We start from the raw sequence: 107614 nt of genomic DNA on the forward strand, positions 1-107614 counted from the left end.
ATGTTCAGGTCTATTCTTTATTCCAGTGTTTCCCAACCTTGGCAACTTGAAGATATTTGGACTTCAACTCCCAGAATTCCCCAGCCAGCTGGCTGGGGAATTCTGGGAGTTGAAGTCCAAATATCTTCAAGTTGCCAAGGTTGGGAAACACTGCTCTATTCAACTGGCAAAAAGGAAAGAAAACATGAAGGTTTTTTTCCCCCTTTCTGTTTTTGTGACTTAGTTTGTGTCTGCACAGGAGGTGGACAGAACAGCCATGACTGTCTCATATACCTTGAAAGTGGCCAATGCTCGCTTTGGGGGCTTCTCTAAGCTTCTCTTCCGCTGGAAAGGAAGCATCTACAAGCTGCTGTACAAGGAGTTTCTGGGCTTCGTTTTCCTTTATTCGGGACTGAGTCTCATTTACCGGTAGGTTGACAATTATAATGATTTCGTCAAGTATTAAAACTTAAGAGGTTTGCAACACAGATTATTGCATCTCTGCAAGCATCCTTCTGCAAATGAATCCCATCCTAAGCAGAAGTCTGTGTGAATTATAATTCCCCTTTACCTCGTGAGAAATGCAGAATATATTTATTTATTTTATTTATTATTTATTTATTTATCAGATTTCTATGTCGCCCTTCTCGAGATGACTCGGGGCGGCGTACAACATTAAATATAACAATATATAAGTAATCTAAATAACTATAAAATTATGAAAATTTACTTAAACCCACATTTTAAAAGATCCCATATACACTCACACATATTCATCCAGTCCAATCCAATCATATCTAATAATGGCTGGCAGAGGTAGGTTTTTTAAAGCTTTATGAAAAACCAGGAGGGAAGGGACAGTACATATCTCCGGAGGGAGTTTGTTCCAGAGGGCCGGGGCCACCACAGAGAAGGCTCTTCCCCTAGGCCCCGCCAGTTGACATTATCTGGCTGACGGGACCTGGAGAAGGCTGACTCTGTGAGACCTAACTGGCTGGTGGGATACATGAGGCAGAAGACGGACCCTGAAGATAATCTGGTCCTAAGCCTTGTACGGCTTTATAGGTCATAACCAGCACTTTGAATTGGGCCCGGAGACCAATTGGCAACCAGTGCAGTGATGTTGAAATGTGGGCAGATCTTGGCTGCATTTTGCACAATTTGTCTTCACAGTCTTCACAGGCAGCCCCATGTCGAGAGCATGTAGTATAGAGAGCATATAATGTCTTCCCACAGGTTTTGTGAAAGAACTTTCTGAAAGCTATGAAGCACAGTTTGAAAACAGGTGAACAACGTTCAGGAGAAGTGAAAATACAATGGGGAACTCAGCATAAAATTTCCAGTAGCCTGAGAATAATTTTGCGATAGGATCTTCAAACACAGAACTATAACTCCACTTTTCCTCCAATCCTTTCATATACCCATAAAATTGATTTGTTTGTTTAGAGCAGCGTTTCTCAATCTCAATAAATTTGAGATAGCTGGACTTCGCCTCCCAGAATGAAAACCACATGCTCAAAAAGATAACGTAAGATCAGTATGAAGTTATACCATAATAACAATCCAGTTTCCTATTCATCATTTCATTCCAATAAATGGCAAAACTCCAGTTTTGTTCTGTTTCTTCACACAGCCATTCAAAGGCTGATGGCTCATGAAAACAAGGGAAAGAGAATTCATTTTCCATTCCTTTTGGGAAACCTCACTTTATAAGACTTATCCCTAAAATCTCTACATCAGGCGGTTTGTCCCATTGGCAGAGTTACAGTACATGTTCCCATGATTGGTGATGAATGGGAGCTTTTTCAGGAAGGCAAAAATTGCACCCATCTTGTGATCACTTTATAGAATCAAGGCGTAGCATCTGTCTAGAACAATGTTTCCCAAACTTTTGACATATGTGTACCCCTTCTATAATTTTTGTAACACTTAGTACCCCTTATTTTTAAAAATGGGTGTATTTTAATAACAATCAATCAATAATAATAATAAATGGAAAATAAAATTATTCATAATAGAATATAAATAAAAATTATATTATAAATAACATTTGTTTGGATCAATGAGAAGGATGAAACTGTTTGTGCTGAGATGACAAATCGTCATAATTTGGTTCCCTGGTTGTTAATTTTAATCTGAGATGCTGTTCCACGTCCAATAGTCTGTTCCTTTTTTTTGACTTAATATCTACAAATGCTGAAAAACTTCATAAATACGAAGTTGGAAAAGGCAAGATGTATTTCAGAACTTTTTCTGAACTCATACCCCCACCAAACTCTTCCTGTACTCCCGGGGTTATGTGTACCATACTTTGGGAAACACTGGTCTAGAAAGTATATTTTAAAGGGCAAAATGAAGCATCTAAAACAGCTAAGCATTCAGTGGAGGAAATATTTTTTCACCTCTGTCTTGCCTTAATGCACTACTTCTCAAATAGTGGGGCACCCCACCCTGGGGGGGGTGCAGAGCAATGGTGGGGCGGGCATGTGTGATCCTGGGGAACATGCGTGGTCCATCTTGATCAATTCCCTGGACGGGGAGTGTTTTCTCAGTTGTACATTGCTCTGAGCCTGGAAGAGAAGGTGGCCTGGCAGGGCGGGGCGGCTGCGTGAGTTCTTGTTCTTGACAGTAGTTATGAACGGCTGGCGAACTTGCTGCTAGACAAGGAAGAGCATCCTGTGCAGGTGGGCAAAAGCTTTGAAGGGCACCTTAAAGCCTCCTTCCACACCATTCGCTGTGAGTACCGGCAGAGGCGGGGCTTATGGGCTAGGCTGCCTGTTGTATCCTGAAATGGCTACCTTGTAACGCTGTAAATAGTTTGTTCCTCTTTCCAGCGCTGTCTGAGCCCAAGCAGGAAGTCGCTCCTGATTGGCTCAGACGCGGCCGGCTCTCGCTTTGGCGGGAACCGCAAAAGTATAAAAGAAGCGGTTTCTCCCTGCAGAGCCAGTCGGTACTCGCTGAACTGTCACTTTACTTGCTGAAGCGGTCACTTGTTCTCTGAGCTGAATAAAAGTACCGATTGCTCAAAACCCTGTCTCTGGGTCTACTTCACTGGCGACGAACGAACGGAAGAACTTCGCGTGCAACATGGACAAAATCCAGATCGGCCAGGCTCCAGAACTCTTCGATGCCGAGAAAATGACATGGGACGAGTACATGGCCACCTTCGAGATATTCCTCGAGGCGGCGGGAATGCAGGACGCCGGAGCCGATCGCAGACGGGCTATTTTTCTCAACTACTGCGGCGCAGAGATCCGTAGACTTGCCCAAACTCTCACCGAGCCAGAACAAGCAAGAGCCACAGCGTGGGACGTCCTCCAACAGAAACTAGCGAGCCATTTTAAACCAACCAGACCAGCCATGGTTTACCGGCATCAATTTCACATGATGGCTCAAAGAGAAACCGAGTCAATCAGCCAATTCACAACGCGGCTTCGAACGGTACTTGCTCAATGCAAGTTTCAAGACCCGGAAGCTCGCCTTACCGACGCCTTGGTTTTCGGCATGAAGAACAACTCGGTGAGAAACAAACTCCTCACCGAAGAAGAGCCGACGCTACAAACCGTAATTAAATTAGCACAGACCGCGGAAGCAGCCGACGCAGCGGCAAGAGAATTAAAGGAGCACGGAAGGCGAGAAACCATTGCCAAAATCAACGCCGAGTCTCCCAGCGCCGAGGGAACAGACGACCTCAGCCAGCCGACTAGAAACGGGGACAACTGCCTCCTCCTGCAAGACCAGCCGAGACATCCTAGAGCTACTCACCCAGCCCCCTGCGCGGGCTGCCGGGGAAATCACCAGCGCCATCGATGCCCCTTCCGAGACGCTACTTGCCACCGTTGCAACCGGAGAGGCCACATCGCCATCGCATGCAGAGCAACGGCACCAGAAGAATCGTTTGCCACACAACAATACCAGCGACCTCAAAACCAACCCCCCCAATCGCGAGAAAGGAGACCGTTCCGCAGCTCGGGTCAAAGGAACTACTCAAGCGCTAACCGCGACTACAATAGAGGTAACTCTAAATTTTCCGTGAATAACACGGCAACCAAAAAGGGGGCTAAAATTGTTATCTCATTGTTACTAAATAACCAGCCTTGCTCAATGGAGCTGGATACGGGCTCGAGATATACCATCATGCCCTGGGAAAAATTTAAACTATACATGCCTAATGTGTCTAAGGCTGACTTAACTCAAACCTCATTGGTGATCAGAGACTTCCAAGGGGGGGTAATCTCGGTCCTGGGAACAGCAAATGTACCTATTGCCTTTAAGAATGTGAAATGTACCCTTCCCATGCTTATTGTGACGGGGGCCAAACACTCCCTGCTGGGTCTAGCGTGGATGGAACCGTTGGGGATCGAAATTTCGGGTGTGTGTAATGTAAACTGTGATAATATGCCTAACTTTGTGAAAGAGTTCCCTGAAGTGTTCAGCCCCACCTTGGGATTGTATAAGGGACCCCCTATATCTTTCTCTATCGACCCAAAGGTCCCACCGGTCAGACTGAAACCTCGCAGGGTTCCCCTTCCACTTCTCCCCAAGCTGGACATGCAGCTAGACAAACTCATTAGTCAAGGTATTTTGGTCCCTGTGGAACAGGGGCCATGGGAAACTCCCATAGTGACACCATTGAAGCCAGATGGCTCTTTAAGAGTTTGCGCTGATTACAAATCAACCTTGAATAAGGCACTCCAACACCACCCCTACCCCATTCCGGTCGTGCAACAACTCTTACACTCCCTGGGGGAGGGGAAAAGGTTCGCAAAGATCGACCTGGCCCAGGCTTACCAGCAGCTTCCGGTCGATGAACAAACAGCAAACGCCCAAACGATTGTAACACACAGGGGGGCCTTCAAATGCACGAGGTTACAGTTTGGGGTAAGCATAGCCCCAGGAATATTCCAGAGCATCATGGAACGTCTATTGTCAGGGGTAAATGGGGCAATTCCATATTTTGATGACATCTTAATTGCAGGGGAAAACCAGGGGCAAGTGAACAAAAGAATAAGGGAAGTACTTAAGAGGCTTCAGGACAAAGGGTTACGAATCAAGCCCGATAAATGTGTCTGGGGAACTGACAGTGTTGAATTCCTTGGGTATAAAATAGATAAGGAAGGTATCCACCCCACAACAGAGAAGCTGAGAGCAATTAGAGAAGCCCCAGAGCCACAAGATAGGAATGAGTTACAGGCATTTTTGGGCCTCCTTAATTTTTATTCCGTTTTCTTAAAGCAGAAGGCAACAGTAGCAGAGCCTCTCCATCGTTTACTCCAGAAGGAAGCCCGCTGGACATGGGGGAAAACTGAACGTGAAGCTTTTTCTCAAATAAAAAATTTAATAACTTCTAAAAGTGTAGTAGTCCAATATAGTGCTTCACTACCCATTAGGCTCACGTGCGACGCTTCGCCGTACGGCATAGGAGGAGTCTTAGCTCACGTTCTACCGAATAAGACAGAGGCCCCAATAGCATTCTTTTCAAGAACCATGACCAGCACAGAGAGGAATTATAGCCAGTTAGACAAGGAGGCTCTAGCGTTAGTGGCAGGGGTAAAGAAGTTTCACAATTACATTTTTGGGAGAAGCTTTGAGCTAGTCACTGACCACAAACCCCTACTAGGCCTGCTAGCCCCCAACAAGCCCACTCCACCTTTTATGTCTCCAAGACTAATCAGATGGGCCCTTTTCCTCTCAGGGTATCAGTATGAGCTCACCCACAAGGGGGGGAAGGAAATCAATCATGCAGACGGCCTCAGCAGATGCCCCATAGCAGACTTGGTAGAAGACCCTGTTCCTGCCACAGATGTGCTAATGATAGAACTCGAGGAAAACCCACTAACCACAGCTAAAGAGGTAGCTGCACACACGCAGCAAGACCAAATCCTTAAACAAGTGGTGAACTGTGTTCTAAAAGGATGGCAAAATAATATTGTTAAACTGGAGGATGGTCGGTTGTGGAAACGACACATAGACCACATTCGGAAACGAACTGAAAACCAATTACAACAACCCGCTGACTCGGACTCTCCCCCTTCAACAGACTTTTGTACATTGCCCGAACTAAGAAACACGCAAAGAGACTTATCGGGCCAGGGGGAACCCTCCAGCGACGCCGAGCCATCCTCGTCCTCCGAGGCCTTCGTTGGGCCCGCCAGGCCTAGTCCGCCGCACCGGGAAAGCAGCGGCGAGCCATCCTCCACAGTCAGTGGCGAAGGAGAAAATGGACTGCGCAGGTCAGCGCGAGAGCCTCGAAGGCCTCACCGATTGGACGACTTCGTCACGTGGCTTTCTTGATGGATGAGTCCAACTATGAGGGGAGGGGTGTTGTATCCTGAAATGGCTACCTTGTAACGCTGTAAATAGTTTGTTCCTCTTTTCCAGCGCTGTCTGAGCCCAAGCAGGAAGTCGCTCCTGATTGGCTCAGACGCGGCCGGCTCTCGCTTTGGCGGGAACCGCAAAAGTATAAAAGAAGCGGTTTCTCCCTGCAGAGCCAGTCGGTACTCGCTGAACTGTCACTTTACTTGCTGAAGCGGTCACTTGTTCTCTGAGCTGAATAAAAGTACCGATTGCTCAAAACCCTGTCTCTGGGTCTACTTCACTGCCGACCCCAAAACATCGGCTTGATTAAGCTGGCCAAGTAGACTAAGAGAGAACGTGCTTTGGCAGGGCTTGGTAAAAGAATCTCAACTCTTGTTAGTCTAAAGAAGAATATTGACTATGATACAATCCCAGCTTGGTACCCTTTTATCTTTTCTTCTCTCTCCCGCCAGATTCCTTCTGGATGAAAATCAGAAACGTATCTTCGAAAAGGTGTCTACATATTGCAATGACTCCACTGAACTCATCCCTCTGCCTTTTGTCCTGGGTAGGATTTATTTACATATTCGTGGCCTACATCTTACTGCGGTTTTTGTTTATCTTCTTTTCTTGGTCAGCTGAAATGGCAGAGATGTGATGGAAAGTAACTGGGCAATTTAGAACCCTGTACTCCCTCCTCTAGCTCAGAGTGCACGCTTCGCTTTTAAAAGAAGCCACAGCCAATTCTGTCTCCTTTAGTAGGCCCAGTACAGTGCTCAAATCCAATTTTTTAAATTATCGGTTCTGTGAGTATAGCTTGGTGGGTGTGGCAGTGGGAAGTATACTGCAAAATCCCCATTCCCCCCCCCCACTCCCGGGAGAAGGATATTACAAAATCTCTATTCCCAACCCATTCTGGGGCCAACCAGAGGTGGCATTTGCTGGTTCTCCAAACTACTCAAAATTTCCACTACCTGTTAGAACCTGCTGGGATTTCACCCCTGCTCCAGTAACAAGACAGACATAGAACTCCTGGGGCCAGATCTAAGAGATAGCTCTGAACTGGGCAGACAAATAGTCCAATGTCCTGTAAGCTACTACAGTGGTACCTCTACTTAAGAACGCCTCTACTTAAGAACTTTTCTAGGTAAGAACCGGGTGCTCAAGATTTTTTTGCCTCTACTTAAGAACAATTTTCTGCTTAAGAACCCGAGCTCAGAAAAATTTCCCAGGAAATTTGAGAGCGGAACGACGGCCCGGCCAGTTTCCTGGCATTCCCCCTTTAATCCCGGCCATCTCAGGCTTTTCTGGGCTGCCAGAGGAGCCTTTTGGTGGCGCTTAAGGAGGCTTTGGCAGCCCAGAGTGAACGGAGTGTTTTTCTTTCTCTGGGCGCTTGGAGAGGGAATAAACCACTTCGCTGTGGTGACCCTCTCATGCTGCCTTCCATACACCCTGTGCAAGATTGCCTCCCAGAGCGACTGGGCACGGAAAGGCAAAAGGGGATGCTCACCTCACCTTTTTCCTTCAGCAACAACTGTCCCCTCTTCTTCCTCCTCCTCCCACCCAAATTCCGAGCTTTATTTCTTTCCTAATGGGTTTGCATTCATTATTTGCTTTATTTGCCATTGATTCCTATGGGAAAAATTGCTTCTACTTAAGAACATTTCTATTTAAGAACCTGGTCACAGAACGAATTAAGTTCTTAAGTAGAGGTACCACTGTATATACTTTCCTACCTACATACTGTACGTTCCTATGTGAAAATGTGGGCTTAAAAGTCTGTTAATTTTGGTAATAATAATAATTTGTTGAATTTATATGACTCTGGGCAGTTTATTGATCTTAGGTATGATTATTAACCTGAAATTTATTCCGAATTTAATCTACCGGTAAATTAATTTAGAATTTAATCATCATAAGAGAGCCAATTTAGTGTAATGGTTAAGGCATCGAGCTAGAAACTGTGAAAGCATCATCTTAGTTCCACAGCCATTCCTCCCCATCTCTCCCCTCCCAGGCTGTGATTACAAAATCCAAAATTCCTTTGCAATCTGCAAATCACTAGCTTAGAGAAATTTGGATTAGAGTACTAGAGCTTTGAAATTGCCCCATATACCATTTACTCAGCCTGTTTTTTTCATAATCAGGAAAATGCGCAGGATCCCTTGTTTAATTTTCATGCTGTCCTTCAAGAGCTAAATGCAAAATGTTGGACCCCTTGCTTCCCAACTGTTTCTTTTTGGCCGTCTAAGTGACATTCCTCTTCCATAGATGGGAAGAAATTCTGCAGTTCTGGAAAATTGCCTACTTTCTGCTGTAACTCACAAGCATTTTCTTTCCTCTGAACATAGGAAGGAATACTTCCAGGACAATAATCCCTTTCATTTATGGTGCTTTGTCCTCCCCTCCCCTCATTTATTTATTTTGTATTTATTTGTTTTGTCAAGTACATAATGTAGGGATGTAGAGAAATAATCATATTAATATACATGTATAAAAGATTAGAAGAACATTAGGAATCGTAGTACAGTGGTACCTCTACTTAAGAACACCTCTACTTAAGAACTTTTCTAGATAAGAACTGGTGTTCAAGATTTTTTTGCCTCTTCTCTTCTTAAGAACCATTTTCTACTTGAGAACCCGAGCAGGGAAAAATTTCCCAGGAAATTTGAGAGCAGCACAAAGGCCCGGCCAGTTTCCTGCCAATTCCCCCTTTAATCCCGGCCATCTCGGGCTTTTCTGGGCTGCCAGACAAGCCTTTCGGTGGCACTTAAGGAGGCTTTGGCAGTCCAGAGCGAACAAAGCATTTTCCTTTCTCTGGGCACTTGGAGAGGGAATAAACCTCTGCCAGCGCCCAGAGAAAAGAAACACTCCCTTCGCTCTGGACAGCGACTGTCCTCCTCCTCTTCTTCCTCCTCCTCCTCCTCCCACCCAAATTCTAAGATTTTAATTTTTTGCACGCATTATTTGCTTTTGCACTGATTCCTGTGGGAAAAATTGCTTCTACTTACAAACTTTTGTACTTAAGAACCTGGTCACGGAATGAATTAAGTTCTTAAGTACAGGTACTACTGTATACATGGTAATAGTAAGATATAAAGAGACATTGTCTTTCGTAAATTACTTAAGACCCACCTATATCGCCAGGCATGGGGGAATGGAGACATCACCCCCAGGCTTACAGAGTTTTATATATGGTATGCTTGTGTTGTATGTTTTTTTAAATGATGGGTTTTTAGATGTTTTCTTTTATTAGATTTGTTACGCTGTATATTGTTTTTGTCATTGTTGTGAGCCGCCCCGAGTCTACGGAGAGGGGCGGCATACAAATCTAATAAATTATTATTATTATTATTATTATTATTATTATTATTAGGATGGGGGATGGGAGGCACGTTTGTGCACTTATATACGCCTCTTACTGATCTCTTAGGAATCTGGAGAGGTCAACAGTGGACAGTCTCATGGTAAAGTTTTGGGGGTCTCCTTCTACCCCCAAGGCAGGGGTTAGCAACCCATGGCTCTGGAGCTGCATGTGACTCTTTCATTCCTCTGCAGCGGCTCTATCACCAGTTGGCTCCAAAATTGATAAGAGCTTTCGGTTAAGACAAATAGAGGAAAAAGGACACTGCACTAGGAGACTCCTATGGGGAGGGGGGTTGGACTTCCGGTCAGCTCCAAAATTGAATGGGGGAGGCTTCCAGCTACATCTTTGTGGCTCTTTGAGTGTTTAAGGTTGCCGACCCTTGCCCCAAGGAAACATTTACTTTATAAATTCTGGAGTCATGATCCACTGATGTGTGTCCTTTGTAAACTCCAGGGTTGGGATAAGGGCTGATTAAAAAGAAGGAGATGGGGAAGTAGGACATAGCCACAACGTAAATGTCAAGGCCTGGGTGTGGAAAAAGGGAAGTGAAGGAGAAGAAATAAAATAACTAAAACGAAAAGGGAAGTGACAGTCTGGTGTAAGAGAATTAATGCTCACATTATGCAGAATGAACATACAGTCCCCAATGTTTGAGGGCAAACTGACAGTATGATGGATCTAGTTTTCCTTAAATAAAGAACATTCCTTTGCACGTTTTGCTCTAAAAAGGACACAAAAGCTAACTTTTCAGAAATTAGTTGGTATGAATAGAATAGAATTCTTTATTGGCCAAGTGTCATTGGACACACAAGGAATTTGTCTTTGATGCATATGCTTTCAGTGTACATAAAAGAAAAGATATATTTCTCAAGAATCATGAGGTACAACACTTAATGATTGTCATGGGGTCAAATAAGCAATGAGGAAACAATCAATATTAATAAAAATCTTAAGAATACAAGCAACAATTTACTGTCATACATTCATAAGTGGGAGGAAATGGGTGATAGGAATGATGAGAAAAAACTAGTCAAAATAGTAGTGCAGACTTAGTAAATAGTTTGACAGTGTTGAAGGAATTATTTGTTTAGCAGAGTGACGGTGTTCAGGAAAAAAACTGTCCTTGTGTCTAGTTGTCTTGATGTGCAGTGCTCTGTAGTGTCATTTTGAAGGTAAGAGTTGAAACAGTTTATGTCCCTGATGTGAGTGGTCAGTAAATATTTTCACCGCCCTCTTTTTGATTTGTGCAGTATACAGGTCCACAGTCTGGAGTTCAGTCATGACAGGCTCAAGGTTGACTCAGCCTTCCATCCTTCTGAGATCGGTAAAATGAGGACCCAGATTGTTAGGGCAATATGCTGACATTGTAAACCACCCAGAGAGTGCTGTAAAGCACTTCGGAATGGTATAGAAGTCTAAGTGCTATTGCTAGTGTTATTGCTGTATTTAAACTGGAAAACGAAATAATTCTTTAAGTACAGAACTCTGAAAACCTTTGGTGATTGGTGATCTGGTGATTGGTCTCTTACCTTACAACGCTAGAGAACACTGCACACTAGAATAACTAGACACAGATACAATTTTTCCCCAAACACCCATCACTCTGCTAAACAAATAATTCCCTAAACACGGTCAAACTTTTTACTAAGTCTGCACTACTATTAATCTTCTTATTGTTTCCATCACCCATCTCCTTCCAGTAATGACTGTATGACTGTAACTTCGTTGCTGGTATCCCTGTGATTTATATTGACTAGTTCTTAATATGATTTGATTGTTCATTTGTACCTGGACTATCATTAAGTGTTGTACCTTATGATTCTTGATGAATGTATCTTTTCTTTTATGTACACTGAGGGCATATACAGTGTTCCCTTGATTTTCGCGGGGGATGCGTTCCGAGAACGCCCGCAAAAGTCGAATTTCCGTGAAGTAGAAATGCAGAAGTAAATACACCATTTTTGGCTATGGACAGTATCACAAGCCATCCCTTAACACTTTAAACCCCTAAATTACCATTTCCCATTCCCTTAACAACAATTTCCTCACCATTATTATTGGTACTCACCATTGAATAAGACACTTAGTGATCCTGATATTTATAAACATAGTTATTTATTAACAAGAATTTTTTTTTGTTATTTATTTGCAAAAATTATTAGTTTGGCAATGATGTATGACATCAGCGGGCAGGAAAAACCGTGGTATAGAAATAAAAAGCAAAGTATTTTTTAATTAATATTTTTTTGAAAAACCGTGGTATAGGCTATTCGCAAAGTTTGAACCCGCGAAAATCGAGGGAACGCTGTACACCAAGACAAATTCCTTGTGTGTTCAATCACACTTGGGCAATAAGAATTCCATTCAATTCTATTCAATTGTATTCTATTTAAAACCACAAGGACAAGATATTTCTAAAAAACTAGGTTATCACAACTGAGATATGAAGCATTGGCTTAAAACTACAGTGATTTAAATAGCCTTTGGGTTTGAAATATGTGAAACTCCAACAACAGCCACTCACTAAAATTGATTGCTGTCCCTCATCTTTGTAAAAGGAACAGGCCCTAGTCTTTATTCTTTTAGGACAATCAAATTTCTCTTTTGGCAGGTTTTTACGTCTCACTGATTGTGAACCGTTGGTGGGCCCAGTACACCAGCATTCCCCTGCCAGATCAGCTGATGTGCGTGATTTCCAGCAATGTTCATGGGAAAGATGACAAGGGTCGGATTTTGCGGCGCACGCTCATTCGTTACGCCAACCTGTCTTCTGTCCTGATCCTGCGTTCAGTCAGCACCAGAGTGCTTAAGAGATTCCCCACTATGGACCACATCGTAGAAGCTGGTGAGTCTAACTGGGAAGGAAAGATGTAAGGCCAAGGGAGTGAACGTGGATGTAGAGAGAAAGACTGGAAATCACAGGGAAAACCAGTATTGATTATCTTTGCAAGGTTCTCAGCTCTTGCGTTGGCTCATCTACTCAATAGCAGTCGTCGTCCCTATGGTACCCTCAAGAACATTAGGACTATAACTGGCATTTCGAAGATTAAGGACGCCTTTTTTTAATGCTTAATCTGTTGTTGTTTTTTACTGCATCTGGTCACAATTCAAAGTGTTGGTTATGACCTAAAAAGCCCTTCATGGCATCGGACCAGAATATCTCCGGGACCACCTTCTGTCGCACGAATCCCAGCGACCAGTTAGGTCCCACAGAGTTGGCCTTCTCCGGGTCCCCCCGTCGACTGAACAATGTCGTTTGGCGGGACCCAGGGGAAGAGCCTTCTCTGTGGCGGCCCCGACCCTATGCAACCAACTCCCCCCCAGATATCAGAGTTGCCCCCACCCGCCTGGCCTTTCGTAAGCTCTTAAAAACCCACCTCTGTCGTCAGGCTTGGGGGAAATGATATATTCCCTTCCCCTAGGCTTATAAAATTTATGTATGGTATGACAGTATGTATGACTGATCTCTTAAATTGGGGTTTTTAGATTTTTTAATATTAGATTTGTTTACATTGTCTTTTTACTGTTGTTAGCCGCCCCAAGTCTGCGGAGAGGGGCGGCATACAAATCAAATAAATAAATGAATGAATGAATGAAACTATCTGGATCAGTGATGGGCTCCTACAGGTATGGTCAGGTATGCAGAACCGGGAGAAAAATTTTGGTCAGGTACACAGAACCGGTGGAAACATTTTGAATTTTTTTCTTTTTTTCCCTTCTGGGCTCTGGGTATGTTTTTCCTATCGCAGTAAATTAGGTTGAATGTGTATAATTTTAGAAGAACTGTGCATGTGTATGTGTACATACTTTATAAAGTAGATAATGTATATTTTATGTGCCTGTGTATGTACACATACGGCATATATACAGAGAATTAAATAGTATATTTTGGATGTTCAGTAATAGTAAATAGATAGGGAAATCATATCTCTTTAAAGAGTGGAGAGGCCAGGCACCCTAACCCTAACCCAAATCCTTGATGTGAGTGACATAAAGTTGGCCACCTTTAAACAAGTCACATGACCTTTAAGCCACCGCCAATCACATGATCATCAAGCCACTCCCACCTGGTCACAGGGCTGGCAAGCCACACCCAAAAAATAAGCCATGCCCAAAGTGTGGTAGTAAAATTTTTGCAGTTCTTCACTGATCTGGATGCAAAGTTTTCTTCAGGGACATCATTAAAACTGCTTTTGCTAATAGCTAATACAGGAATCCAAATAATCCCTGCATAGGCTGCCTATAATGCATCATGTTCTAAGCCAATTTGTTGGCCTACAGTTTTGATGGACTTTTTGATTTATCAGAATCCCCCAGGCAGGTTGGGAAAGGACACTGTACTTTAAATTTTTCAAGCAATTATTATTATTGTTATTGTTATTATTGTTGTTGTTGTTCATTATTATTTATTAGACTTGTATGCTGCCTGATCTGTCTGGGTCCCCCCAGACGCCAACACCAACCAAAAAGAGTATCTAGACACACTGGTAAAACGCAAAGGCAGTTTATATACTGGAAAGCAAACACAGGTAACAAAAACTGTTCTTACAGACAGGAACACGATGAAGCTTCACAGAGGTTTCACGAAGGCCAGGCAATAAAACAGAATTCTTGCTGGCAAAAACAACACTGGAGATAATAAAACCCACGCCTCCCCCAAATCTTTCAGCCTTCTAGGCCACAAGCCAAGATCAGAGACGCCAAGAATCGAAGCAAGGTCACAGGACTCCTAATTGATAACTCTCCACAAGACTGTAAGGGCAGGCCTGCCTTTTCAACCCTGCTGAGGAGAACCACACCCAAACCCAGCTGTTGCCAATTCAGGGATGGAAATACCTTTCTAATTGGCCCCTTCTTTGAGCTGCACGTCTCTGCCTCATGTCTATTATAGCCTGTGCGTCTTCATCCAATGAATCCAGGCTACTAGCTGGGGAGAGCCACCCCCCAGGGGTCTCAGGCTGCTCTCCCTCCTCCTCTTCCTGACGTTCCTCTCCCCCGTCTGCCTGGTCCTCCCCCTCCTGGTCACTGTCCTCCTCCTCTGGGCATGGATCCGGCAGAGCTCCAGCCGGTCCCTGAGGAGCCTCAGGCTGAATCACAACAGCTGCCCCTCTCTGAAGACCCGGGGCAGCTCAAAGAATATAATACAAAAACAATATGTGTACAAATCTAATAATTAAAAACTATAAGCTAAAATCCCATTACATTAAAAAGCAGTCAATAACTCAATCACATCCACACATAACATTTAATGGTCAGAAAAGGGGGCAATTTTTAGAAATTGGAGTGACAAAGCAAAGAACTGAGAAAGGGCCTTACATTTTTTTAGTCTAAATTTCCTCAGTCTGTATTATTATTATTATTATTATTATTATTATTATTATTAATTAGATTTGTATGCCGCCCCTTTCCGAGGACTCAGTGAAGGATCTGTTCTACTTTTTTTTCAGATTTTTATAATCCCACCTTCTTTGTTTATAAATTGAGGGCAGTGAGCATACCCAATATTCCTTTGTCCTCCTGATACAGTACACAGTATTACTGTAGAAACGTGACTGAGTCCGTAGTTTGCACTTGATTCCCAGCCAATTTCTCCAACTCTCCTGTACTCCACCCCCCACTTACAGGTTTTATGACACAGGATGAACGTAAGAAATATGAGAGTCTCCATTCAGACTTCAACAAGTATTGGATCCCTTGTGTGTGGTTCACCAATCTAGCTGCTCAGGCACGACGAGAAGGGAGGATCCGCGATGATGTGGCCCTCAGATTGCTGATGGATGTAAGTTCAAGGAACAATGGAGGAGGTTAGAAGTATCCAAGTTTAAACTATTCCTATTCTTCTTTTGCATCATTTGCCAGGACTATTCTTGGCATTCTTGGGATATTGTTGCCTGTTCTGGAAAAACACCTCCCCCCTGTTAATCCACCATATTTTTGGAGTATAAGACGCCCCGTTTCCTCTCTAAAAGAGGCTGATAATTTGGATGTGTCTTATACTCTGAATGTAGCTTTTTCCCCCAGCCCTCACTAGCTGCTAACGGTCTTCCCAGCTCTTACCTTGAAGGCTCTTTCATTGTTTTCCAACCCCTAAGAATGTTTTCCAACCCCTTTGCAGGATTTTTTTCCACTGCTCTAACTCGCTCCAAATAAGTTTATTTCCAGCCCTAACCAGGTGCTAACAATGTTCCCAGCTTTTACCAACTTACAAGCTCTTTCATTGTTACTCTCTGCAAATAATGTTTTCCAAGCTCTAAGTCTTTGCAGGGTTTTTTTCCATTGCTCTACTTGCTCCAAATGTTTCTTTCCAGGTGCTAACGATGTTCCCAGCTCTTACCTGCTTGCAAGCTCTTTCATTGTTACTCTCTCTGAATAAAGTTTTTTTTAAAGCCCAAACCAGGGGATAAAATAATGTGCTGGCTAAGGATGCTAGCCAGATGAATACCTGGTAAGAAGATTCTTTTCCCTATTTTCCTCCCCCAAAACTAAGGTGCATCTTATACTCCGGTGAGTCTTATACTCTGAAAAATACGGTACATAAATCTAAAAAAACTATAATTCATAAAAGTAACTTCAGTTTGTTCCCTTTTACATTATGATTTTAACTTCACACATCCCATCTATGCTGCAAAATAACCCCAATTCCATGAACTGGTTGAACACACTTATCCATCTTCTTATCTACCTATAAGCCTGTTGTGGTTAGCTCTGGCCCAGCTCCTGCCCCAAGGAATGTGGAGGTGGATGTGGGGGAGACATCTACATGCCGCAGGCCTGTTTTGCTCCCAGTAGAATCTATCAACGAAGCCTCCTCTGACCAAGGAAGCGTGAGTGACAGGGAAGAGGGGAGCTTGGCAGACAGCCCAGGAAGAGATCAATCATCTGTATCATCCCTGGATTCTGAACAAGAATTAATGACACATCCACACATGCGTAGAGTGATGCATAGGAGACAACAACTGAAGGATTATTACAAGAGAAAATGAGGCCACCTGTGGTTGGGTGGGGCTGGTGTAATTAGTGCTACAGATAAAAGTGCAGCCTGGTGTTTTAGCCTCATGGCAGTTTATCTGATTCATTGTTTCGTCAAGATCGTGGTTTTTGCGGTTCAGGATTGTGTGTGTGGACTCTCTGGACTTTAGAATTGGACTCAATTTCCCAGTTATTGGGTGAGCAATTGGACTGCATTTAACCTGTGCCTTGTGTGTACTAGAAAATTCCTTTGACATTTAAAAAGGGAGCTGTTTCTGTTTTTCTGTTTATAAAAACTTTTGGGTTTTCCTTTTATCCTGTGGTGTGTGTCTTCCTGGACTAATTACCCTGTAATTACGGGCGGTTGAGACACGCCGGCAGAACAAAGCCTAACAGAAAGATACACCTCAATTTAAAGTAAGCTTCAAACTGCACTTAGCTAAAAGCTGAATATTGCAATACAAAGCAAACTTGTTTAACAAAGCTGCAAATTCTGAAGTTTCTGGGTTTGTTTTTTTTCCCCATGCAGGAGCTGAACCTCTACCGTGCCAAATGCAGTATGCTTTTTCACTTTGACTGGATCAGCATCCCTCTAGTGTACACACAGGTCAGTGCAAAAGAAAACACACAACATAGCTTGTGTCTCCTTACTAAAGCGATTTATTTATTTATTGGACTTTTATTCCGCCCCTCTCCGAGGCCTCAGGGCGGCTTACAACATGTAATAAAACAATACATAACATCTTAAATCCAATTAATTAACTTTAAAATCTAAAAAACCCCAAAACCCATAAAAAACTGTCATTCTCATTCAATCAACTTTCTCTCAACATATTCATCGGCCAGGGGACAAAAGTCTAGCGGTCCCAAGCCTGGCAGCATAAATGAGTCTTAAGACTCTCGCGGAAGGCGAGGAGGGTGGGGGCAGTACAAATTTCTGGGGGGAGCTGATTCCAGAAGGCCGGGGCCCCCACAGAGAAGGCTCCTCACAGAGAATTAAAATTAAAAAAAAAAAAAAAATCAAGAGCCACCATGAAATATTTGAAATTTTCACTGTTGTATAAGCAGGCGGGGAATGTGTATGAAATAAAGGTTTCAAGAAATTTGTTTAAATGAGAAAATGGATTGCTTAAAAAAAAACAATTGCCAAGCCCAGTGAGTCTAATACCCGACATGACTGCCGTCTTCTCCACAGGTAGTCACTATAGCGGTCTATTCTTTCTTTGCCTTTTGTGTGGTTGGTCGCCAGTTCCTGGAGCCATCTCGCAGTAAAAAACCAGACATCTATGTTCCCTTGCCCACCCTCCTGCAGTTCTTCTTTTTCGCTGGATGGCTGAAGGTGAGGATGTTGGCTTCTAGCAAATAGCTTGACTTTTTTTTTTCCTTACAGTAATAATAAAAATAATAGCGCTCCTGCCATGCGACCTGTCCGACAGTCAATCTAATACAGTACAGTTCTTAAATAGATTGCACAAGCTTTCACTTTTGAGCTTTGGGTTGGTTTCGTGCCAGCTTGTTCTGCAACGTAAAATATAGTGACACCCTTTGTGGAATAAACTTGTATGAAACAAACCAGAAGCTCAAAACACTGTGCCTTCCCCCAGTGAAAGTTTGTTGACTCAACAAGATGTAGCTGATGAAGCTCACCTTTTTAATGTTTTAAAGTTAGAAACATAGAAACATAGAAGACTGACGGCAGAAAAAGACCTCATGGTCCATCTAGTCTGCCCTTATACTATTTCCTGTATTTTATCTTACAATAGATATGTTTATCCCAGGCATGTTTAAATTCGGTTACTGTGGATTTACCAACCACGTCTGCTGGAAGTTTGTTCCAAGGATCTACTACTCTTTAGTAAAATAATATTTTCTCATGTTGCCTTTGATCTTTCCCCCAACTAACTTCGGATTGTGTCCCCTTGTTCTTGTGTTCACTTTCCTATTAAAAACACTTCCCTCCTGAACCCTATTTAACCCTTTAACATATTTAAATGTTTCGATCATGTTGCATCATCTATACCAGTGATGGCAAACCTGTGGCAGGGGTGCCACAGGTGGCACGTGGAGCCATTGCCCTAGCTCAGCTCCAATGTGCATGTGTATGCCGGCCAGCTGATTTTGGGCTAACAGATACTCTGGGAGGGCGTTTTTGGCTTCCAGAGAGCCTCCGGAGGGATTGGGGGGGGCATTTTTACCCTCCCCCAGCTCCAGGGAAGCCTTTGGAGCCTGGGGAGGGCAAAACTCGAGCCTACTGGACCCACCAAAAGATGGGAAACAGGCCATTTCTGGTCTTCAGAGGCTTCTGGGGAGCGGGGGGAAGCTTTTTTCGTCCTCACCAGGCATTGAATTATGAGTGTGGGCACTTGCACATGTGTGATGGCACCCACCCACACTCTTTCGGCACCTAAGGAAAAAAAGGTTCGCTATCACTGATCTATACTAATGATGGCGAACCTTTTTTGGTTCGTGTACCAAAACGGGGGTAGTGAGGGTGTGCTAGCAAGGTGCACATGCCCACAAACCTTCCCTCCCCCCACGCACACACACACAAAAAACAGCACAATGGGCAAACTGGAAGTTTGGAAAAACACACTTCTGGTTTGCCCATTGTGCTGTTTTCTGCATTCCTGGGCTTCAGGAAGCCCAGGAACGGAGGACGAAATGGCCTTTCCCAAGGCTGAAAATCTACTGGTCAGCGCGCTACATGGCAATGTCTCGTGTTCCTTCCGATATGGCTCTGCGTGCCACCTGTGGCACACATGCCATAGGTCACCATCATGGATCTATACATTCATTTATTTCTGTTTAACAGAATGGCTTTGGACTGTTAAGGAACAGTAATGTCCTTGCTACATAGCCAGCCTTTATATCCAGCTAGAGCAGTGTTTCCCAACCTTGGCATCTTGAAGATATCTGGACTTCAACTCCCAGAATTCCCCAGCCAGCTAATGCTGGCTGGGGAATTCTGGGAGTTGAAGTCCAGATATCTTCAAGTTGCCAAGGTTGGGAAACAGTGAGCTAGAGTAAGATTTACAAACATGTTATTCGTTTTAAGCAGATTCACAGCTATCTTTAAAATGTTGAATAAGTGTTCCTTCCTATGTAGGTGGCTGAACAAATCATTAATCCCTTTGGAGAGGATGATGATGATTTTGAAACTAATAAATTGATAGACAGAAACTTTCAGGTAAGTCTGACATAAATGCTTAAAATAGGAAATATGGTACTTAGACACACAAATTATACCTGGTCTAACAACTAATGCACCAAGATGTTAATTATTGCTAGTGATTTAATATATCCTTATGGGAGCTTCAACAGCATGAAATCTGGGTAATCCCAGCCTTTCTCCACTTGATGCTATCAGGCACATTTAATTTCGGACCATATGGTAAAATGGCACTGAAAGCCTATCATAAGAATAATTTCCAATAGTCCCAACACCTGTTTTTCATTTTTTCCTAACTCTACGAAAGCAGACATTAAAAGGGACAATTATGCAAATGAAAGATATGAATCTAACATTAAAGCACTGTAATCAATACATATGTAATTTCCCCAGCTACTCTTCAAAAAACAAAAAGAACATTTTTTTGTCTTGGCTAGGTATCGTTGCTTTCAGTGGATGACATGTACCAGAACTTGCCTCCAACTGTGAAGGACAAATATTGGAATGAATCTACAGCTCAACCACCCTACACAACAGCCACAATGGCAGAGACCTTAAAACCTTCTTTCATGGGCTCCACCTTTGATATGCGGTAAGTTTAACTGCAAAATGCATTCATCCTTAGACAACTTCCTACTGAAGCCAGCAAATATGACAACAGCCTGGTAGAGTCATAGCTCTGGTTTCGTGAACTTCCTTGCCCAAACCAATAAGAGATATATAATCTATCATGTAACCTATAACATAAAAAGTTTGGAGCATGTCTTTATGCAAGGTAATTTATTCTTTCCCATTCCTATCCTGGAAAATTTCTAATTTTCTGAAGAAAAATTGCATATTGGAAGTTCCTGGTCAATCAAGTTTCTGCTTGAAATAAATTTTAAGGAAATTGAAGAGGAATAAATAGCATGATTGAGCTTGCTAATATACAAAGTGTGCTCTTAGTGCCCTAGTAAATGTAGTGTGTGTGTGTGTGTTTGTGTATGTGTGTATATCTGTAACTCTATATGTCACTATCTCTGCAACTGCTCAGTTGAATGGAATCATGAATTATCCCAATTTTTCATTTCACTCAGCTGTGCCTGTATTGAATTTGTCTTTCCTTTTATGTAGGATGAGTGATGACCCAGAGCAGAACCAGCAGGTCGATGCATCACCCAGCATGAGCCGCATACAGACACCTTTGCTCAACCGCTTTTATGCTGCTGCCGCCTCTCCAGCAATCAGCCTCAAAAATTTTGGGAAGGGCAACCGGATTTCCCACCCTCAGTTACTGCGCTTGAGATCTGAGGGCATCTTTCCGTCTGCCAGTCCCAACTTCAATCGCAGAGAAGATCCAGAGGCAGTTGGCCGTATTGACGAGGAAGAGACAGAGGACGAGGAAACCGGAATTAGTGAAACTCCTCCCAGTGCAGAAATAGAGAGAAAAGATATACCCATTATTACTGTGGTAGGATCCCTAGATGACAGCATTGGCAGTGCTGACCAGACATCTAGCTAAGATCAATAGATAATCCAAGATTTCTGGCTGCTATCATTTGATCAACTACAGCAGGGGTGTCTGTAGCACCTATCAAACTCAAGGCTCGCGGGATGCTTAGATCTGGTAAGGGGGGGCTGCCCTGGGAACCTATTGGCCCGCGATGCCTCTGCCAGCAAAGGAATTCAGGAGAGACGCAGATGGCCCTCCCAAGCTTCGTTTTCACTGGCAGAGGATTGCAGGACACTGTCACAGCGGAAAATGGAGCTTGTGTCCCTGACACAAGTGACATTGAACTGGCCACACCTACCCCAGCCCCCCCCCAAATGTCAAACACAACCCTGAAATTGAGTTTGACACCTCTGAACTGTGAAGGTATTTTCAAGTTATATTTTTATAAACCAGAGAACCTGACCATTTTCATCAGCACACAAAAAAGCAAGTATGGTTGCTTTGAGATAAATTTCTGAACTCCTAGAAGTTTTTTTAAAAAAAATATGTAAAAATTACTGGTACATAAAACTAGGCTCATATATTCTCCTTCCAATCATCTCCAGCAGAGCACAATCCACAAGTCACCTCCTTTGTGGTAAACACACTGCCATTTATTTGGTCATAGACCCTTTCCCACTCAAAATTAACCTAACAAAATTAACATGTTGTTCTTCAGTTCTTTTTGCCTTCTGTACTTAGCTGTCCGGGTTCTTTAAGTCAGATATATTTACAGAGATATGTATTTTCTTTAATAATCTAACCACATTTTGTTTAGCTTATTAATAAATAATCTTTTAAAAATGTGTGTTCTGCAACTTTTTATTTTATAATTATTTGAATAGTAAAATCCAAATGAGCCAAATATTCAACTAGAAAGATTCTTTGTTAGTAATTCTTATTTAATTGGAATCCACGCAATTTCAAAATTCAACAGCATAACCTTGTTTATTCAGATGCAAATCACATTCTCAAGTGAAACTGACTCCTCAATCACATTTTTAAGATTTTGACTTAAGGAGAAAAATATGGGCTCTGAAAAAAATTCATCTACACGTTAAATATAAAAACTCTCTCAATGAAGGAGAAAGGTTTAGATTTGCTTAATATTATATTTCCATTGTTCAATTTAGGTTATGCATTTGTCCAGCTTTCCACCAACATATACTTCAGCAATTGCATAGTTCTATAATTTCACATAAGGTGAAATAATTTCTGAAATTCACCGTGCCTCCATTTTCAACTGGGGAATGGCAGCAACAGGTCTAAAAATGCAACAATTTTAGAAAACTAAATAGCTTTTGAAAAGATAAGTGAGAGAAATCTCAATCATATTGCTTTTCTTGGGGCTGCAGTTAAGTCATAGCTTGGCCTGCAAGGAAAGACATTTGGCGCCAGACTGAAGCAAGCTGAGGCTTTCTTCCAATCTACAGCCCACAATATTAGTATAAATTCCACTCCAGTACTGACCAATGATATACAGTGATCCCCCGTTTATTGCGCCCCCGACCATTGCGAACAGGGTACTTCGCGATTTTTCAACCCGGAAGTCAAAATACCATCTACGCATGCGTGCCCGTTTTTTCTATGGGCACGTATGCGTAGATGGCAACCGGGAGATCAGCTGCTGGGCGGCTTCCCTGGGTCTTCCCCGTCTTGCTGGCGTCAGCGAGGAGTTTCCCCACCGCCCACGCAAACTCCTTGCTGCCGCTCGCCCGCCCTTCGCCTGCCCTCGCCGTTCGCTCCCCCTCTTGCTGGCGGGAGGGCGAGAAGCCCTCCCCAGCACCCGCTCGCCCGCCCTTCGCCCTGGCCGCTTCTTCCCAGCGGAGAAATTCCAGCCCCCACCTGGTCCCGCCCGATCCTCCTCCCTGAGGCAGCTCGCCCTCCCATGGCCGCTTCCTCCACCCTCCATTGCAAGCCCTCGCCACCGCAGCCAACGCGCGCTGCGATCTTCAAGCCCGGCTCCTTTCGGCCCAGCATCCCGGGCCAAGCAGCTGCCTTCCGTCACTGAGCCTGGCTGGCCCGGAAGATCGTAGCGCGCGTTGGCTGCAGCGGCGAGCGAAGCCAAGCAGGCGCGCCGTTTTCCGCTGACTCCTAAAGCGGGGAAGTTCGCCCGGAGTCAGCGGAGAACGGCGCAACTGTTTTAAAATGATCGGAGCTTTCCAATGAGTCCCGAAGACAAACGGCAAAAACTTCTGCGTTTGTCTTCGGGACTCATTGGAAAGCCGCGCGGGTGTTTTAAAACATCCCTGCCGACATGGGGGGCTTGCTAGCACCCCCCCAAACCCGGGTTGGGGGTTCGGGGGGGTGCTAGCGAGCCCCCCATGTCGGCGGCGACGTTTTAAAACAGCCGCCCCGCCCCCCCAATCTTCGGCTCCTCGCTAGCGCTGCGGAAGTTAAAAACACCATCTGCACATGCGCAGATGGTGTTTTTACTTCCGCAGCGCTACTTCGCGAAAACCCGCTCGTTGCGGGGGGTCCTGGAACGGAACCCTCGCAACGAGCGGGGGATCACTGTACTACTTTGTCCCAATGCCCATAAATAACCACATTAATCATTTGTAACAAGACTGAGATATTTATTAAATTCTGTGGCATACAATAAATGTATTCATTTGCCTTTTCTGGCCTTGATCTTCCTCAGATAGAATTCTAGCTCCTTCCCTTCCAGAAGGTAGCCGTCTGCTCGGCCACACTGTCCAGGTCTGGAGGCAATGCAAGCTGAAAGAGGAAAGGACAAAATTAAAGTTAAATGTGTCAAGATGAGTGAACACACTTCTTTAAATGCAAAATCTTTCTTGCTGTAACTCCATACACAAACATGCTCATCTTTTTCACCATGTAGAGCTTTAAAAATTGAGTGGCCTTCCTACAATATGAAGTTACCTTCAGAACTTGAAATGTCACCACTCGCATTCAGTAGCAGAACTGGACAAGGTTTTCATCACAAGGTCAACTTCAAATGTATTTATTTATTTATTTATTTAATTTTATTATATTTCTATGCTGCCCAACTCCTTAGGGACTCAGAGTGGCTCACAACAAAAACGAACACCAATCAGTATAAACACATTTCAATTTAAAATAATTGCAGCCATCCATACATTCATAGGCTGACCTCGCTAGTAATCCCCCCGAGGTCAATGGCCCCAGGCCTCTCGGAAAACCCACGACTTTATGACTTTCCGGAAGGCCAATAAGGTGGGGGCAGTCCGGATCTCAGGAGGTAGCCGATTCCAGACAGTTGGGGCAACCAGAGAAGGCTCTCCCCACAACAGCTCATGCAGCTGCATTCTGGACCAACGGTAGTCTCCGAACACTCTTCAGGGGTAGCCCCATCCAGAGCGCATTGCAATAATCCAGCCGTGAGTGTGAGAAGAGCCTCTTGATCCAAACAGGGTTGCAATTGGTGCTCTAGTCGAACCTGTGCAAAGATCCCTCTGGCTATAGTGTCAGGTGTTGATCTAATCTTAGCTGTGAGTCTAGGAGGACACCCCAATTGCAAACCCATCCTGAGGGGGTTAATTTCAAGGTCAGTTGATAGTTGGAAGCGGTATCCATAGCCACTCGGTCTTGTCAGGGTTAAGTTTGAGCCTGCTGATTCCCATCCAGACCCTCACCTCGTCCGGGCCCCAGCACCCTCCCATCAACACCGACTGTGATCGATCAGACAGCTGGGAAGAGAACCATCGTAATATACGGTGCCTCCCCATCCAAGCTCCCTTTGTTGGTGGAGAATGATACTATGGTCAATGGTATCGAAAGTAGGTCCATCCGAATCTGAGCCACTTATCCGACAGAAACTGTACAAATTCCCCAGCTCTGCCCTGCAGAGGAAGGAACGAATCACCCTAAAAAGGGCAGATGGGCGGATACAATAAGTGCAGAACAATGTGAACATTTTGCCACCCGTATTGCCACAAAATAAGATCTAATAAAGGCTCTTAGTAGTGTTCGGTCAGATTCTGAATTACTGGACCTCCAGCATCGCTCTAGACGTCACTTTTGGCGTTTCATCTCCCAGAGCTCCTTGGTAAACCAGGGAGCTTTCCTGGATCCACTGCCATGGAGAAGGCGCAAAGGCCCAATCCGATCCAGTGCCTTAGATACCGCCCTATTCCAGGCAATTACTAGGGTCTCAGATGGATAGTGGACAAGGGATTTGGGTAACTCCCCAAGCTACTTTTGGAATCCTTCAGGGTCCATTAAGCGTGGGATGGAGCTATTTAATTGGTTCTGCTTCCTTGCGGTGGAGTGGTGCCTTAAAAGTCTAACCTCAGCAGAAAATGATCCAACCACAACAAGGGAGAAACAACTATGCCCCTTAATCTCAGGTCATCTCTCCACTGCCCTGAGAAACACTAGGTCAAGCGTGTGACACACACACACACCGCCCGTTATGAGTTGGACCCTCAACTACTTGGGTCAGGTAAATGGTTGTCATGGAACTCCTGAGCTGCATCAAAGGATTTGCAGAGCGATGGCAAATTAAAGTCCCCCAGCACCATGAGCCTGGGGAACTCAGCCAGACTGGCTACCACCTCTAATAGCACAGGCAGGGCCATTTTAATGCAGCTGGAGGCAGGTACGTAAGCAATAGACCCAACTGAACCAAAGTCCAACTTCAGGAGGAGACACTCATACCCAACAATCTCCAAGGCAGGGATTCTGCAAGGAAGACTCTTACATGCTATAATTGCCACTCCTCCACCCTTTCCCTGGGGTCGCGGCTGATGCCATACTTGAATCACATCTGGGCACATCTCTGAGGGGGACACCCCACTCCTGACCCAAGCCATGTCTCAGTTATATATGCCAGGTTGGCTCCCTCCTCCGTGATTAAATCACAAACAAGGGAAGCTTTGTTGACAATAGATGTCAATAGACAACTGATGTGGCATTAAACAGCAGCAGTTTGAGCTCAGGGTCCTGACATCCCAAATCACTTGAGCTAGAGAGACTGGAACACGTAATTGCTTTAAAACAGCGAGTCCTAGTTCCCCATGAGCGGCCCACCCTCGGCTCCCCGTATCTACCCCACCCAGTTATGACCGTAATTCCCCCACCCCATCAGCCCTCTTCTTCTCCACCAGGCCACATCTCACTCATACCAAGCATATATCCCACTCATACCAATCCCTGATCAATTTTGCAGGATAACATAACAATCACTTGAATTTCTGGTTCTAAGATAGCAAGAACTAGGCAAGTGCTCTAACAATTGTCAAGCTAAATATTATATTAAGAGTTGAAACAAGTAAATCCTGTCCTAGAATAAAGCTGTCAACTCCTGAGTATAGACTGCCACCATCACACAATTTATCAAAATAGCACATCTGTTTAAGTCTTCTGCTGTGTTTAGCAAACTGTTTTCTGTCTTTTACACCTTACCAAGTAGCTTTCCTTGTTGGAACTGCTCCTCCAGGAGGCTACTGATCTTGGCATTCTTTTTCCGCTCGTCATATTTCTTTTGAATTTTCTTTGAACGTTTTTTGTTTAAAATTTCTTCCTCTTCAGGGGTCTGGAACAAAAGCAAAAGTGTAAGTAGGTGTTATTTCCTATAATTGCACCAACAGCTGAAACGTTCAGCACATTTTGGGTTTGCAAAATTAAAAGCTAGCATTGTGTGAAATGGTGTAAACTATTTTGCATATAAAAACAAGTGGTCTATGCCTGGACCCATGATGGTGAGCCTATGGCACATGTGGCGCAAATAGCACACGGAGCTATATAGGGCAGGTATACAAGGTCAGGTGTGGCGCACACATTTTGGGGGCTTCTGGGCCCACTGGGAGTTGGAAAACAGGCTGTTTTCAGCCTCGTGAGGGGGTGGGGAAGGTCTGTTTTTTGCTCTCAAACTCTAGAGCTGTGTTTCCCAACCTTGGCCACTTGAAGATATCTGGACTTCAACTCCCAGAATTCCCCAAATGCTGGCTGGGGAATTCTGGGAGTTGAAGTCCAGATATCTTCAAGTGGCCAAGGTTGGGAAACACTGCTCTAGAGGACAAAAACAGCCCCTGCTGGAGGCCAGAAAGGGCCTCCTTCACTGTTATGTGCGTATATAGAAGAAACATAGAAGACTGACGGCAGAAAAAGACCTCATGGTCCATCTAGTCTGCCCTTATGGAAGGGAAAAGAAACCTCTGGGAAGACTAAGGTGGGAGAGGCCATCTTATCTGGTTGGACATACTGCAAAGTCAGATTAGTTTTGTGTCACTGCCAATTTCCACAGCTTGAACAGCAATTTATTCAACCAGCCTATTCCCCCCCATTTTCCAAGCATCATTTCCCACCACCCCCTTCTACTTCCCTATAACCACCAATGCCCAGATCCTTGTAGTCAGAAAAGAACTGGAAATACAAGAGTGCCAATTAGATGTGCAGTGTTTAAATCCAGAGATAGTGGCAGTCAAGGGAAGGCACTAGGAATTTAAAAATAAATGTACATACATAGGGCAACTTAGAGAAAGAGCTATAGATGCGATGTGCACAGGCTTTATCCTACAGATCCTGTCAAACATTTTCAGATTTTATTTCAGCCAATACCCAGGGCAATCAAAACACTTTAGGCATTGTGCATTCTCCTATTACAATCTTACACAGCATGACCGGTGTACTGCACTCTTTACTACTTTAACATAATTACCAAATAAATGAATATCTGAGCACTGATGGGATAACAGACTATAATCATTTTCCAACTTGGAATCCACAAATGGTAATTTTTAGAATCCCTTTTATTTCAAAACATTTGCCTCCACAATTCAGCACAAAGATGCTCTATATTGGAAAAGGGGCCCTACACAGCTTGGTCTCATGTCTCCTTCAGATCTGTAGATATCCATCATTGTTTTTCAGCAGCAGAACTGGTTAATGGTATCATCATCAGAAGACAATTTTTTTTAAAAAACCTCTGAGTAGCATAACGTGGCACCTACCAGCTTGGCACCCTTTTTGCGCCCAAGGGGCAAGGCGTAGTGGGCTTCATACCAGTGTCGGTATGGTGTGCTGTCAATGAGGACGATGCAGTTTTTGACCAGGGTCTTGGTGCGCACCAACTCATTATTGGATGCATTGTAGACTACATCAATTATTCTGGTTTTGCGGGTACAGCCTGTAAGAAAAGAGATTTATTCTTTAAAGAGTAAAACAAAAACAGAATGCTATAAGAATCTTGTCAGTACATAAAAACAGGCCTTCACCCACTGTGCAGGATCTGTATAAATTCTATTTTATCAATGTAGCAGCATATTTTGACTGCTTCCATTTCCAGAATCACCCCATTTAAAAGAATAAAGAACAAAATTTAAATAAGAGAATTTGCAAACTATGAAATATGCGACCCCACAAACTAGAATGAGGGGAAAATATGAATGTATTTGCAAAGAGAATTATGACCCTGTAACATAAGCCTGCGTGTAACATCACCAATGATGCAAAAAAGACAGAGCTTGTGTCACAACAACAATCCCCCTGTGAATATTTCTGCAAAATATCATAATCAGCCCTCTAATTCCTCATTACCAAGCTGAATAACAAATATGAAACCAAGTAAGTACAGAATCTGCAGTGGAGTATTAACCTCACCAAACAACCAAATATACCATCAGGATTATGAATTGACCGTTGGGCACACCTGAATAGGAACAAAGCTACGCTTTTAAGCAAACGTGCAACCGCTCCCTCCCCGAAATACTAGTGGAGGTAGCAAACTAAACATGCAAAGATTCAAATTTATTGCATGGCTGTTTTTTATACTTGTGGCAACTATGACATCCTTGTCAACAACAGCCTTTAAATCAGTGATGGGTTCTAAATCCCATTGCTACTGGTTCTGCACATGTGTAGAAGTGTGTGGGGCAGGAGGGTGGAGCTCCCGCCGCTGCTACCGGTTCATAGAACTGTACTGTACTGGTAGCAAACCACAACTGCTTTAAATCCATGTTGACCACTTGTTTAAAGTCAGCTAATATTTTTCATTATTTCTATCTCAACTCCTCAGTTTTTAACAGACTTGAAAAATATCTTTCAAGCTTATATAAACAATTTGTCTCCTCTTAACATCTCGATAGCAACATTGCATACATACTCAGGGTAACTATGACACTCTTATCACTGAGAGATAGGAATTCACCAAAGCTCTCTTAAGGTCAAAGTTATCATCACAGTTTTCTTATTTGTGCTTCTACAGTGGGTCACTAAACCTGCCCCCCCCCCCAACTTGGCAACTTTAAGACTTGTGGATGTCAACTTCCAGAGTTTTTCAGCCAGGTTCAACACCCAGAGCTCCTGGCTGAGGAACACTGGGAGTTGAAGTCCACAAGTCTTGAAGATGGCGAAGTTGGAGACCCCTGCTCCACAGAACATCTAAGATACACTTACATTCAGATCCCCAAGAGAAGTTTCCAACATCCAAACGCAGAGCACGGTATTTTTTATTGCCGCCACGAACTCTTACTGTGTGAATTCTTCTGGGGCCAATCTGCAACAAAGTACCAGTTTTGTTCAAACATATCAATTCCTGAACTAAAATCTTGCCTCAAATGTCCATACTACATGGCAACATGGTCAGTGTAACTATGACAACCCCTAGCATTGGTGATTGTGCTGAAGACCAGAACAGTCTACACACTCACCTAAGGTGTACTTCTCATCACTCCAGTTGCCTCCACATCAGAGGAACAGTATCTCCAAACTAAGTGCAATTATCTCAACAGGACTAAAGTTAATTCTGGATTTAACTTTATTTCTAATCTTTTTACAATAATTTCAAATTAATTAGGACCCCGATTAAGCATTCCACCACGCATTTGCAACACCAAGTATAGCTAAAGTAGCTTATATCTGTTTCACACATCAAGAAACATGAATCATTGCTAACTTTATCTAAAAATAGTATTGCAATTAAATTCAGGGGCGCACTAATAGCAATTCTTAAAAACACGTGTGGTATTGTTATATGAGAAAGTTTTGTTACAGACATCAAATAAAACCTCATTTATCCATTACCTGGACCCTTTGGAATTAACAAATTTGTCATTATTTATTCGATTTTTATGCCACCCCTCTCCTTAGACTCAAGGCGGCTTACAACATGTTAGCAATAGCACTTTTTATCTGCTTATTAATACAGTATTCTGGATTAGTCCAGAATGACGCACACTTGAAGTTGCCATGTGTTCTTTATGTCTGGAAAGAGGGTTTCCCAGTTGGCCTATAAGCAATCCACATTATTTTGAATACCTAAAATACCTTATTCCTACAGACAACCCTATGAACTGGCTTCCTATCAGTTTCCAGTCACAATTCAAGGTGTTGGTTATTACCTTTAAAGCCCTACATGGCTCAGGGCCAGAATATCTTTGAGACCACCTTCTACATACTTTCCACATACCCCCCAGTGACCAGTTAGATCCCACAGGGCCCGTCTTCTTTGGTCCCATCGGCTAAACAGTGTCAGCTGGTGGGTCCGCGGGGGACAGCCTTCTCTGTGGTTTCCACGACTCTATGAAACCAGCTACCTCCTGAGATCCACACTACCCCCACCTTATTGCCCTTCTGGAAAGCTGGAAAGACCTGACTTTCCCAACAGACCTGGAGCCATTGACAGGGATGTGGGTGTGTTACCAGTGAATGCGTGGATGGTTGCAATTATTTTACATTGAAACGTTTTTATGTTGACCCATGTTTATTTTTGCTCTGAGTTGCCCTTAGGGCAGGGGTAGGCAAAGCTGGCTCTTCTATGACATGTGGACTTCAACTCCCAGAATTCCTGAGCTAGCAAGATTGGCTCAGGAATTATGGGAGTTGAAGTCCCCAAGTCATAGAAGAGCCAAGTTTGCCTATCCCTGCTTTAGGGAATACAAATCCAATTAAATCTAAAAGAATACAAATCCAATTAAATCTAAACTTACTTATTTATTATTTGGATTTATATGCCCCCTCTCTGCAAGGACTCAGAATTGGGTGGCATAGAAATGAAAGATAATATATACAATAAATACAAACTCTTCCCAAATCTCCCCTCCCCTTAAATAATTCAGGGCACATACTTTGGTATTGGCAGGAGGTCGCCCCAACTCATACTTTCTCTTCTTGTGGTAGGGCTTCCTCTTTCCCCCGGTCTTGCGGCGTTTGTGCCAATTATCCCTGGAGATTCCTGCGGAAAAGAGGAAAAAGTAAAGGAAATCGAAGGCATTAAGAGATGGTCATTCAAAGCTGTCCCTCCTCCACGGATCCTTTATTTCTGCCCAGCGTTACTCAGTTCTCCAAGGTAAAAGTCTCCGCATGGCACACTCGGCCTTAATGCAGCAGTGGAAGAAGTTTCATCATTGCAACGGGTCGGGCAAAGGGACAAAAAAAGGCGGGGGGGTCTTAAAGCGAGAAAACACTTTCGCTCTATGGAGGTCCTTCTCTCTTTAAGAGGCGGCTTATACTTGCGGCAAAGGCCGAAGACGCATCCGGGACCAAAGCGAGGCCGAATGGCAACGGCGACACGAAACTAACCGGAATAATATCACGCGCCTTTAACGGGCTGAACATCCTTCTCCCCGTTACCCGACCGGGAGCTTCGCGGGGAGGCCTAGTGGGGCGGATGGCGGCGGATGAAACCGCGACGTCCCTCTCCCTCGAGTCACTCACCCATCCTGCTCCGAGGCGCCGATTGCAAAAAAGAAAGACGCAAAGCATTTCGGGAAAGTTTGTCCCCACCGGGAAATCTCGCGGCGAATGGACTCTCGTCTCAGCCGAAACGCGTCGTCGCGTCATCAAAGTGGGACGTTAGAACAGGGCGGAAGGAGGTGGCTGGTTGTTAAGCGTGACCTGGCTGGTTTGTGGTTTGTGTGAAAAGAAGCTGGTGTGTTGTATTCGAAGCTTGTTTGTCAGGGAATTGCTCAACACGGGGACGGAGGCTGCGAATTCTTTATGATTGTTAAGGTTGTTGCTTGGCAGGGATTGTTTTTGAGAGCAACCTTGGCCGCCTTAAGACTTATGGACTTCAATTGCCAGAATTCTTCAGCCAGCTTTGCTGGCTGAAGAATTCTGGGAATTGAAGTCCACAAGTCTTAAAGCGACCAAGGTTGAAGACCTCTGTTCTACACGGGGTCAAAGTATCGTGCAAAAGAGACATCAAACAGTTAAAAACAGGGACGGCAACGAAGCATATAGATATTGTAAAGGTAAACTAACAACGAGTGCAATTTATTGTGTGAGAGCTACTACACCTGGCCTAAGTCAAGTCTTTGGCCGATCACCGAGCCCGGTAAACTAACTCAACTCTGCTATCAAATACAGTATAGGGTAGCCCACAGGATTTTTGCCTCTGAGGTCTGATTAATTCGAAACACTAAACTAGAAAAAGGGTGTCCAACCTTGGTAATTTTAAGACTTGTGGACTGAGGACTCCCAGAGTTCCTCAGCCAGCAAAGTTGAAATCCACAAGTCTATCTTCCTTCCTTCCTTCCTTCCCTCCCTCCCTCCCACATTATTATTATTATTATTATTATTATTATTATTATTATTATTATTATTATTATTATTTGCGGCAAAGGCCGAAGACGCGTCCGGGTCCAAAGCAAGGCCGAATGGCAACGGCGACACAAAAATAACCAGAATAATATCACGCGCCTTTAACTGGCTGAACATCCTTCTCCCCATTAACCGACCGGTAATGGCAGCTCACAATATAACAAATGCAATAGTACATTAAAACAACATATAAAGTCCATAACATTAAAAACATACAGCTCAGTCATACCATACACAAAACTATAATAGCCTAGGGGTACCTCAGTTACCCCATGCCTGGCTACAAAAGTGGATTTTGAGTAACTTACGAAAGGTGAGGAGGGTGGGGGTGATACTGATCTCCGGGGGGAGTTGATTCCAGAGGGCCCAGGCTGCCACAGAGAAGGCTCTTCCCCTGGGGCCCGCCAGATGAGATTGTTTAGTCGACGGGACCCGGAGAAGGCCAACTCTATGGGACCTTATCGGCTGTAACTTGTTGCTTGTATCCTTTTTTATTAATATTGATTGTTTCTTCGTTGCATTATTATTATTATAATCATCATCATTAGTTATTAGATTTGTATGCCGTCCCTCTCCGAAGACTCGGGGCAGCTCACAGAGTAGATACACAAATAAATGTGTAGCACAAATATAATTTAAAAAAAAACTAAAAACCCTAATGTAGTACACAATCATACAGTCCAATCACATCATGACAATCATTAAGTGTTGAACCTCATGATTCTTGACAAATGTATCTTTTCTTTTATGCACACTGAAAGCATATGCAACAAAGACAAATTCCCTGTGTGTCCAATCACACTTGGCTAATAAAGAATTCTAATTCCATTAAAGTTGCCAAGGTTGGAGACCCCTGGACTAGAAAATGTCTTGGGAGAGAAATATATCTTCTTCTGCCATTTCACAATCAATCAAGATCTATCTTGCCTCTCAAAATAGCCGCTTAATCTAAAATGGCCATTTATAGATACTGTATTATTAAAGAAGCCATGCCTAGGGCATAAGTCATAGCGAGTGCAAATGGTTGGTTACCTTTATTCAATAGCAAAAAAGCTTAGGACTAGACCTGTGTAGAATTTTAAGGAGGAGATACCAGCTTATTGTGAAACTGGGTCATTTTTGCTGCAGAATAGCCATTGGACAGCCATTCTTTAGAACCAGTTCATCATGTGCTATAATTAAATCCATGGAAATTTATCTTAGATCTCATGACTGGGGCCTATCATATTGTTGTGTTACAGAAATGCATTTTGTTCTAATTGAGCTGTTAAATTTATGGTATCATGCATGCTTTGTCTGGTCTGAAATGCCAATATTCCTCTGAAGTGTATAATTTTTTTTACTAGTTTTCAACCATTTACTTAACTAGGAACATAATTCAGTTTATACCTACACACTGCACAATTTTTCACATGCTGAACCAATCATAAGCTTTGCTTTTTTACCATGTCGGGGATACAAAGAGAGGATCTTACTAATTACAACCCCTGGTAATTTTCATCTCGGTATTTCAAAATGAAGAGCCAGTTAATAGACAGTGTCTTCATCCATATCTGAGAGAGTCTTTTGAAAAAGGAAGCAGTTGTGTTATTGTTTCAGATCATTTTTGTTTAGTTGCTATATTAAAGCTTTTAGAATGTTTCTGGTCATTTAAAATATTTCTAGACATGGATACTTTTTCTCTCATATTGACATGTACTTTCAAATATTCAAACATAATTATTTTCCACTTCAATATATTTTGTTGTTTGGTGCTGTTCTCGATTCAAATACTGCAATTAAAGTCATCCATAGACAAAGGCATTTTGATATTCTGCTGAAATAAATTCTTCAGAAAGATTTTAAAATTATATTCTACATGTTTCATGTCACCAAAGTAATTTATGCATTCCACTTGTTAAACTTTCAAGTACAGGAATGTTTGGAGGGATAGGACTAATTACTTTAGGAGCTTTATGTGTAGTACTTACTATACAATCCTTGTGACATAGTCAGTGGACTATGAAAGACTACATTAATACAAATGCTTTTATTATTTTAGGATACAGAATTATTTACTAATGCAGCACTGTCAACATTAAAAAACTACTCCAAAGACAATTGCAGAAGAATGTATTCTTTCCAAACCCCGTATCTCACTATAATTTTAACATGCAATTTGAAATACTTGCATCACACAAATGTTTTTTGCCTAGCTGGCAAGGAGTGCTGTATGAAGTTGATTGGTTTTTATTATGTAGTCAGACTGCATTTACAAATTAAATACTTTGAAGGTTGTTTGTCTTCCTTTAATCCTAATGAGTGCTAGTTTGGCAGATTATTATTTTTTTAGCAAAAACTCCTTTGGTGTCCTAAAACAATTAGTGAGCTCTGGTAAGTGTCTTATTCCCTGGCCATTAGGAATGTAGCGCTTTGGATGCCAGCCATTTTATAATGTTATGCTGCATTTTATGGATATGTCAGTACAGACTGAGAATTTTGGCAGACTCAAATATGGATCTGCTCATAAAGATCTATGGGAATTTAATTATAGTCAACCTTTGAATGATCTTCAAAGTTAAGATTTGCACTTGGGTAGTATTTGGGTAGAAAATTAGCAGGAAATTCCAGGATTTACAGCCTAGATTAAAAAGTTGAAAAAGAAAACATCCTAGAAGAAGGCAAAATCAATAGATTCTATATTATTCCGAAAGAATTATACAAATTTTCCCTGGATGTCATAGAAACCAAACGTGATGGAAAACCAGTTTTTGAAATGCTCAAATGCTAAAACTTAAAATATGAAAAATTAACAAAACTTTCTAAAGCAATATATGCACTATGCCTCCATGCACCTTGTGTACTGTATGAGAAATTAGACATTAAATGTATACAAAGATAACCACTGTTAAATACTTAAATGTGAATATTTTAATTACCAATGGCAAATCCATATTGTTTTACAGATATCCTTTTTTGATATAAAGTTACCCGACTTATAGGACTGCAGTGATTCACTTATTCATCAAGAAACAAGCAAATTGGACCTCTGCTTTTGAAAGATCTCTGCTATCTTAAGACTGAAATTCCAGAAAGTTTTACATTGGTCAACATAAAAAAAATCATCAGCAAAGATAATATGTCTGTTTTATGGATGTGCTAATTCCAAAAAATATGCTTAGGTTCTTTCTTTAAAGCTTGATATAGAAGCATTTTGTTATTTCTACATTTTCAATGTATGTGGTTTTTTTATGTTATTCCCATTTCTTTGCTTGTCATACTTAATTGTGAATTTTCTTACAGGGACAACATCAGTAATGTTTTTGTGAGTTTTATGGGAAGGAGTATCCCTTGCTGTGTATGGCAGCAAGGACTGGTATGTGAGACTGTGACATGAGACAGGCCTCTCCAGGTGCTTTACACAGGTGTAACTGAGTGAAGGTCTCCACAGAAAGAGAACATGAAAGCAGCCAATATCACATTGAGAAACTGCCTGTCTGTAAGTGTTCATCTATAAGGAATAGGCTGACCCTTTACCTCGCACTTGTATATACCTATCTACCAGATTATCTCTAGTAAAATCAGTTCTAAATACAAGCTGCCTCTGTTATCTCTGGGGAAATACTATATCTACATACCGGCTCATTCCATGATTTTTTTTTGAGTTTGTCACCACCATTGAACTGAACATACTCTACTGTTTGATCTGATTTAAAGGAGAAAAATGCCCCAACAGTGTCTCAATCATCTGGACAGATTCTGCTATGTGTGTGGTTCTTTTACACCAAAAGGCCAAGTACATTCAATCACTCATATTAAAATGATGTATGAGATGTACTTTAACTGTCCACTCGGTGATCAAGACAAAAGCTGGGCCCCTCTTATGATATGCTCAAGTTGTTCAAATGGTCTTCGTGACTGGTTGAATATGAGGAAAGTAGCTATGTCATTTGCTGTTCTCATAAAAGAACCTAAAATCACAGTAATGACTGCTACTTTTGTTTTGTCAAACTGAAGGGCTTTTCTACAAAGAACAAACGTATGATTAATTACCCTAAACTTTAAATCTGTGATTAGGCCAGTTCCACATACCTTGCCAGTTCCTGTACCACCATTGTCTGGATTGGATGAAATTGAAGTAGAAGAACCGTTGCACTTACCTGAACGGTCTTCTCGCTGCACTGCGAGGAGAGTCCAACATGGGTTAATCTTCAGCCAAGCTGGAAGGGACTGAGTTAAAAATTAGCATAATTTACTGGTCCAACCCCCATGCTGCCCTTCCCGGGTCAGTCTTATAATAAAACGAAGTCATAGTGATAGTAAACCAAAGAACTTTATTAATCAACTTAACTTGAAAAAACTCAAACTATGACAACCCTGAGACCCTGGGCCCAAACAGCCGGGTGGGTTTGGACTCTCCTCGCAGTGCAGCGAGAAGACCGTTCAGGTAAGTGCAACGGTTCTTCTCCACTTGCACTGCTTCGGAGAGTCCAACATGGGATATACCCAAGCTCAACATATTAGGGGGGGAAAGGCTGGACCAGGGGCGCAGTATCGGTGCAAACTCTCTGCAGTACTCTGCGTCCAAAGGCTGCTTCAGCAGAAGCGAAAGTGTCCAATCTGTAATGTTTAATGAATGTATTAGGCGTGGCCCACGTTGCCGCACGGCAAATATCGTCAATCGGGGCCTGCGTCGTCCATGCCGCTGAGGTGGCTGCGCTCCTTGTTGAGTGTGCCGTGATGCCTCTTGGTATTGGTGCAGATCGTGACTTGTATGCCGTGATAATGCAGGAACGAATCCAGCAACTAATTGTCTTGGGCGAGACCTTACTCCCCATAGATGCTGGAAAGTAGGAGACAAATAGGGCCTCCGTTTTCCTAAAGGTATTAGTCCGTCTAATATAAAGTTTGATGGCTCGTCGAACATCCAACTTGTGCCATCTTAGTTCCAGTGGGTGAGACCCTTGGGCACAAAAGTCTGGTAGCACAATGTCCTGAGATCTGTGAAAAACCGTGTTCACCTTAGGTAGGAAAGCAGGGTCTGGTCGGAGGACCACTCTGTTGGTGTGGAAGATGCATAAGTCCGATCGTACTGATAATGCTGAGAGCTCGGAGACCCTCCTTGCCGATGTGATTGCAGTGAGAAAGGCCGTCTTTAGTGATAACAGACGCAGCGGTATCTCCCTCAAGGGTTCAAAGGGAGGCTCCGTGAGGGCCTGTAACACCAGTGGCAAGTCCCATGTGGGAAAACGGTGTATAGTAGGAGGTCTGATGTTCGCTGCTCCCCTAATGAAATCCCGGATCCATGGGTGCTGGGAGATTGGAGTAGCAAAGTCCATCTTGAGTATTGTGGCAATAGCTGCCGTTTGTCTGCGAAGTGTATTCGGAGCCAATCCTTTATCTAGACCCGCTTGTAAAAACTCCAGAATCTGAATCACTGATGGTGACTGAGGGTCTTGATCCCGAGCCCTGCAGAAGGAGCAGTAAGCCTTCCAGGTAGCTTGGTAAATCCGTGTTGTGGAAGGACGGCGTGCTGCCTGTATGGTGGATATCACCTTGTCTGGGATCCGTTCCTTCCTTAACCTCTCCCCCTCAAGTGCCACACGGCAAGACTCCACCACTGGGGGTCTGGGTGGCAAATTGACCCCTGCATCAGGACCACCTTGTGATGTGGAATGCGCCAAGGGGGAGAAGTTGAAAGGTCCACGAGGTCCGCAAACCAAGGACGTCTGGGCCAGTGAGGAGCCACCAGGAGAATTTCTGCTTGCTCTTGTAATAGTTTGTGTATTACCCTCGGTATTAAGCAGATGGGGGGGAATGCATACAGCAGACCCCTTGGCCACGGGCAGGTTAGAGCATTGATCTGTTCCGCTCCTGGTGATGGGAACCTTGAGAAGAACCTTGGTAAGTGAGTGTTGTGGCAGGTGGCGAATAGGTCCACCTCCGGAGTCCCAAATCTGCGCACAATGTCCCGAAAGAGGTCTGAGCTCAGGCTCCACTCTGTCGGGTCGATAGTGGTCCGACTGAGCCAATCCGCCTGTATGTTGGAGGTGCCGGATATGTGCTCTGCTCGTAGAGATGCGAGATGTTGCTCTGCCCACCTGAACAGGGATTGAGATTCTCTCATCAGGCGGCCTGATTTCGTGCCGCCCTGATGGTTGATGTGTGCCCTGGTCGCCACATTGTCTGTAAGGATCAGTACATTTTGGCCCCTCACCAGATCTGTAAAGTGTCTTAGGGCCAGGTGGACCGCTCTGAGTTCCAAGTAATTGATGTTGGGGCATGTGAGGTCCTCTGGACTCCATAATCCTTGGGCCATTCCCACCTCGGAATGAGCTCCCCATCCTGAGAGACTCGCGTCCGTAGTTATCGTCACCTCCTGTTGTAGTAGGAACGGTGACCCCTGATGTAACGCTGACGACCTCCACCATGGGAGCGATCGGCGTACCTCTGGAGGAATTGACACCAATCTGGAAGAGTGGCTGGTCCGGTTCTGTTGAAACGGAATGAGGAACCACTGCAGTGGTCTGGCATGTAGCCTGGCCCAGGGAACAATGTCTATGCAGGATATGAGAACTCCCAACAGTTGGGACAGAAAAGCCAGTGTTACTGTACGGCTGCGCTGTAATTCTGTGATCAGCGCCCTGACCTTGACCTGGCGGTCTGACGATAGGAAGACCTTGCCCTCCATGGTGTCTATGTTGGTACCTAGGTGCGGTAGAAACCTGGTTGGTGTGAGATGACTCTTCTGGTAATTGATAGAGAACCCCGCCTCCGCCAAGGTCGCTATAGTCTCTGATAGGTCGCGTTGAGCCCGACTGCGGCTGCTGGACAGAATGATGATATCGTCCAGATACGCCATCAGTCGTAGAGGACGTGTCCTTAGCTCTGCGGTGAGAATGTCCAATAACTTTGTAAAAGTCCTGGGAGCTGATGATAGGCCAAAGGGCATGGCCTTGTACTGAAAATGGTGGTTTTCGAAACAAAACCGGAGGTATTTCCTGGAATCTGGATGCACTGGGACATGGAGGTATGCCTCTTTGAGGTCTATTGACGTCAGCCAGTCCCGTTGACGTATAGCAGCTAGTATAGTCCTTAGAGAGTGCATCTTGAACCTGCGGTATTTTATATACAGGTTCAACTGCTTCAGGTTGAGGATGAGGCGGCAACCCCCTGAAGCCTTGGGTACTATAAACACTATGGAATAGTACCCCTGCTTCTCCTGGTGTGGTGGAACCTTCTCGATGGCCTTGATTTGAAAGAGATGATGAATTTCTTGGTAGAGGAGGTTGCGCTTGTGATTGTTGGAAAGTACCGGACACTCCAGAAATCTGTTTGGAGGGTTCAGGGCAAACTCCAGGGTGAGTCCCTGAGTTATAGTGTTTATGGCCCAAGTGTCGGTGGACATAGATGCCCAGGAGGCGGTGAAGTGCTGCAGCCGCCCCCCTATGGGAACTATGGTGGCAAAGTCATTTGTTCCTTCTAAAGCCTCCTCTGTTGGAACCACGATAGGACCTCCTTGATTGCTGGAACTGCCTGTTCCGATCTCCAAAGTTACCCCTGTCCCCTCTGTAGGACAGTTGGGAGTAAGACCCCTGTGAATATGATCTTCCAGCCTGGGGTGCAGTGGAGGAAGATTCAGCTCGAAAGGGCTGGCGCCTAAAATACGGTGCAGTGCGCCTTTCCTGCCTTCTGTAAGATCTAGGCATGACTTTCTTCTTGTCCTTGTCCTCCACCAGGACCTTGTCAAGAGATTCTCCAAATAACTTTGACCCATCAAATGGGGCTGAGGCTAAACGACCTTTGGATTTGGCGTCAGCTTGCCAAGTCCGGAGCCAGAGTAGTCGTCGGGATGATTGGTTTGCTGCTAGAGCTCGTGAGGAGAAACGAGATGCGGACAGAGTGGCATCCGCTGAAAATTCCGCAGCAGCCAGCAACTTATTAAGGTCCTGTCTTAATCGACCCTCTTCAGGTCCCAGCTTCGAAAGCATTTCCTGGAGCCAAAGGACCGAAGCTCTGTTAAAAAATGAGGCTGCCGAAGCTGCCTTGAGGGCCCATGCCGACATTTGGTGAGCTTTTTTATTTATTCCCTCAGCCCTCCGGTCTTCCGGTTTTAGGCCGTCTGCCACATCGGAAGGGACTAATGCATTAGATACTAGTGCTGCAATTGGAGCATCAACTGATGGAAATTCAAGTAACTTTTCCAATTCCGGCTCAAATGCGTAAAACTTACGCTCAGAAGCTGTTGGACCCAGAGCAGCTGCTGGGTATTGCCAAGGCCTCTGCACGTTGTCCAGAAAAATTTTAGGGGCTGGTATCAGGTCAGCATCCCTTTGGATCTCCGTGAGTACTCTCGAGGCCGGAGGAGGGGCTGAGGCTGGATCTGTGGACTTCTCAGGGGTGCCCAAAGCCACAGTCAACTTTGCCTTATTGAGCAGTACACGAAAGATAGCGGGTCTAAAAAGGCCTGTATACACTGGTGGTTCTGGAGGTGCCCCTTCATCCTCAGACAGGCCATCATCTGGCTCTGATCCCTGTCCTCTGAACGCAGGGTCTTCAAGAAATGAATCATGCGCAGGTGACGGGGGGGCTGGTGCTGCCCAAATATTCCTCTGCAGAGAAGGAGGAGGAGGTTGCGGAGAGGGAGGTGGTGCACTTGTGTATTGTTGCACCCCAGCTGCTATGCCATGTGAATATGCTGAAGCGATCATATCCTGCAAGGCTGGTGGTAGGCGTTGCCAGGTATCTGGGGATGATCTGAGCCCCGCAGCTGTTGGGGTGAATGTGGCAGTAGGCAATGGTTGAGGTGCCATGTGCCATGCAGGAGAAACAGAGGGTGGCCTGGCAACTTCAGGCCTTATGGGTTCAGCCACCTGGGATGGGCCCCCGAACCTATCTGGAGACCAGTCCCTGTCTGTAGCCAAGCCACTTCCCTCTGGGAGCCTTGGGGGGGTCCCGGTTATTATGCCCCCGCTCTGACCTGGCACTGAAGAGACTGCTGTATTGCATTGCTTCTGAGCCTCAAGTTGCTCCTCCAATGCCTTAATTCGACGCTCGGCCTCTCTTAGTCCTGATGCTGATTGAGAGGTTTTTGACTTTGCCTTTGAGGAGTGAGTCTTCTCCTTGGCTTTTGCTGTTGAGGGCTCTGTTGTCCCCTGCTGTGGAAGATCAGCCATTGGGGAATTATTCGAAGCCTCCGCAACGCAAGGGTAAAGCAAAGAACTTTTTCTGTTGTTACACAAGTATTACCGAGCAAAAAATGGCCACCGCTGTTCATTTCCTGTATAAACAGGAAATCCGGTCTCTTTCCTGCCTCTCTAGGCCTCAAGCCGGAAACCGGCTGTTCCAAAATGGCGGCCCCCTGTGTGCCGCGCCATCTTCTAATGGCCGTTTCGTCCCGTAGCCGTCTCAGGCGGCAAAAGGGAATCCTCGGATTCATTCCGATCTCGGGCGGCGTTTTTGGGCGGGAATTTCAAATTCCTGCTCGCCCTGGCCCAACGTGATATAAAAACGCCTTGCCCTGAGGTATGGCCACGCAGGCCGGGGACCTCTACTGATGGCGGTTTTCGGCGGGAGATTCGAATCTCCATTTGCTGAGTCCAAGGAAACCGCTCCAAGGATGGTATGGCCGCGCAGGCCAGGGACCTCCATCTCCGGTAACACCAGTTTTGGGAGCTGTACCCACGCAGGGAAGAGGCTCCGACCTGGGGAAGACAATCTAGGGCAATGCTCCACAGAGCAGGGGCCCCATCACCTCAAGGTGAGCTGCTCCATGATTCTGAAAAGGAAACAGAAAGGAGAAAAATACATTAAGCACATTGCATAATTAAAACAGATAAGTACACAATTAAAGTCACTTAAATCAATTAAAACCAAATAAAGTAAAAACCAAGTAAAACTACCCCTAGACTCTTAAGAGTCCTAGGAGAGAAAACTCATGTGTCCCTACACTATGACTGAGTTTTTTAGACTGACCCGGGAAGGGCAGCATGGGGGTTGGACCAGTAAATTATGCTAATTTTTAACTCAGTCCCTTCCAGCTTGGCTGAAGATTAACCCATGTTGGACTCTCCGAAGCAGTGCAAGTGGAGAATATGGAGATGAAGCTATTAGTGAAGGCATGGAGACCTCAAATCAGGATGAGTATGTACCTGTTGGAGCAGCTGAGCAGCCAGAACGCTTTACTCAACATGAATTAAATGATCTTATCAGAGAGCTGTCATTATCAAAAGATAACACCGAACTTCTTGCATCTAGATTGGAACAGAAGAATCTTCTTCATGAAGATGTCAAAGTGGATCTGTGAAAACTTCTTAGGAAAAGATAAATCTCCAGAAGATGTTGAAGGTGCTGAGGAACTGCTAAACGCATATTAGTGTCTTCTTGGAGATCGCATGTCTCTAAAAATGCACTTTTTGCATTCACACTTAGATGTCTTCCCTCCAAATATTGGGGATGTAAGCGATGAACAAGGTGAGCAGTTTCACCAGGACATTGAAGTAATGGAACACTGCTATCAGGATTTTTGGAATGAATTGATGGCAGATAACTGTTGGATGTTATACAGGGACAACCCTGAAAAATGTCAAGCACTTTTAATTTTTGCTCATATTTTGGTTTCTATTTTGCATGTGAAATTATTTTGGTTCAATAAAAATTGTTTTGTAAGGTCAAGCACTTTTTTCTGATATGTAGATTGCCGTTTTCTTAATGTCACCAGTAGATTTCTTATACCTTATAATAATGATGCTGCTCCATGGAAACTATACCTGCTACAGAAAAACTATAACTATTTTTGAAATCAAACAAAAAAAATTATTGAGAAAAGTACAAGGTCAACTGCAATGATTACAAAAAGTATTTTTTGTAGACCTGTGCTAAGAAATCTAAACTAGTAACTTGAAAAATGACAGACTCAGAATTGGCAAACTGATGCAAAATATTTATTCCAAGTTAGTTATCTTTTGATGCAGTAGTTTTCCCCCTCATACAGACTCATTGTGATAGTCACTTTTTAAAATCTGTAAATAATGTTATCAAAATAATCTTAATCTTTGAAATCCCACAAAAAATTTATATTTTAACAATCCACCCTGAATATCAAGGTTGCAAGAACACAAACAATTCCTATATCCAAATATTTTACAGCTGTACCCCCCCCCCAAAAAAGAAAAAAAACCCAAACACGCCTGGTTAAGTGATGAAGCTCCCCGAGCCGCCAAAAAATAAAAAAGTTCCATGTTATTAGCATTAATTTAACACAATTAGAACTTCCGTAGCCATTTTGTCATTGACAATGATTGTTTTAGCACATTATTGCCGCACAACATTTTGCAATGTGGACGGCAGTATGAGAAGCTTGTGGTTGCCCAACTTAAAAGTCTTTTGCATCCTGCTCCTGATGAGACTGAACCCATGCCTTGCTCCAGAAGGCGGAATGGATTGTTCTCTATGAAGCACAGAAGGGCAAAATCAAAAAGTAGTAAGCCAATAGCTTTCTTCTTTGGGATATAATTCTTTCCCTTGTGCATGAAGTTTTCAACAATAAAAAACTGAACAGACTTGAGATAGAATAAACTCTGCTTCATTCGAACCCCAAACATTTATGTGCTGAACTACAAACTGAGTTTGCTGGGTTGGTTTTATATTATGGATTTTTGGTGCCCAACTTCAGGCATCGTCGTCAGAAGTTTCACTGCTACTTGTTTCTGTGTCTGACTCTTCAAACTCTGTCTTAAAAGTGCTTCTCCAGTGGGAGAATAGTTGACTGCTGCCTTGGCCTCGAAGAAATTCACTCTTCCGAAAACCATTTCTTCTTAGCTAGGGAGAAAGGAAAAAAAATGTTCATATTCGTTTCTCCTTTTCAGTCAAAATAAACTCAAAATTTATAAATTGTTGTCAGATGCACCAAAACAAAATTATTTAATTTCAACCTCTTTAGCTTATTGTAATCAATGTTCTCAGAGATTTCAACAGAAGTTACAAAATAAAATGATGGTAAGAGGTAGGCCGTTGACCATACCTGCTCTGACTTTATTTGGAACTCTTTGAGCTCATCCTCTGTGAGGGGAAGGCAATTCTCATCATTCTCAGGATATTCCTGCCATCCCATTGCTTTCAGTAATCTAGCATGGAAAAGATAAGGAATAAATAGAAAAGGGGCGGGATTAAAGGTAAAGTCATTATGGAGGAAAAGATATTTTACTCCTCCTTAAGCACAAGAAAATTCACAGCTATTTTACAATATTGTTTTGTAGGAGAAAAAGACTTTAAGAGTTAAGAGTTAAATGACCAGTTAAAGAAAAAGTGAAAATGGCGATTTAAAAGTACCCAAGAAAAGGTTGCAAACTCTGCTGGTAACTCCTTCGGAGTTATGAATAATTGGTGTTTTTTATAATTTTATAAATATTTATAAAATATTTTTATGTTATGCAAATATTTATAAAATATTTTTTTTATATTTATGAAATATTATATTTTATATTGATCAGCCTTGTGGAAGCACTGTCAAAACTTATATTGGGCTTTGCTCCTCATTTTGTCTGTGCAAGCTCAAACTGACCACTGAGTCTGAGGACCCTGAGATTTAAATATTAAAATGTATTTATGCCTTCTCAATGAAATAATTTGTTCTATTCATGGTGAGGTGTTGTTCCAGAAATTCATCAAATATTTTGGGAAGAGCAGAACCACAAAATTTGAGAAATCCTTGCATTAAGGCAGTAGAGTTTTTAAAAATCCTGTTCATGTCTTCTTTAACTACAGTAAAGGTATTATTCTCAAATAACTTAAATTACATACTTGAATAATTATTACATGCTATATTATACACTTGTATATTTGACAGAGTAAAGAAATAGAAAGTTTTTAAACAAAGTATTGTTTTGGTTCTTAGCCAATAAACATAAAAATGATATACTTTTGGGGTAAAAGTAGATCATTTTTATGTTTATTGGCTAAGAACCAAAACAATACTTTTACCCCAATTCTATTTTGTTAAAATGGATTGCATAGAGGCAAATGGTGAATATCAACCTTCTGTGTCTGATGCAACAAATCCTTAGCCAGATCGAATTGTACCTCAATTCAAACCTCATGCAGCTTTCAAAACTGAGGAACATATGATTAGGAGATTAAAGACTGTTTCCATGCAATCATTCTTGCCTTATCAACTAAGGAGAGGGATTCCTTTCACTCTCCTGTGAAACATTTCAATAAGGAATGGCAAAAAGGCAATGCTTCCATCAGAGTGCATCAATTGCAGAGTATCATGTGGATAGAAGAGAATGTTCATTACAAGAAGCCAAAAACTTTTATTGTATTGTATTAGATGACATGGAGTAATGGAGCTTTGTCAAGAAATCACATGTTCTTCTATTGATTTCTAAAAATTTCTGGTGGGTTAATATTTTCCAGACCAACTGTCTCTCTTTTCACCTGTGTTCTGCTTCTAAAGAGTGAGAAAGATTCTCTCCCTCTTCCAAAGGCAAAGAAAGGCCATTCTGATGGCAGTTCTCCTCCCAATTTTCCTTTGGTTCTGCTGTACTGCCACCATCCACCTAGTGAGGAACAAAAGACATATCAAAATCATACTCGTGTAATAGTTGTTTTAGCATTCATCAATGATATTTTAGAAAGCTATCTAAATTACATGCTCAGATAGTATAGCCTTTAATAATCTTTTCAAACTAACACTTAGAAACTGATTATCAGAAATGTTAATGGCTACTATTTAATTTAGAATATAATTGTTTTAAGATTTTTGATTATAATAAAATCTAATATAAACTAATTTTAAAATATAGGAGTAAAAAGTGCAAGAAAAAAGAGAAAAGAGAAAAGTAATACTGTATTATAAAAACAAGTTCACAAGACATTTGCAGCATCCCACAGTAATACACTTCATTGCCAGCTTCCAGCAAGCAAAGGCAATTGGGAAGCCAGTGGCAGGTCACATATTGTGATCAAATGATGTCGCACATAGCAAATTCCAATTATTCCAATGATAAAAATTAAGTGTGTATGCAATATGCTCTGTATTTCTAGCATTAAGTATAACTTAATTTATTTTAATTTGTCCAAAATGAGACTTTACATTTGTATGAATGTAATCACAGAACATGAAGACCAAAATTTGCTTGTGGATCTCACTCCTCATATCTTCAAAAATATAATATTTGCTACAATTTTATTTTTTAATTTTTTTAATTTTTCATGACAGAAACCAAAATCAAGATGCATATATTAGCCCTTACAGAAAGTATCAAGTTTACTAAATAAGCATGCAAGAAATATTAGGAAATTATTTAAAAACCATTTTTGACATTGTTTTAAAAAAAGACATGGAACCCTCACATCCTCCAGTTTGTTGTTCTCATGGCGCTCTGGCAATTCTCCATTCCTTTCGTCCTTCAGAGCTTTTAAGAACTCACTCTTCTTATCTGTGGTGCGGCGCATCAGCTTTGTCAAGCGAGAGGAGTTTATTTCAATAGGAGGGGTGGTGCTGGAGGGACTCTGGGAATAGAGTAATAGTATTGTTAAATCGATTATAATTCACTGATTTGATAGAGAGCACTGAAATTGGTCCCTTCCAATTTATAGCATGTTCATATCCACCACACATACTTACCTCTTTGGAAGAGGTGAGAACAGAGCCACTGGTTAACACAGCTGGTTTGGTTACAGACACAGGACTAGTAAAAGCTGAATCACGGCTGGAGGTTAGTGAACTTGGTTTATGTTCACTTCTGTTAGCTTTCCACTGATTTGGCTATAATGAAGAAATGTACAGTAACAATAGTGATATATTTGCCTAAAACCAACACTTATTTAGAAAATATTGTCTTCTGAAATCAGCACTTATGTGGGATCTGTCATACATTTATCTGACAGATAAATTTATAGAGTCTGCGGAGAGGGGTGGCATATCAATCTAATAAATAATAATAATAATAATAATAATAATAATAATTATTATTATTATTATTATTATTATTCCAGATCCTAACAGTAACAGAATATCAAATGATTTGGAATAATAACAAATGATCCCAAATACTTTATCCAAAGTGAAAGAAAAAACAGTGCTAGAAACTAAAAGTGAAAGAAAGTGTTTTATTTATTTTTTCGGTTAAATTTGTAATGGCTACTCACTTCAATAGACACTTCAAAATCTAATCTAACAATCTAGATTAAAAACAGCTACTTCCACATTTATCCCAGAGTCTCAGAACAAAGCCAGGTTTTAAGGGCTTTATGGAACCTGAGGAAAATTAGTTTGTCATCTGTATCTCTGAAGAGATGCTTCCTAGTCACTCTGAATCAGCCTGAATGTATCAGCCTGAATCAGGCAAGGAGAAATTGATTCCCCAGGGCCCGTTTCCGTTTTACGCAAGGTTTGTCTGAAATGTATGATTGTTTTTATATTAAGGGTTTTAAATTGTTTTTATCATTAGATTTGTACCGTGTTTTGTGTTGTGAGCCGCTCCGAGTCTCCGGAGAGGGGTGACATATAAATCTAATAAATAATAATAATAATAATAATAATAATAATAATAATAATAATAATAATTTGTAAGGCAGAAAAAATAGAAGAGTAACGGTCCCTCAGATAACCAGGCCCTTTGCCATAATAAACAGCTTTAAAAACCATGGATTTGCACTAAGAAATCAAATGGTAACCAATGCAGCTTTTCTGTGACATGAGCAGAGCCCTTATTGCTCATACTACTCCATTTTAAACCAGCTGTACCTTCCAGACAATCTTTAAGGATAGCCCCATGTAGAACGGATTGCAAAAGTACAATTGAGAGGAAAGCAGAGCATGAGGGACTTTAAGGATTCTTAATTGAGAAGAGAGCACACCTGGTACACAAGATAAACCTGTACAAGTCCTCCAGGCCACAGCTGCTACCTGCTCTTTGAGTAGTAGTTGTTAAATCTAGGAATTCAAGGTTCTGCACCTGTCTTGAACGCCAAGGTACAGCTCATCCAAGAGCAATAGTGAAATTATCCCAACCCAGGGACATCCAGAGCCACTCAGTCTTGTCAAGATTGAACTGAAAGTTATTCCTCTCTATCCAGACACAAACAGCTTTCAGAATGGGACAGTACCTCAATAGTTTGACATACAGTAAGTCACATAAGTGAGTACAACCCCCACATTTTGTAAATATTTAAGTATATCTTTTCATGTGACAACACTGAAGCAATGACACTTGGCTACAATGTAAAGTAGTGCATATACAACTTGTATAACAGTGTAAATATGCTGCCCCCTCAAACAATCATGGCAATAAAAGTGAGTATACCCCTAAGTGATAATGCCCAAATGGGGCCCAAGTAGCTGTTTTCCTTCTCTGGTGTAATGCGACCAGTTAGTGGTATCTTAGGTGTAAAGGGGGAGCAGGTGTGTTAAAGTTGGTGTTATGGCTCTCACTCATACTGGTCACTGGAAGTTCAACATGGTACCTCATGGCAATGAACTTTCTGAAAATCTGAAAAAATGAATTGTCGTTCTACATAAAGATGGCCTAGACCAGTGATGGCGAACCTATGGCACTGTAGTTCAGCTTCAATATGCATGTGTATGCCAGCCCGCTGATATTTGGCTCGTGCAGAGGCTCTGGGAGGGTGTTTTTGGCTTCCAGAGAGTCTTTGGGGGGATGAGGGAGGGCGTTTTTACCTCCCTCGGCTCCAGGGAAGCTTTGGAGCCTGGGAAGGACGAAACATGAGCCTACTGGGCCCACCAGATGTTGGGGAACAGGCTGTTTCTGGCCTCCAGGAGGTGGAGGAAGCTGTTTTCACCCTCCCCAGGCATTGAATTATGGGTGTGGGCACTTGTGCCTGCGCGATAGCACGCATGCATGCTTTTTTGGCACCCAAGGAAAAAAAGGTTCGCCATCACTGGCCTAGGCTATAAAGATTGCCAAAATCCTGAAATTGAGCTGCAGCGTGGTGGCCAAGTTTAAGAGGACATATTCCACTCAGAACAGGCATCGCCATGGTCAACCAAAGAAGTTGAATGCCGGTGCTCAGCAACATATCCAGAGGTTGGCTTTGGAAAGTTTGTTTGTTTGTTTATTTATTCGACTGATTGATTTATTGATTTATTGACTGACTGACTGAGTTGTATGCTGCCCTTTTCCTTAGACTCAGAACGGCTTACAGTAAATTTATGCACGTTAGAAATCTACCAATAAAATCTACATTAAATACTATCCTAAAACTCCATGCTAAAAATCAATCACATCCATACAGGCATTCATTCATTGGCTGGGCTAGATATTAGAGATTCACTGGCCCCAAGCCTGTCTGCAAAGGTGAGTCTTCAGAGGCTTATGGAAGGCGGGGAGCAGCAGCTCATTGAGAGAACCATGAATGCCAACGTGTACTGGAACATACTGAAGCAGAGCTTGATCCCCTTCCCTTCAGGGACTGAGCTGCAGGGCAGTATTCCAACATTACCCCAAACACGACCACTGCCTTGCTAAAGAAGCTGAGGGTAAAGGTGATGGACTGGCCAAGGATGTCTCCAGACCTAAACCCTATTGAGCATCTGTGGGGCATCCTGAAACGTGCAGGTGTGCAAGATCTCTAACATCCACTAGCTCCACGATGTCTTCATGGAGGAGTGGAGGACTCCAGAGGCAACCTATGAAGCTCTGATGAATTCTATGCTCAAAAGGGTTAAGGTAGTACTGGAAAATAATTATGGCTACACAAAATATTGACCCTTTGGTCCCCATTTGGACAGTATCATTAAGAGTTTATTCACTTTTGTTGCCAGCACTTTAGAAAATAATGGGTGTGTGTTATGTTATTTTGAGGGGAGAGCACATTTACACTTTTATACAAGTTGTATATGTGTTACTTTACATTGTAGCCAAATGTCATTTCTTCAGAGTTGTCACATGAAAAGATAGAGGGGGTTGTACTCACTTCTGTGACATACTGTATACATCAGGGTTGAAACGTAAAGTATGCTGATGATACCAAATTTCTCATCTAGTAGTTTCATGTGGATGTTACACAAGAAGACAAAGACCACTGAATCCTAAGGCATTCCACAAGTGAGGTATCATAGGTGCAATCTCTCCCTGTTAACACTAGCTGTAAGCAACCACAGAGGAAGAGGCATGCCATTGCAATGCAGTACTTCTTACTCCGAGCCTCTGGAGTTAGTCCAGACGGATACTGTTGCTGATGGTATCATGGCTGAGAGATCAGGATATACAAGGATTGATGCACCACTCCAGGCTAGCCCTGCCAAACATCGTTGTTAAGTGCAACCAATATGGTCTCTGTACTGAACCCTGTTGTAAAATTCCAACTGAAATTGGTTCAGATAACCTATTCCCTCACCCCAAGAACCTCAAAGGACACTTTTTAAAAATGTCTACACAATGCTAACTGAAAATATAAGAGCTGAACCAAGTTTCCAACCATAAAGATAAGAGTCCAAAGATCCTCCTATATGTTAGTATTTTATTTTTATTAGTATATATTATTATAGTATTTTTATATAATTAGTATTAAGTATACTATAACATAATTTCAATTCCTCCTATTGCTATAATAATAGCTTCTCACTGATATTCTGTGTACCTTTGATGGGGGTGCTGCAGGCTTAGGAACCAGATTTTTGTAGACACTTGGGACGATGGGGGTTGCCTTGTTACCATTTGAAAGCTGAGGTCCTGGTGATGTGAATGCAGCTGAGAAGGCAGCAGCAGGATCCTCTTTTGAAACCTTTTTGATGACCAGCATCTTGGTAGGTTGCTTGGCACTAGGAGGATTTTCTAATAAAATAACATGGAAGAAGCTTAGTATTTCAACAAAAAATGTGTTCAGCCAGCATCTCTTGTACCTGCTCATGTTAAATCAATTGCAGAAAGTTATAAGGAATGAATTTGGAAGCTGAAAATTAAGAATCTAAATGTTAAACAAATAAATTTGTTTGTTTAAAAGAATTCCTGTGAGAATATTTGTATGATCTTATAAGCTTATGTTTATGCCCAACAATGTTGAGTATCAAAAATCTAGCAACTGCATAAGACTTTAACTAATGTCTTAATTTCAATTTTAGTTCTTGGCGTCTTCTCCTTTTCATAAGCTTCATCCATATTATTACTGAAGGCTATCTGAAACCTGGGCTATATATTGGTCAAAAAAATAAAGGGAACACTTAAAACAACAGAGTAAATCAAACTTCTGTGAAATCAAACTGTCCACTTAGGAAGCAACACAAATTTACAATCAATTTGACATGCTGTTGTGCAAATGGAATAGTTGTGCAAATAAAATTTTCAATAAGAATATTTCATTCATTCAGATCTAGGATGTGTTATTTGAGTGTTCCCTTTATTTTTTTGAGCAGTATATGTTGATGTGAGTCAAGGCTGAAAAGTTTAGTTCCAAGTGTTGGTCATTATAATGAAATATACGCAATCTTCCAAATCTGAATGAAGCAAGTCTTAAGCTGTTTTAGGCATTTGTTGGATGTGTGTTCCATGATACAATCATATAAAGAGTTAGACATATATTTGTATTTAATGGTGCTTATAATCTTAAATATGTATTAGCCAGAATAGTTTACTGGCTAATTTCCAAGTGTCTTAATTATCACATATTACATGACTTTAAGTTAAGTAAGTTAGCACAATCTACTACACTCCATTTAGTTTAGAATAGTTCTCTATGATTAGATTATGGAGGCTGTAGGAGAAAGCATTTTGAAGAACCTAGCTGAAAAGGCTTATACAATGAACTTTTGTTTTTAATACAAATTCTGATTTTAAAGTAATTAAAAATAAAACCCTATTATAGGTTTTCTGAAAATCATGGAACAAAGTTTCAGTGATCCAATCTGAAACAAACATGTAGCTGAAAAATAGATGCCATAAACAGTACATTTTCCTTTCGAAATTCTCCAATTCTTATGTTACATTTTAAGTAGAACTTCTTAGAAGATAGAAATATACACATTTCTTATGTTCCTCACATTCTGCGACTAAAGCAAACATTTGAATTATATGAACTGTTAATACTCATACTGATAAATTGAATAAAACATGACAGATTGATCATAGGTTGGATTAATTCCTTTTTTAAGTAGTGTGATTTTCTACAGTTCTCCTGCTATGAATGTCTTTAAATTCCCCAATGTATGGGGCTTAACTACATCATCTAACATGAACAAAATATGTATGACATTTAAAAGCAGTTTTTTTACAACTTCTGGTGCTTAGGTTCTTCATGCATTTCTTGAGTGTACATAAACGTTGAAGTTTATGAATCAGTACTAATACTAATGCCAATGGGGAGGGGAGGTGAAATGGGACAATCTCATCACCGGCTCAAGGTTGACTCAGCCTTCCATCCTTCCGAGGTGGGTAAAATGAGGACCCAGATTGTGGGGGCAATATGCTGGCTCTGTTAAGAAGTGCTATTGCTAACATGTTGTAAGCCGCCCTGAGTCTAAGGAGAAGGGCGGCATAAAAATTGAATAAATAAATAAATGTACCCATAACTAGTTTCTGCACAGTATTCTACCATTCCTAAAAATTGTCAAGCCTCTTACAGTTTATTACTTAAGTATAATTTCTAATATAACACAACATTATTGTTAGAGAAGAAAAACTTGATGATAAACTGACTAAATAGAACAAGATTAGACTATTTATACAATTACAGAAAATACCTCTCTGCCAATGTTTCAGTACCTACCCCATACACCAGATGGAGTTCCAGCTGGTTTACCCTGGCTGTGCTGTTTTCCAGCTTCTGGATTCAATGATGGCTGTAACAAGCACATCAAAAAGTCACACACATTTCATGTTTTGTTATAGTATTTCAATTTCATTAAATTTCCTAACTAGAAATAAACGTTTAACCCAACATTACGTTCTCTTCATATATTAACATCCTGACCATTTACCTACAGACTCTAGTATTTGTTTTGTGATGAATCCTGACAGGAGAAAAGTGTTGCACATTAAAACCATAGGAAACAATTATATTGCAAAGCTTAGTGACGGTGCATAATTAGGGGAATTAATAGGGGCAGCATGTGAGGGCTGTGGGCGCATGTGCGTGGGAAGGGCATTGCATTATTGGTGTGGGGCACACGCATGTCATTTTGACACCCGAGCAAGAAAGTTCGCCATCACTGCTCTATGAACTTATCATTTTTAGAAACAAAGTCTCTCCACCTTTGCTAGAAAAATAAACAGAAAGTCCTGACCCCTTCTAGTATCATCCGGATAACAGGTTTTTCTCCTTTGATACAAATCTATTAAATCTTATAATCTCAACCTTATTTTTCTTTCCTCAGCACCCTTACTTTGGGTACTCAAAATCACCCACGTGGTTGCATTTTATACTAGCTGACGGTTCTGGAGTGTTCTCTAGGATAGCCCAGCCCCATGTGAAGTGCATTGCAACAGTGCAACCCGCAGATGACCAGGGCATGAATGACTGAGTGGAGAGTCTCCCTATTCAGGAAAGGCATAACTGTACCACAAGACGAAGCTGAGTAAAGGTCCCCTAGCTATGGCTACCAGCTGCTCTTTAAACAGTAGCCTTGAGTCCAAGAGGACCCTGCACAGGATCTGTCTGGTGCAACCCCACCCAAGACCAAAGATGATAAACTCATGAATACAATTGATATTTCTATCAATTTCCAGGGAAAATGGTACATTTAAGGAACATCTTAATTTTATTCAGAATATACTTACAAAATCTTCCTCCTCAAATTGCAATTTCTCCTTCTCCTCCTTCTCCTCCCTAGCTTCAGCGCTTGGCTTTTCCTGAAAAGCTGAATTCTTTCGGGAGTGGAAATTGCCATTCCAATGGCGATGAGATCCAGTTCCTCCTCCTCTCTGACTCATGCCATCGTGGCCACGTGAAGAACCATGCCAGCCTGGCTGACTGCCAGCCAGTCCAACATGAGTTCCTTTAGAAACACCAGAATCCACAGAATCATGGCGGTGCAGGGAAGGCTGATGCCAACAGTCTAGATAAGATATGGAAGTAGTTACAATCAAAGCTTGTTATTATTTGAAAAAATGCCACAACATACAAGACTTACTGCAAAACATTAGATACAAAAATATAATCTCATTATAGGAAGATCTCCTGACTAACAAACTGATATTCAATCAAATCATTGATATTAAGAGAATCAAACTACTGGAGTTCAAACCTGGAGGGTAGGAAGCTACAAAATGGTGGGAGGATGGGGAACATCAGCTGAAGTTCAAGCCTATTTTTTTCTCCCGTACTATTTACTTATCCCTTCTCCAATGAGAAACATACCTCCAGCAGTTCTGAGGGGGCCATTGTTAAAGAAACCATCGGAAGAGTTGTGGCGTCTTCGGCTTACACCAAAACGGCCTTCTCCCCGAGGAAGATGTTCTCCATGTTTTTCAAAAGTAGCTCCAGGAGCCTATGAATAAAGTATAAACATGTAAAGGCTGATGTGATCACATGAACAATATATACCAGTGATGGCGAATCTTTTTACCTTCAGGTGCTGAAAGTCTGTGTGTGTGCTATACCATAACTGAATGCCCCTCACCGTGCATGCATCCACTTTGCCCATTGTGCTGGGTTGGGGGGGGGGGTTTGGCACTCTGGAGAGTTCAGGGAAGCTTCCTGAAACCCTGGAGTGTGAAAATCAGCACAACGGGCAAACCGGAAGTGCGTTTTCTGAACTTGTGGTTTTTCCGTTGGACTGTTTTTTTGCACTCAAGAGACTTCAAGAAGCTTCTCTGAACCCCCTGGAGGGCAAAACAGCCTTCCCAGGGCCGAACATTAGCTGGCCAGCACATGCAGGTGTGCTGGAGCTGACATAGGGCAATGTCTTGTGTGCCCTCTGATATGGCTCTGCGTGTCACCTGTGGCACATGTGCCATAGGTTTGCTATCATAGTTCTAGTCCAACCATTTCAATTTTGCAGGGTTGACACATTCCAAATTTCTTTAATTAAATAACACCACCTAAAAAGACCCCAGAAGCAAGCCTTCTATTTAGCATTGACTATCCTCTAGTTTGTCCAAAGATCCAACGGGCCCCCACTCTCTTGCTCAGAAGAATGATGAAGACCTTTCTCTTCACAGGGCTTTCGATAGTGACCTGATCTTGTGTAATTTCATGTCATCTACTCTGTTGTCTTTGCTATCTTTTACTGATGTACTGCAATGTTACTCTTCTTTTCATCATTTTAAGCAACCCATGGCAGTACAGTATACAAGTTTAATATAATAATAATAAGTTGAAGCCAACAAAGCAGAACTACTGAAAACAAATGTTTGAACATTAGAAAATAATTGATCCGTATTCAATTATCACTGAACAATGATTAGCAAAAAAAACAAAAAAAAAACAAAAAAAAAACCCAAAACAAAACACCCCCCCCCCCAAAGTAGAATAATAGAAGAAGCTCACAATAACAATTGGAAATATAAATGAAACAACTGATATGAATTACACCAATGATAACTTAGAAGAAATAACAACAGAACAAGTACAGGCTAATACTGAAACTGGCTCCCCAACAAGAAGAATTAAAAGAGAAAATTATGCAAAACTGACAGTAGACAAACATTGCCAGCATTGAAAGTTAGTGGCCAAAAAAGAGCTGGCACCTATAAGGAAGAAGTAAATTAAGGTGCTTGCACAGATTAAAACAACATTTTAATCAGCTTGCCTACAGTACACAAGTGGTGGTGACAGAAGAACTGAATATCAAAATTAGAAAATCAAATCAAAACCATATTCAAACCCAAAGCAGAAAATGAAAGAGAAGATAAAGAAATTTTATTTAACTTGGAACAATCTAGAACTGAATACACTTAAAACTGTAGAGATGATAAGATTTCAGGAGGAGCCCTCCTATTCTACCACCTTACTATACAGGTAGTCCTCGTGACCACGATAGAGGCCAAAATTTATGTTTTTAAGTGAGAAATTTGTAAAGTGAATTTGCCCCATTTTACAATTTTTCTCACCACATTTGTTAAGTGAATCACTGCAGTTCTTAAATTACGGTACTAACAAGGTTAAGTGAACCTGGTTTCCCCATTGACTTTGATTGTCAGAAGATCACAAAAGGGAATCATGTAATTCTGGGACACTGCAACCGTCATAAATGTGAGTCAGTTGTCAAGCATCCAAATATAAATTACCTGACAATAGAGATGCTGCAACAGCCATAAGTGTGAAAAATAGTCATGTCACTTTTTTTCAGTGCCATTGTAACCTTGAAAGGTCACTAAATGAACTGTTGCAAGTCAAGAACTACCTGTATTAGGCAAAACAATATCAATAGTAGAGACTTTCAAATTTTGGGGTTTGATAATGTCCCAAGGCTTGAAATGGAGACATAATAGTAGAACACAACAAAGAATGTTTTCCTGGGCGAACTCAAAAAGCTCAGACTGCCCAAGGAGCTGCTGATAATGTTTAGAGGAATTATTGAATCTGTAATTTGTATTTCTGTTACTGTTTGGTTTGGTACAGCAAGTAAACAGGACAGGTACAGACTTCAAAGGATAGTGTCAGCCTCCACTCTTCTGCTTGCTTTGGCTGTCATAGAAAGGAGGGGGAGGTTAGGTATTTGGATGAGGGGGAGAAGCCTGCTGGAGGTTGCTGTCCTTGGCGTTTGATTGGAAAGCTAGGGAGGAAAGATCTCATCATGGACTGCCAGACACATGGACATGTTTATAGCCAGCTCAAGGTCAACAGCTCCTTTTGGCGGTGCACCCACCTGACATCTTGGGACATGGGGATTGGATGAAATGCTCAGGGGGTTGTGAGGGAGGGTTTGGGGATTCTTTGTATATGCATTGTACATGCCTTTTGCCTCAGAACTTGCTTTCCTTTTATTGCTATTGCTTCTTATCTAGTAAAAATACTCATCAGATTTTTAGGCACTTAATGCTTCCTTCCACAGCTGAGCTTTATGGGGAGAGTGACTTCAATTTTCCAGCAGGCCTTGGCACCTGCCCACACTGCCAAAAGCCCCCAAATCTGGTTCAATGACCGTGAGATTACTGTGCTTGATTGGTTAGCAAACTCACCTGATCTGAACCCAATAGAGAATCTATGGGGCATTGCCAAAAGAAAGGTGAGAGACATGAAAGTTTGAAGGGGGTGGGGTTGGTTCCCCTCACCTTCTTCCTTTAAAAGCAACTGTCCTCCTTGTCTTCTTCCTCCTCCCCTTCCCACCCAAATTCCGAGCTGTTATTTCTTTCCTAATGGGTTTGCATGCTTTATTTTCTTTTACATTGATTCCTATAGGAAAAATTGCTTCTTACAAACTTTTCTGGTCACAGAACAAATTAAGTTCTTAAGTAGAGGTACCATTGTTACTCCTAGAGCAGTGATGTTGAACCTTTCTTGGTTTGCGAGCCAAATAGGGTGTATGTGGGTATGCTAGCATGTGTGCATGTATCCACAGACTTTCTGAAGCCTGGCAGGCAGTGGTGGGTTCGTACTGATGTGGTCTGGAGTGCCACAATGAAAGTAACCCACTGATGCAATTTTCTAGTTATTTTTTTCTGGCGTCTCCATGTCAGAAGAAGCCGACAATGAAGAAGAGCTGAAGGCCGCTATTGAAGCATCCTGGTCTTCCATAACATCTCAGCAGTGCCACAAGCTGATAGCTTCCATGCTATGCCACATTGAGGCAGTAATTGCTGTGAAAAGGTCCCAAATCAAATATTGAGTACATATGTATGCTTATACTTTTAAAAGGTCCGATATTGTTCTATGTACAATCCTTGTTTTATTTATTGCGTGTAATATTCTAATTTTCTGAGATGGTGGATTTGGGGTTTTCATTAGCTGTCACAATTATGACAAATCACAGCTTGAATTATCTTGCCTTGCATGTAACGAGTCTGTCACATATATTGTTTCACCTTTTAAGTTGCATCACTGAAATAAACAAACTTTTGCACATTATTCTAATTTTTCGAGTTTCACCTGAACTTTTATTTCTATTTTCAACCCCATCACTTAGTCACAGAACTCTCGTCCTAATTGCCATTCTAACCTATGTACTCTGGGTTAAGACATCCCCTGATAATAAGCCCAATTTCAATGGAAGGCTGATGCGACACCTAGATGATGAGAATAGAGGATAGGCTGCAAAGAGTGCATCTTGAACCATCTATATTTGCTATACCGATTCAGACACTTAAGATCTAGAATTACCCTCCATCCCCCCAAAGTTTTGGGGACTACAAAGGGGATGGAATAGTACCCCTGTCCATGCTGGTCCAGAGGAACCTCCTGGATGGCACAAATATCCAGCAGACATTGGACCCTCAAATCCATAAGGGCCTTCTTGGAGGGCACCTTTGATAAGGGACATCGAATGAAAACCCTCGGGGGAATGGAGAGAAAATCCAGTAAAAGATCCTGACTGACTGACTCCAGGATCCATCTATCCTGGAGGTTCTGCTCCCATGCAACAGAGAAGAGGGCGGGACGACTCCCTATGGGTGAATTGGAGACTATTGTGAGCATCAGAAGGAGCAATCTCCTTCTCCGCCTCTGAAAGCACACTTGAATGCTTCTCCCTTCCAAATCTATCCTGAGGCTGGCGCTGCCTAGATCCAAACTGACTTTGGGACCGGGAGAAGCTGAAGCCCTAATCAGCAGCCCGAAAGGATCATCAGGAATAGGGAGACTGGGGGAAATCGTCCTGTCTAGACAAAGATGGCAGAATTATTCTCTTATCCCAAGTGTTGACTAGAATCAGGTCGAGTCTCTCCAAAAAGAGTATGTCTCTGAAAAGAGGTTGATGCCAGGTACCACTTTGGCGGGTGTCAATAGGCCATTGGCAAAGCTAGTGCATGCGCCTAGCAACCACCGAAGCAGCCATAGCCGTGGAGGCAAAACGGACACATGGAAAGAGAGGTCTGCTAAAAACTGAGGGACAGCGAAGACTTTGTTCAAATCCTGCTGAGCTCGCAGATTGGGTGCCACAAATTGTTCCTGGAGGAGTCCCAGCCAAATTAAGGAGGAGTGAGCAAAAAAGGAAGCTGATGAAGATGCCCATATTGCCCAGGTGGCCACCTGGTAGGCTCTGATAAGGGCCTGCTCAGTTCTTTGTCCTCAGGCCTCAACAATTCCTCATAGCAGTTGGCATAGGATGGGCAAAAACTGGAGTATCAACCATAGGGACACTGAGAAGCGAAGCTAACTCTGGAGCCATGTTGAAGTGCTTGCGGATTAGCGAATTAGCCACCGGCTCCGACGCTGGGCCTTCCACTGTCTTTGGACATTGTCCAAGAATAGTTGCAATCCTGGGACAAAATCCACTCAGATGTAATTTGGCAAACAGCGGGTCAGTGTGCGGAGATGGGGAATCTGCAGCAGCATTATATGGGCTGTCCAACCTCACAGCCAATCGGACCTTGTAACATAAGGACTTGAAAGTCCCAGAGGGAACAGGGCCGAGGAGGTCTGTTGTTCTTGTGGCATGTCCTCATCTTCGGAGAGGGCATAATCACCCAGTCCAAGTCAAGCAAGGATTCCTTACCATCAAGATCTGATTCACCGGAGTAGCAGTTTGGACTCTGATGGCAAACATGGGTCACAGGCTGGATCAGCAGTCCCTGAAAGTTGCCTGGGGTGGAGCCGCCCAGAGAGTGTAGACATTTGGCAAAGCCCTGTTGCACGGTCACCGTCATCAGGGCCTATAAGTTCACCAGGTCCAGGATAAGTGGAGCTACTGGGGCATGAGCCCCTGATGTAGAACGCAGTGTTTGTATCCTGGAGTTAGGGGGACCTTGGAGGCCGCCAAAACAGAGGGTCTCAAAAAGCTGGCTGAACTCCAAGAGTCTGCAGAACCCCTATAAAATGCCAGATTATACAGGGATAAGTGGTCTTCTGATGGGCGCAGGATCACTTGATCAGCATCCAAGCCCCTTAGAGGAGCCCTCATCCTGGGATTCATGGCCCACTGCCTTGTTACAGAGCCTCTTCAGGATTTTGTCCCTATGGCACGCTCCACCCTCTACATGGCCTTTGCACTACGGCCACAGTACAAGGATTATTTGACCAACTGGCTAGAAGAGCCAAGTTGATCCTTGTCTGCAGCATGGTGATTGATCTTGTGAAGCCACTTGCCCAGCTCATATGCCAAAATGCCCGGGGGGTCTCGGATGACATATTTTTTGGGGAAGAAATTCACAAAATCCAAAAACAGTCCGTATTCGAATCTAAGGAGAGCAGAAACAAGTATTCAGGAAGGGAGAACTGCCACGTCCATCCAGTCTGAGGACCGAGTAAAAAGTAACAGACTCAGTCCTCACTCTGATTGGATGAGGACAACCATCCTGAATGCTGGTTCCACCAATGTTAGAGAATGACAGCTGACACTAGAATTGTAATAGGATACACACAGTGAGATGACTTGAGGACTATATCCTCCCACCCCCAAAACCACTTATTGCATTTTCCCTACAATGCACTGGGTAGATCTAATTAGATGTACTGTCACCAGTCATTCTTGAGCGAAAACCTATATGAGGGTTAGCCCCTTCTTCCAAAAGGTTGACCTGAGAGTAAGGAATATATAAAGATATGTATCCCCAGAATACACATCAATGGTTTATTAAGTCCTTATTTTATATAGCAGAGCTAGAAAAAAAAGTTGAAAAGAAAAAGGAAAGAGCAAATAAATCAACTTCCTACATTTTTCAAACTAAATTCAACCCCATTTCTTAGGTCCTAAAATAAAACAGAACCTATACAGCAACTAACGTTATTGATTCTAGCTTGCTGATCAAATTCCCTAGATTCCGGAATGGTTGTTTTTGCCCATACCTAGCTTATAGCCAATCTCAGTCAGAAAAATACCAAGATAACAAAACAAATATTCAGATACCCTACCCTCCTGATTGGTTCTTTAGAATTTTCTCTGTCTTCCATTTTCTTTGCCTATTACTTGAATTGGGATACTGGCTGCTTTCCTTCAATATTTTCATTATCCAAACCTCTTAAAACGGAAATAGTTAATAATCACTGTGACGAACAATTGCAAATGTACTGTTCAATAAAGTTGTAGAGCAAAAACAGGTTTCTACCTGATGGTTTTAATATAAATAACAAAGAATGTTCTTCTATAGCAGATCTTTAAATTGTTCAGTTAACTTTCAACAGAAAACCCACAAAACTTATTTTGCCCATCATATATCTATAAAATAAAACAAAACCTCTGGTCCTCTGCACCCCTATAAAACACTAAAAAAAACAGCTATAAAACACTAAAAAAAATGATTTTTAAAATACTGATTTAAAAGCAAAAGGAAGCAAAATCTAGAGAAATACTGAAGAAAAAGCTCGGCAATGACCAAGAGAAACAGTCAATAGACACTATTTTCAATGCAGACACCGTAGTAGATGCCACTACTCATGCTGAAGTACACACAATACAGGATAAGGTACCAAAAAAATCAGCATTGGAATGTTCTGAAATGCTCTGCACAGCCACAAACTTGGAAAAACTGCAAAAATATTTTGACTCAGCATTTAAGCAAAGTTTTAAGACTGATTTCCTTCAAATTTGTAACTATGCAGCATAATAGGGAGATGGGAAATTCAGAAATGTGAAAATAATTGCCATTTATGCATTTCACAATCAAAGTGACAATTTAACAAATTTTGTCTGAGTAATTGATCTAAGGTTTAATCATTACCTTGGCAGACTGTGGCGTAGAGAAGTTAAGCCAGGCAGGAACAAAGTCATGCTGCGCCATTTAGGTCCAGTGTCTCTCTTCAATAAAGTGAGGCATCAAACCTCATGGCCAGGAGCTAAGACGAGAGAACCACCACACACAATGTCAGCTCTACTAAAAGCAATGGAAAAGAGCAAATTCTTCTGAGCGTGCTTCCAAGAGTCTGGAAAACATCTCACCACTTTTCTAGGGACTAATGGAAATGTATTTAATTTGACTAAGCATCAGGTTGAGTTACTGTAGCTGTATTGCTCCTGTTTAATTTAAGTCCCTTAAGCCACTTCAGTCAAAATCATCAGAGGCCAAGTTCTACCATCAGCATTATTGGAGTTAAATAAAACTGAGGAAGAATTAGTGTACATTTCCTCTCCAAAACAATATTTCACTAGGAGGGTTTTTGATGTCTACTTATCTAGAGATATGGGGGTGGACAAAGAAATGGAAACACTTCACTTTTTGGCATCACAAAGTTTGAACATGTTCAAATCAATCAAAACTTGACATATTTTATTTTTTTGTTTGTTTTTAATTCTGTTATTTGATATGTTTTTTTAAACGACCTTTTTTTTAAAACATAAATTTAAGGAAATTGGTTATAACCTTCTAGAAATGGCAGACCTCTCAAATTGTTGGTGCTCGAATGGCAGGCGCTAATATAACGGAAAGTGCCCGAATATTTGGCGTTTCAAGAGATAATGTCTCAAAAGTAATGACTGCTTTTGAAAGAGAAGGGAAAATATCCTCAGCCAAGCACAGGTCTGGTCGAAAGCCGAAGTTGTCTGAGAGAGAACATTGGACTCTAAAGTGAATTGTTAGAGCGGATCGCAAGACCGCAGCTCCTAAAATCACTGCAGAGCTCAATAGACACGTACAGAACCCAGTTTCCACAAAAACTGTTCTAAGGGAGCTTCACATATCTGGATTCCACGGAAGAGCTGCAATTAGAAAACATCTGCTCTCAAAGACAAATGTTTCAAAGCGTTTAGTGGTGTAAAAACCACCAGAAATGGTCCCTCAAGCAGTGGCAAAATGTGATTTTCTCTGACGAATCATCATTTACCCTTTTTCCGACCTCCGGCTGTGTTTACGTCTGGAGACATTTCATCCCGACTGCCTTCTCACAACCGTCAAACATGGCGGGGGTTCAGTGACAATCTGGAGTACTATTTCTTGGAAATCCACCGGGCCAATGATTTCCCTTCATAGAAGAATTAACAGCCATCACTATTTAGGAATTTTGGCCGAACAAATTCATCCTATGGTTCAAGAACTGTTTCCAGAGGGGGGTGCCATCTTTCAAGACGATAATGCACCAATCCATAGAGCAAGAAGTGTTAAAGAATGGCACAAGGAACATTCTAATGAAGTTCAGCATCTCATTTGGCCACCACAATCACCAGACTCAACTTTATTGAGCATTTATGGTCGATTTTAGAGATTCAAGTAAGAAGTTGATTTCCACCACCATCGTCTCTAAAAGAATTGGAGGGTGCTTTAACTGAAGAATGGGCTAAAATTCCTTTGGAAACAATTCACAATTTGTATGAATCAATACCTCGGAGAATTGAGGCTGTATTTGCCACAAAAGATGGGCCAACACCATATTAAAATATATTTTGATGATTTTTCAAGGTGTTTCCGTTTTTTGTCCACCCCCTGAAGTTCACTAATTTACTAATGGACAAATTAAAAACTTTTCTTCATATAATGTATGATACTAATGTATTATTTTTATCTGTAAATAAGAGTCCTAAAGTGACTTACCCAGTTTGGCCTTTGCAGTCCACTCTCACTTTAATACTTTGATTTCCAGGTTCTTTCCTTCGTCAGGGTGCACCTATGCCAGCTGTGTGGCAATGGTGAGTCCCAAAGGAAGCACAAGAAGCCGCACTTCGTGCTGACTGCACCCCTTAACCCTCTAGCTGCTCATCTTAAATGCTCTCTGAACTCATATGAGAAAAAAAAAACCCTAAAATGCAGTGTGCATTTTTGGAAAGCTACAACTACATTCACCTCATTAAACTGTTCCCTGTTGTCACAATGCTGTGTAATTCAGCTATTACATTACAAAAGTAGTTGTCAAATTTGTACAGCATTCAAAAAAGCACCATAATTAATGGTGAATTTCACAAATCCACTTTGTTCATCTTCTGCAACAAATGAATTTGAAACAAAGGGACAGGAAAGGGGAAAGGATGCTGAGGAGTCTTGCAAATTCTGGTATAGTAAAACCTTTGTTCTTATTACATGCTAAAATGCAAGATTCATTTTTAATGATTGCTAAATAAAAATTAGCTTTCTTAAAAACAGTATTTTGAAAGGCTTTTCACATAATGTCCCTTAAGTTTCCTTGGTAAGGAACGAAAAGCAATGTGAAGATACAAGACTGAATTATTACTGTCTTCCTACCAGTCCGAATTATGCATTCAATTAAAGCTAAAAGTAAAGGGCTAAGCTAGCAAACTATTCTTCTGCTGTATTTGTGGTGCTGCTTTTAAAAATAGAGAAAAAAAAGACTGTATTTTAATGAAGAGTTCACATTTGGGCAATTGTCTTCTTCCATCAAAATGAGTAGAATTCACGAAGTACTCTGTAACAAAGGAAAAAATAATACCACCTATCAGTAATCATAAAAATGGCCAAAATGATTATCAAAGACTACTGAGAACCCCTATTTCTAATGAACTATCAAGCGTAGCATTTATGGTCAGTGCCAGGGTGCCATTCTCATTTTGGTAAATTAATGTAAGTCCTCGCATAGTTATTGAGGAATGATACCTACAATCTACAATAACGATGATTGTCAGTTATGTATATATCATAATTTATAATATAATAAATGCAGTTCAAACTACATACCTTTGGAAGTAGAAAGAATTAGAGGATGGAATTAGGAATGATCAAACAGCACTTGATTCCAAGTTAACACATTATTGGAATGCAGCCTTACTGAATTTTAATGAAGTGTTTGTCAGTCTATGGTTACATTACTTAGGAGCAAACTTTAATTCTTCCCCATCAAGAAAACTTATTATATTACTTTTCTATTTTGATTTTATTATTATGCTTAGCTACAGTAAATGTCTAGAGAGATTCTTAGTCACCCAGGTCATAGTTGCCCCAAAGGTGCTTTTTCAAGAGGCAATTGGGTTTTCTGGTTTTACTTTGAAGAAGTTTTGCTTCTTATCCAAGAAGCGTCTTCAGCTTTGATTGGATGCTGGGGAATGGAGTATAAATCTTTCCATTCCCCACTATCCAGTCAGAGCTGAAGTAGCTTCTTGGATGAGATGTATGAGCAATGTACAGTATTCTTAACTAGAGTATCAAAAGCTTCAGTTTTAATTTAATATAATATCATCTGAAAGTAATACGAACCTTCCAAAGCAGATTCATACATTACAATAAATTAGTATCCATAATACACTGACATGTATATACAATTTCAGATGCGCACTTCACTTTTCATACTTAGTAATTCTATTTTGTCAAATCTCCTCAATAGTCAGGTTGTGACACAGCTAGGAGGGGAAATTATGATTGATTACAACTTCAGTTACCTAAAACAGGGGTAGGCAAAGGCAAAGATAATCCATTACAAAATCTCAAGTTATTATTATTATTTATTATATTGGGACTCAGGGCGGCACACTACAGCAACGAACATTTCTGTTTTAATAATAGTTTACAAAACGATCACCATAATATATCGCGTTTAAATTATACCAATGAAATCAACAGATTAAAGCTATTAAAATCAAGTTCTGTGTGTGGGGAAAAAATCAATGAACTCTATTCAACACTAGTATTCCAAAGACAATCCGAAGCTCACAATTCCAAGCCTTTCATACAAAATTCTACTTGTTTTATCTTTGTTTACATACAAATATACAAAGCGAAACCTGTAAACCAACAGTATCAAGTTATAAAGTGCTTTTTCTTCTGAAATTTTGAATACTACAATATAGCAATTTTATAACAGTACCTATTAGAAGAATTCAAAAAGAATGTGTAAGAACAAGTTATCTACTCTGCAATTTGAGGAACTTTCACATGAACAATTCCTTAAAATATCTTAAGTTAAAAAGAAAAATTAAAAAAGAAATGACTACTATAATGATACAACAGGACATTAGCAGGTAAAAACTACTAAAAACTTCAGGGGGTGGTATTCATCTCAGTTTCCTAAGTCAAAAAGCCAGCATTGTCCAGAAATGTTTCTGTGCTCAGGTGACCAACAAGACATCACACCACAACAGAGTGTAGAGCGAAACACTCTTGGTAAGTAAGTTTAAACTGGCTTGCTCCAATGCTACTTTGTAGAGAGCCAAATGGCGAACCTGTGGCATATGTGCCACAGGTGGCATGCAACGTCCTCTCTGGGCATGTGAGCCATCACACTAGTTCAGCTCTACCACACATATGTGCCCGCCTCCCCCAGCTAGCTGGTCAGGTCTCTGCAGCGTATGTGTGGCCCCTGCATGTGCATGCGCGGGGCAGGGTGTGTGTGCAGAGCAAATGCACTTGTTGTGAGCCGCCCCGAGTCTTCGGAGAGGGGCGGCATACAAATCCAAATAATAAATAAATAAATAAATAAATGCGTGGGGGCCGCATGCACATTGCATTTGGGGGTGGTGGAGCATTTTGGGGCAATCACTCTGGAGAAGGTTAACTATCACTGACAGTCGATATCTAGATGATAGAAAGTGTTTTAATTAAAATAATGCCACTCTTAGTTTATATACAGTGGTACCTCTACTTACAAACTTAATTCGTTCCGTGACCAGGTTCTTAAGTAGAAAAGTTTGTAAGTAGAAGCAATTTTTCCCATAAGAATCAATGTAAAAGCAAATAATGTGTGCAAACCCATTAGAAAAGAAATAAAAGCTCAGGATTTGGGTGGGAGGAGGAGGAGGAAGAAGAGGAGGACAGTCACTGCCGAAGGAAGAAGGGAAGGGGAATCAAAAAAATCCAAAACTTTAAGGCGTAAAGAAAAAATGGCAGGAAACTGTCTGGGCCTTCAATCCGGACCTGGGTTCTTAAATAGAAAATGGTTCTTAAGAAGAGGCAAAAAAATCTTGAACACCCAGTTCCTTTCTAGAAAAGTTCTTAAGTAGAGGCATTCTTAGATAGAGGTACTACTGTACTAATATAATTCTTCAGAACATTCATGACCCTATTAAGATGGGGTTCTTGAAAAAACACATAAATATCCAATACATACAAAATAGTATTTTTTCTTTAATTGTAATGTTATATCTACAAGCACCTGACATCTATATGTTAGCTGTCTTTAACTGACATTGTACTGGACCATTACTAATTCTATGCCCATACTCTGAAAATTGAAAAACTCCTCATAGTTATTACAATCTTATCATTCCATAAATCAACTGTTAGATCCTCTAGCATAAATAATTCCGAAACTGTTATCTACATATACTGCCACGTTTCTCAGAACTTATACTCCAATTCCTTTGATAAGAAATTATAATATATTGTTATTAATTGGTTAAAATATACATGAACACTAGATCTTCTCTATGGAATCAACTCCCCCCCCCCCCGACATCCGCACTGCCCCCACCCTACTGGCTTTTCGTAAGGCCACGTAGACCTGGCTATGCTGGCAAGTCTGGAGGTCCTGATATTAACAACTTCCCTGGCCACAAATATGAATGTGTTGGATTGGTGTGTATGCATGTTGATTCTTTTGTTGTTGCAAGCCGCCCAGAGTCCTTTGGGATTGGACAGCATAGAAGTCAAATTAGATAGATAGATAGATAGATAGATAGATAGATAGATAGATAGATAGATAGATAGATAGATAGATAGATAGATAGATAGAAATGAATGAATGAATGAATGAATGAATGAATAATTAAATAATCTTCCAACAAAATATCTTATATTTTTGAAGATTCCCCTATAGTTTTTTTAACATATTCATAAAATGAAACCATTTGCTATGTTATTGTGTACTATGTCTCCTTTGCAGCTGGGAAGAAGAGGGAAGTCTGTATTTTTCAAGCAGTTGAACATGTCTAATTTACAAACATCAAATATGCTGATTCCAAGATGGCCCATGAGGGAAGTTTCCAGAAAGCAAAATAAACCCATTAATTAATTTGAGAAAATTTTAAAAATTCACTGAAGAATGAAATCTTTTTTTAAAAAAACCAAGTCAAAGTATTTTTCTCGTTAAAACTTTGAAATAGTGCATTAAATTGATGAATAATACCTTTTAGGAACATATAGAAGAATAGCCAGAGTAGAAATTATCCATGGTAAAACATGCCTATTAGCTGGATCTCAAAGTATATTTCACCTTTACTACTGTAGCAGTATATTTGGCTTCACTATCCAATATATATCTAGTAGTGTCACATCAAAATAAGTTATTGGCTCCAGGCACTATTTAAACCATCCAGTGAAAATGCTTTTGACAATTAGTATTTCACAAACAGCCTACAAATGTGTAATGCCTTCACAACTCTTTTCCTCAATTGCCTTTGCCATCCTGTAAGATCTGTCAGAATGGGCATACTCTAGGTGGTTTCTGCTGAACAATGTCATCTTATTAGATAACCAGAGCTATGCCTTTCCTTTTACCGCTCTGGCCCTCTGGAATATTTGTCCAGAGAGCCATTTGCCCCCATCTCTACTCTACTTTGGGAAGGCAAAGGAAACCTGAATTTTCAAACTGGAAATGGGCTGAAGTGTTTTGTGTGCTTCACATAGCATAATTTAATTTTTATACACTCTGTTTCCATTGCACTTTTAATGTAAGCAATCTTGAGCCATAGTCATCTAAAATGTAATCAAACCAATTATTATATTAGGGAAAATAATGAAAAACTAAATTAAGCACTAAATTATGTCTAACAATTATAAAACTTATAACTGTTAAAAAGAAGCTACATTTTCATGCAGCATCCAGCACATGAACATCAGTGGTATCATTTGACATTTATAGGTCACATTTATGTTCCTTTAAAATAAAAACTTAACATTTGAACTCCACTACGAGGATCCAAATGTAAATGTATCTAGCTCTGATTCCTTAATTATAAAAATATATAGCTTACTTAATTTATAGTTTGTGAAGAGGGAAGCAAGCTACTACATAATTATGAGAAATAATATGAAGCATATCCAAAAACAATGAAGCATGAATTTAATCAACTTGAACAGAAGCTTTACTGTTGTGATATGAGCTTAATAGGTATAACGAGGAATTTAAATCACAATTTACCTTCCTTTTTGGAAGCTGATATTAATATTTTACAACTATGTATAGCAAACAGGAAAAGGAGCAGTTCATGCTCATATGTAGCCAAGTTATAAAAATGCTTAACTGGGTAAACTACTACTTTTTGCTTGAAGAGATAAGAACAAGAATACAATGGAAAACATACATTACTTAATTTACTTTGGAAGTTTAATGTTCTACTTTAAAAGAAAAAGGGAAATTGAAAGTAAAGGCATGTCCAATTATTTCTCCACAAGACTATATATAGTATAAAAGTTGGGAATTTTAATAAGAATAGATTATAACAGAAATTACATGGTATTTAAACAAGAATATCTTCAGTTGTCTACTAACTTCTATTTTGTATGGCTAAATGTGCCTACTATTATTCTTCAATCTTAAATTATTATGGATTCATCAACCAATGTGTTGAAAAGCTACATAATCTCTATAGCTTAATGAACAGAAATGACACAATTCATAAAGATTTTTAAATTTTGTTTTAGTATACAAAAAGTGGATTCTTATCTGCAAATCATAAGTTTAGATGATAAACCATGATTGCTTGGGAACATTCTTCCTGTTCTAATATTGGGTGATAATGTACCAGACTGTAGTCTGATTATTTAGATTGGTCCCACAGATATTCATGTAATCTACAAAGTGCTTCTGGATCAGATTTTTAACTGAGCAGTTCAAATATAGTGGGAATACAGCTCCACCCACAAACAAGTTACCTTATTACATAACATAGGGATATCATTAAAAGCCTCTAATCAAAACAAGGCTTGATTTGCTACACCCAAACTATGAAAAATATTGTACTACCTTAAACCAGGCTAAATATGTACGTACATAATTTAGGGATACAATTAGTAAGGGCAACTTATTAAGTTATTTAGAGATCATCTAACTGTCCAAATATACAACTTTATCAGGATTTCATTTTTTCCCATATTTCTTAACAGGATCATAAAGTATTTTAATTAATATCCCTTGTTAGTAGGGGGAGAATAGTTTTAAGTTAGTGATCAATTCAATCTGAAAAAAAATCTAACAAAGTCAATCTCAATTTATAAAGTAATATTATAACCCTATATATTTATTGTGTTATATTTAGTATTAAAATAATAGCAATTGTTTTCTTCTGAAGCATCTGTAAATATAACATTCCCTGGATTTAAATCATACGTGTAACAGCAATGTGAATAAATTCTTGCTCAACATTGAACCATCAGAATATTCTGTATTAAAAATTTTGAATATAGCTTGCCTTCATAGTAGCCAACACAACAGTTTACATGAAGGAAACAGTTCAGAATCTCAATTCTAGTTTTAAACATTTAGTCCAATGGTTCAAACTCCATTCTAGCCTGTAGTCCCTTAAAAGAAATTCTGTAAAGTTAACAAAATGCTTGAAACTAAGATTCCAAAAATATTGATTGGAAATGGAGTTTGCTTCTAACTTGGTATGTTATATGAAGGTAGTCATTTCTTGGCACAAGACCGCCTTCTACCTCATAGTTCCCACAGAGCTGGTCTCTTCCAGGTCCGGTCAGCTGAACAGTGTTGGCCAGCAGGCCCACAGGGAAGGGACTTCTCTGTGGCTGCCCTGACTTTCTGGAACCAACTACCCCCTTAGATGTGCACTACTATGGGCCTTCGGGAAGCACTGAAAACCTGGCTTTTCCAGCAGGTTTGTGACCATCGATCTCACAATTTTACGAGGTCCAGCCTTAAATGATATGTATGTATGTGATTTTTAATTGTTTTTCCCCCTTAATCTTTTATGATTTTTTAAAAATGTATTTTATATCCTGCTGTAAGTCATCCAGAGTCCTTCTGGAGTTGGGTGGCATAGAAATACAGTTAGTTAGTTAGTTAGTTAGTTAGTTAGTTAGTTAGTTAGTTAGTTAGTTAGTTAGTTAGTTAGTTAGTTAGTTAGTTAGTTAAATAAATAAATAAATAAATAAATGTGTGAACTCATCTATGATCATTTTTCAATTAAAAACCCCCCCTCTGTAAATCCAATTCCTATGCAAAATTAATTTCACATTTCCCCAAACACAGTATGCTACTTCCAAGCTAACAGAGGTTTTGTGTAATCAAAAACTTCAGGGTTACCTAACCAAAAAAAAATCTTATTTAAACTTTAGCAATAGTGGCTGCAGTAGCGCAATATCCTCGGTTAAAACGTGATTGGCTATTTTCTGGCTCTAAGCCTGTCCTATGAATCTAGCCAGGGTGGTTAGCTTCTGGTTTACTGCTGTGCACAACAGGCATGCAGATCCATTCAGAAAACCATGATTTAGGTCAAATTCTTCTTTCTTACCACAAAAATAAACTCACGTATGTTTTTTTTTAAATTTAAAAAAAACACCCTTTTTTTTGCAGCCAAGGCAAATAGGACTACAGTACTTTGAAAAGGCAAGACGTGAAATCGATGCCACTGGTATTGCTTCTTTAATAAGTGGGGACGGGGGGAAGGGGAGGGGACGCTTCGAACAGAGCCCAAACCGTTTCACAGGTGACAAAACAAACCCGAGCTTTTGAACCACCGTTTCCTGTTTTGCCACCGTCTCCCGCGCGAAACAGAATGGTTTTGCCTCGCCAAGGCAGATGTTTAACCCCCTCCGGCACCCCCAAGGTCTCTTCTTCCCAAACTCTCCCACTTCCTACTTCTGCATCCGACGGCCCTCCTTTCCGACCAGACCGCCGCGAAGTGGCTGCCGTTGCCTCCCTTCCTAACAAGCGGCGTTTCCACCCATGCAACAACAACCACAACAACCCTCACGCACGCCTGCACCGAGGCGTACCTACCTCCTTCTCCCGTCCACTCGCTTCCCAGCCGCCCTGCCCACCCCGCCCCCACTCAAGTTTGCACTTCGAGGCCTACCGCGGCTTCCTTACCGGACCTCTTCCGAGCCCGAACCGAAGCTCTCTTCGTAACAACCCCCCTCCTATAAATCCCCGCCACCCCTCTTCCTCCTCTTCCTCCTGAGCCTCCATTCCTCACGGGAACCGGGTCTCCAAACTAACCTCCCCTGTTGTTCCCTGTCCTGCCCAAAACCCGCGTCCAACATCTCTCCTCCATCCGTGTCCGCTCGTCCCAAACGTTTCCTGCGAGCCGGTGTCTTGTCTCCCACCCAGCCAAGTCCCCAACCACCAGCACCCTCTATCTCTCTGAAGGCCTTTTTTCAGCCACCTTCTTCCTTCCTTCCTCTCTATCTTCCCAATTCCTGCACCCGAAGCAACACTTATTTACACTCCCGCCCCCTTTGCTTACTACTACACTCCGGACTCTTTCTCTCTCTCCCTTGCCTACCTCAGTTTCTTCCCCCGACGGTGGCAGCCGCTCAAACTCCCTCCTTAAGTCCAGTTGCTCTCGCTCTCTTTCTTTTTTTTCCCTTCACGCAGGGCCGTGCTCACAGAAACCAGGCCCCAACTCGCCCCCTCACTCTCTCCGTAGCTTCAGTTTCCTCAGACCGAATCATAACAAAGCTCTGCCCAAAATGGCTGCCCGGACCGGCCGAGGGCCGGAGTGGGGCGGGGCTATTCACACGAAGTGCGAGGAGGGGGGGTAGGTTGCGCTTGAGGGGGGTGGGGATAGAAACACGCCCACCTGGCCCTGCCCGCGCTGAGGGGGGGCTGGGGGGGTGGAGCGCACGCGCGCTCAACTTGCTAAGCCGTACAAAACAGCCGCACGCGCGCCGCCTATCAAAAAAAGGACTCTTTTTCGGAACGAACGGCTCGCTTGAATTCCGCCCGTTCTCTTTTTTACGCATGCGTGAGCGTGCGACCATTCGGTTGGCGTTAAGTTATGTTCGGTTCGCTCTGCGGCGACTGAAGCTTTCGACGCTTTGTTCCGGGCCCCTTTCCAGTTGGCACCGGCCTTGGTGTTTTTATTTGCTCGGTCGTGTGTCTAATTCTCGCAGCACGGTTATCCGTGGTTAACTCGGTTCATTGTCCAGGGCTCGCGTGACACGCTGAACCATAATAAACTTAAGCGCATACCGGAAAGGATTTGCAGTGGTCCATTTAGTTGGGAACTAAATGAGCCATGGGAAACCGTATAATAAAAGTTTTTTCTCCCCCTGCAACTCTCTACGTGCTTTCGATAAATCAAAACAATTTTGCTCATTCAAAATGAACGAAATTTCTATTAAGAAGAGCCTGGGTTTAATCCGTCTGTTTAATCTGTTAAATAAAAGTGATAAGTTCCAGCATAGCCCTCTTTAATCATATTTTTTTAGCTGTGTTTGTCCACGTTTGTCTGCCATCTTCGTTGCTTTTGTGGGTTTTTTAAAAAAAAATGTTCCTTGTTTTTAATATTTTTTAACAATTTGTAAACCTTCCAGAGTCACTGGGAATCAAGCATCAAAAACATTTAATTATTACTACCATAAAACTTGGTCAACTACTGGCTATGCTCCTGTAGAAAGTTAAACTAATCAGTTAGGACTTCCAGCAGCCTAGTCATACAATTCATTAATAGAATAGAATAGAATTTTATTGGCCAAGGAATTTGTCTTTGGTGCATATGCTCTCAGCTTAAATATAAGAGAAAGATACATTTGTCAAGAATCATGTGGTACAACACTTAATGATTGTCATGGGGTCAAATAAGCAATTAAGAAACAATATTAATAAAAATCTTAGGATACAAGCAACAAGTTACAGTCCTAAGTGGGAGGAAAAGGATGATAGGAATGATAAGAAAAACTAGTAGAAATAGAAGTGCAGATTTAGTAAAAAGTCTGACAGTGTTGAGGGAATTATTTGTTTAGTAGAGTGATGGCGTTCAGGAAAAACTGTTCTTGTGTCTAGTTGTCTTGGTGTGCAGTGCTCAGTATGTATGTATGTACAGTGTTCCCTCGATTTTCGTGGGTCCGAACTTATTGAATAGCCTATACCATGGTTTTTCAAAAAATATGGTAAATGATTTAGCTTTACTAGATAAATGGTCTAAGCAATGGAAACTGCAGTTTAATGTTTCCAAATGTAAAATAATGCACTTGGGGAAAAGGAATCCTCAATCTGAGTATTGTATTGGCAGTTCAGTGTTGGCAAATACTTCAAAAGAAAAGGATTTAGGGGTAGTGATTTCTGACAGTCTCAAAATGGGTGAACAGTGCAGTCAGGCGGTAGGGAAAGCAAGTAGGATGCTTGGCTGCATAGCTAGAGGTATAACAAGCAGGAAGAGGGAGATTATGATCCCACTATATAGAATGATGGTGAGACCACATTTGGAATACTGTGTTCAGTTCTGGAGACCTCACCTACAAAAAGATATAGACAAAATTGAACAGGTCCAAAGACGGGCTACAAGAATGGTGGAAGGTCTTAAGCATAAAACGTATCAGGAAAGACTTAATGAACTCAATCTGTATAGTCTGGAGGACAGAAGGAAAAGGGGGGACATGATCGAAACATTTAAATATATTAAAGGGTTAAATAAGGTCCAGGAGGGAAGTGTTTTTAATAGGAAAGTGAACACAAGAACAAGGGGACACAATCTGAAGTTAGTTGGGGGAAAGATCAAAAGCAACATGAGAAAATATTATTTTACTGAAAGAGTAGTAGATCCTTGGAACAAACTTCCAGCAGATGTGGTAGATAAATCCACAGTAACTGAATTTAAACATGCCTGGGATAAACATATATCCATCCTAAGATAAAATACAGAAAATAGTATAAGGGCAGACTAGATGGACCATGAGGTCTTTTTCTGCCGTCAGACTTCTATGTTTCTATATTAAAGAATACTTCACAGGTTTTTTTCTATACCACGGTTTTTCCCGCCCGATGGCATCATACTTCATTGCCAAACTAATAATTTTTGCAAATAAGTAACAAAAAAAAAATTATTGTTAATAAATAATTATGTTTATAAATATCAGGATCACTAAGTGTCTTATTCAATGGTGAGTACCAGTAATAATGGTGAGTAAATGGTTGTTAAGGGAATGGGAAATGGTAATTTAGGGGTTTAAAGTGTTAAGGAATGGTTTGTGATACTGTTCATAGCCAAAAATGGTGTATTTACGTCCGCATCTTTACTTCATGGAAATTCGACTTTCATGGATGGTCTCGGAACGCATCCCCCACGAAAATCGAGGGAACACTGTATTACTCATGTCCTCATACACCTACATTGCAAGTATTTGGTTTTAGTTTAGATGTTGTCTGTATTGTGTAAAGACATCTTCATTTATTGAATGAGAAATGTTAGAACAACATGCCCTTGTAAATGGCATTTTACATTCCTGTGAATGAGTCAGACCTAGATAAGATGTAGATCTCTTTAAAAAAAACAGCTACTAAAAGGAATGATCACAAATAGTTAAAAAAGCAAAGGCAAGAATTCTAGATTATCTGCTCTTTTAAATACATCCTCTATTTCTGAACTATTGTCATTAGACAACTGGATCATTTTTAAAAAATTAAAAGGAGGAGAAATATCAGTCACACCCCACCCCCACTCAGTCAGGGAATGTATTACTTCAAAGCATGAACAAATCCATAAAAAACAGAGATAGCTTATAGCTAGCTTTTTATTTTTAGACTGTTGACAAACTATCTTTAGAGGATGTACTGAACCACAATCATATAAGATTAGCAAATGTTAGCCCAGCTGTGCAAATTCAGGGTGCAACTTTCAGTCTTTATTTATTTATTTATTTATTTATTTATTTATTTATTTATTTATTTATTTATTTTTATTTATTTATTTATTTATTTATTTGGTTGGTTGGTTGGTTGGTTGGTTGGTTGGTTGGTTGGTTGGTTGGTTGGCATACAAATATAGTATTGTAGTATGTTTAACATAATATAAGTAAAAAGTAGAGATAAAAAAGATAAAAAAGACATTAGGACAGGCATGGTAGGCATGAAGGTGCACTTATGCACGCTCCTTACAGACCTCTTAGAAAAGGGGAGAGGTCTATTGTAGATAATGTAAAGTTGAAGATTTTGGGGTTAGGGGAAGAAACAACAGAGTCCTGTAGTGAATTCCAGGCGTTGACCACTCTATTGTTGAAATCGTATTTTCTGCAGTCTAGTTTGGAGCAATTTACATTTAGTTTGTATCTATTGCGTGTTCTTGTGCTGTTGTTGTTAAAGGTGAAGTAGTCGCTAACAGGGAGCACATTGTGATGTATGATTTTATGAACAACAGTTAAATCAGTTCGGAGGCAGCATAGCTGTAAATTTTCTAAACATAGTAATTGAAGTCTGGAGGAGTAAGGTACTTTGTTGCATGAGGAGGAGTGGAGGACTCTTCTTGTGAAGTATTTCTGGACTCCTTCAATTGTATTAATGTCTGTTATGCAGTGTGGGTTCCATACATGTGAGCTGTATTCAAGAATTGCTCTGACAAATTTTTGTATGCTCTGGTTGGTAGATCAGTGTTTCCAGAGAAGAAGCTGCATAGAATTAAGCTTAGTGCTTTTTTGGCAATGCTGCTACAGTGGGCTCTGGCACTTAGGTCATTGAAAATGAGTACTCCAAGGTCTTTGACTGAGTGAGGGTCTTCTGCAAGTTCAGTTTGTCCAAGTGCGTATTTAGTATTTGGATTCTTTTTACCAATGTGTAGGACAGAGCATTTGTTGGATGAGATTTGGAGTTGCCAGTTGTTAGACCATTCAGTTACATGGGCAAAGTACATAGTTTGAAAGACTATGGAATCGTGCTCTGGAAAGAGTTCCTACATCAGCATCTAGTGTGGCTAAAAAGGCCAATCCAAGAGTGACAATCTCTTCTGCACTGAGGGCAGATCCATTCTGTCCCCTTCCCAGCCCCCGGATTTCACTGGTTCCAGGACTGCCTCTTTGCCTCGGCCTGCTGAACAAGTGTCTCCTCGAAATGGAGAAGGCCATGCTGCATCTTTAGCCTCTAAGCTGAAAGATCAGAGATCAAGGTTTCCCAGCTGTTAATGTCCATTCCCAAAAGCCTTTAAATACTTACAGATATCCTTATATCACAGCTGCGGTCTTCCTCTGGGGCACTTTCCCTACACTAGTTTGCCATAGAGGAGATCTTTTGGTATCCACCCATCATCCATTCTCACAACATGCCCAAGCCAGTGAAGACGTTGCTGTTTCAATAGTGTATACATGCTAGAAATTCCAGCATATTTCAAGACTGTGCTTTGGAACTTTATCATGCCAGGTGATGCTAAAGATACTTCAGAGACAGTGCATATGGAAGGTATTCAACTTTCTTGCCATGTGTAGAGGGTCCAAGACTCGCTGCAATACAAGAGTGTGCTCAGGATCCAGGCTCTATAAACGTGGATCTTTGTATGTTCTGTCAGCTTCTTATTAAGCCATACAGTGGAACCCCGACATAAGAGCTGCTCTACTTAAGAGCAACTCGAGATAAGAGCTGGGAGGGGAGAGATATTTTTGTTCTACTTACAAGCCCAAATTCGAGATACAAGCGCCAAGGAGCTGTCTCCTGAAGCCAAACGCTAACTTCCGCGTTCGGCTTCAGGAGACAGCTGCGAAGCGGCGCGCGTGTTTTAAAAGGTTGCAGCCGGCCTGGGGGGCTCGGGGGGGTGCTTGCAGCTTTCTTTCTTGCTCTTTTTCTTTCTCTCTTTTACCTTCCCTTCTATTTCTTCTTTTCTTTCTCCTTCCCACCTTCTTCCCTCCCTCCCTCCCTTCACTCATTCCTCTCTTACTCTCCCCTTTCATAAGTTTCCTTGCTTCCTTCCTCTGTTCCTGTCCCTTCCCCCTTTCTTTCTTTCTTTCTTTCTTTCTTTCTTTCTTTCTTGCTCTTTTTCTTTCTCTCTTTTACCTTCCCTTCCTCTATTTCTTCTTTTCTTTCTCCTTCCCACCTTCTTCCCTCCCTCCCTCCCTTCACTCATTCCTCTCTTACTCTCCCCTTTCATAAGTTTCCTTGCTTCCTTCCTCTGTTCCTGTCCCTTCCCCCTTTCTTTCTTTCTTTCTTTCTTTCTTGCTTGCTTGCTTGCTTGCTTTCTTGCTCTTCTTCTTTCTCTCTTTTACCTTCCCTTCCTCTATTTCTTCTTTTCTTTCTCCTTCCCACCTTCTTCCCTCCCTCCCTCCCTTCACTCATTCCTCTCTTACTCTCCCCTTTCATAAGTTTCCTTGCTTCCTTCCTCTGTTCCTGTCCCTTCCCTCTTTCCTTCCTTCCTTCCCACCCTCCGTCCATTCATTCACCCATTCCTCTCTTGATCGCTTAAAGCCGGGCCCTGGTGCAAAAAGGGTTGGAGACCTCTGTCCTACAGGATTGGGTGGCAGAGAAGTTGAACATATGTAAATTTAAAAGTTTAAGAAAGTTTACAAGTTAAGTGAAAGAAACTTCATTATTCATTTATATGTACATGTACATTTCTTCATTAAAAACATGTCTTTCTGCATAATTTAGACTAACTTTGTGAGTTTTTTGAGGGCTGGAACCAATTAAAATTATTTACATTAATTCCTATGGGGAAAAGTCGTTCGAGATAAGAGCTGCTCGACTTAAGAGCCCAGGTCCGGAACGAATTAAACTCGTATCTCGAGATACCACTGTACTCTCTTTCTGAGTCTAGAGCAAAGATGGTGAACCAACGGCATGGGTGCCGCAGGTGGCACATGGAGCCATATCTGCTGGCATGCGAACCGTTGCCGTAGCTCAGCTCCAAGGTGCATGGGTGTGGCAGCCAGCTGATTTTTAGCTCGCACAGAAGCTCTGGGAAGGTGTTTGTGGCCTGCGGAGGGCCTCTGGGGGGATTGAGGAGGGCATTTTTACCCTTCCCTGGCTCCAGGAAAGCCTTTCGAGCCTGGGGAGGGCTAAACACGAGCCTACTGTGCCCACCAGAAGTGGGAAAACAGGTGGTTTCCAGCCTGAGGGCCTCTGGGGGTGAGGGAAGCAGTTTTCACCCTCCCCAGGCATTGAATTATGGGTGTGGGTACTCGCACATGCGCAATAGTATGCATGCACATTTTTTCGGCACCTGAGGAAAAAAATGTTCACCATCACTGGTCTAGATAATGTGGTGGCCACTTTAACAATATGTTTATTCATCTCAGTATCTTAGAGAGAGAGTGTTGGCGATGGTTGAGCCAAGATACACAAAGTCATTGACGACCTCCAATTCTGGTGCAAAAATTGTAATATGGGGAGGTGAATTCACATCCTGACCCATGACTTATGGTTTTTTCAGGCAGATTGTTAATCCAAAATCTTGACAGGCCTTGCTAAAACAGTCAATGAATCATTGAAGGTCTTTGGCAGAATGAGCAGTAACAGCATCATCATCAGTGAAGAGGAAATCACATAAGCATTTCAGCTGGACTTTAGACTTTGCTCTCAATTTAGAGAGGCTAAATAAAGAGTTTTCCCATCTGATCTGGTCAGGAGATAGACTTCCTCTGTTACAGTTCCAAAAGCATGCTTCAGCATGACAACAAAAAATATCCTAAATAGAGTTTGTTTGTTTGTTTGTTTGTTTGTTTGTTTGTTTGTTTGTTTGTTTATTTATTTATTTATTGATTGATTGATTGATTGATTGATTGATTGATTGATTGATTGGATTTGTATGCCGCCCCTCTCCAGAGACTCGGGGCGGCTAACAGCGACAATAAAACAGTGTACAATAGTAATTTGGTATTGATGATTAAAAATCAATTAATATAAAAACCAAACATACATATATACATACATACCATGCATAGAATTGTAAAGGCCTAGGGGGAAAGAGGATCTCAATTCTCCCATGCCTGGTGGCAGAGGTGGGTTATAAGTTGTTTACGAAAGGCAAGGAGGGTGGGGGCCGTTCTAATCTCTGGGGGGAGTTGGTTCCAGAGGGCTGGGGCCGCCACAGAGAAGGCTCTTCCCCTGGGTCCCGCCAGGCGACATTGCTTAGTTGATGGGACCCGGAGAAGATCCACTCTGTGGGACCTAACTGGTCGCTGGGATTCATGCAGCAGAAGGCGGTCCCTGAGGTAATCTGGTCCGGTGCCATGAAGGGCTTTATAGGTCATAACCAACACTTTGAATTGTGACCGGAAACTGATCGGCAACCAATGCAGACTGCGGAGTGTTGGTGTAACATGGGCATATTTGGGAAAGCCCATGATTGCTCTCGCAGCTGCATTCTGTACGATCTGAAGTTTCCGAACATTTTTCAAAGGTAGCCCCATGGTGCAAGGATGCAGCCTTGTTTCACTCCACTTCAAGTGTCAAAGGAATCTGATGTTAAGCCATCAAAAACTACCATGCCCTTCATTTCCTCATGAAAGGATCTGCTGATGTTGAGGAGCTGGGGTAGACAGCCAATGGGAAGGATTGTATAAAGGCCATCCCTACTAACCAGGTTAAAAGCTTTTGTAAGATCTATAAACACTACAGAAAGTGACTGTCTTTGTTCCCAGAATCTCTCCTGCATCTGTCTAAGAGAAAATACCATATTGATAGTGGACCTGTTGGCTCAGAATCCACACTGTGATTCTGGATAGATTTTCTCTGCAAGCACCTGGAGCCTCTTCAATACAACATGGACAATCAGCTTCCCTAACCCACTAAGAAAGATGCCTCAGCAGTTGTTACAATTGCCCCTATCACCTTTGTTCTTATATAGTGTGATGATATTTGCATCCTTCATGTCCTGCCATACTCTACCTTCCCTCCAACAGAGACAGAAGATTGCATGCAGTTCTGTGGGGATGATCTCTTTGAAGCACTTCAAAACTTCGGGATATTATCTTTTCCGGATGCCTTGCCGGAGGCGAGGAAGTCCATTGTGTATATGATTCAGAGCATTATGCAATACAGACTACCTAAGGAAACCACAGTTAAGTCTACTAAAGATTAACCCCCCAAAATAAATAGTTAATGTGTTGTGCACAAACAACCAATGTGATTAGTTTATGATCCAAGGTTGATTTGGATTAACCTGGTAATCTATCACCTAAGTAACCATAAATACTATGGTATGTATACATCCTTTCTCTGCCATGCAAAAATATTTGCTACATTTTTTTCTGCACATTTTTCTTTGATGCCAATTAAAGTATGTCAAATAAGATAAAATTATACTTACAACAAAGGGGAAATGTTTAGTAAAAATCAGCTGTATTTTATAGATAATTAAAAGGAATATAATTTAATCTGAGACATAATGTGTCACCTTTTATTATTTAAACTAATTGTTTGGAGTGCCAAACAGTAAATGTTATGCTTTCCTTATTCTAGAATTTTAAACAGCAACTACTGCCCCTTTAGACTGAAATAACCTGCTTCTTTTGATTGTTTTCTCAAATAAAGGATCTTTCACACTTTCGTATTCAGTGCAAATCTGGGTGAGATTGGAATGACAGTTTTGCCAGTGTGAAATCTGTCTCAGAAGCACACAAGAAAAGCTGTTGAATTATTGTACCTATAAATATGAGCCAAAATTGTCCATAATTAAGGTGTTGGACTAGCACTGAAGGGACCCATGTTCAAATGTACTGTTAACCACAAAAGCTTAATAAGATGGCTTTAGGTCTCATCTCAGAGTTTTTATGCAGGAGGTGGGATTTTAGGAAATAATGTCATGTAACAATTTTTTGCTCCTGGTTTTTGCATGGTCTTATGTGGAAAAGCAGCATATAATCATAACACATAAAACATGGTATTTGATATGTTAGAATTCAAGTTATCTTACAGTTATAAACAATACACAGTGTAGCCCATAACTGATGCAATCAGTGTTGAGACTCTAGAAAGAGTACGGAAAAGAGCAACAAAGATGATTAGGAGATTGGAGGCTAAAATATATGAAGAACGGTTGCAGGAACTGGGTATGTCTAGTTTAATTCAAAGAAGGACTAGGTAAGACGTGATAGCGTGTTCCAATATCTCAGGGGTTGCCACAAAGAAGAGGAAGTCAACCTATTCTCCAAAGCACATGTGGGTAGAACAAGAAGCAATGGGTGGAAACTAAACAAATAGAGAAGCAACTTATAACTAAGGAGAAATTTCCTGACAGTCAGAACAATTAATCAGTGGAATGGCTTGCCTAGAGAAGCTGCAAATGCTCCAACACTGGAAGTTTTTAAGAAGACATTGGATAACCATTTGTCTGAAGTAGTGTAGGTTTTCCTGCCTACACAGAGGGTTGGATTAGATTAGAAGGTCTCCAAGGTCCCGTCCAATTCTGTTGTTGTTTGTTTGTTGTTTGTTTGTTATTATTATTATTATTATTTTAGTCACAAAAACAGTAATACACAGCAAAAGAGATTATATGCTGGATTCGTATCACAATATCACAAGTCAAACACTTCCCAAGTGTCTAGGACTGTGAGATGTATTTGTGATTTTGTCAATGTTTATTGTTTTCAAATGCTGGCTGCTGCTGATTATTATTATTATTATTAGTATTAATTATTATTATTATTATTATTATTAGTTAATTCACAAAAAAGAGTAATACACAACAAACGAGATTGATATGCTGGATTCGTATCACAATATCACAAGTCGAACACTTCTAGGACTGTGAGATGTATTTTCATATTATGTGCGTAGATCCAATTACGGCGGTTTTTTGCAACTGACAGATTGTGATTTTGTCAATGTTTTTTGTTTTCAAATGCTGGCTGCTGCTGCTGATGATGATGATGATTAATTATTATTTAATTCACAAAAAACAGTAATATACAGCAAATGAGATTGATATGCTGGGTTTTGTATCATCATTATTACTATTACTACTACTACAGTACTATTATTATTATTGTTGTTGTTATTGTTATTATTATTATATTGTCATTCTGGATTAAGCTACCTATAAAGCCAAAATGGTCTTTTTTTCGTTGCATTTTAGTATGTTATTGTTACGTATTTCCAGTGCTGGTCATTGATTCTGGTCTTCCCGCCTTCACTGCCCCACCGCATAAGTTTTAAAATTAAGTCCTCCTTCACTCAAACGACAAAAAGCAGTACAGTTCAAAACAGTTTCTTAACGCAAAGCCGGAACTGAAGGGAAGCCTCTGTTTCGGGCTGAGCCTCTATCGGTGTGACACGCGTACCCGGCGGACTTAAGCGGGAGCAAAAGGAAGTGCCTGGCCTTTCAAGCGGATAATGGCTCGGTGGGGTCGGGTTGCGTGTTACCAGGGTCGTCCTTAGTCCGGAAAAAAACAATAAGCTTTTCCCATTTCGTACAATATTATAGGAAACTCGTGAACTTTTGTGCTTCTGACTTTACGGGAATCCTCCTAAACGGGCCTGGAATGCCATTTAGGAACGGGTCCCCCCTTCCACTCGCCCCCCCCTCTCCCGTAAACATCGAGCGACTGGCTTTGGAGTCTCTCCTGAATATTCGCTTTTCGGTTAATTCCTTCGGTTTTTCCTGATTGTAGGTGGTGAGTATATGATCGGTCATGTAAATGGGAGGGCGGGGGGGCACGTGGGCCCGGAGTTTAGCGGGTTTGTCTAAAGTTTTCAAATGTATTTTTTTTCAAATTGGAATGATTAAAAAAATAAACTGAGAGGCAGTTTGGTTTAGGGGTGAAGGTGTTGATCTAGAAACTAGGAGACACTGAGAGAATAGAATAGAATACAGAATAAGTTCTTGCGGGACCAGCGTAATTTTGCTGCTGCACCTGTGGAGGTAGCAAAATTGGGCCCGTGTTTCCTTGAGGTTTTACCTGTGGCTTCATGCGCGGTTTTGCTTCCTCCACAGGTGCAGCAGCAAAATCGCGCTGGTCCCGCAAGAACTTGGGAGCTGCGACGGTGAGCGCAATTTAGCGTTCCAGCTTGTAGCCCACCGCTGCTTCCTCTTATCCCTAGATAATGTCTACTGTATTTTTCTGGTAGACAAAGAATTCTTCTTTGGCCAAGTGTGATTGGACACACAAGGAATTTGTCTTTGGTGAATATGCTCTCAGTTATGACTAGACATGATAAAACTACAGTATTTTCCCATAACATGAGACTGAATTTTTTCTTTTTCCCCAGAGTATGTGAGACTGAAATTATCTTTAGCAATAGAGAATATGCTTGAGGCCAGAAGCATGCTAACTTGCTTAATTTAAAATGATCAAAATAAAAATAGTATAAAATCGGGTGAGAATGGAGTCTTGTTAATATCAAAAGAGAAGTCTGTGAGTGCTGTGAGTGAATGAGGGGACTTTTAAAGCTAGTTTATGGCTGAATGTCCTGCAAAGACACTGACAGCAGGGTTGACATCTGACTATTTGTGTGAAGCCAGAGAACTGGGATAATTCAGTAATCCGTGATGAGTTAATCCTAGGTTAGAATGTGTACAAAAATGCAATTAAATGTGCATATCTATTTCAAATACTGCTCATGTAATGAATTTCTGTGCCATCAAATTAATTTAGGGAACTGTCATTTCTAGTGGCCGTAATACTTAGTTGATCTTGGAAAAGGTAAGTGCTGTCAGATCTGATTGCTACTCAGTTAAGAGACTATCTGGAAATTTCTTGTTTGGGAACTTGGATAGTTGAACAAATATTCTGGAAGCAAACCCCCCCACCCAGCTCGCTCTGTCTTGTGATTAGGAACTGAACTTAATTTTGAAAGCATATTTGCCTTGTATTCTTACAACTCAGATTATATTCCATAGCAGAATATACAGCAAAATATAAACAAAGGAATACTAGATATACATGGCACAAAGCCGCCTGGAGTACTTCGGAGTTGGCACATAACACAGAATAATATTGTTATTGCTTATATGCTGCGCAATGTTGGATTGATATCTGTATTAGACTGATAGTTAAAGCTGTTTATATCATGATGTTATATCTTTCAACAGCTTTAGCTGATAAGTTCCCTGGACTTGACTTTCCAATTATGATTCTATATTTTAGATATATTTTTCTTAATTTATATTTCATCAAGATAGTTCCAGTGTAGTATATTTTATTGAAGTGGAAAATATCACCCATGCATTATACACCAATGTTAACCATCTAACCTTTTCTCTATCTTTTAAGGTCTGTGAAAATGTTCCGTTTTATACAACGATGTGGATTTCAAATTCCTTCCAAGGTAAAATTCTCCAAGATAGTTGAATTGGAATTTATTTTATATATAGTTAGGATAAAAAAGATAATCCTTTGTTTTCCAAGAGATATCAATAATAGTTTTGTAGCTTTTGTGAAATATCAAAATCTCCCCAAATATTTAATGTGTGCAATTAGTATGGTTCTCTTACATGTTAAAAGAGACTGTTTTAAATGAGATTCTCTTAAAAATTCTATTTTAATCAGAATAGAGGCATTAAATCAACATTTATTAATAGTACTAAAACATATGCTATATTGTTATGCAGTAATTTATGAATAGAAAGAAAAATATATATTTCTACTACCGTTTCCCCAAAAAGAAGACACGCCTGAAAGTAAGGCATAGGAGAGGCTTCGTAGAATTGCCTAATATAAGGCATCCCCTGAAAGTAAGACCTAGGAGACATATACCACAGTTTTAAATACGGTAGGGGGCAGTATTCCCTCTAATATCCTGCTCCAAATAACCATAGGCATAGGAATCTATATAATCTGTTAGAATAATTTTACTGTATATATTTTATAATTTAATAATTATAAGCTAAACTAGTAATTGGTGGCATTGATAGTGCTTGATATATATTGCTTCCATTTATTAAATTTTTGATTGATAGACATAAGAGTTCCAGTTTACTATATTTAAAGCTTATTATAAATTGTTTAGTAGAAGACTTAATTCTTCTTCATTGAAAAAAAATAAGACATCCCCTGAAAATAAGATGTAGCACATCTTTGGGAGCAAAAATTAATATAAGACGCTGTCTTATTTTTGGGGAAACAGGGCATATGTTTACTCTACTATATTGTCTACTATAAATGTAGCTACCAGGAAATATTCTGATAATATTCACCTTGCACATTTCAAGTACAGTGAAGACATAGACCTTATATGTTCTTTGGAAGCATACTAGAAATGAGGAAAATATTGTTGGATGCTGTTTTATGAACAGCATCCAAACACTTCCTGTGAATGAAAATATTTTAATCTCTTATCACCCCTATTATTTTTGGCTACAAAAACAATAAAAAGCAATAAAAATATAACAATAAAGTCAACAGTGCAATAAAACAATAATATCATAAAAAGCCATACATACTTGCAGTCAATCTTAACTCCAGGCTGATGAAAAAGCCAGGTCTTAACGGCTTTCTGGAAGACCGGTAGGGTGGAGATAGTGCAGATCTCTGGGGGTAGTTGGCTCTTCCCCAAGGCCCCATCAACAGACATTGTTTGGGGATGGGACCTGACGAAGGCTGACTCTGTGGGCCCTTACTGGCTGCTGTGAGGTATGAGGGAGGAGGCGGTCCCATAAATAGTCTGGCCCAGAGCCATTTAGGGATTTAAAGGTAATAACCAACACCTTGAATTGCATTCGGGGACTGACTGGCAACCAATGCAGCCTGCGTAAAGTTGGAGTAATATGGGCCTACCTTGGTACAACCGTTATTGCACCAGCTGAAGTCTCCGAACGCTCTTCAAGGGTAGCCCCATGTAGAGCGCATTGCAATAGTCAGGACGGGAGGTGATGAGGGCATGAGTGACTGTGTGGAGCGCCTCCTGGTCAAGATAGGGCAGCAACTGGTAGACAAGTTGAACTTGTGCGAAAGCCCCTCTAGCCACAGGTGAGAGATGTTGCTCTAGCCTCAGCTGTGGATCTAGGAGGACACCCAAGTTGGGAACCCTATCCGAGGGGGAAATTGCTTCTCCTCTAGCAAAAAGGATGGGCAGATGGAATCATCTTTAGGAGGAAGAACCCACAGCCACTCAGTCTTGTTGGGGTTCAGTTTTAACCTGTTGACCCCCATCCAGACCCTTAGGGCTTCAAAACACTGACACATCACTTCCACTGCTTCACTGAACTGACATGGGGTAGAGATGTACAGCTGAGTACCGTCAACGTATTGTTGGTAACTGACCCCATGTCGTCGGATGATCTCACCCAGCGATTTCATGTAGATATTGAATAGGAGAGAGGACCAACCCTTGACATACCTCACAAAGGAGGGGTCTAGGGGTCGACCTCTGCCCTCCCACTAATACCAACTGCGATCGGCCAGAGAGGCAGGAGAACCATCATAGAACGGTGCTTCTCACTCCCAACCCCTCCAGCCATCGCAGAAGGATACCATGGTCAATGGTATCGAAAGCTGCTGAGAGGTCAAGAAGCACCAGGATAGAGGAATGACCCCTATCCCGGGTCCGCCAGAGATCATCCATCAGGGCAGCCAAAGTGGTTTCTGTGCTGTAACCAGGTCTGGAGCCAGATTGGAATGTGTCTAACTTCTTGAATAGAAGTTTGAGGCAAAATATGAGGCAGATGTGGGTTGAAACTCATACATTTCAGTGACATGCATTTTTATATTTGCAGTTACAGACAATTCGCCTTCAAAGGTTTCTGGAGCCTAGGAATACCTCTTGCAGCTTTCCTCTTCAATACCATCAGAGTTTCCTGTCAAAATTACAGCCATCTAAAAAGGCACCTTTGTGTACAACTAAGATCCAGGGATTTCATTCCTCTGCTTGCAGCTGGGAGAGAAGAAGGCCTTCGGAACCTACATCTGATGAGCAGGATGTTCGACTGTTTGACTTGAGATCACTCAAGGACACTCCAAAGCCTGCCATTTACGTAGCAGCATCAATATTATTTCCATTTGTTTCAGTGCCATTAGTAATGGCTATCCAAAAAGCCTCCTACCCTGAGTTGGCATTTGCTGAAATTACATATGCTGCCTCTATATTGTCTTTCCTAGGAGGAATTAGGTGGGGATATACTCTTCTAGAAGGAAGTCCTGCAAAACCTGACTGGCGTAATTTGGGTAACAGTATAGTCCCTCCTTTAATAGCCTGGATTACCTTGCTTTGTAAAGATCTCACTGTAGCTGGAACAATGGCTATCATAGGTTTAATGATATCCCTGAATAATGACTTGGTCCTTCTTCCCACCTATCCCAACTGGTTTAAAGCCATGCTAGTAATTTTAACATTAATGAGTGCATTTTCTATATTTGTCACATTAGTTTATGTTAATCATTTTCCTGAAAGATATCTAAGTTTTAAATTAGAGGACCCAGACGATTTTAAGTGAACACACACAAAATGCCGAGCCTTGTGGGAGAAACAGAATACAAAATGGAAACAATATTCACAATGCATGAAATGAATTTAGAAAATTATTGAAACAGAAAATAAATGAATTGTCTGATTCATTAAATTTACAACAGAGAGAAGCAAATTAGAAAGGAAGGTAGGCACTGAACTCTGATAAATGCTTTTTGGATTACTTGGTATTCATTTGTGCAGCTTTAGTAGAATTTAGTGTTCTCTCAATTCACAGCAATATTCTTGGAAATAAGTTCTTGTATATACGGTAGATCACTACTAGGATTATTTGAAGTATGTAGAGCAATGCTTCACTTAAAACCAGGCAGCACACACCCGCTTGAAAGCTCAGTACAGCAGTTTTAATGGTTTTCCCATTCTGTCTGAACATGTGTGTACATGCATGCAATGAATACTTCTACTGCGAGCGGTGCTGAAGTTTTATTACTAACAAATTGTAATAAAAGTAAGATAGCTTTGAGGAAATTGGATAACAAACAATAATAGTTTCAGTGATTTGAAAGAATAATTCTAGGCCAAAGGTATTTGGGTAATATGTTCTAAATATTTAGACATATAACTATCGATCTGCTACCAACAGACAATATACCATCTTTTATATTAAGCAGTTTTTAGAAGTTTTAACTTCTTGTGCTAAGCGTTGGATTGCTATCTGCTGACTTAACAAAAAAAAAACCTACCCCAGTATAAACAATTCCTTTTTTTATAAAAAAAAATTATGAGAAAGATTTTTATACTTGAGGTTTAAGAGAAACACTGATTTAACTGTCCCACGTGGTTGATCAAAATCTTATGGTTGTCTGTCATTGTAATAAGGTGTTTTTTCTCTTTCTCTCAAAAATTTCACTATCGTTTTTAAAATTTATTTCTTTTATTTGTCTAGTGCTGAGTTTCCATAATGGTGTAAGGTACAGTGAACACATTTGCTATATTTGGCTTGAAAATAACTAGGATTTCCATTGTGCTAGACTTGTAATAGGGCAGGATTCATTTAAGACTGGATAAGTGTATCATGAAATTAAATTCTACGTTCTTGCAATCAAGTAACATGTTTTCGTAAAGAGAAGTATCATTTTGTTAAGAAAAAAATCAGTCTCTTTGTTTTAGCAGAAGACTTCTGAAGTCTCAAATTCTATTAAGAATCAAGCCAAATAGAGGAAAGGATTAAATATATAGCATTTCCAATAATGTATTCTAAATTGTAGAGCAAAGTTCATGATGGGTAGTAGGAGAGGAAAAATATGTTATTAAAATAGGTAACAACCCACAATTATCTCCTCCATGTATCCACATTCACTGCTCTGTTGGGATGAGAGTCAGTCTTATTTTCCATCAGTTGGCACAAATATTGATGTACTGTACATTTTGTGAACAGGGTGGACTCCCTGCTGGTCTGAATGGCAGACAGTGCTTCAGTTAGAATATATATCACCTCTCAGGTAGAGGCCTTAGAACAGTGTTTCTCAACTGTGGCCGCTGGAAGATGTGTGGACTTCAACTCCCAGAATTCCCCAGCCAGCAAAGCTGGCTGGGGAATTTTGGGAATTGAAGTCCACACATCTTCCAGCGGCCAAGGTTGAGAAACGCTGCCTTAGAATATATTTTGGTAGATTCCCTCAGCTCCTGGCCTCTAAATACAGAAAAAGGTGTTGCTCATTCAGAAAGACAAAGGGAAATCTTTGGAGATACAGAGCAAAGAACGTTGGTGCCCAAGACAGAAAAACAAGTGGGCTGTACCATCTTCCCAACAACTCTGCTACATGGCAGGAATTGCCACAAACTGAAGGAGTGCCAAGATCTAAAAAGAATGTTGCTTCTGGATTCAGTCTATCTCTAAGGAATAGATAACTACTCTAGTTAGATATTGTGTTGTTTTCTTTTAGTTACGTTAGAAACTGTATTCCTATTTCTATAAATGTATAGCATTTTGTGTAAATTTTGGCTAAAAATTACTTACATCTTTTTTTTTTTGAGATACAGCTGGCCAGCACCACCTTGTGGTCTGCTGAGAGAGTTACATGTTTTCTTAAAAATAGAACTTCCTGTATCTTTTTTTGTATTTCTCAAAATAAAGTTTAATTTTGCTTATCTCCTACGAGGTTGATTTACCTCCCAAAGGACACACCTTTATGCTACAAAGCCAGGAGGCTAAAATATCCCCTTCCTATATTGTATAGGTTGTGGAAGTAAGCCAGGATTAAAGAGAGTGCAGGTGAAACGTAGGAAGATGTTCTGCCAGTAGTAGCTATTGATAAGCTAAAGAAGGGATATACAGTGATCCCTCGATTATCGCGAGGGTTCCGTTCCAAGACCCCTCGCGATAATCAATTTTTCGCAATGTAGGGTTGCGGAAGTAAAAACACCATCTGCGCATGCGCGCCTTTTTTTCATGGCCGTGCATGCGCAGATGGTGGAGTTTGCGTGGGCGGCGGGGAAGACCCAGGGAAGGTTCCTTCGGCCGCCCAGCAGCTGATCTGCTCGGCAGCGCAGCAGCAGCGAGCAGACGAAGATCGGGGTTTCCCCTTTGCGTGGGCGGCGGGGAAACCCCGATCTTCGTCTGCTCGCTGCTGCTGCGGCCGCCCAGCAGCTGATCTGCTCGGCAGCGCAGCAGCAGCGAGCAGACGAAGATTGGGGTTTCCCCGCCGCCCACGCAAAGGGGAAACCCCGATTCGGCTCCTCGCTGCGCTGCCGAGCAGATCAGCTGCTGGGCGGCCGAAGGAACCTTCCCTGGGTCTTCCTCGCTGATGCCCCCGCTCGCCCGCCCGCCCGCCGCCCGCCAGCAAGAGGGGGAGAGATAGAGAAAGAGAGAGAAGGAAAGAAAGAGATGAGAGAGGGAGGAAGAGAGTGTGAGAGAGGAAGAAGCAAGATAGAGAAAGAGAGAGAGAAAGAAAGATGATAAAGGAAGGAAGAGAGTGACGTCATCGGGTGGGAAAAATCGCGATATAGCATTTCGCGAAGAACGAGATCGCAAAAATCGAGGGATCACTGTATTGAGAGCAGAATGAATAGACCCAAAACGTTTCAGGTTCGGAGATCCATCTTTTGATGATCTCTAGCTATAAGCCTTACTAGGTAGACTGGGCAGGAAATACAACCAGTTAGCTAATTCTTTAATAAGGCTACAATTAATAGAACCTTGCGGGTCTGAAAGTACAACTCCTGTTTCCTTTACACCCCAAGAAATTGGTGAGGGTCATTCACTTGCTAGTTCTGCATTATCATCACATCTCCCAAGGTCATTCCTACATACCCCATCACCTTTCCTCCTCCCGAATTCCCAGGGAAAGTTGATTTGTCAGCTGTGAAAATCAAATATAGCTGAATCACCAGGGATTTTGGCTGGTAACTGTCCCAGATCACAGAAGGCAACTAGTAAATTAGCTGTGCCTGTGAAGGTGAGAACTATTGCTTGAGAATCTGCTCTCCCATTCCCACTACGTTTTGTATGCCTGAGGTGGAAGAAACTGCTCATTTTCCATGTCCTTCGCTTGGTTCAGGGTTTCCAGCAAACCTGGAAAACGGGAAAATCAGGGTATTATCAGGGAAATTGGTGGTTCGGGAAATATCAGGGAATTATCAAGGAATTTGTGAAAAAAATGGAAAAAACCAAACTATTAAAATGTTTAAAAGTCAGGGGAAAATCATATATAAAAAATGGAGAGTTCTTCTTTGAACTGTCAATCAAGACTAAGTCATTTCTGGATTTCTCGGTTAACATCAATTCTCTGTATGGGATGCCCAAAGTGTCCTTTGAATTTATACATGTAGTTCTCATAGTTATTCCCCTCAAAAAATCATATTGCCTGCTTAGCTGTTGCTTCCATCAGCAAGCACAACACAAAAGTCACTTTGGTGTGATCAGTGGGAAACACCATCAGCCTGCCTGTCACAAATGTTTCACACTGAGCAGTGAATGTCTGGAATTGATCCTGGTCCCCTCTGAATTTTGACTGAGTTGCCATCTGTTGTGGTGCCCTAGTTGTTGCGTTATTTTTTATCATGGCACTTTGCAAATAGGTCATTTGTTCACCCACTTGTTGCTTCTGTTGCAACAACATTGCTATCAGATAATCATACTCTGAGAAATTAGGGTCTCTTCTGAACCTCTTGCCCCTGCCCTCACTATCCAGCTGCAGACTATGCTGTCTCCTATGCTTCCTAGGCAACATCTCTGGGCCCAATATCTCAAGGTCATTCCCATAAGCCATTACATTAGCAGAGTTGGGACACTAATGGTGCAACCATCCTGACTTCCCTTGATCTATCAATAGCCTTCAATATTATCAATTGTGGTATCCATTTGGAACAAATGAGGATTGGAGGATTGATTTTGTGATGGATCTCCACATTCCTCCATAGCCTGTTCCAGTTGGCGGGCTTTAGAAATGAAATCCAAAGTTCCTGACCCATTAACATCTACAAGAGGTCACCAGGTAAGCTCCTGATAATAAAACATATCTTAACCTAGTTGACTAAGTGATGTCAGGTCTTATCCCAGTCCCTGGAGTCTGGGGGTATGGATGGAAATCAACAGACCTAAGCTCAGTTAGATCCCAGTAAGACCCAATGGCTGAAGGTGCATGTATCTTATGAAACCGGAGACTTACCATGGGTTTGCATTTCCTCAGACATAATTATTCAAAAATGGCAGCTGTAGCCAGAAAGGCCTTCAGAGAGATTCAACTTCAGCACCTATTGCACCCAGGAGGTAGCTCCGAGTTACTCATACCTTGGTTTTCCCATGTGTGGATCACTACAATGTGCTTTATATAGGCTGTCCTTGAAGACCACTTAGAAAGCTCAGCTACTTCAGATGGTGCAGGCAAAAGTGTTACCGGCATACCATAAGATGATTTTCTTTTATGAACTGCACTTGTCACCAGTCTCTGGAGTGCAGTTAAAGAATTTGATTACTAAACATTAAATGACATACAGCCTAGTTTGAGGGACTGTTTCTTTTCTGTGATTTCTGTACATTCAGTAAGTATGTTTCACGTCTCAATCATTAAATGACAATATCTGATACAACTCAGGATACTTAAATTCTCAATCCCTGTGCTTTGTAATAGTCTCAAACCTCTTCTTTTAATGATTGTTGAATATCTCGTTCTTTCTTCCCACACTGGGCTAGGCTGGAAAATGAGCTCTCTGAGTGAGGTTTCACTATTCTCTGCTGGAATGACTATTTTGTTTAGTTCTTTCCCTTCCTTTCATTCCTTCCTGTTTTCTTTCCCTCCTTCCCTCCCTCCCTTTCTATCCAATCTTATCCTACCCCCTACCCCATATCTGATGTACAAATAAATCTAAAGGACATCACCCAAGAAGAAATGCAAATAAATATTACTGTAAGCTGTGAAATCTTATAAGGGTAATTAGTTTGACAAATGAAGTAGACCATTGAGTCACATTAGCCAACCCCATATTGCCCCGAATGAGAGGCCTTTAACAAGTCTAAAAGAAATAATGGATTTTCAAAAAATTATTAGATATTGAAATGGACTTGTCAATTTTAACTTTCTCTGCTTCAAATGCGATTCCTAACATGATAAACCACAGAAACTTTCCAAATGTCCCGATATTAAAAACCAAGAAGTTTCTATTGTCAGAATTGTCTACAAACTGTTCCACAGAGAAACATAAAAATGTAAATGGTTTCAGTAACAATTGTTGTAAACTTCTGGATATGCTTTAAAAATCAATTCCTCTCCTAACTACACACACTTTCTTAAGAGTTACCTAAATATTCAATATCTTTACATCATTTAAATTCACACTTCACTTTTCGCTGGGTTTTTTTAAAGCATCCTATTCTTCAAAGGATTGCCACACCTCCTTCACAGCGGCTGGTGATCATGTTAGCAGTTTCAGTCCAAGTATCCACATGTGGATTATACACTTCCACAGAATCTGAAGTTACGGGAGCAGCTGCCTCATAGCTGGCAGTCCTGCCTCCTGTGGCATAAAGGAAGCCATTCACAGCTATGACACATACTCCAGCTCTTGGAACTTTCATTGAAGCAACGTCTGTCCATTTTTCCTGACAATAAAAAAACATACAGAATTATCATTGTATACTGAAGTATATTCCTAAAGTATACTACATTTTCCTTTCGGAGCAAATCTATGAAAATAAGAACAGTTATAATGGTCTTTCATGTACTGGCAAGGTAAAGCACTGCTATATATTAGCATTCAAAGACAAATATAGTATTTACCGTATTATTGGAGTATAAGATGCACACTTTTCCTCGCTAAAAGAAGGTAGAAATGTCAGTGTGTCTTATACACTGAATACAGCCATTTTTGGCCTTCCGAAGCCCCGGCTGTGTCCCATTTTTGCAAAAAATGGGACCGTTTTTCAAAAAAAAATTAGATGCATAGAGGATCTGGGAAGCCTGCATAGAGCTCCTGGGTGCTGGGGGAATGGCAAAAATGCCATTTTTATTTTAAAAATAAAGATACTCCTCTGCAGGCTTCCCAGACCCTTTGCCTACCCCATTTTTGCGAATTACCCCATCTAGCATGACTGGAGGATGAATTCTGGGAGTTGAAGTCCACAAGTCTTAAAGCTGTCAAGTTTGAAATTTATAAAAAAGTGTACATGATTATATGGTTGTAAAAATATTCTGCTACACTGGTATTTTATTAAATAATATATTACTACATCATTTGGTTCAGAATACTTTTTTCCTTGTTTCCCCCTCTAAAATCTAGGTGCATTTTATACTCCGAAAAATATGGTATTCAAACTCAGAAATCAGAACAGAAAATATTAGTATTTGTGTAATGGATTGGATTCAAGAGCAAAATTCTTGATGATTCTTTATGCAGAAGAAGGGAAAATTCTCAGATTTTGTCTGTCCCTTGAAAATCTGCTCTGTCCTCCTGGCCTGGCAAACTGATCACCAGGTTATCTTTGAACTTTGCTCAGTTTAGTTTTATATTTGTCCTAGAAAGCCCTTCCTTCAAGCTATGTAATGCTTATACACAGTTAGAAGCATAAATTGTTTGTGCCATTCTGGAGAACAAATAGTTACAATACTAATAGTGTTTTTTTTTTAAATCAGAAAAATTCTACAAGGCAACACAAATAGTTATTTTGCTATGAAAACTAAATCCTACCTCTTCAAATGAGTATTTTTCAACAGTTGAAAGAGCACCTTGAGTTTCATTCCATCCACCAACAGCATAGATGCAGTCATTCAAAGTAGCCACTCCGAGATATGCCCTTCTGGTGCCCATTTCAGGAAGGGTAGACCAGCGCTTAGATAGGGGGTCATAGACTTCCACAGAACATAGTTCTATTTCTTCATTGCCAATGCCTCCCACAGCATAAATTAAACCTATGAATATAACAATTTCCTATTAGACCACTGCAGGTGACAAAGAAGCCAGCATGCAAAACTGGCTGCAATCCCATTTATGATGAAATCCAATGAATGAATGAATGAATGAATGAGAGGGAAGTCAATAGCTTTCATTATTGGGATTGCTCTTGAATAAATTACAGATCATAATTAATTCATTTCTGTAAAGGGCTGTTTTAAACCATTTTATGTTATACACTCTTCAAAACGGGACAGAGAATCTCACGAGAATATCAAATTTTCTGGTCATATTTTAACTGAGCAATGTTATGCACATCTATTCAAAATTCAGCTCAACCGAGTCAAATGAAACTATTCCAAAGAAACATATATATTAAACTTAAGCTAGTTGGGTAGTATATTTTCAGACTAACACATTTTATTAAAAGTCATAAGCTTTCATGAGCTACAGCTGTTGATTTTTTAATAAATCTATTACTGGATCTGCCTCATTTTTAGCTAATATAAACTAATGAAGCTCTCCTCCTACAATATCTAAATTATTGAATCTGGAAATTTAAATGCTTATCACACTGAAAGCACTTGCAGCTATTGCTATGTTGAATATAATTATTAACCAGAATGAATGCAGACTGATTGCTGCCTATTATATAATTTGAATTAAGCAAAATGGTCCCAAAATTCTAAACCTCTCACCTCGTATTTCACAACAGCCAAAATTGTAACGTGGCACAGCCATGCTGCCCACAATTTCCCAAGTATTTTCTTCAGGATCGAAACGTTCAACAGAGGTGCCAATCTCTGCTCCAACCCAACCTCCTGAAAATCAAGGCAACCGTGCAGGTAAAGAATACTGCATAGGAAATGGATTGTCATATCCTTGAAATAATTAGATATATAATAGATATAAAAACAATGTAGATTATAGTCCTAATATGTAAAAATTCCACACAACATGTTTTACAAATGTACAGTGTTTTAGGGGCATGGGTTTTAATATTACATGGCTTTGGCTTTAAAAATAGTATAATACATTATGTTGAATAGGAGTAATAATAAAATTTAAATATCCTGTATATTATTTTATAAAAGATACAATGTGGTAAGCAAGCTGGTGAAGCTGTTTTAGCAGATCCTACCTTTGGAATCTGATGTGTTTGGCTACTAGAAACAATATTTATCAAGGTGTTATCAGATGTCTCACATGCTCTGAAGACAACTTTGTTATTGTATACTCAAAAGCTGCCATGCTATGTACAACATAGTATCAACAGTAGAGGCCTTCAAATTTCTAAGGTCTATCATATCTCAAGAAACTAACATCAAAAAAGTCATCAAAAAAGCACAACAAAGAATGTTCTTTCTGTGCCAAGCTCAAACTGCCCAAGAAGCTGCTGATACAGTTCTACAGAGGAATCACTGAGTGTCATCTGCACCTCTATATCTGTCTGGTTCGGTTCTGCAACCCAACAAGACAGACACAGATGACCTAAATACAATATTGCTCCCAACTTAAACAGTTATAGATTCAGTAGTCAAAAGACTTGCCCAAAGCATAGATAGTCCCATAAGTGGTGCATACTCCAAGGCCACAGCGAGGATGGTTCATTGAAGCTACAGCTGCCCATTGCTTTGTAATAGGATCATAGCGTTCAGTACAGTCAAAAATCATAGAGTCTTTTTCACCTTGGGAAAGAGGGAAGAACATAAAATATTTTTTTACAATAGTTTATGAGTCCAATTACTGTACAGTGGCAGAGTACTAGCTCAATTCATCAACCTGAATTAACCTACGGTATTAATGCAAATTACAAGTTAAAAATTGCTAAATGACATAGAAATATAGAAACGACTGACGGCAGAAAAAGACCTCATGGTCCATCTAGTCTGCCCTTATACTATTTCCTGTATTTTATCTTAGGATGGATATATGTTTATCCCAGGCATGATTAAATTCAGTTACTGTCATGAAAACTGAGCAAATTGTCAGTGGCCAAAGAGTAACTAAGAACAAACCTGGTTCTGTAGGTTCTTAGGGGAAGTTCTTGATTTGGACTAAGATGTGTTGATTACAAAAAAGGGGTATTTCCCATCTTTAAATGTGATCTTATGCACTGTGATCTGAAAATGATATGAAAATGACCATAGCACATTGTACGATCTTTAAACTGAGTGGCATAAATGTTTACTAAAATTGATAAGGAATTGTGGCTCTGATCAGCCCAGGGAGAATTTTATCTCCCAAATACACTTTTCCTGAATAAACATATTATATTACTAATAATTATTGTCTCTAAATAACATTTAAAAGAATTGGAAAAAGCAAAGTTCCATTTGGAAGAAAGAAAAAGTACACAGAAACAATCATGGCAGAAATTATATTATTATAATATAATAATATCATTAATATAATATAATAAATAAATAATATTAAATTGTTAATAATAATTGTCTTTGAGTAATGTTTAAAAGAACTGGAAAAAGGTTACTTTTGGAAGGAAGAAAAATACACAGAAACAATTAGGAAGAAAACTAGGATTGTTCAGAACTCAAATAGGAAATTGTTAGAACAATAGGACATAAGTATAAGGCAAATTTGCCTGTTTTACATAATCACAATAAAATGTCACAAAAATGGTAAGCATACTACCTATCGCCCACCATCTATCGTATGATTTACTGTGCATATGGTAAACTCTGGATGTCATTGTATAACTCCTAATATGCTCTAGAATGGTGTATGTCAATCTTAAAGATAAGTTCTCGTCTTTAAGTCAGGGGCGAAATCCTTCCGGTTCGGGCAAATTGGTAGTGCTATTGCGGTGGCTGGTTCGGAGAAACTCCGCCCATCCACCCTAACATCATCACTTCCTGGGTTTTTAAAAAACTTTTTAAAGCCTTTTCCCCCTGCCAGTTCCAAAGAAAGAAAGAAAGAAAGAAAGAAAGAAAGAAAGAAAGAAAGAAAGAAAGAAAGAAAGAAAGAAAGAAAGAAAGAAAGAAAGAGTGAGTAGGGAGGGAGAAGGGAAGGAAAGGGAAGGAAGAATGAAAGAGAGAGGTGTTAGAAGGAAAAAATCAGGACTAATTTTCCAGTCGGGAGATCGCTTTGCAAGGAAGAAAAACAAGTGCTATTGCTTTAAATCAGTCTCCAAACTTAGCCACATGGCTGGCTAAGGAATTTTGGGAGTTGAAGCACACAAGTTTTAATGTTGCAAACTTTTGAGACTCCTGCTTTAAATTGAAAAGTCTTTGGAAGTTGCTGGGAAGGAGGTCATTAATTGCAGAATCAAAGTGACATTCAGCAGAGGATAAAAGGAAGGATTCTTATATGGTTCTAAGTTTTTGAAGTTTGAGGGTTTGTGCAATAAGGACTTTGTGTTTCTAAAAGGGTTTGAGCGATTCCCATTGTGACTAAATGACTTTGATCCTGTGTGGAGTCTTGAGCATGGGGCTGCTTATTCTAATTCTACTACTATGTTTTATTAGCTGCCAGATTTTGCCATGGGTAAGTTTCAAAATATCCAGTCTTGAATGTGTTTTCTAGGGATCTGTTTGCCTGCTTGTGTGAATGGAGCCAAACATCAGGCTTCCACTTCCTATACGATCATTATCTCATTATCTCTATCAGGCAGGAATGTGGAATGAACTTCAGGCAGGTTCTTCGTTAGCAGCTTGATTTCCCTTGTTTTTTCTGTAAGCCTTTTATTATGAGTAATATTTTATTTGGGGGGGGAGTTGCTTACCACAAAAGAAAGAAAGGGAGGGAGGACCAGAAATCTGGCTGGCACTAGATATAACTTCAGAAGATTCAATTCAATTCAATTCAATTTATTAGATTTGTATGCCGCCCCACTCCGAAGACTCGATAAAAACAATATTATAATATTATAATATGCTTTGAAACAGCACAGCAAAGGCTGGAAGGGACCTCAGAGGTCATCTAACCCCTTGCTCTCTGGCAAAATGGACTGCTAAATTGGCCACATCTACTCAGTCACATGACAATCTGGTCACGTCCAACCAGTCACATGACCATACCTACCCGAAGCCATACCCATATGACCTTCAAGCCACACCCACAAAATAAGCCACAACCAGTGAACTTATAAAGAAAAGATTCACATTTCACCCCTGCTTTAAATAATTATGTTATTATCGTGGTATGTGGGAATGAATTTGGGAGACAGGCGAGAGCTGCACAGCCAGCATGTATAAAATGTCTCAGCCCACAGAAGGTGAGATTGCTTGGGAAACGTTTCAGAAGAAACTCTCCCTAGTTTTCTAAAGGGTAAAAGGAAGGGAGAAGAGTAATAGGTTCAGACTTGTAAAATTATGTTAATGTAACCTTACAGGGAAGATGGAACTGGGGTCTCTTATCTGGACTTACAGGGATAACAGCTATTAAATGAGCAATACAAACAATAGCCTATATTTTTCCCAATGTATTTCAATTACCTCCAATAGCGTAGACCATTCCTCCAACTACTGTAACACCCAAGCCACTGCGAGCCTGGTGTAAGGAAGATACAGTAGTCCAATATTGGCTGAAAGTGTCAAAACGCTCCACACAGCTGAGAGCTCTGCTGTCACTCCAACGACCTCCCTGCAACCGAGTATAACCACCTACAGAAGAAATGGGAACAGGATAAACAATCAGCTATTTTGTAGGCATTTCTTGACTAGTTAGGGGAGGGGTCGGCAACCTTAAACACTGAAAGAGCCACAAAGGTCCTAACTGGAAGCTTCCCTTCAATTCTGGAGCTGACTGGAAGTCCAGTTCCCCCATCATAGGCTCCTCCTAGTGCGGCATCCTTTTTCCTCTGCCGACTAGATGTCGGCTCCCCCACCAAATAGTCTCCTCCTAGTGCGTCCTCCTTTTTTCCTCTAATTGTCCTAACCAAAGCCCTATCAATTGTGGAGCCGACCAGCAACAGGGAGCTGCAGCAGAGGGATAAAAGAGCCACATGCAGCTCCAGAGCTGCGGGTTGCTGACCCCCGAGTTAAAGGTTTCTGTTGTGTTCCTTGAGACACAAACGTCTCAAACTCACTATTTAAGCTTTGAATTACACTCTTTATTAGCAAAAGCACCATTAAACATTAAAATCAGGAATCAGTCTTTTAAAAGTTCAGGGAGTATTTTTCTCTGTTGCGAAGTTATCAGATAAGCTGTCGAGAAAGGCGCCAGTTTCAGAGCTTCTGACATTCCAGCAAGATAAGAGAGATGATGAGTCACAGCATATAATAAATCAGCTCACTACATTTTTGACAGGCATGCAGCTTCTCACAAAGGATTTTTTGCAAAGCAGGAATCAGGTTTTTAGGGGGCTTTTTCTAAAGCCCCAGATCTAACACAGCGTCCATGAAAGCAACGTTGACTCTCCACCCAGAATTTCCCAAGATCCTTTGCTTTTATACTTGCTGGGAGTGGCCAGCAAACCTCATAGAGTTAAAGCTACAAATTACTTCCTTTTACCATACCAGTGTTGTCTGTTTTGAAACCTCCTGAATCTAGCATCTAATAATTGCTCATCCACTCTAATGTCTCCTTCATCATCATCATCTGACTGGGACCAATCCCCCAGTGACATATCTGCCACCTCTGGTGGTTTCTCAGGTTCATCCAGGTCTATTTCTCCCTCTCTCTCTGCATCAGCTGGCAAACTCACTGGCCCAGGGTATCCAGAGGGGCCTGGCTCACCCTCCTCAGAATCTGACATTACCAGAGGTGGACAAGGAACAGTTTCCAAATATTTAAAAGCTAGGAAAAATCCCCACCTATTGCATAAATGTACTTCCTGGCTTTTCTCCGTGGACGTGTCTTAGTTGCCTGGAGAAAACTGCTCATCTTGTTTTCTTTGGGAGATGGACCAACTTCACAATATTCTTTCAACAGAGTCTGCAGAGCTACTCGGAGACTGAAATCTGAAATCCCTGAGAGAGAAAGAAAGAAAAACAATGAAGTAAAATGCAGGCACTCCTTGAGTTATGACTGTAATGAAACTTGCCAATTATGGCTGGAATGGAAAAGGGTTGGTCAATATGACTGATCCAATTTTACATTATTATAATTTTTTTGCACCAGTCATTAAGCAAACGCCAGAGTCAGAAGTAAAACTGCTGCAATTGTTAAGCGAACACATCCAGGTGATCCTCAATTTACAACAGCTCATTTAGTGACCACTCAAAGGTACAACAGCACCGAAAAAGGCAATTTAAGACCATTTTTCACACTTATGACTGTTTGTTGCAGCATTTGTGATTTACAATTGGATGTTTAACAATGGGTTCATATTTGTGACGATTGCCATGTCCCAGATTCATGTGATCCTCTTTTGCAAATTTCTGACCAGCAAAGTCAATGGGGAAGCCTTATTCTCTTCAGATCTGCAGTGATTCAATTAACAATTGGGGCAAGAAAGGTCATAAAATGGGGCAAAACTCACAACCAATTTTTCAATTAGCAACATCATTTTGGGGATCAATTGTAGTCGTAAGTTGAGGACCCTCTGTAGTTGGCTAACAACAGTCAGGACAATGCCAAAGGCCATAATAAATGTCAAGTGCCTTCAATGCAGTCATGTGACCCTGGGACAGAGAATGATAAAGTTTGGATCTGGGTCGTAAGTCCCATTTTTTCTGATCGGTCATAACTTTGAATCATCACTAAGTGATTGGTCATAAGTCAAGGATTACCTGTACCTAATTTGTAGTTAAACTAAATTAAATATGTGTAGTTTACTTTTTTTAATTTAAAAAACTCTCAGCCTGAATAGGTATCTGTAATGCTATATAGAAATGACCTTGAGAGGCAGGAGGAAGAGCTACAGACTAAAGGCGAGTGATGGAAGAAACTTGCAAGATTCGTTAGTTTAACCTTACAATAAAATCAGAGCTAGTACTTTTAGCTAGTGCTTCTTCCCTGAACTATCTCACAAGGCTGACAATATCAACGACAGGTAATCCTCGACTTAACAAGGGTTCACTTAATGACTGTTCAAAGTTACAACGGAACTGAAAAAAGTGACCCTTTTTCACACTTACGACCATTGCAGCATCCCCCTGGTTCCGTGATCAACATTCAGACACATTGGCAACTCATACTTATGATGATTGCAGTGCCCTGGGGTCATGTGTTCATCTTTTGCAACCTTCTGACAAACAAAGTCAATGGGGAAGTCAGATTCACTTAACAACTGTGTTACTAACTTAACAGCTACAGTGGTTCGCTTAAAAACTGGCAAGTAAGCTTGTATAATGGGTCAAAAATTCATTTAACAAATGTCTTAATTAGCAACATAGATTTTGGGCTCAATTGTGGCTGTAAGTCGAGGATTACCTGTGTAACAAAACATGTTATGATGTAGTTTTTTTTCAGTCACTGGGTTAAGTGTTAATTACTTAAATACTTTTTGGTTCTTACTGCAGATGATCCCCTTTGAAAACCTCATTAATTCCACAGGGGGTGGGGTGGGAAAACACTGTTCCCTACATATCTAGATAAGATTTTAACAAAAAAAGCAATTAGGACATTACTCTGCATCTGTATTCTTCCATTAGGGAGAAAGAACAAGAGATGTCCCTTTCTGATCTTCTGTCACCCTAAAAAGTAGAAAGATCGGTAATCCACAATGGGGGCTATGAAGCAGGAGAAACTTGGCATGGAGAAATCTAGCTATTTAGTCTAGTTAAGTCTGTTAAATTTGGGTGCCCGGTGATTTCATATAACATACTATTCTCTCAACACATCTTCAACAGAACAGCAGTCCACTCTCACAAAATTAGATTAAAAATAGAAGCTATAAATTTAAACCAGAATCTGGATCTTCACTTTTAAGTTCATGCCAAATTTCCTTATCGATTCTCACATAAGAAGAAATAAACACTGATGATCACTCCATCCTCTTCTGCCCTACTTCATTTTGATTTATCATGTCTTGGTTTCCTTCAAATAATAGTTTTAAAAATCCAATATTTTCCTAATTGTAAAAAGCAAATGCCACTGTTTTGCATCATGTTATGAGTTATTTGCTACGATATTCAATTTGTATTATACACAAATTGTATTTTAATAAATGTGTTTATTTTTTCTTAATTTGTAGTAATACTGTTGTATAATAAGCTACATAACAAGCATACAAACTGTAATAAATAAATGCATTAACAGGAGTTCTATTATTACAGAAATTGCATGTTGGGGGGCGAGGTACTACACGCAGAGGTCTTCAAACTTGGCAACTTTAAGACTTGTGGACTTCAACTCCCAGAATTCTTCAGCCAGCAGAGCTAGATGGAGAATTCTGGGAGTTGAAGTCCACAAGTCTTAAAGTTGCCAGGTTTGGGGACCCCTTGCATAAGTGTACCCCTGTATATAGTTAATAAGTCTTCATAAAACCAGTTTTTAATTTATTATATTGGTTAACTGAGTATCTTACCCTTATTCCACAATTTATTATTATATTTATATTATGTATGCCCTACCTTAATTTTATGCAACTCAAGTTAGCATATTTTCCCCATAGCAACAACCTGTGAGATGGGTTGGGCTGAGAGTGAGCGACTGGGCCAGAGTCACTCAAATATACTTTTGTGCCTAAAAGAGGACTAGAACTGAGAGTCTTCTGATTTCTTATCCAGAACTACATCAAATTGGGTCTCTAAAAGTTACCTTCTATATACTTCAAAAGTCTTTGTGGAGATAATAAAGGAAATCTCACTGCATCCAGTATTTCCACAACATGTTTCTTTCTTTTCCCCGAGTCTTTCAAAATCCATTGCATGGCAGCCATAAAAACCTGGTACTCATCTTCTATGCTTAGGTCTTCACTCCGCAATATCTTAATTAGCTGGTCTTTTGTCAATGCCAAGAATTCATCTCCATTGTGAACCTCCAGGAAGTGGGCATGGATGTAATTCTCTGAGAATTCTAGCAGGTCGTGACAGGCAATTTGCTCAGCAAACTGGAAGAGTCCAATGCAGTTCATAGGATCAATCTGTCCCTTTAGAAATTCACAACAAAGGTCCACCACCTCTGATAGCTGAAACATGTCTGCTGCCACAATCAACTCCTGGACATTATTTTCATTAATGCTGACAATACCTGAAAAAGGGAAAAATATTTTTAGCTGGCATGAATCTTACCAATACTGTTAAATATGTAAGTAATCTACAACTCACAATAATTAGTTATGAAATTAATGTTCAAAATTATGACAGTGGAGACTTAAATCAATCCTTGAACATATGATTATCACAGCATCCCCATGATCATGGGTTTAAAATTTGGGGGCTTGGGAATTAACAAGCATTAGATTGTTGCCAGGGGACTTCCAACAAGCAAAATCAATGAAGAAAGCCAGATTGGCTTAATATCCTCAGCAAAAAAGATTTGAAAATTGGAATTAATGACTGCACTGTTTAGCAATGGAAGTTCCAGTCCCAATTGTGGTTGTAACAAGAACCATCTGTATAGCTTGTCTGCAAGCAACCATAATTGCAACCAATCTTGGAAAGGTATTGATGTAGAACGCTAATAGATAAAATTCCATAGCAATTAAAACGAAGTCAGTGAATAAAGGTACTCTTTTACATGTAAAAAGTACATTTACAAATCAGTGGTGCAGAACGAAGATTTCTATCAGAAAAACTGTACATTAAATTTATTTCAACATCTTTTCACACTATATATAGGAATTTGAAAAACGTAATGCTTTTCCTCATCTTACTGAGAACTACCAGTATTTCAAAGGGAAAGCTTTATCCTTTAAATACTGATTTTAATGTACAAACAACTGGCTTTATATGGAGTCTCTCCCTTGAATTTAAATGTGGAAATCAGTCCAGATTTACAGCTTTTAGCTATTTATGAAAATAAATAATATTTTCACATAGTATGAAATATAGGAGATACAAGAGAAATATAGGAGATAATACAGTATGAAGTAATTCTGTATCAATGTCATACTTACCATGACACTGAATAACAAAGCAAAACAGAATCGTAATTCATGCTTAAACATATTTTGACAAAATGCCATTGAATTTAATGGAATTTATTTCCAGATGCTGTATCCATGTAAAGACAGTATTAACACACAAATTATGTGAATAAAACATAGATGCTTATGTCATACTATGTAACTCAACCTATTTTTTAACTAATCTGAGATTAAAAAATGGATGTTTGCAAAATAGTGTTTATTTCAGCAAGTACTAACTGAAGCAAAACATTCAATTTGCAGGTTACTATGTAACTAAGACATTAACCAAAGCATGTTAAAAAAAAAGTAAGAAATTCTTCTACCTGTATAAATAAACTCCAGGAGGATCTGGAAAATATTAGCATCCACACCCAGGATCTGCACAACATCTTTTGATGATTCCTTCATCCCTCCAGCAAACAAAGCAGCAAAATAAGAACTACTTGCAGCCAAAACTAGCCGGTGGACTTTATATGCTCCTTCACCAACCTGGAGCTGTACATCACAGAAGTGTTGCCCGCATCTCAGCTTGTTGATCTGGGCTAATAAAAGACGAGCATGCCTGTCTGCCAAGAAAGGGAACTCGCTTGTACTGGGGTAAGCCACACAAGCCATGATAGCTTGACAAAATCACAGAGAAATTGAATGATTGATGCTCATCAGCTTCCGATGCTAACCTAGGAGAAACAGGAACACATTAAAATGACACACCTATCTATGGAATTACTGTGACCACAAGTAAGATTAATTACCATAAATCAATTATTCCCTCTTTAATTATAGTAAGAGTAGTCTGAAAGATCTTCAGCTCAAATTTGAGTTTGGGACCAAGTCTCATTTTAATATCATAAATGAAAAAGTGATAGACTGTGTAAAACCATTGAATTATACCCTGGGCCGCAGACCGGTACTAGCTCATAGCTTGTTAGGAACCAAGACGCAGAAGCAACAAGTGAGAAAGCAAAGCTTCATCTATGCATGTACAGGATCTAGGTTGCATGGGAAACCATCTTCCACACCTCATCCTATGTAAAAATGGTCTTCCATGAAACTAATCTCTGGTGCCAAGAAGGTTGAGAACTGCTGGTGCAATACATCAAGAGTGAATATGTTTAAATGATGGCAAATTACTTTTGGGGTTTTTTTCTATCTAATGTCCAGCACACCAATTTATTACTTTCTTAACCACATCCCCCACCACCACACACAGGCTTGGACATCCTTGAACTTCGCTGGTAGGATCTGACTTAAGCACAGTACACAAAATTGTCTGCTACGACGTCTTACCTGTCAACGACTACTTCAGCTTCACCTGCAATAATACACGGGTCAACAATAGATACGAACTCAACATAAATCGCTCCAAATTCGATTGCAGAAAATATGACTCCAGTCTCAGAGTGGTCAATG

At 40.9% G+C, this 107614-nt stretch overlaps 5 protein-coding genes and 3 non-coding genes across 12 annotated transcripts in view; 2 read left to right on the top strand and 6 right to left on the bottom strand.

Moving 5' to 3' along the window:
* Window positions 1-256: 256 nt before the first annotated feature.
* BEST4 (bestrophin 4) lies at window positions 257-21436 on the top strand. Its single transcript, XM_070745783.1, has 9 exons — window positions 257-408; window positions 6750-6844; window positions 12255-12488; window positions 15268-15422; window positions 17142-17219; window positions 17808-17951; window positions 19719-19799; window positions 20219-20373; window positions 20895-21436. The coding sequence occupies exons 1-9, from the start codon at window positions 257-259 to the stop codon at window positions 21280-21282; spliced, it is 1482 nt and encodes a 493-aa protein (XP_070601884.1). The 3' UTR covers window positions 21283-21436.
* A 2374-nt stretch (window positions 21437-23810) lies between these two features.
* On the bottom strand, window positions 23811-31989 carry RPS8 (ribosomal protein S8). The gene is made up of 6 exons (XM_070745784.1): window positions 31894-31989; window positions 31305-31411; window positions 29635-29734; window positions 28191-28366; window positions 26644-26773; window positions 23811-23973 (listed from the first exon to the last, which is right to left on the bottom strand). The coding sequence occupies exons 1-6, from the start codon at window positions 31895-31897 to the stop codon at window positions 23864-23866; spliced, it is 627 nt and encodes a 208-aa protein (XP_070601885.1). The 5' UTR covers window positions 31898-31989; the 3' UTR covers window positions 23811-23863.
* LOC139166090 (small nucleolar RNA SNORD38) lies at window positions 24137-24205 on the bottom strand. The gene has a single exon (XR_011558892.1). It is a non-coding gene; the product is annotated as a small nucleolar RNA SNORD38 (small nucleolar RNA).
* Window positions 29815-29916, bottom strand: LOC139166091 (small nucleolar RNA SNORD46). The gene has a single exon (XR_011558893.1). It is a non-coding gene; the product is annotated as a small nucleolar RNA SNORD46 (small nucleolar RNA).
* Window positions 31507-31591, bottom strand: LOC139166089 (small nucleolar RNA SNORD55/SNORD39). The gene has a single exon (XR_011558891.1). It is a non-coding gene; the product is annotated as a small nucleolar RNA SNORD55/SNORD39 (small nucleolar RNA).
* Window positions 31990-43678: 11689 nt separating the features above from the next.
* Window positions 43679-73376, bottom strand: GPBP1L1 (GC-rich promoter binding protein 1 like 1). 2 transcript variants are annotated; one of them, XM_070745786.1, is made up of 12 exons: window positions 73085-73376; window positions 64275-65100; window positions 62472-62586; window positions 55075-55204; window positions 54495-54772; window positions 53485-53557; window positions 51364-51557; window positions 47387-47527; window positions 47113-47271; window positions 46195-46316; window positions 44780-44882; window positions 43679-44577 (listed from the first exon to the last, which is right to left on the bottom strand). In XM_070745786.1, the coding sequence occupies exons 3-12, from the start codon at window positions 62529-62531 to the stop codon at window positions 44428-44430; spliced, it is 1410 nt and encodes a 469-aa protein (XP_070601887.1). In that variant the 5' UTR covers window positions 62532-62586; window positions 64275-65100; window positions 73085-73376; the 3' UTR covers window positions 43679-44427. The 2 variants fall into 2 exon arrangements, with proteins under 2 accessions (XP_070601887.1, XP_070601888.1); XM_070745787.1 differs by having other exon boundaries at window positions 62472-62624; window positions 73085-73307.
* A 10415-nt stretch (window positions 73377-83791) lies between these two features.
* On the top strand, window positions 83792-90990 carry TMEM69 (transmembrane protein 69). Of its 4 annotated transcripts, XM_070745789.1 has the most exons (4): window positions 83792-84110; window positions 84431-84480; window positions 85710-85764; window positions 88151-90990. In XM_070745789.1, the coding sequence occupies exons 3-4, from the start codon at window positions 85720-85722 to the stop codon at window positions 88865-88867; spliced, it is 762 nt and encodes a 253-aa protein (XP_070601890.1). In that variant the 5' UTR covers window positions 83792-84110; window positions 84431-84480; window positions 85710-85719; the 3' UTR covers window positions 88868-90990. The 4 variants fall into 4 exon arrangements, with proteins under 4 accessions (XP_070601890.1, XP_070601891.1, XP_070601889.1 ...); XM_070745790.1 differs by lacking the exon at window positions 84431-84480 and having other exon boundaries at window positions 83792-84103; XM_070745788.1 differs by lacking the exon at window positions 84431-84480 and having other exon boundaries at window positions 83793-84110.
* A 3376-nt stretch (window positions 90991-94366) lies between these two features.
* The window catches only part of IPP (intracisternal A particle-promoted polypeptide), a 15388-nt gene continuing 2140 nt past the window's right edge, over window positions 94367-107614 (bottom strand). The window contains exons 2-9 of the mRNA XM_070745792.1: window positions 106528-106881; window positions 104893-105324; window positions 102003-102158; window positions 100683-100850; window positions 97779-97916; window positions 96927-97049; window positions 96025-96245; window positions 94367-94939 (exon numbers count right to left, since the gene is read on the bottom strand). Coding sequence (XP_070601893.1) covers window positions 94715-94939; window positions 96025-96245; window positions 96927-97049; window positions 97779-97916; window positions 100683-100850; window positions 102003-102158; window positions 104893-105324; window positions 106528-106819 — 1755 coding nt within the window. The 5' untranslated portion in view covers window positions 106820-106881 and the 3' untranslated portion in view covers window positions 94367-94714. The remainder of the gene's footprint in view (window positions 94940-96024; window positions 96246-96926; window positions 97050-97778; window positions 97917-100682; window positions 100851-102002; window positions 102159-104892; window positions 105325-106527; window positions 106882-107614) is intronic.

This window comes from Erythrolamprus reginae, chromosome 3, assembly GCF_031021105.1.
Source record: "Erythrolamprus reginae isolate rEryReg1 chromosome 3, rEryReg1.hap1, whole genome shotgun sequence".
Classification (NCBI taxonomy): Eukaryota; Metazoa; Chordata; class Lepidosauria; order Squamata; family Dipsadidae; genus Erythrolamprus; species Erythrolamprus reginae.

Coding starts and splice junctions, on each gene's coding strand:
- BEST4 (XM_070745783.1), top strand. CDS start 257: ATGACTGTCTCATATACCTTGAAAGTGGCCAATGCTCGCTTTGGGGGC. Junction 409..6,749: donor GGACTGAGTCTCATTTACCG/GTAGGTTGACAA, acceptor CTCTCCCGCCAG/ATTCCTTCTGGATGAAAATC. Junction 15,423..17,141: donor CCCTCAGATTGCTGATGGAT/GTAAGTTCAAGG, acceptor TTCCCCATGCAG/GAGCTGAACCTCTACCGTGC.
- RPS8 (XM_070745784.1), bottom strand. Junction 29,735..31,304: donor GACCTCCTGCCAATACCAAA/GTATGTGCCCTG, acceptor ACTTTGTTGCAG/ATTGGCCCCAGAAGAATTCA. Junction 26,774..28,190: donor GCAAAAAGGGTGCCAAGCTG/GTAGGTGCCACG, acceptor CTTTTGTTCCAG/ACCCCTGAAGAGGAAGAAAT.
- GPBP1L1 (XM_070745786.1), bottom strand. CDS start 62,531: ATGGCGCAGCATGACTTTGTTCCTGCCTGGCTTAACTTCTCTACGCCA. Junction 47,528..51,363: donor CTGCAGCACCCCCATCAAAG/GTACACAGAATA, acceptor TCTTCATTATAG/CCAAATCAGTGGAAAGCTAA. Junction 47,272..47,386: donor TTCTCACCTCTTCCAAAGAG/GTAAGTATGTGT, acceptor CTCTATTCCCAG/AGTCCCTCCAGCACCACCCC.
- TMEM69 (XM_070745789.1), top strand. CDS start 85,720: ATGTTCCGTTTTATACAACGATGTGGATTTCAAATTCCTTCCAAG. Junction 85,765..88,150: donor GATTTCAAATTCCTTCCAAG/GTAAAATTCTCC, acceptor TTATATTTGCAG/TTACAGACAATTCGCCTTCA.